The sequence below is a fragment of the Oncorhynchus tshawytscha genome, linkage group LG25 (genome assembly GCF_018296145.1).
Source record: "Oncorhynchus tshawytscha isolate Ot180627B linkage group LG25, Otsh_v2.0, whole genome shotgun sequence".
Classification (NCBI taxonomy): domain Eukaryota; kingdom Metazoa; phylum Chordata; class Actinopteri; order Salmoniformes; family Salmonidae; genus Oncorhynchus; species Oncorhynchus tshawytscha.
In genome coordinates, this window is record NC_056453.1 from 22,186,089 (window position 1) to 22,295,577 (window position 109,489).

The window sequence follows — 109,489 nt, forward strand, 5'->3', positions numbered from 1 at the left end:
ATTTAACTACTTAAAAAATAATAATAATTAACCTTTATTTAACTAGGCCAGTCAGTTAAGAACAAATTCTCACTTACAATGACGGCCCACAAAATACTGTAAACTACAGTATATGGATGGATTTGGAGAAGCAGCTGGATCTTTTCCTACAGTTACGCTGCCCAATATCAACTACTTGCCTGTTTTGCATTCAGGGACATTTCTTCCAGACACATCTTGCTGAAATTAAACAGAATGTCACATTGCATAAAAGAGTTGTCCAAACATTGTCCTCTCCTACCCTCCTTGCTGTGCTCATGGAAAGAGCTTTGCACCGGACAGTACTGGGGTTGAACTGAGCTCAAGTTACTCCTCATTGTGTCTTTCAATAGCCTTGCACTTTCCAAACCAATCTTTCTCCTACTCTCTCTCTCTCTCTTTCTCTCTCTCTCCATCTTTCCTTCCTTTTCTCTTCATCTCTTTTTCTACCTCTCATTTCAACCTTCCTTGCTCGAGTACAGAAATGCCAAGCTGTATTTGACATTATAATTGACACTTCCTTCACCGACTGTGTTATCCTGCGTCTCAAAATAGCTTCTTTTTTTTAAATGCGAAACAATCACTCGATTTAGAACTCAGGATAAGTCAGTGTAACCTTACAGAGCCCAATACCACCTCTTCTCATTTCAGCTTGACAGAGTATTGTAGAGGAGCTCTGCATGTTATGCTTTATGCCCCATGGACAAAGCAATGGGCCTGATATCATCTTAGTTCAAAAAGTGATGATATTTATTCTCTTGTGTCATGTAAATGGACTTGTGTGTTATGAATCTATGGCTGAAATCAATATTTGATGTGTTGGAAAAATCGAACCCCAGCGAACCCGCCATCTGCTCCTAGATAAGTCCTAGTTACGCCCCCCGTGACATCATCAGAGGTCTGTGTAGTGGGTTTGATCTGTGCCAGATGTTACAGTCATATCTCTTTGTGTGTGTGTTCTCCAGCGATGGATGACCTCATTTTGTTGCTTCCTTTCTGCAGAGTGGTGCTGTGTTGTGTTTGTTGTGTCCCTCTTCCGGTGCCTTACCCTCGCTTTGTTTGACTACAGCACACGTTCAGGCCATCTGCAAAAAACACATCTACCTAACAACAGTGAGTATAACAGAGAAAACAGCCACAGAATGCACAATAAAAGTATGACCTACAGCAGGGATGGGCTGCTTTGATGGGGGTGGGGGCCACAAAGAAACTGAACTCATTATGAGGGGCAGCAGTGGCTTGTGGGTCTGCATACCCACAACCATACCCCCCTCCCCCCAAAAAAAACACCACTACCTTGCGAGCAAAACATTTTAGCGCTCCCCCAAGTGACAGCGAAAATCATTTTAAAGTTAATCTCCTGCAATTCTACACATTTTGCCATGGGGCGGAGAGAAGAGTTTGCAATTTTCTAACACATTTCCTGCAATTCTATATACATTTTAGCATAGGGTGGAGGCAAATGTTCATCATTTTTAATATGATAGCTGATGATCAATGGACCCCGCCCCGTTCGGTCATTCAACCCCGCTATCTACAAGTTTAGATAGCTGGCCGCTAGACTCACTGACCAATAAATAAATAGAATAGCTGAAATGGCACCTTGTGTATTCTAACTCTCAACAGTAAGTTGAGACCCTGACTTAATTGGTCCGCGGGAATACAAAAGGGTTGCCGGGGCCGCAGGCGGCCAGTTGCCCATCCCTGACCTACAGTAAAAGAAGAGGGCACAGAAAGTGCCAATGAGTATTTGTAGTTCATCTCCTTATCATATTGGAAAGAGAACTTCTGGATTTTTTCAGAAGTTCAAACAAGAGGTCACATTTTAGTTTGACTCCACTAAGGTTTACCTACATTTTGGACTAACTGCTCCATAAACCGCCCACACCGTCATCATCCCCAGCAGAACAAAACCAAGCCAAAATATGATCTGATAAAGAGAAAATACAGTAATCTTTTTTGTATTCCAACTCATTCTACTATTGACATATGTCACCAAGTTTAATCTGGTATTACGGGTCCATTCTATTTGCCTCAACCCTCATACCCAGTGGTCAACCAGGAAACAAGGGGAAGTATAAGCTTTTGACTAAAGACTTCCTCTCTTTTTTCATAAAGCCCAATCCTGACGTAAATGTATATGCATAACTCGAATTTAAAACCAAATCCCTTGCACATCAATACAAGATTTATGAGAACGGCTGTTGTGTGCATTCCTCAAGTTAAGATCCGGTCTATAATGCATTATGCATCGCTAGGGAAGTAGAGGTAGAATCAAAGTCCTCTACTGCACAAACCACCACCAAGCTAGCACAGATCATTCTCAACCTTTATTTGACCAGTGTAAGTTAACCATACCAGAAGTCCTGTGGTAGTGGTGCCCTTGATAGTCATGGCGCACCGCCTGGTTGGCTCGACACTCTGTGGTGCACATGCTCGGAAATACCTCACATTCCTCCTGAGAGACCAGGCCGTTCCACCCCATTTCATCCCACTCAGTTCTGTTTCTGGTGAACAGTGATGGTGTGGCATGGCTGTACAGCTACAGAACCAAAACCACTCTGCCAGCCTGATTCAGCCACGAGGCTTTCGGGAAACTCACCCCCTAGGACTCTGTTATTGAGCCATAACAATAAAAATGCAGGCGTAGCAAAAGACCAGCTGTTTTCACAATAAGAGTTCTCAGTAGTCCAATAGAGAATATTCACACGCATAAATTAAGCCCTCAAACATCAACAGTTTCAGTCATTCATTGTCCTGGGCTGGTTTAATACTGTATGTCAAAATTACAGAAGTGTAAAGGCTTGCTATGCTGAACCCCTGAATTCGACAAACCGAAACGGTCTCACTTAGTTACAAGGTTGAATCTTTCAAGACCATTTACAGTGAATGCGGGTTTTCCTTCGATCCTAAAAAAGTGCACACCAGGCATTTATATACAGTAGTAAACACTTTGTATTCAGGATTGCAGGAGGATTCCAGCCCAGCTGGAGCTCCGAATGTCACTCTGACAGCATGTGTAAGAGGCTGGTTATCAGCCAAGCTCTCAGTCCCTCAGGGGATCACCAAGCCGTGAAAAAGGAAGGAGAGGAAGGAGGAGAGGACAGAACATGAACAGGAGGAGAAGACATACAAAGGGGGTGGGGGGGGAGAAAAACACATGACACATTGAAGAAGAAGAAGAAAAGAGAGAAGAAAGAGAGGTAAAAGAAAGAAGGAAGAAGAAAGAGAAGCGCGGTGGTAATTCTACTGGGACCCACCATCCCTCCCTCCAGAACCCTCGGACTCCCTGGCCATGGGCCTCTTCCCCTGGATAACTGACAGACTTCAGTGGGTCTATCTATCCGTTGACATCATTTCCATTGCATCGTAGCTGTAGACTTCTAGACATTGCCAGAATATCGCAGTATCCCCTTAACTCAGTTAGTTTCTGAGTTAAAGTGTCACGACCTCTCGTGGGTTGAAGAAGGAGACCAAGGTGCAGCGTTGTAGGCGTTCATGATATTTAATCAACCGAACACCACAACAATGTAGAAAAACGAACGCGCACAGTTCTGTCAGGCAGCTAAACATAAAATAACTACCCACGAAACACAGGTGGGAAAAAGGCTGCCTAAGTATGATTCCCAATCAGAGACAACGATAGACATCTGTCCCTGATTAAGAACCATACCCGGCCAAAATATAGAAATAAAGAAACTAGAATGCCCACCCTAGTCACACCCTGGCCTAACCAAAATAGAGAATAAAAGCCTCTCTATGGCCAAAGGAAAGCCCACACAAGGCACTGCTTTATTCCTGCACTAAATCAAATCAAATCAAATCAAATTTTATTTGTCACATACACATGGTTAGCAGATGTTAATGCGAGTGTAGCGAAATGCTTGTGCTTCTAGTTCCGACAATGCAGTAATAACGAGCAAGTAATCTAACTAACAATTCCAAAAAAAACTACTGTCATACACAGTGTAAGGGGATAAAGAATATGTACATAAGGATATATGAATGAGTGATGGTACAGAGCAGCATAGGCAAGATACAGTAGATGATATCGAGTACAGTATATACATATGAGATAAGTATGTAAACCAAGTGGCATAGTTAAAGTGGCTAGTGATACATGTATTACATAAGGATGCAGTCGATGATATAGAGTACAGTATCAACGTATGCATATGAGATGAACAATGTAGGGTAAGTAACATTATATAAGGTAGCATTGTTTAAAGTGGCTAGTGATATATTTACATCATTTCCCATCGATTCCCATGATTAAAGTGGCTGGAGTAGAGTCAGTGTCATTGACAGTGTGTTGGCAGTAGCCACTCAATGTTAGTGGTGGCTGTTTAACAGTCTGATGGCCTTGAGATAGAAGCTGTTTTTCAGTCTCTCGGTCCCAGCTTTGATGCACCTGTACTGACCTCGCCTTCTGGATGGCAGCGGGGTGAACAGGCAGTGGCTCGGGTGGTTGATGTCCTTGATGATCTTTATGGCCTTCCTGTAGCATCGGGTGGTGTAGGTGTCCTGGAGGGCAGGTAGTTTGCCCCGGTGATGCGTTGTGCAGACCTCACTACCCTCTGGAGAGCCTTACGGTTGAGGGCGGTGCAGTTGCCATACCAGGCGGTGATACAGCCCGCCAGGATGCTCTCGATTGTGCATCTGTAGAAGTTTGTGAGTGCTTTTGGTGACAAGCCGAATTTCTTCAGCCTCCTGAGGTTGAAGAGGCGCTGCTGCGCCTTCCTCACGATGCTGTCTGTGTGAGTGGACCAATTCAGTTTGTCTGTGATGTGTATGCCGAGGAACTTAAAACTTGCTACCCTCTCCACTACTGTTCCATCGATGTGGATGGGGGTGTTCCCTCTGCTGTTTCCTGAAGTCCACAATCATCTCCTTAGTTTTGTTGACGTTGAGTGTGAGGTTATTTTCCTGACACCACACTCCGAGGGCCCTCACCTCCTCCCTGTAGGCCGTCTCGTCGTTGTTGGTCTACCACTGTTGTGTCGTCCGCAAACTTGATGATTGAGTTGGAGGCGTGCATGGCCACGCAGTCGTGGGTGAACAGGGAGTACAGGAGAGGGCTCAGAACGCACCCTTGTGGGGCCCCAGTGTTGAGGATTCTGTAATTCCCTCTTTGGGAATTCACTAACATGATTATGTCAGGTCTGCTTCTAAATCAAACTTATTGAGATAACATTCACTCAATTTGCATACCTTAGAAATATAAATGACTGTTCTAAGTTTATGAAGATATCTCAGAAATAATGTAAACAAAAACATATATATATAAAAAAAATCCTATAGTGAAAACTCACTGCAGTTCCAACATTTCCAATATCTTATCACAGCATATTTGACTGCCAGGAAACCTTGAAATAAAAAGATACAATTCTCCCCAATATCATACCAAGTTACTTCAAAAGCCTGAGCAGAAGGCACAGCAGAAGGCATAGCCTGGTTCCCGTCTGTCAGTTTGTCATTTTTAAACAGTGAGTTGACAACAGAGACCCAGAATAAGAGGGAAAGAGTGAGCGGCAGGGAGGAAATAGCCAGACCTACCACAAAGCGGTCCCTCGGGGGAGAGGAGAGAATACAGACACAGTTAGGAGTCTGAGGGTTGGTCTCTTCTCCAACTGGCACTGAACAAACTGCCTGGGAAAATAAACACTATTCCGCTGTCACCACTACCCACTCCAGTCAGTCGGCAGACTAAGGGCTCAAATGCATGGCACACTTTTCCATATAGTGCACTACCGTGATGTGGCTTCACATATCACAGTCTCAAGCCAACAGTCCTATCACCTGACAACAAAATGTCATCCAATACCATAAAGACCATGTGGAACAAGCTCAGAATGGATTGGGAGTCGGTATTCCAATTCTGCTTCATTCCATTCCGGAATGGAACTCTGAGAGCTGTTTGCCTATCAGAAACACGCCAGAGGTAACGGCCCATAGTGTCCATTAAGCAAAGAGGGAATTACGAAGCATTAGCTGCAGTTTCATAGGGGTACACATCCACTGAGAGCACTGTCTCTAAGCTGCTATAAGCTTCATGGAGCCCACTGACTAATGACGGTGTGAATCAATTCTAATCCTACATTACGTTGGTTCGCTATGATGCAGCAGGAAGGATCCACCTGTAACTCAACCTGAAGGAGACACAACTCCACTGACCTTTCTCCACTTCATGACATGGTGTAATATTTGTAATATGACATGGTTCAAATGGACTCCGGCTGCTGCCTGGTCTACCGTCTACACTCACGTTACACTGTAAATGACAGTTACAACGGCGGGAAATCTGCTCCCATCCTCCAGTTCACAATGCTGTTGATACTGATACCCAGCGGCTAGTGCTTGACTAATATGCAGTGAGACTGGAGGAGACTTGGGGGCCCAACACACATTTCAGAGGACAAGCAGTTGCAGTTTTACGAGTTCAATGAATCTATCACGAACGAATACATCTATTAATAAACTCCTAAAAGCCCAACACAGACATTCACCAGACCATTCCAATGTCACTTTATTTTTTCGCTGGAAAATGTGCCCCATGTGCCATGGATATTTAGCCTGTACACTGTCATTGTGTCAAAGGCACCAACGGCTTTCTGATGTCTGCTGGGAATGTGATAGATGACAGATCTATAGATGACACAGTCCCATAGTTAATAACAAAGACCGAAAGAGGGAGAGGGAGAGGGAGAGGGAGAGGGAGAGGGAGAGAGAGAGAGAGAGAGAGAGAGAGAGAGAGAGAGAGAGCCAATCTCTTTATGGAAGACTCCTTTGTCTCAGCTAGCTGGTGGAAGTGAAGATCATTGTCACAGTCAATGTGTGGCCTTTAGTCTGCTCTGATGAATAGAGCTCTTATGGACCATCCACATGCTGTGACTTAGACATAACAGCTTCCTCTGTTGGCTCGCACTGGATAAAAACATCTAATGGTAATTGCGCACAGATGCTGCATTGGGGAAAAGAGGGTGGAGAGGGAGAAAACTGACACTGAAAAGAATATTTAGAGAGGAGAATGAAGAATGTCATAATTGTGGCTGCTTTGAAATGGAGCACTCAGTCTGGAGTCACCATGAATAACTTTGGCCTTTGTGACAGCACTGACATCATCCATGTTAATTGACATCAATGAAAGATGTGACTAGAATTTGGTGAAGCATTTTCCATTCAACCACTCAAGTTTGGTGAGATTTTTATGGGGGATTCTAGCCTCCATTACACACCTACATTTACGTGTATTTTCTCTCTGCAAAATCTACATCTTAGCCAAAATATAACCCTATCCCCAACCTACAGCAATCTCCCTAAATGAAACGTATCTATCTATCTATCTATCTATCTATCTATCTATCTATCTATCTATCTATCTATCTATCTATCTATCTATCTATCTATCTATCTATCTATCTATCTATCTATCTATCTATCTATCTATCTATCTATCTATCTATCTATCTATCTATCTATCTATCTATCTATCTACTCTTCCCATCCCACTGCTGTTGCCCCCAGCCTCCATAGCAGTAGATCCCAGATCATCACTGAGGATCATCTCAGATCACATCCCAGATCATCATCACTGAGGATCATCTCAGATCACATCCCAGATCATCATCATGGAGGATCATCTCAGATCACATCTTGAAGGATCATCTCAGATCACATCTTGAAGGATCATCTCAGATCACATCTTGGAGGACCATCTCAGATCACATCCCAGATCATCATCACTGAGGATCATCTCAGATCACATCCCAGATCATCATCACTGAGGATCATCTCAGATCACATCCCAGATCATCATCACTGAGGATCATCTCAGATCACATCTTGGAGGACCATCTCAGATCACATCGCAGATCACATCTTGGTCATGTCATACTGTGGGAAGCCCACACAAACAGCAACCACCACAAATGGTTTTACTGCAACAATCCCAGTAAATGCCAGTGCTGTCATATTCCTATCATCTGATGGAAAAGCCAATCTCCCTTCACAGAGGGAAGGGTGTAAGAAGTGCGTACCTCTGGGTGTAATGGCTAAGGTGTTGGACTGTCAATTGCAGAGAGTTGCAAAATCCCGGCCGGGTTACCAATTCACTGAAATATCCTAGCAACACTTTCCTTGAACCTTCTAATATAAAGCATACTACATAATGGTGTTATAATAATGTCAACATAAAGTCTTACCAGCAGGGATGGGGGCGACTCCATTTCAAATCATTCCCAACCAAAAATACGAATAGGAAAAATGATCTTTAAAATGTGTGTTTTCAATCTCCTGAATTGACAGGATTAAAATGGAACTGACCCTAACCAGTATCGTCACATGGAGCCAGGTGAGATGACAATACAGGTGAGGACACAGTAGACTGATATTGACTTACTACTACTACTGAAAGGTCACTGGTTCGAATCCCAGGGCAGACAAGGTGAAAAATCTATTGCTGTGCCCTTGAGCAAGGCAATTAACCCCAATTGCTCCCTGTCCGTGTCTTAGGGGAAGTTGGAATATGCAAAAAAACACATTTCTATAGACAAATATAAGCACTGCCCAAATTACTACTGGCTACTACTAATGCTGCTACTACAGCAGCAGCTTCGCTGGTGACAGGTCAGGATAGCACAACAGCATCAGCCCTGATATAAACATGATAAATACCATCACTGATTTGATTTACTGCCTACTGTGCCTAGCAGAAAAAATGCCCAGACCCGCTTCCCATGGCTGCTGTGTGTGTGTGTGTGTGTGTGTAGGGGGATTGAAGTTGACGCTGTAATTAGAAAAGGGGACACAGCAATATGTAACAGAGCAAGGAAAAGGTTAGATGGATATCTACTCTCTCTCTCTATCTACTCTCTCTCTCGCCCCCCATCTCTTTCTTTCTCCATCACGCTACCTCTCTCTCTCTATCTACCCCTCTCTCTCTCTGTAGTATAATAAACAACATGTGAGCATGTTTCACTACCAAGCCACACCCTTCATAATGCGTTCACACTTTGCATAACTGATTACAAAGTACTGCTGCTGTAAAGAGGAATTCGGAAGCTGTTGTGTCATTCACTGGAATTTCCCTCCAGGGAACCATTGGATTTCATGCCCTTCAATCTGTTGGTGCATGCAGGATAGTCCCTAGTCCAGTGTAAGACCAGTGTGTTATGTTTCTAGCAAAGTATCGTGTTGGATAAAAAGGCATATCCCATCTGTTGTCAACTAATCATGTTGACAACAGAAACAGCATGGGTTTGGGATGTCTCAAACCCCCAGCACTCTATCGACCAGCTTTTATAGAGGAACATTGTTGTAATAAGCAATGTAACCATACGTAATGCACCATGTAACACCATACGTAATGCACCATGTAACACCATACGTAATGCACCATGTAACACCATACGTAATGCACCATGTAACACCATACGTAATGCACCATGTAACACCATACGTAATGCACCATGTAACACCATACGTAATGCACCATGTAACACCATACGTAATGCACCATGTAACACCATACGTAATGCACCATGTAACACCATACGTAATGCACCATGTAACACCATACGTAATGCACTATGTAACACCATACGTAATGCACCATGTAACACCATACGTAATGCACTATGTAACACCATACGTAATGCACCATGTATGCACTCTTAATGAGTGTGACCAAATGATTCAGATGGTTCGATGAGTCAGTCTATGGAAGGACCATAACGACGTCTACTAATAACTACTTTTACAGAGAAGCCTTGAGTCATCAGAAGTCACTTCCTGTCAGACAGGAAACCAAAACAAACAGTTGAGGTTATGGGTCAGTTTATCTCTCCATGGGATACTATCATCCTTCTGCAAGATGGATAAGAGGAAATTGACCCTGTCTTTAAACGCTTACTCTCTCTCACATGTTGGGAGAATGGGGTAAATTCTGTATAGAATTTTGGGATTGTTGTTTGTTATAACACAGGGCACAATTGAAAAATAAATAAAGGTTAAATAAATAATTAATCAGCAAATATTCTACGGGATTGCCTAATACCTGCCTCAAATATATCACCAGCCAGATACTCGCATATACAGGTGGGAAAATGAGAATGTTCCAAGTTATTAATGCTCCTGTGCTGGTCACATGTCTCGGCTGTAGCCAGGGAAACATCGATAGCACAAAAATGGATTGGAGGGGGAGGATAGAGAGAGAGAGCGAGGAGAGAGAGGAGAGAGAGAGAGCGAAAGAGAGCGAGAGAGCGAGAGACAGAGAGAGAGAGAGAGAGAGAGAGAGAGAGAGAGAGAGAGAGAGAGAGAGAGAGAGAGAGAGAGAGAGAGAGAGAGAGAGAGAGAGAGAGAGAGAGAGAGAGAGAGAGAGAGAGAGAGAGAGAGAGAGAGAGAGAGAGAGAGAGAGAGAGAAAGAGAGAGAAAGAGAGAGAAGGAGAGAGAGAGAGAAAGAGAAAGATGGCATTCCACCTGTTTCTTTCATTTCAACACTTGGCTCTGGCCCCTGGCTACAGTATGAACAGAACTTCTCTGGCCCCTGGCTACAGTATGAACAGAACTTCTCTGGCCCCTGGCTACAGTATGAACAGAACTTCTCTGGCCCCTGGCTACAGTATGAACAGAACTTCTCTGGCCCCTGGCTACAGTATGAACAGAACTTCTCTGGCCCCTGGCTACAGTATGAACAGAACTTCTCTGGCCCTTGGCTACAGTATGAACAGAACTTCTCTGGCCCCTGGCTACAGTATGAACAGAACTTATCTGGCCCCTGGCTACAGTATGAACAGAACTTCTCTGGCCCCTGTCTACAGTATGAACAGAACTTCTCTGGCCCCTGTCTACAGTATGAACAGAACTTCTCTGGCCCCTGGCTACAGTATGAACAGAACTTCTCTGGCCCCTGGCTACAGTATGAACAGAACTTTGCTGGCGACTGGCTCCCACAGTGGCTGCTATCTAGAACCTAAAAGGGTTCTTCAGCTGTCCCCATCGGATAACTTCTTTTGGTACCAGGTAGAACCATTTTGGGTTCCATGTTAAACCCTCTGTGTGAAGGGTTCCACATGAAACAAAAAAGGGTTCTACCTGGAACCCCAAAGGGTTCTACCTGGAACCAAAAATAGTTATCCTATGGGGACAGCCGAAGAACCCTTTTGGAACCCTTTTTTCTAAGAATGTATAGTTTTCATGACACAGTCTGAAGTGTAATGAGCAGATTTAGTTTGGTCTTGTGTTGTTTATCTCATAACTCAGTCAGCCACAGTGTGATCTAATCTCAATTGATGATGTAATAAAATTGAGATTATGAAATGGTAGTTTGCAGAAAAGAGGATTATCGGTAATAGTATTGGTGCTCTTTCCCAAATCATAATCCAATGGTCCCTACATCCAAAACTCCCTATCAGACATTCAGTGAGAAGGAATAGAGAATGACAGTAAAAGTAAAGGTAGAGGATATGGAAATCATGTTGCCCTTTCCTGCCTCACAAGACTCAAAATAAATACATGAGATCATAGTTGACTTCCCTCAGGCAAGTCTGGGGATCCCACCCCAATGACCTGTGTGTGTGTGTGTGTGTGTGTGTGTGTGTGTGTGCATGAGGATCAGTGTGTTTGACAGTAGACAGACAGAAACCTGTCTTAATGTCATGCATGTACTTTAAAACAGAAAGCAAACAGGCCTACTTATTGTACTCTTAGAATTAGTGGTGACTCGAGGAACCCTGGAGAACCTCAATGAACACCTGGAGTTCCTCAAGGAACCATTGCTAGTCAATGGTTCATATTTGCACCTTTGACTAGTTGAGGGGTTCTTTGAGGAACCTTTAATGTTTCAATTTAGCAAAGGGTTTCTGGAGGAACCCTGGACTGGAGGTGTGGCTTAGTAGGGGCGTGGCTTTCAGATAGATCTTTTTAGGCCACTTATGGGAGTAAATGTCATTCCTGGTCATCTGTTTTGTTGTATTGTCATCACATGTTAAGGTTGAACACTAACAGTTTTGTAGCTTCAATGAGGCTTATAGAGGTGTATGACATGCAAATTCATGAAGCATTCCTTGTTTTTACCCCCGCACCTCACAACTCCAGTTCCTAGACGATGACCCAAACTGGTCAAAAATGTCAAAACGGAAAAGACCAGACCCGACCAGAAGACCTGTACTGCTTGTCCATTTTGAGACGCCGTAGCCAGTATACACTTCCTCAAAATAGTCCAAATTAATCTACGATAACTCAAGAAATGTGTCATTAACTGATGTTTTTGCAGAGGAGATCTTAGTCACTCAATTTTACAGCTAACTAAGATGTTTGGTGCAGTGTTTCGCAATTAAGAAATGTGCATGAAAACGAGTCGTCTCTTGTTATAAGACAACAAAGACTTTACTGAAAAATCCCTACTGTTGACCTATCACAGATGAAGGGGTGTGGACTTAAGAAAAACAATGTATGCACGAACAACCGGAAAAAAATAACTTACCGAAGTCCAAAACTAACAATGTTGTTGTAATATATGGACAAACTCTTCCGAACGGTTTTGGCTGGTACTCCCCTGGTCTGGTTCCCTCTCACAAAACCAGACCAGAACCAGGAACCATTCATCACCACACAAGAAGAGGCGCGGAGGAAGGACCAAAACTCTAAACCTACGCCTAAAGCAGGCGACAGGGGAGTACCATCAGCACCAGACCACCAGAAGAGGCGTGGAGAAGGGACCAAACACCAGACCTTCACTCGAAGCGAGCAGCCCACAGGGAAATTCCACCATTGACCTGCAGGTCTAGGGCTCCCTTGTGTGTCTGCTTGCTGCTCAGGTTGTCCTTCCTGCCCTCTATAGATGCCAACCCAGCCCCCGTTCCCGGTTCTTGGTTCCCAATTCCTTTTTTTCCTGTTTCTTCCCAGGTCCCCAGTCCCAGCACCAAAACCAGCACCAACCCCTGGTTTCCAGCCCTGATACCAGCACGATTTCCAACCCGGCCCCAACACCAATCCAGGTTTCCCTGGTCCCAGCCCCAACAGCAGCACCAACCCTGGACACAGCACCGACCAACTACAACTACCACCTCCATCCAGCAACTGCCAGCCCAGACCCTACAGCTTCTCCTCCCCAACACAAAGACACACACCGGCAACCACTCCACCAGACCAACCATGACTAACTGACTAACTAATTGATGGACTGATAATTGACACCTGATTATTCACTGAATATATTTGGGTTTTTTATTTTGATCTGTTTAGCTTAAGTTTGATTACTTATCTTATTATTTGACTTGTTTATTGTTTTGAATTTTAACCAAATTGATTTGACATTTATACTTATAGTGTATTTTGAAAAACTGCACTGACAAGTGAAATTAAATACATCTTTACACAGAAGTTCCTCAAAGACCCGTTTCAGAGGGGTTTTGAAATATAAAGGTTCCCCCTGTATGGCAATGTTTGGAACCCCAAAAGGGTCTTCCGGCCCTGGCTCCTTTACTTCTACGCGTGTATGCTACAGCATGACGGATGCAATACTATCGGCTTGTCACCGTGGGCTGTACAGTCGAAATCATGTTTTGAACAATTGAAATGTGTTGGATTGAGGCCAAATGCAATCCTCTCTCATTATTCAAATCCTATTTTCCCTCGAATAGCCTATACAATGTGCATCATAACATAGATTTGGCATCTCCAGTAGAAAACTCCAAATATTAAGTTTGTAATTCTCTGCACTTTTTTTTTTTTACAGTAGCCTACCAAAGCATGCATGGTCTCATAATTGCCAGAACACCTACCTTTACTGAAAATGCTCCGGTCCTCAACAGCTTGCTCCACCTTGTTGGTCGCACTCCGATGAACGATATACCGTGTAAATCAAGTCACTTCATGATTCAATCATGCAACTGCAGGATGACATATACAATATAACCTATTTTATAACTGCATCCGAAAGGAGGGGATTCTGTCACTCTCACAAACCGTGTCCTCTTTGTTGCCTTAACAGAGACACTCTCCCACCGCTGGCTCTCCCGGAATCGGCTCGGCTAATTCCCCGGGGAATTTCAGTCCGTCTGTATGGTTGACACGCGAGGTTCACTGTGCTTTGCTGGAGAGAAACCGAGCGTTGTCAAACGTCACCGCCAACCGGTGTGCCCGCGCTATAGCAGGCGCGCGTGCGTCTTCTTTATGCGTGAATAGGAAATAGAATACACCGTTCTACCAGAGAGAGCCAGCCATATATGGTTCATGTAGTTGTGAGAGCATGTTGTATTTTTCCTTATCCTTTAAAACTCATTGCAGCCCCTCACCTCTGATGGGCCATGGATACCTCCAGATACTAGATACCCTAACCAGTGAAGCCAAGAATAACACCACAGAACCCCTCCTGGCAAAACCCTATCCAGGTGGGCTCTTTTCTCCCTCCTACAGAGCCTGCGGGCTGGGTGTCCATTCGTGTTCTGTTCTGTCTAACGGTCCTCCTTTACATCTGGGTTACTTTTTCTGTCTAATCAAAAAATCTAAAATCAAATCAAATGTATTCGTCACATACACGTGTTTAGTAGATGTTATTGAGGGTGTAGCGAAATGCTTGTGTTTCTAGCTCTGACAGTGTAGTAATATCTAACAAGTAATATGTAACAGTTTCACCATTTATACCCAAAATACACGTAAATCTAAGTAAGGAATGGATTAAGAATAAGTACATATGTGTCAGAGCAGCATTGGACTAAGATATAGCGGCTTAGTATAAAATACAGTATATACATGAGATGGGTGATGCAATATTTACACACAATTAAAGTGACTAACATACCGTAGAATAGTGTAGAGTACAGTTTATACATATGAGATGAGTAATGCATGATACGGCTAGTGGCTAGTGTTTAATTTCCTTAAAGTGGCCAGTGATTCCTAATCTACAGTTGAAGTTGTAAATTTACACACACTTAGGTTGGAGTCATTAAAATAGTTGTAAAACCTCTCCCCAATTTTCTTGTTAACAAACTATAATTTTGGCAAATCGGTTAGGACATCTACTTTGTGCGTGACAAGTCATTTTCCAACAATTGTTTATAGACAGATAATTTCACTTATAATTCACTGTATGACAATTCCAGTGGGTCAGAAGTTTACATACACTAAGTTGACTGTGCCTTCAGACCGCTTGGAAAATTCCAGAAAATGACATCATGGCTTTAGAAGCTTCTAATAGGCTAATTGACATAATTTTGGGTCAATTGGAGGTGTACTTGTGGATGTATTTCAAGGCCTAACTTCAAACGCAGTGCCTCTTTGCTTGACATCATGGGAAAATCAGAAGAAATCAGCCAAGACCTCAGAAAAATAATTGTAGACCTCCACAAGTCTGGTTCATCCTTGGGAGCAATTTCCAAACGCCTGAAGGTACCACGTTCATCTGTACAAACAATAGTAAGCAAGTATAAACACAATGGGACCACGCAGCCATCGTACCGCTCAGGAAGGAGACGTGTTCTGTCTTCTAGAGATGAATGTACTTTGGTACAAAAAGTGCAAATCAATCCCAGAACAACAGCAAAGGACCTTGCAAAGATGCTGGAGGAAACAGGCACAAAAGTATCTATATAAAACGAGTCCTATATCGACATAACCTGAAATGCCGCTCAGCAAGGAAGAAGCCACTGCTCCAAAACCGCCATAAAAATGCCAGACTACGGTTTGAAACTGCACATGGGGACAAAGATTGTACTGTTTGGAGAAACGTCCTCTGGTCTGATGAAACAAAAATATAACTTTTTGGCCATAATGACCATCGTTATGTTTGGAGGAAAAAGGGGGAGGCTTGCAAGCCGAAGAACACCATCCCAACCGTGAAGCACGGGGGTGGCAGCATCATGTTGTGGGGGTGCTTTGCGGCAGGAGGAACTGGTGCACTTCACAAAATAAATGGCATTTTTATCTTTATTTAACCAGGCAAGTCAGTTAAGAACAAATTCTTATTTTCAATGACGTCCTAGGAACAGTGGGTTAACTGCCTGTTCAGGGGCAGAACGACAGCTCGGGGATGTGAACTTGCAACCTTCCGGTTACTAGTCCAACACTCTAACCACTAGGCTACCCTGCCGCCCCATGAGGAAGGAAATGTATGTAGATATTTTGAAGCAACATCTCAAGACATCAGTCAGGAAGTTAAAGCTTGGTCGCAAATGGGTCTTCCAAATGGACAATGACACCAAGCATACTTCCAAAGTTGTGGCAAAATGGCTTAAGGACAACAAAGTCTAGGTATTGGAGTGGCCATCACAAAGCCCTGACCTCAATACTATAGAAAATTTGTGGGCAGAACTGAAAAAGTGTGTGGGAGCAAGGAGGCCTACAAACCTGACTCATTTACACCAGCTCTGTCAGGAGGAATGGCCCAAAATTCACCCAACTTATTGTGGGAAGCTTGTGGGAAGCTTGTGGAAAGCTACCCGAAATGTTTGACCCAAGTTAAGCAATTTAAAGGCAATGCTACCAAATACTAATTGAGTGTATATAAACTTCTGACCCACTGGGAATGTGATGAAATAAATAAAAGCTGAAATAAATCATTCTCTCTACTATTGTTCTGACATTTCGTATTCTTAAAATAAAGTGGTGATCCTAACTGACCTAAGACAGGGATTTTTTACTAGGATTAAATGTCAGGAATAATCAAAAACTGAGTTTAAATGTATTTGGCTAAGGTTTGTGTAAACTTCCGAATTCAACTGTATGTCTATAGGCAGCAGCCTCTGATGTGCTGGAGATGGCTGTTTCACAGTCAGTGGTGTAGTATAGAATACAATACTGTATATACTGTATATATGAAATGGGTGATGCAATATGTAAATACAATTTAAAAGTGACTGAGATACCGTAGAATTTGTGGAGTGCAGTTTATACATACGAGATAAGTAATATTAGATACAGAAACATGTTTAAAGTGGCCAGTGATCCTTTTCTAAAAGTGGCCAGTGCTTCCTAATCTATGTCTAGCGGGGTGAACAGGCAGTGGCTCGGGTGGTTGATGTCCTTGATTATCTTTTTGGCCTTCCTATGGCATTGGGTGCTGTAGGTGTCCAGGAGGGCGGGAAGTTTGCTCCCGGTAATCCGTTGGGCAGACTGCACCACCCTCTGGAGATCTTTACGGTTGTGGGCGGTGCAGTTGCCATACCAGGCGGTGATACAGCCCGACAAGATGCTCTCAATCGTGCATCTGTAAATGTTTGTGAGGATTTGAGGTGTTAAGCCAAATTTCTTTAGCCTCCTGAGGTTGAAGAGGCACCTTCTTCACCACACTGTCTGTATGGGTGGACCATTTTAGTTTGTCAGTGATGTGTACGTCGAGGAACTTAAAGCTTTCCACCTTCTCCACTGCGGTCCCATCGATGTGGATAACACCTGAGAGCAGAATACCCCATTTGATCTATTCACCTGATCACTGTTATTCGTCATCATGACCAATCACTGTGTGACTCACTCAAGGGCATCATGCAACCCCAAAATATGAGGTGGTACAAAGTACGTAATGGTCCAGAAGTATAATTTTTTGCATTTTTCCTAAACACTGAAACATGTTTTTTCTGCAATCTAGAGCCATAATCATTATGCTTAATTCTATGTATGTCATGGCTCTTGTCGGAATGAGTGGACCACAGCGCAGCGTGGTAAGTGTTCATGATAATTATTTTTACTCAAAACACTCGAACAAAATAACAAAGAGGGAAAACCGAAACAGTTCTGTCAGGTGCAGACACTAAACAGAAAACAACTACCCACAAAACCCAAACGAAAAAGGACAACTTATCTATGATCCCCAATCAGAGACAACGATAGACAGTTGCCTCTGATTGGGAACCACACCAACATAGACATAAAGAAACTAGAATGCCCACCCTAGTCACACCCTGGCCTAACCAAAATAGAGAATAAAAACCTCTCTATGGCCAGGGTGTGACAGTATCCCCTAACCCCCAAAGGTGCCTTCACGGCGGCTGCTCTGGTGCGGGACGTAGACCCCCCTCTGCCCACAGATCCCTCCGCTTTGGTGGCGGCCCTGGTGCATGGACCTTCACTGGAGGAACCAGGCCGCTGATCATCGCCGGAGGAACCAGACCACCGATCATAAGTGGAGGCTCCGGACTGGGGACCGTCACTGGAGGCTTAGTACGTGGCGCCGGAACAGGTCTCACTGGACTGAGGAGACGTACTGGCAGTGGAGCTACCGTAACACATCCTGGCTGGATACTCACTGTAGCTCGGTGAGTGTGGAGAACTGGCACAGGACGCACTGGGCTATGACTGCGCATTGGAGGCATAGAGCCAGCGCAGGACACACTGGACCGTGGAGGCGCACCGAAGGTCTGGAGCGCAGCGCTGACACAACTCGTCCTGGCTGGATACCCCCAGTAGCCCGGCACTCTCCTGCAACCCGCCTCACCAATTTATATATTTTTTTAAAGAAAGTATTATTTACCTCAAATCTGTAATCCTCCATAGAAGCTAACCAGAAGCTAGCCAGAAGCTAACCAGAAGCTAGCATGAAGCTTACCACAAGCTAATCAGAAGCTAGCCAGAAGCTAGTTAGCTTCTTTACTGGCTAATCGTTAGCATTCAGCTAACCACGGTTTGTGGTCATCAGCTATCCTTTAGCTCGAAAATCTATCGCCAGTTTTGAATGGCGCGTCTCGGACCGGAACATACCTGACCTATTTTTCTCTCCATGTCCCCGGATTTCAACCGCAAGCTCTGGACATTTAAACCTGGATCTCGCAGCTAGCTAGCTGCTATCCGTGTGACTATTAGCTTACGTCGATTCCGGAGCAAACATCAATTATTCCGGAGCTAGCCAGCTGAAGAGTTCCATCAGTCACTCCTGGGCTACAATCACCTATCCGGACCCATTTTACTGCCAACGCGGAGCCCCACCGGGCCTTCACAACTGGACTACCGACGTTATCTGCCCGAGGGAGTTATCCAGCTGGCTCCTCCGTCGCGACGTTACCTGAACGCCCATCTGCGGTCTGCTAATAGTTAGCTGTCTTATCGGCTGCTATTTCTTTTTTCTTGGGCCTCTATAACTATATCTATTTTATTTTGCGAATTGGATTGATCCCCTCTACCACACGGAACCCCACTAATCCTACCGACAGAAACGCATGAAGTGGCTAAAAACAGACCTCCAACCTATGCTAGCTTGCTACCCATGGCCCGGCTAGCTGTCTGAATCGCCGTGACCCCAACCAACCTCACTACTCACTGGACCCTTTTGATCACTTGACTAAGCATGCCTCTCCTTTTAATGTCAATATGCCTTGTCCATTGCTGTTCTGGTTAGTGTTTATTGGCTTATTTCACTGTAGAGTCTCTAGTCATGCTCCCTATACCTTATCCAACCTATTAGTTCCACCACCCACACATGCGATGACATCTCCTGGTTTCAATTATGGTTCTAGAGACAGTATATCTCTCATCATCACTCAATACCTAGGTTTAACTCCACTGTATTCACATCCTACCATGCCTTTGTCTGTACATTTTACCTTGAAGCTATCACCCCCAGAAACCTCCTTTTACTCTCTGTTCCAGATGTTCTAGACAACCAATTCTCATTGCTTTTAGCCGTACCCATATCCTACTCCTCCTCTTTTCCTCTGGTGATGTAGAGGTGAATCCAGGCCCTGCAGTGCCTAGCTCCACTCCTATTCCTCAGGCGCTCTCTTTTGATGACTTCTGTAACCGTAATAGCCTTGGTTTCATGCATGTTAACATTAGAAGCCTCCTCCCTAAGTTTTTTTTTCATTGCTTTAGCACACTTTGCCAACCCGGATGTTCTGGCTGTGTCTGAATCCTGGCTTAGGAAGACCACCAAAAATTCACCACCAAAAACCACTCAAACTACAACATTTTCAGACAAGAATGAACTGCCAAAGGGGGCGGTGTTGCAATCTACTGCAAAGATAGCCTGCAGAGTTCTGTCCTACTATCCAGGTCTGTACCCAAACAATTTGAACTTCTACTTTTAAAAATCCACCTCTCTAAACACAAGTCTACCACCGTTGCCGCCTGCTATAGACCACCCTCTGCCCCAGCTGTGCTCTGGACACCATATGTGAACGGATTGCCCCCCATCTATCTTCAGAGCTCGTGCTGCTAGGCGACCTAAACTGGAACATGCTTAACACCCCAGCCATCCTACAATCTAAGCTTGATGCCCTCAATCTCACACAAATTATCAATGAACCTACCAGGTACCTGCCCAAAGCCGTAAACACGGGCACCCTCATAGATATCATCCTAACCAACTTGCCCTCTAAATACACCTCTGCTGTCTTCAACCAAGATCTCAGCGATCACTGCCTCATTGCCTGCATCCGTAATTGGTCAGCGGTCAAACAACCTACACTCATCACTGTCAAACGCTCCCTGAAACACTTCTGCGAGCAGGCCTTTCTAATCGACCTGGCCGGGGTATCCTGGAAGGATATTGATCTCATCCCGTCAGTAGAGGATGCCTGGTTATTTTTTTTAAATGCCTTCCTAACCATCTTAAATAAGCATGCCCCATTCAAGAAATGTGGAACCAGGAACAGATATAGCCCTTGGTTCTCTCCAGACCTGACTGCCCTTAACCAACACAAAAACATCCTATGGCGTTCTGCATTAGCATCGAACAGCCCCCGTGATATGCAGCTTTTCAGGGAAGATAGAAACCATTATACACAGGCAGTTAGAAAAGCCAAGGCTAGTTTTTTTTCAAGCAGAAATTTGCTTCCTGGAACACTAACTCAAAAAGGTTCTGGGACACTGTAAAGTCCATGGAGAATAAGAACAGCTGCCCACTGCACTGAAGATAGGAAACACTGTCACCACTGATAAATCCACTATAATTGAGCATTTTTCTACGGCTGGCCATGCTTTCCACCTGGCTACCCCTACCCTGGTCAACAGCACTGCACTGCCCCACAGCAACTCGCCCAAGCCTTCCCCATTACACCTTCTCCCAAATCCAGTCAGCTGATGTTCTGAAAGAGCTGCAGAATCTGGACCCCTACAAATCAGCCGGGCTAGACAATCTGGACCCTTTCTTTCTAAAATTATCTGCCGAATTGTTGCCACCCCTATTACTAGCCTGTTCAACCTCTCTTTCGTGTCGTCTGCGATTCCCAAAGATTGGAAAGCAGCTGCGGTCATCACCCTCTTCAAAGGGGGAGACACACTCTTGACCCAAACTGCTACAGACCTATATCTATCCTACCCTGCCTTTCTAAGGTCTTCGAAAGCCAAGTCAACAAACAGATTACCGACCATTTCCAATCTCACCATACCTTCTCTGCTATGCAATCTGGTTTCAGAGCTGGTCATGGGTGCACCTCAGCCACGCTCAAGGTCCTAAACGATATCTTAACCGCCATCGATAAGAAACATTACTGTGCAGCCGTATTCATTGATCTGGCCAAAGCTTTCGAGTCTGTCAATCACCACATTCTCATCGGCAGACTCGACAGCCTTGGTTGCTCAAATGATTGCCTCACCTGGTTCACCAACTACTTCTCTGATAGAGTTCAGTGTGTCAAATCGGAGGGTCTGCTGTCCGGACCTCTGGCAGTTTCTATGGGGGTGCCACAGGGTTCAATTCTTGGACCGACTCTCCTCTCTGTATACATCAATGATGTCGCTCTTGCTGCTGGCGAGTCTCTGATCCACCTCTATGCAGACGACACCATTCTGTATACTTCTGGCCCTTCTTTGGACACTGTGTTAACAACCCTACAGGCAAGCTTCAATGCCATACAACTCTCCTTCTGTGGCCTCCAATTGCTCTTAAATACAAATAAAACTAAATGCATGCTCTTCAACCGATCGCTGCCTGCACCTGCCTGCCTGTCCAACATCACTACTCTGGACGGCTCTGACTTAGAATACGTGGACAACTACAAATACCTAGGTGTCTGGTTAGACTGTAAACTCTCCTTCCAGACCCACATCAAACATCTCCAATCCAAAGTTAAATCTAGAATTGGCTTCCTATTTCGCAACAAAGCATCCTTCACTCATGCTGCCAAACATACCCTTGTAAAACTGACCATCCTACCAATCCTCGACTTCGACGATGTCATTTACAAAATAGCCTCCAATACCCTACTCAACAAATTGGATGCAGTCTATCACAGTGCCATCCGTTTTGTCACCAAAGCCCCATATACTCCCCACCATTGCGACCTGTACGCTCTCGTTGGCTGGCCTTCGCTTCATACTCGTTGCCAAACTCACTGGTCACCCCCAAAACCAATTCTTTCTTTGGCCGCCTCTCCTTCCAGTTCTCTGCTGCCAATAACTGGAAAGAACTACAAACATCTCTGAAACTGGAAACACTTACAGTGGGGCAAAAAAGTATTTAGTCAGCCACCAATTGTGCAAGTTCTCCCACTTAAAAAGACGAGAGAGGCCTGTAATTTTCATCATAGGTACACTTCAACTATGACAGACAAAATGAGGGAAAAAAATCCAGAAAATCACATTGTAGGATTTTTCATGAATTTATTTGCAAATTATGGTGGAAAATAAGTATTTGGTCAATAACAAAAGTTTATCTCAATACTTTGTTATATACCCTTTGTTGGCAATGACAGAGGTCAAATGTTTTCTGTAAGTATTCACAAGGTTTTCACACACTGTTGCTGGTATTTTGGCCCATTCCTCCATGCAGATCTCCTCATCTTTTTAAGTGGGAGAATTTGCGCAATTGGTGGCTGACTAAATACTTTTTTGCCCCACTGTATCTAATCAAATCAAATCAAATCAAATCAAATGTATTTATATAGCCCTTCGTACATCAGCTGATATCTCAAAGTGCTGTACAGAAACCCAGCCTAAAACCCCAAACAGCAAGCAATGCAGGTGTAGAAGCACGGTGGCTAGGAAAAACTCCCTAGAAAGGCCAAAACCTAGGAAGAAACCTAGAGAGGAACCAGGCTATGTGGGGTGGCCAGTCCTCTTCTGGCTGTGCCGGGTGGAGATTATAACAGAACATGGCCAAGATGTTCAAATGTTCATAAATGACCAGCATGGTCGAATAATAATAAGGCAGAACAGTTGAAACTGGAGCAGCAGCATAGTCAGGTGGAAGTTGAAACTAGAGCAGCAGCATGGCCAGGTGGACTGGGGACAGCAAGGAGTCATCATGTCAGGTAGTCCTGGGGCATGGTCCTAGGGCTCAGGTCAGTTGAAACTGGAACAGCAGCATGGCCAGGTGGACTGGGGACAGCAAGGAGTCATCATGTCAGGTAGTCCTGGAGCTCAGGTCCTAGGGCTCAGGTCCTCCGAGAGAGAGAAAGAAAGAGAGAAGGAGAGAATTAGAGAACGCACACTTAGATTCACACAGGACACCGAATAGGACAGGAGAAGAACTCCTGATATAACAAACTGACCCCAGCCCCCCGACACATAAACTACTGCAGCATAAATACTGGAGGCTGAGACAGGAGGGGTCAGGAGACACTGTGGCCCCATCCGAGGTCACCCCCGGACAGGGCCAAACAGGAAGGATATAACCCCACCCACTTTGCCAAAGCACAGCCCCCACACCACTAGAGGGATATCTTCAACCACCAACTTACCATCCTGAGACAAGGCTGAGTATAGCCCACAAAGATCTCCGCCACGGCACAACCCAAGGGGGGGGGCGCCAACCCAGACAGGATGACCACAACAGTGAATCAACCCACTCAGGTGACGCACCCCCTCCAGGGACGGCATGAGAGAGCCCCAGTAAGCCAGTGACCCAGCCCCTGTAATAGGGTTAGAGGCAGAGAATCCCAGTGGAAAGAGGGGAACCGGCCAGGCAGAGACAGCAATCTCCCTCACTAGCTTTAAATACCAGCTGTCAGAGCAGCTCACATATTACTGCACTTGTACATAGCCCACCTATAATTTAGCCCAAACAACTACCTCTTTCCCTACTGTATTTATTTTATTTATTTATTTATTTTGCTCCTTTGCACCCCATTATTTTTATTTCTATTTTGCACATTCTTCCACTTCAAATCTACCATTCCGGTGTTTTACTTGCTATATTGTATTTACTTTGCCACCATGGCCTTTTTTTATTTTTATTTAGTCTTTCACTCCCTTATCTCACCTCATTTGCTCACATCGCAAATAGACTTGTTTCTACTGTATGTTTGTTTTACTCCATGTGTAACTCTGTGTCGTTGTTTGTGTCGAACTGCTTTGCTTTATCTTGGCCAGGTCGCAATTGTAAATGAGAACTTGTTCTCAACTTGCCTACCTGGTTAAATAAAGGTGAAATAAAATACAAATAAATCAAATAAAGTGCGGGGAGCTGGAACAGACCGGGGACACCGTGCGTAGAGCTGGCGCAGGATAACCTGGACTGAAGGGACACACCGGAGGCCAGGAGCGCTGAGCCGGCACAATCCGTCCTGGCTGAATGCCCACTCTAGCACGGCCACTGCGGGGAGCTTGCACAGAGTGCACCGGGCTGTGGATGCGCACTGAAGGCATGGTGCGCAGAACCGGATAGCATGGTGCTTGACCGGTCACTCGCTCCCCACGGTAAGCACGAGGAGTTGGCTCAGGTCTGAACCCTGACTCTGCCAATCTCCCTGTGTGCCCTCCCCAAAAATTATTTTGGGGGCTGCCTCTCATTCCTGCATCGCTGCTCCAACTCCTCGTAACGTCGCCGTTCATCGCTGCTTCAATCTCCTCCTTCGGACGGCGATACTCCCCAACCTACGTCCAGGGTCTTTTTCCGTCCAAGAAAGTGTGATGCATGCCAGCAGTCCCAACATCTTACCACTGCTACACCTGGCTATCAGCGAGCCATGTCTGGTAGCGAAACAGTTCATTCAGCCTCATTTAATGCCTTAAAAAACATAGCTGATATGGCTGACTTGCTTAAACAAATATAGTTTCTAATGATAATTGAGATGTGCAAACTTTTTTTTTCTATAATTGTTTTGGCAAAGAATGTGGGGCTCAAAACAGGTGGGGCCCTGCCCCCTCCTTCCCTGAATGACGGGCCGCCACTGGCCAGCAAGCATGCCAGCTAAGATAATTAGACAAGCTTGCGAAAGAAAGAAAGAAAGAAAGAAAGAAAGAAAGAAAGAAAGAAAGAAAGAAAGAAAGAAAGAAAGAAAGAAAGAAAGAAAGAAAGAAAGAAAGAAAGAAAGAAAGAAAGAAAGAAAGAAAGAAAGAAAGAAAGAAAGAAAGGACAGAGGCAAAGCAGGGACTTTATCCAATTTAAAAAATCTGCTTGTGTCCCGGGAAAACAAGCATCTGCTTGTTAAGAATAACATCTGTTTTAATGTCTCTACAGGCCTGTCAGGTACATTGGGTGCATGACTGCTTTTGGAGCAGGTGTCAGAGAATGTTTCTCAGAGAGAAAAATATGGATATGGCACGGAGAGAGGGAAAATGATAAACATCAGCCAGGGACCGTCTCCAAATGCTCTGTAGCATGATACCATCCTGGCTGCATGGTAACACAAATATTGTATCTTAAAGAGTGGCCGTGTCCAGTATAAATATTTTAATTCTTCACTGTATAAATACTTCAAGAGACTCTCCACCCATTTCCTTTAACATCCACTGACAGGGTGATACAATCATTGTGAATACAGCGCAGACTCATTTCTAGAGAAATGTAAATCACATTGAGCCTCTCAAGCAATTTGCTCTGACATCTACTGAGACTGTGGGACAGTCAAAGAAAATAATAGTTATAAAGTAAAATACATCTCATAACAGGTTGTTATACTATTACCCTATGAAGACAGGCCCAACCAATCATCAGGTTGACCTTGCGAACTTTGTCAGAACCTAAATATAAAGAACCAGGGAGACTTCCAACAAATGATTTAAACCTCTTTACATCCTAGCATCTATACCCCCAGGACTGTTGTGTGTGTGTGTGTGTGTGTGTGTGTGTGTGTGTGTGTGTGTGTGTGTGTGTGTGTGTGTGTGTGTGTGTGTGTGTGTGTGTGTGTGTGTGTGTGTGTGTGTGTGTGTGTGTGTGTGTGTGTGTGTGTGTGTGTGTGTGTGTGTGCATTTTACTTCCTCCCTGCAGACCTGTTTTGGGATGCCTGATGTTCGGTAACACACTGCTGTGCGACCGCTTCAAAGCTCCCTTCCTCCTGCCGGAGCTCTGAGGCTCTGAGCAGGAAACAGCTCTGGCAGCACTTCACAGAATACAGGGTCAGAGAGCTGGGGCACTGCGGCTGCTGCAGTGTGGCTACACACATACACCACCACCAACCACTACAAATATACATTGAACAAAAAATATAAACGCAACATGTAAAGTGTTTGTCCCATGTTTCATAGGCTGAAATAAAAGATCACAGACATTTTACATACGCACAAAAAGCTTATTTCTCTCAACTTTTGTGCACAAATTTGTTTACATCCCTGTTAGTAAGCATTTCTCCTTTGCCAAGATAATCCGTCCACCTGACAGGTGTGGCATATCAAACAGCATGATAATTACACAGGTGCACCTTGTGCTGGGGACAATAAAAGGCCACTCTAAAATGTGCAGTTTTGTCACGTAACACAATGCCACAGATTTCTCAAGTTTTGAGGGAGTGTTCAATTGGTATGTAGACTGCAGGAATGTCCACCAGAGCTGTTGCCAGAGAATTGAATGTTAATTTCTCTACCATAAGCCGCCTCCAACATAATTTTTGAGAATTTGGCAGTACGTCCAACTGGTTTCACAACCGCAGACCACGTACGTATATGGCTTGATGTGGGTAAGAGGTTTCCTGATGTCAACGTTGTGAACAGAGTGCCCCATGGTGTGGATGGGGTTATGGTATGGGCAGGCATAAGCTACAGACAACGAACACAATTGTATTTTTTTCAATAGCAATTTGAATGCACAAAAATACCGTGAAAAATACCAATTTTTTAAAGGTGTCTGTGACCCACAGATACATATTTGTATTCCAGTCATGTGAAATCCATATATTAGGGCCTAATGAATTTATTTAAATTGACTGATTTCCTCATATTAACTGTAACTCAGTCAAATCAATGTAATTATTGCATGTTGCGTTTGTATTGTTGTTCAGTATACATACAAATGCACACACAGATACTGTATACACAAACACAGACATGCCATAATTAACCAGAGCACTCCGATGTCTGTGGAGTATGTCCTGTTATCATACAGTAGATTTACTGGGAACTTCTGCTGCTCAGATAATTGGCCAGAACAGAGAGAGAACTCTAGTTTCTGATGGTTTATGGCACTACGGTGGTTGGAGGGCCACGTCTGGGAAGTACGAGACAGAGCCACTTGGACAGGCCAGTCAGTCCCAGTGGAGCGCAGCTGAACTGGAATAACAAAGACCCACAGAGGTCAGAGAGGGAGCAGAGGGGAGCATTCTCATGCTTTATGGTACCTGTTTCTCAGCCGTTTCTCACACGCATGCCAGGGGGTGTCTGGTCTGGTCTTTTGAATAGTGTATGGTCATGTCATCACACGCAGCCACATTCATGGCCTAACCGTCTACTGTCAGACCCATAAAATACTGGGGCCAGTGGTGACAGAAGGAACGAGATGAAACCAACCAGAAGTCCATGCAAGGGACGACCATAATGTATTCTACAAGTCAGCTTTTACACAGTCACATCCATTTATTATTAGATCATTTCAAATACGCTGTGGCCTAATGCTAGCCTACAATATTTCCTTATTATAAAGTGCGGCTTCAGATGTTAATGAAAAGCCTATGTAAGAGATATTATGGATGCAGGGTAGATAGTAGCTAGGGTCTGAGAGACTTACCAGACTACATTAAAACCTAACAGAGCAACTACCTTCTCGGCAGAATCCCGCCCTGACTTTTTTATTGAGGAAAAATGTACTTGCTTCAACTGTGATATGTGGTTGTCTTACCGAGGTATCTTACGATGAATGCCCTAACTGTAAGTCTCTCTGGATAAGAGTGTCTGCTAAATTACTAAAATGTAAATGTATTACCCAGAGTCAATAATCCTCAAGGGACACCACCTCGTTTAGTTATTTTTAAAGCTTTTTCCCCTCTCTTCTCTCTCTCTTTTCATCTCTCCATTTCTCTCTCCCTCAACTTCTTTCTTTCTGTCTTTCTCTCTCTCTCTCTCTCTCTCTCTCTCTCTCTCTCTCTCTCTCTCTCTCACTCTCTCACTCACTCTCTTTCTCTCTCTCTCTGTATAGACACATTAACTGAGGAAAGAGAGGGACAGTGAGATAGAACGCCAGACAGACAGAGAGAGAGAGAGAGAGAGAGAGAGAGAGAGGGAGAGCAAATGTAACCGTGTAATAGCTTTTGTAAGGCAGGCAGGCCTTTCCCCTCCCTTTTAATTGTTTTGTAGCCTGTGTGAGCCCTAAACTACGTGCAGGAAATTCAGAAAGCCACTTCCCTTTTGAATAAGCTGAATACAATGCACAAGCAGAACAAATGAGCTTTCAGTCCAATCTATGTCGGTCAGGATGGAGTGAAGGCTTACAGGATATAGTGGAGAAAAACAGATTGAGATATTTTTTTCTTTGTAAATTAGAGTATAATTCTTCCATTCTAAAAGTTACTGTACAGAGATACGTTTGCTATAGCTTTCTAGACACTTCACCTCAGTGCTCCTCCTCAGTATAACAGTTCAAAATAAAGTCTTAATCCAATAAGAAAGGGCTGGACCAAACCACCAAGTATTACAGTTATTTGTTTCAACTAAAATCCTGTTATTTGTTTCAACTAAATTCCTGTTATTTATTTGTGGGTCCCACCTTGCTCTCAAGATCCCAAGGCGTTAACAAGGCATTCTGCCTTATCCCAAGGGTTCTCAGCTATAAGCACTGCTTACCAGTGGGACGATGTGAACTCACAATCACGACGCTCTGTTTTAACGTTTAGAAACTTTAATAATCATCGCTTGTGATACACTTTTCAAATCATATGGAACTATGTTTCATATCAGTGACAAATAATCTTTCAAATAAAAACATACACTTACTGTAGCAGGTCAGATCCATACGGCTGTGTGCCTCCAGCCGATGAACTACACTTACTGTAGCAGGTCAGATCCATACGGCTGTGTGCCTCCAGCCGATGAACTACACTTACTGTAGCAGGTCAGATCCATACGGCTGTGTGCCTCCAGCCGATGAACTACACTTACTGTAGCAGGTCAGATCCATACGGCTGTGTGCCTCCAGCCGATGAACTACACTTACTGTAGCAGGTCAGATCCATACGGCTGTGTGCCTCCAGCCGATGAACTACACTTACTGTAGCAGGTCAGATCCATACGGCTGTGTGCCTCCAGCCGATGAACTACACTTACGCTACACTTCCTCCCCAGTTACGCTTACACACAGATGTTAGTAGTTAATAGATAGTTCATTAGCACAGGTGGTCATCTCTGTCTTCCGTCTGTCTTTTGTAAACAAGCACTGTAACATGGAGATTTGGCAATGTGGGAACACTAACCCTAGCCCTGTAATTTAACCTTGAGTTCATTTTGGGGTATTTTTCATTGATATGAAAGATGCGTTTCCAAAAACGTACCGCAAGCGGTGCATGTTAAGAGTTGGGGCTCTTAACAAAACTCCCACGGCCATACAATACCTTCATGAATAGACGCTGAAGGTACTTAGCGTCTATGAATGGGCTAGGTCCCACCTATCTTAACGTGTAAAGTCTATTTTTAGCTTTCAAAGTGTGTTGTGTGGGTTTGTGTTTTCGATGCATGACTAGCACATTTAGTCACTCATGGGTGGACCATGAGATGAGTCATCACCTGACAGATACTGAGGTCGCCAGGTGACACAGAAAACTAGGTATCACCTCACCTCTCACTAAAGGAGAGACCAGGCAGGGAACGCAGTTACAGAGAGAGATAATTAGAGAGTGGGAGAGAGGAGAGAAAACAAGATAAAGAGAGAAGGAGAGAGTGGGAGAGAGGAGAGAAAACAAGATAAAGAGAGAAGGAGAGAGAGAGAGTGAGGAGAGAGAGAGAAGGAGAGGGAGAGAGAGAGAGCGAGAGAGAGAAGGAGAGAGGAGAGAGAGAAGGAGAGGGAGGGAGAGCGAGGAGAGAGAGAGAGTGAGGAGAGAGAGAAGGAGAGGGAGGGAGAGCGAGGAGAGAGAGAGAGTGAGGAGAGAGAGAGAGAGAGAGAGAGAAGGAGAGAGGAGAGAGAGAGAGAGAGAGAGAGAGAGAGAGAGAGAGAGAGAGAGAGAGGAGAGAGAGAGAGAGAGAGAGAGAGAAGGAGAGAGAGAGAGAGAGAGAGAGAGAGAGAGAGAGAGAGAGAGAGAGAGAGAGAGAGAGAGAGAGAGAGAGAGAGAGAGAGAGAAGGAGAGGAAGAGAGAGCGAGAGAGAGAGAGAGAGAGAGAGAGAGAGAGAGAATGCATTCCACCTGTTTCTTTCATTTCAACACACGGCTCTAGGCCCTGGCTACAGTATGAACAGACCCAACCCATCCAACAGCAACACAATAGTGAGATAGTCATCTTGATTAGGGGAAAAGCTGGATGTTGTTCAGTCCTCCTCCTTCTCCTCCTCCTTCACACTCCCTCTATGATGCAGGAAGAGCTAAGAGAATGCATAGCACGCTCTCACCACTGATTGTGTGTGTGTGTGTGTGTGTGTGTGTGTGTGTGTGTGTGTGTGTGTGTGTGTGTGTGTGTGTGTGTGTGTGTGTACATTATTTTCAATGAACTTTTGAGTCCCACTGTACTGGTGTTAGAATAACACATTTGAAAGTGTTAAATATATAACTCTGTTGCAGGGTTCCCCATTTTGCTCTTAAAGTGTTCAAAGGAACTTGATAGTGGTGTCTGCATAGCTCTACTGTAGAGTATTACGCAACACCTACAGTGTAAAACACAACACTCCATTTAAATTCAACTGGACTCACTTTTCTTAGTGCTGAAGCTGTTACACTTTCTCAGTGTAGTAAATGAACACCTGTAATGTTACAGTAAATAATTGTTGAGTGTTGTTTTAACACTGTATGGTGTAAAGCATAATTCATTTTCTTTTTGAGTAAATTGTAGAGTTAACACCCATAACTGTTAGTGACTAAGACATTGTTGTTGAATTCTTTCCTTTTAAATACCTGTGGCTTTCATCAAGTGAGTTCCTAGGTAAATGTTATCGATACGTTATACATTACATATATCATAAGGCCTGACATATTGGCCTAACTGATGGATTGGTTTTACCCTAACACAGCTTTGTTAGGAAACTCCTAGTTTGCAAGTCACATTATACTGGCTGGCAAAATGATGTGTAATTCCTATTGGAATCCAGCCAAAGTTAGGATATCCAACAGTTTTTATTAAACTGTAACCTGCATTCAGAATGACTGTTAGGGTTAGGAAACTTGATTTTAAAAAAACATTTAAACCGGAACAACCATTTCAGTAACGGGTGCAACAAGTCTAACTAACTGATTGGATTAGTTAAGAATGTTATTTATCTTTGTGTAGCATAATATTAATCAATCAATCAATCAATCAATGTACACATATATTAAAAACAAAGAAGATTCAACCTGCAGTAGAGCATGCTGGGAAATGTGATAATGATGGGTGTGGTTTTGATGGAACTGTTTTACTCTCCACAGTGTAAAACAATAACTCTGGTTGCTAACCCCAACTCGGATGGTTATTTTACATCACGGAGTGTTAGTGTCACTCTTACAGAGTGATTTTCACTCCTGAATCAACACTAGAAATGTTACACTGAAATATCACCAATTTGCTGTGCACACTGATTGTTCTGTGTCCAGCTGCATGACAGAGGTCAGGGTTAATCTCCTATGGATCAGTCACCAACATCCTTCCTGTCTGCTTCTCATTCTGAAAATCTTCACAGATGTCCCATCACTCCCTCTTTCTTTTCTCTGATATTCCACTTGCTGTTTTGTGTTTGCTATAGCCCCTTGGGAGAGTTAGTTTGTGTTTACGACAGAGAGCCATCTCCATTCCTGTAATAAGTCTTCTTTACCTGCAACTCTTATACTTAAATTAGACAGATAGAATTATGGAGACGGAGGAGAGAGGACTATTCTCATACACCTGCGATATTGCCGAGCAGAGGTCTGTCAAGGACTTGGAAGTCTAACACAATGGTGTCACCTGTTGGACACTCATTGTAACTGCACTTTGTCCTTGCATCCCAAATCGCACCCTATTCACTAAAAAGTGTGCTAATTTTCATGCCTTTAATAAAGTCAGCAAAGCTAGACCTTGACCTGAAAGGTACAACAGAAACCTCCCTCAGCAGGGAAATATAGTGAGACTTTTTTTCTCATGAAAGTGCAGTTTTTTTTTTAACAACAATATCATGTTGCAGGACTCATCTCATGGCTGTCCTCTTTCTCCATGCAGGTTGATGGGTCAAGTGGGCTCCTGACTGTATCCATCTTGGCAGGTTTACGAGCTACAGGCAGGAGCAGGCAGACTCCGCTGCAGGTGATGGCTAACACTGCAACTAAAACAGCGTGGATACAAATGCTACGACAGAGTGTTAGATGAAACATAGTATTAAACATTAGGATTAGGTAATAAAATGATACAATGAAATAAAAAAGGTTGTAGACTGGGCTAAAATAATATTGAGCTAAAATCAAACTAAAAGTTTGAGTGCCAAACAATTCAGAACACCGGCAAACATCAGCCGGACGTGAGGTATTACTAGGTATTACTAGGTATTACTAGCTAACTTTTATGAGGCCTAAAACCATGGTTGAATTACAACAATTGAAGCATGCATTTTAAAACATCTAGAAGCTCCTGTATGTATCTGTCTTTATGTGTTTCCGTGAGTTAATTTTGACCGTCTCTGTTCAGTAGCTTGAGATGTGATGAGAAAACAGTGAAGTGAGAGTCTGTGTGAAGGACATCTACACCATCTGTATAACTCATCTCTGTATTTCATTTATTTATTTCATCAGGGATCTGTCCACTAACTATGAAACACAAAATACAACGTGAATGTAGGTTTGACATGAAGTCTGGGGTTGGCTTTCAGTGCATGGAAAGTACTCTGGAGAGTGGAGTGTTGGTGGGTGGGGTCTGATTAAATGCAGACAGGGCCAGGCTCAGCTGGGCATTGGTTGGCATGAAATGATGACAGACAGCCAATATGGAGGGGCTAGATACAATGTTAAAGGCAAAACTAGCTTATAATGGAATTGTCATCTTGACCAGGAACAGCAGCTCATCCAACTTGTAAGGGATTTCTTAACTCAATGTTACAGGAAAATATGGATTTTTGTCAAGCGATTTGGTCTCTATTCTCATGGATATGGATACTGTGCTTTCAGACTGAGGAAACATTTAAACAGATGACAAACCAGAAACATCTACATATTCTGTCTGACAGCATTTGATATTTAGTCATTATTTTGTTGTTTTTAAGTTGCTATTTAGTCAGGATTATGTCATTATTTTGTAATAACCTTTTAATTTGATTTAGAAGTCAATATTGAGTAAATAGAAACATAACAGTATGTTATTGTTTAATCTGGCTCATCCCATGCTCTGTAGTTAGGGTAGCAGAGAGATCCCTCTTTCTGCTAACTCATGCTTCTGCCTGTAAACATATGTAGAAGTTGCCCTAACCACTGATCTAGGATTAGATCATGTTTAAACTCCCTAGGGGTTAGGGTTAGAATTGTAGGTAGGGGTAATCTGATCCTAGATCTGTGTTTTGGGACTTCAACCTACTTCTACACAGTGCGTCACAGCGCCCTGGCCCCCTGCCCCGCCCTGAACAGAGCCCAAGTCTGGTGCTGCTGATAGGGGCAGCTGTAGGCCTTTATCAGGCCCCTCCCTCCCTTTCTGAGAAACCTGGGCTGACCTCTCCCATACCTGGGCCATGCCCACTGGAGTTCCAACCATAGATATACAGACAAATGCAAAATAGGTACATCTGGTTTTAACAAAAAGGGTGTGGTTCCATAGTAAATAAAGCAATAAATACACACATAAATGTATCTAAGAGCAGCTTATTTGTTGTTTTCTCCATTTATGTCAGTATAAGATCTAACCCTGGGCTGCTGTTGTACCCATCATATGAGTACAGTATGTAAAGCCTATGTATAGCCTACTGTACACTACTGTAGAATAAAGACTATCATCCTACAAGATGTTGCAAGCTCTCTTGGATGTTGGTTTTATTGTAATACGTTTTGTTGGGACCCTTGAATTGGGACTTAATGCAGATGTTAAACATGCTGTGGAACCTTGAAACATGGGCAGGGCAAATATCTTAACCACTAGATGGCGCATTGTTGATCCAGAAGACAAGCAAACCTTTACTACAACCTGGCTCTGGTTGAAGACCGATATAGAGACATGTAGTAAGGCTCATATATAGGTTATTCTACAGAAGGGGTAACAATACAGGGTTGAAAAAAATTGCTAATTTGTATCCTAATTCTCCCAAATCAGATAGACATATTTACTACTCACACTGTTTGTATTGCATATATGACATTTTGCCCTGATTCCTTACCACCCCACTAAATGTGTAGCAGTAAAGGGAGAACCATGCACAGTAGTGATAATTTTCATTAACCTTCTATTACAGATTCATCTTAGACATTTTATTAGCATGCAACATTTATGTGTTGATTTTATTAGTCTGAAACATATTGATTGATTTAATTACTTATGCATCTAATTAATTATGTTGTTAGATGTTTAATTGCCACTTCATCTTCATTACCATCTTCATTGTAGCAAAATATCAGGTGTTTTAGTAGTGACATTGTTTTGGTTGTGACCTGACGTATACATTCTGAACTTAATTGCTTACTTAATTAACACCATATCGAATGAGGCATGTGATTGACGTATTCATGACGATCAATAAAATACACAATTCTTTCTGTCTGTGTCTTTCTGCCTTTTCACTGGTATGATGTTGTCATGGAAACCTGGTTCTGGATGGTGAGTTGTGGATAATGAAACCAATTCTGGGCTATCTCTGAAAACAAATGTGTGCCCGGTTTTACTCCCAAAATGCAAATTGTATTGTATTTTTCTCTGACTATCTGATGTACTTTTCAGCATGTTGGCACCTTATGGATGTACCTTTCCTTCAACAACTCTACAAATAATCCAAAATAGAAATATTGATCTAAGTGTTTAATGTAGATGTAACTTTTAGATGTTTTTTTCAATAAATGTTTAAAAAAATACGGTGGACTAACAGTCAAGTGTCAATCATAGAGATAGATAGAGGACTCTTAATGGATATAACCCCTTTTAGTATAGACCTTGCAATTGAGGCCTTCCACCATTTTAAAGGAGTGATCTGGGTGGGGATTCCTATGGGTTAATGATTATAGTTTAGTACAGTACAGTACAGTCAAGTTGAGTATAGTTCAGTAAGTACAATACAGTAGAGGACAGTACAGTAGAGCACAGTACTGTAGATCACAGTACAGTACATTATATATGTCTATGTTTGTGTAACCGATGTGAAACGGCTAGCTAGTTAGCGGTACTGCACGCTCCCATTATTAGCTCAGGAAATGTTTTGTGTCATTACATACAGCCAGAGGGAACTATTAGATATTAGAGTGGCGGGAACTCACCAGAAATTCCAGCATTACGACCAGGAATATGACTTCCCTGCAGCAGATCCTTTGTTCACTCTTCCCAGAGCAATTGAACTTATTCCAGAGGCCGAACCAAAACATCGCCGGCTGAGGAGAGGCACTCGAGGCAGCTTGCTGGCTCGATTTAGAAGAGCGCACACCACCCACCGCTTCTGAGTATATTACTTGCTAATGTTCAGTCTTTGGATAACAAAGTTGATGAGCTTAGCGTAAGAATTTCTTTCCAGAGAGACATCGGGGCCTGTAACACAGAAGCATGGCTCTCTCGGGATACTCTTTTGGTAAAGCCAGCAGGATTCTCAGTGTCACGCCCTGACCTTAGAAATCCTTTATTCTCTATTTTGGTTAGGTCAGGGTGTGACTAGGGTGGGCATTCTAGTTTCTTTATTTCTAGGTTGGCTTGGTATGGTTCCCAATCAGAGGCAGCTGTCTATCGTTGACTCTGATTGGGGATCATATTTAGGCAGCCTTTTCCCACCTGTTTGTTGTGGGATCTTGTCTATGTCGGGGCCTGCGAGCACTACATTTGCGGCACGTTCCGTGCTTTATTGTTTTCTGTGTGTTTCACTTCCAAATAAAGAGGATGGAAACATACCACGCTGTATTTTGGTCCGATTCATATTACAGCGATCGTGCACTGCCTGCAACTACAAGGCTCTCCAGAGGGTGGCGAGGTCTGTCCAACACACTACAGGGGGCAAACTACCCAACCTCCAGGACATGTACAGCATCTGATGTCACAGGAAGGAACAAAAAGATCATCAAGGACATCAACCACCCAAGCCACTGCCTGTTCACCCCGCTATCATCCAGAAGGCGAGGTCAGTACAGGTGCATCAAAGCTGGGACCGAGAGACTGAAAAACAGCTTCTCTCAAGGCCTTCAGACTGTTAAACAGCCATCACCAGCACATTAGAGACGGCTGCCTATAGGCATAGAGTAGAAATCACTGGCCACTTTAAGATATGGAACACAAGTCAATTTAATAATGTCTGGCATTACTCATCCCATATGTATATACTGTACTCTATACTATTCTATGGTATCTTAGTCACTTAATAATGTTCACATATCTGGCGTTACTCATCTCATCTGTATATACTGTTTTCTATACTTCTACAGTATTTTAGTCACTTAAAAATGTTTACATGTCTTGCATTACTCATCTCATATGTTCAGTTGAAGTCGGAAGTTTACATACACTTAGGTTGGAGTCCTTATAACTGGTTTTTCAACCACTCCAAAAATGTATTGTTAACAAACTATAGTTTTGGCAAGTTGGTTAGGACATCTACTTTGTGCATGACACGAGTCATTTTCCAACAATTGTTTACAGATAGATTATTTCACTTATAATTCACTGTATCACAATTCCAGTGGGTCAGAAGTTTACATACACTAAGTTGACTGTGCCTTCAGAAGCTTCTGATAGGCTAATTTACATAATTTTGGGTCAATTGGAGGTGTACCTGTGGATGTATTTCAAGGCCTACCTTCAAACAGTGTCTCTTTGCTTGACATCATGGGAAAATCAAAAGAAATCAGCCAAGACCTCAGAAAAACAATTGTAGACCTCCACAAGTCTGGTTCATCCTTGGGAGCAATTTCCAAATGCCTGAAGGTACCACGTTCATCTGTACAAACAATAGTACGCAACTATAAACACAATGGGACCACACAGCCGTCGTACCACTCAAGAAGGAGACGCTTTCTGTCTCCTAGAGATGAACGTACTTTGGTGTGAAAAGTGCAAATCAATCCCAGAACAATAGCAAAGGACTTTATGAAGATGCTGGAGGAAACCGGTACAAAAGTATCTATATATTCCGCAAGGAAGAAGCCACTGCTCCAAAACCCGCCATTAAAAAAAAAAGCCAGACTACGGTTTGAAACTGCACATCGGGACAAAGATCGTACTTTTTTGGAGAAATGTCCTCTGGTCTGATGAAACAAAAATAGAACTGTTTGGCCATAATGGCCATCATTATGTTTGGAGGAAAAAGGGGGAGGCTTGCAAGCCGAAGAACACCATCCCAACAGTGAAGCACAGGGGTGGCAGCATCATGTTGTTGGGGTGCTGTGCTGCAGGAGGGACTGGTGCGCTTCACAAAATAGATGGCATGAGGCAGGAAAATTATGTGGATATATTGAAGCAACATCTCAAGACATCAGTCAGGAAGTTAAAAAGCTTGGTCACAAATGGGTCTTCCAAATGGACAATGACACCAAGCATACTTCCAAAGTTGTGGCAAAATGGCTTAAGGACAAAGTCAAGGTATTGGAGTGGCCATCACAAAGCCCTGACCTCTATCCTATAGAACATTTGTGGGCAGAACTGAAAAAGCCTGTGCGAGCAAGGAGGCCTACAAACCTGACTCAGTTACACCAGCTCTGTCAGGAGGAGTGGGCCAAAAATTCACCCAACTTATTGTGGGAAGCTTGTGGAAGGCTACCCAAAACATTTGACCCAAGTTAAACAATTTAAAGACAATGCTGCCAAATACTAATTGAGTGCATGTAAACTTCTGACCCACTGGGAATGTGATGAAAGAAATAAAAGCTGAAATAAATCACTCCATACTATTATTCGGACATTTCACATTCTTAAAATAAAGTGGTGATCCTAACTGACCTAAGACAGGGAATTTTTACTAGGATTGAATGTCAGGAATTGTGAAACATTTAAACTCAGACAAATAAACTAAGGTGTATGTAAACTTCCGACTTCAACGGTATATACTACTGTATCTTAGTCCATTCTGCTCTGACATCGCTTGTCTATGTATATAGTCTTCATTCATACTTAGATTTGTGTGTATTGGGTATATGTTTTATTTGTTAGATATTACTACACTGTTGGCAGTAGAAGCACAACTATTTCACTACACCCGCAGTAACATCTTCTAATCCTGTGTATGTGACCAATAAAATTGGATTTGATTTGACATGGTAGTACTCTTGTAGATCAGTTGGTAGTTCATGGCACTTGCAACTTTAAAATGAAGATGGCACAGGCAGCGCCATCGAGGCTGTCACAGACACCATAATGGCATAGATACAAAGGTGAGACCTCTGTAAATGTATATGGTGTCAATTGTTTAGGTTGACCAATTCGGTTTGGATAATAGCTAGTATATGGCTGGATAGTTTTCATTTGGACAGATGTACATCACAGCAAACATATATATTTTAGTCCCAAAACAATACTTTACGTATTTCATGAAATATTAGATGTTCGGTAGTGACACTTCTTAAAAATACATGAAGCTTTACCAACTTGCTCACTTATTTTCTCCAAAATTATTGCAGACAGACTACTTGCCATGTGGCCATACTGGAGAGGGGTGCAATCCCATCACCTGGTGATATTTGTAGGGGTGTGGCTTAAAGCACATTTCATTCTACAGTCAGCTAAAGTCTGTTTCGGTAGTGACATCAAAAGTTGGGACAGCATTTTTCAGAGAAAGATGTTTAAAAATAAATGAAACACTAATAAGATTTGTATCTTTCAATGTGGTAATAGAACGCCTCAATGTGTTATATTGAAATAATAGTGTTAAAACAAGTCATGGTTTCAGATGTGTATTTATTTTCAAACATGAAGTTTAAGAGTCGCTGTGGGCCAGCCACTTCGGAATTGAAATAGGTGTATAAACAATGGCTTTGTACTATATTCATTTAACAATGTTTGTTTTCATCATGATATGTTCTAATTAATTCCAAGGCAATAACAGTCTACATTTGGACACTTTTTAAAAATGTTTTTTTTTGGGGTAAGTGGGACAGCAATTACACCACTTCTGTAGAATCACCCATATACATGAATATATTTACAATAAGTGTCACGGCCAAGTCAGTTGCCTGGCCCTGGCTGGTATGTATAGATTACGATAAAGGGACCAGAGATTAGGTCAAAATCAGTAACCACAGCAAGGAATTTCTAAAGGGTAGGGTAACTTTGTGACACACCAACTGCAACATCACACATTCACCCAAACCACTGTATTCGGTGCATTTTAAGTCAATTTTATTACACTGCATTAGGCTTAAGTAGACTTACATTTTACTTCATTACATTATTATTTTCGTATGTTTTTTTTTATGGTCAACTTAACTGTGTGTGTGTCAAAAGAGGCCCCCAGTAGACCACATGACGCATATCAGAAGATGTTGGGTCTTCTGCGCAACTTGCCCACCCTTAAGTGGTTATCTCTCCTCAGCATTCAGAAGGAAAACAACCCGAAGCAAGGAGTAGGCCTACCGCAAACGAGCGCCGCAAATGACCATTTATTTTATCTAATTTAGACAATTGTTGTAAATACTGCCAGAAAAAAATGCAAGCAAATCACGTTGACGGGTTATACTGGTGCAAAAAAATGGTTGACTAACACCTTTACGCAGACCTGTGCCGTGCGCCCGTCCAGACATTCAACTTCTACGCATAGCACCAGCGCAACGGGTTACAATATGCTCACAGACCACGAAAAGGAGCTGATCGCAAAAATTTGGGACAAAATGATTCCCGTAGCTTCCGAAATCGGAGCTGAATGTCTTCTAAGGTAGGCCTAAGTTAATTGTAAATAACATACAAGCAACACACAAATCTGAACATAACTTCCTTTCTGATAAGATGGCACTTTCGATATGGTAGGCTAAACGGTGTTAAAACGAAGACATTTCGTTGGCAAAAACTGTCGTTGCTTCTGCTATTGGAAAATGTATTTATGAAAGGTGTCATGTATTTGAATGACAACTAAACGTATGTTTTTTTTGTTACATTTTTGTTTATTATATGGTTCGCCTGTTACAATTTTGCAATTAAATTGGGTTCATGGTCTATTTACCCAAAGTTGGTGGGAATGGAGGCAACAGACCTGTTGTCAGTCACAAATATAATGCCCACTTGCAGACCTATACTTTATCACTGTATCACAGGATGATGACGACTTTTCCCGGGACGAAAACATACTTCGCCCACCTGGACATCAGACCCCGGTCCCCACACCTGCGTTCCCATGGGAAGAAGATAGTTCTCGCGATAGCTGAGTGTTCCAAAGACATCAGCTCGATGATGGTCACCCTGGCACCGCTCCAAACACTGCATGCCTACAAACTGAGAATAGACCCCTGCAACTTCAAGGTGCCTTCCCTATTTTACTTGATTAACTTTTCCATCAGATATTAGCCCAAGAACATCCCTATCCCTACTTATATCATCTGCTGGAACACACTCATTGTGTCCTAATAATCTTTACTCCTTGAATTGTGCACTCACTCACAACTCCCCACAAATTGGTGTTGGCATAGACTGGGAGTTTCCACCATATTTCTTATACCAATAATTTCATTTCAAGTCTATGAAGGAAATTTAACAAGTGCACTTGTGGTTTATTTAATGATTTTTTTCCCTTTGTTTATTTCCCCTCACAGCTTCTTTGTCACTGTATCCTCGTGACTTTGGCCGCTCACATGGGTGATGAGTTCGATCCTGTCGCGCACGCAGCCATGGACAAGTACCTCTCGGCCTTCGCAGCCGTCCTTGCAGAGAAATACAGATAAGGAGCATAGCCCCATCATATAAACCAAATGTTGCTGTTCCATTAACTTAGAGTATTTTATTTGTGTGTTCTTTTGTAATAAAACATGACAAACACCTGAGTGCTTGTGTTGTTAACTCTATGTAATAAGGAGAAAATTGTACTTGTTCAGCTGTATTAAGTTCTGTCAGTTAGTTGTGACAGAGTTCCCTTTGGGTATAGAAATGTGCAAACTAAACCATCTGCTGAGGACCATACATCCCAAGCAGTGGCGACCCGTCATATCTTTTTGGGGGGGGGGCTTGCCTGTTTTGCATGTTATTTTGGCATTAATACGTGTCACATATCAGTTAGCAAACAATGTAAAAAAATATATATATATTTAATAAAGCCGCATACAAACATGGTCTTGAGTAAGGCAGCTCCAAAATGCAGGTGTTTCAGCCTAACTCAGTGCTTTCTGTGATGGCGTTACGAGGACTGGAACAGGGGAACCCAAGAGCAGACTCAGACGAGGAGACTGGGATGAAGTAACCAAGGTATTTATTGAAACACGGGGAAGATGAAGTGCAGGTCAGGGGAAGCTCGGGTGGGTTGCTGGAAACTAGGTGCTGAGGCTGGAGTGAGAGGGGTTGAGACAGGGTAAGTAGGTCTGGAAGGGAATCCAAGGGAGTAGTAGAGTGGGGAATCCAGGACAGAGTAGCAGGATGACGAGATGTGGGACTGGAGACAGGGTCCAGAGTCAGTGGCAGAACTGTACCAGTGAGGAAAATAGAGTCAGGCAAGGAAAATAGGCACAACAGGACAACAAGATCTGAATAGTAACAAAACGGCCAGAAACGTAGACTGACTGGGCAGAGATTACGATCTGGCAGCGTGGAAGGGCTGAGAATTTGTAGAGGTCTTGATTATGGAACAGGTTGCAGCTGGTATGAATCCGCTCTGACTCTGCCCACATAATCACACACAGAGGAACAGAGTGCTGGGGAAGTGGTGGCAGGTCAAGGAGTCACAGGATGAGCAGTAGAGGGAGCAGGAGCAGATATGACAGGAGAGGGGAATGAGGTGAGTCATTTTGGAAAACCTGTCAATAATGGTGAGGATGACAGAGTTACCCTTAGATGGGGGAAGGCCAGTGACTAAGTACAGAGCTATGTATGACCAGGGGCAACTGGGTAAGGGAAGAGTGCAGAGCAAACCGGAAGTGGGTTTAGTGGAGGTTTTGTTCTGGGCACAAATCGAACAGGCTGAGACAAACTCCCAGACATTTCTCACCATGGTGGGCCACCAAAAGCGCTGACGCAGGAAGCCAAGGGTCCGGTTCATACCAGGGTGACACGTGAGGTGGGTAGAATGGCCCCACTGAAGAACATCAGAGTGAACACAATCTGGAACATACAGAGCATTACTAGGACCATTAACCGAGGTCAGGCTGGTTCTGCTGAGCCTGGCAGATACGGGACTCGATCTCCCAGGTGACGGTGGCAACGATGCAGGTGGATGGCACAATGGCTTCTGGCTCGGTACCCGTGTTGTCGGTGGTGAACTGGCAAGAGAGGGCATCAGCCTTGGTATTCTTCGAACCGGGGCGATAAGTGAGTGAAATTGAATCTACCAAAGAACAAGGCCCACCTGGATTGCCGGGAGTTCAGATGTTTGGCGGTCTGGATGTAGGACAGGTTTTTATGGTCAGTCCACACGATGAAGGGGAGTACAGAGCCCTCCAGCCAGTGACGCCATTCCTCCAGAGCCAGCGTAACTGCCAGGAGTTCCCGGTTTCCGATGTCAAAATTCCTCTCTGCAGGTGAGAGCTTATGGGAAAAGAATGCACATGGGTGGACGTGCTGATCAGAGGGGGAACGTTGAGACAGAACAGCACCTACCCCGGTGTCAGAGGCGTCCACCTCTACAATGAACTGGAGTTCTAGGTCGGGCTGAGTAAGGACCGAAGCAGAGGTGAAGCGACGCTTGAGTTCCAGGAATGCTGCCTCTGCCTCAGGAGTCCAGTGGAACGGAGTGGAGGTGGAGGTGAGAGTGGTGAGAGGTGCTGCCAGATTGCTGTAGTTGCAGATTAAACATCTGTAAAAATGTGCAAACCCCAGGAAATACTGTTCTGCTTCAAGTTGGAGGGCGCAGTAGACCTGCAGCCAGAGAATCCTGGATGTACATCTCCATAGCCTCTTGCTCAGGACGAGAGAGGTTAAACAACCGGCTACTGGGGAGAGGAGCTCCAGGCTGGAGGTCAATGGCGCAGTCGTACGGCCGATGAGAAAGCAGCAACAGGACGTGGTGCATTCTGAACACAGGAGCTAGATCGTGATCCTCAAGAGGAACTGATGACAGTTCCGGAGGTTCTGGAATGAACTGGGGCACAGACAAGGCAGGGGGAAGGGTAGAATGTAAACAATTAGAGAGACAAAATTAACTCCAAGTGGTTACCTTTCCGGCAGTCCAGTCAATCTGTGGGTTGTGTAGCTTTAACCATGGATGGCCAAGAACCAGGGGAGAGTAAGGATTATTATAGTCGATTATGTGGAAACCAATCTTTTCCTGGTAATTTCCAGAGAGACACAGGATGACAGGGACGGTTCTCTCACAGACACGGGCGAGGAGCTGTCCATTGAGAGCGTTGGCATCGAGGGGTGAATCGAGTGGGACAGTGTCCAGAATCAACTGGGTAACGACACCTCGGTCCAGGAAGCTCTCGTCGGCGCCCGAATCGTTGAGAGCAGACAGAGGAAAAGCCTGGCTCTGCCACACAAGGTTGCCTTCAAGCAGGGACCTTGGGGAAGATGGGCAGGCGATTTGGTTCAACAGTATATCCCCCACTACTGCCGAGCCCCCTCTTTTGCTGGACGCAGGGAACAAGTGGAGACAAAGTGACCAACCTGGCCACAGTATAGGCAGCTCCTAGCGGCGATTTGATATTGCCTCTCCACTGGAGAGAGACGGGCCCGGACGAGCTGCATGGGTTCAGGATCTGGACGAGCCTGGGAATGGGATGCAGTAGGAGGAGAAGGAGGACAAGGCACTGAAGCAGATGTTATGGGACATGCAACCCTACCTACCCTCTCCCTCCAACGCTCACAGAGATGGTTGTCGATGTGGATAGTGAGAGAGATGAGTTCATCAAGTCCATCAGGCTCATCCCTGGACACTAACTCGTCCTTGAGGGACTCAGTAAGCGTGTTCCGGAACACTCCCTGAAGGGCCTCCTCGTTCCAGCCGGTCACAGAGGCGAAGGTGCGGAACTCACATGCCATCTCAGCAACACTATGGGGGCCTTGACGGAGGGACAGGAGTCGTATAGCGGCATCCTTACCACAGACTGGGTGGTCAAAGACTTTCTTAATCTCCTCCGTGAATCTGGAGTAGGAGAAGCAGATGGGGGACTGTCTCTCCCACACCACGTGGCCCAGGAAAGCGCTGCTCCATGGAGGCAGCCAATCAGAAAGGAAAACTTGGCCCATTCGCTAGCATAAGAGTAGGGCTGTTGCTGAAATACTAGTGAACATTGTACCAAAAAGGCTCTGCAAGCTCCGAGTTTGCCATCGTAACGCTCGGGAGTCAGAACAAACGGTCCCGAGTGTAGGAGAACTGGTTGGAGCTCTGGGCGATGGGTCAGCCCTGTAGGTCAGACAGGCTCTGTTAAAACTCCTTGATGTACTCCAGAAGGGTCTTCAAGGCTTGGTCATGTTGCTTGAGTGGGGTACCTTTAGCCCGACGAGTGTTTGGTGGAGAGTAGCAGAGTCTGCTGGGTTCATCTCTTTGGCCAGATTGTACTGTTACGCGGAGTGGAACAGGGGAACCCAAGAGCAGACTGAGACGAGGAGACTGGGATGAAGTAACCACTCTCACCTCCAGGGACCCGAGTCAGAGTGGGCAGAACTGTAGTGGAGAGGAAAACAGCGTCAGGCAAGGCACAACGGGATAACAGGATCTGAATAGTAACAAATGGCTAGAAACGTAGACTGACTGAGCAGAGATTATGATCTGGCAGCGTGGAAGTGGCAGGGCTCAGTATTTGTAGAGTTCTTGATTATGGAACAGGTTGCAGCTTTTGGGGATCTGTTCTGACTCCAGCACACCTGTCTCTGCCCACACAATCACACACACACTGAGAGAAAGGGAGAGAGTACTGGGGGAGTGGTGGCAGGTCAAGGAGACACAGGATGAGCAGTAGAGGGCATTGCAGGAGCAGATGTGACAGGTGGGGCAAGCCAGCAGAAAATACGGAGCGTTGCGCTGTGATTGGCTCAGTTTTCTGTCACTCATGGGAACACTACATCACCACCAAGTCTAAGGGTAGAGCTCGACAATTCAAGCCCCTCGGGTGCTGCCATAGAGTTACATTAGAAGTGCACATCCAAGAAGGCTCAAGGTCATTGGCCACAGATAAAATGACGTGAAATCACCTTATATACAGTAGCTTTGATTGGACTGATCATGTCAACATCATACTTTCAAAATCTTAGCTAGCAGTCATCATCATGAATCAAGTCGACAATCTACTGACAAATCATTTTTAATCCTTGTCATATTAAGAGAAATAATGAAGAGAAATTAAAGATAAAACGTAGCGGTACTCATCAGCCATTCAACATAAACATTACACAACAAGTTGGAAATTGCAAGTTCACCAATGAGAGATTTGGAAGGAATCAGTGGCTAACTGCAAGCATTGCAATGCAACCATTAGCCTGATATTCAGTGGCTGTGTGGTCCCAAGTCTAAGATTAAGGGTCTCTTTTCCTAGTTTAAAATGATAAACATGAAGCATGATTTGTGCTGCACTCAAAACAACTGTTATCTTGGAACTACAAAATCTGACTTTAGTAAGTTCAAAATAACTGGGAACTTGGGGAAAACGAGGTATGACTGGGAAAATACGTTTGAACTTTCATCCAACTCGGAAATGTAAATCGGGAACTCGGGCCTCTTTCTAGAGCTATGACCTGAAGATCACTGACGTCATCGTGATTGAATCTTCTTTTTTTCCCCCAGTTGTCTTGAAAGCACCATAAATCCAGAGAATGTCAGACTTTGATGACAAAATTTGATGACCTTGCCTCCACAATCACCTGACCTCAACCCAATTGAGATGGTTTGGGACAAGTTGGACCGCAGAGTGAAGGAAAAGTAGCAAACAAGTGCTCAGCATATGTGGGAACTCCTTCAAGACTGTTGGAAAAGCCTTCCAAGTGAAGCTGGTTGAGAGAATGCCAAGAGTGTGCAAAGCTGTCATCTAGACAAAGGGTGGCTACTTTGAAGAATCTCAAATATAAAATATAGTTTGATTTGTTTAAAACATTTTTGGTTACTACATGATTCCATATGTGTTATTTCATAGTTTTGACGTCTTCATTATTATTCTACAATGTAGAAAATAGTACAAATAAAGAAAAACCCTTGAATGAGTAGGTGTGTCCAAACTTTTGGCTGGTACTGTATACTGTAGCTAAGAAAGTAATACAAATTGTATGTTGTAGTAAACTGTTGGTAGCCCATTTGCCTCACCCTAATAATTTGGTCTATTTTCACCTCTTAATTTTGCCTAGTGTTCTGACTTGGTGGTGCTGTAGCCTATAACCTGATTTTGAGAAATATAATCATTGAATATTGTAAGAGCTTTCCTTGTCTGCTCATATGCCCCCTTTATTTATCCTATGGTTCTGACTTGGTGTACAGGGAGAACACTGTAAGAACGGCCTATGTTCTGAATTCTGTCATTGTACATTTTAAAAGTGCTGAACACGTAGTTATATTGACTACTTCCGTCCTAGGTTGCTCATTAATGTCTAAATCGAAATTAAGGATTGCCTCTTATCTGTTGTCTTCACCTTATGCAATAGTTTGTGCATCTCAATTGTCAGTAGAAACCACATTTGTTTAAGCAAGTCAGTAAATGAATCTGAATTAACTGTTTCGCTGCCAGACAAGGCTCCGTTAGCCAGGTGTAGCAGTGGTATAGTGCAATTAGTGTATTGTTTAGTGTTGTGTTGTGTCGTGTCGTGGCTTTGCTGGAATGCGTCCCAATTTTTTTTTACATGCTAAAATCGGCACTGATCCCAAGTGTATATAATTTGTTGAAATCACAAGCATAATGTGTGTTAAAAATACATGTTATTATTGACATGATTATTATGATCATTATTGACATGATTGTGGCACATGGACACTCAATGTCCTTGTGCTAAATTAAAGGAGATATTTCCACGTGGACTATCATTGCGTAAAGTAATATTTTGATGTTCTTGTAGGTATACAGTTTCGCTTAATATATTGGCACCCTTGCACTTTACAATGGACTGCAATGGAACAGAACGTTCTGGTGGAATGGCTTTTTTTTGTAGGCAGCTGCAACTTACTACAGTTGAGATAAATTACAGCACACATCAAACGAGAATCACCTGACTCCAACCAAATTAATTAGAATTCTGAATAATTTAGTACAGGCCATTTTATTTACTTAAAGTTAAAAATGTTAAAAGTTCAGTTTTTTTCAATGTCATCTTATTGTAGAAGAAACGGTGAATCGTGCAAGGATGCCAATATATTACAGCGCAAATGAGGCGCATAGGGCTTATGTGAGGCCATCACGTATGTACATCTAAATAATAAATAACCTTGCTATCATTTGTGTCTCCGTTTGGCAAATGTTGTATTCATCACTGGTTAAAATTGTGACTATTGCCACATTTAATAAATGTAATTAAAATTACACGCACGAATGTCAATCATGGCACGAATGACGTTCGAGGTTTTTCCTTTTTGAGCTTCATTTGGAGTCAAAAATGGGAGTGTCTTGCTGTGGGAGATAACACAGATGTTTGCTGCAAATAACAAGTCAGAGGATGGGGAAACTTGGTCCCAATGTGAGGATTGTAACTAAACGTTTATTTGTAACTCTTTTAATTAGGCCTAATGAAATCTCAAACGATGGCATCACGTTGCCCTTGTTATTTCAACTATGGAAGTACACTATCAGGAGGGTGGGTTACAATGAAAACAATGCCATGCCAATGCCATAGCCTACATACTTATTGTGCAATCATAACTAAGGGAGATCTTGACTTATTAATGATTATCAGTGAGAACTCATTCAAATGCAATCAAAATGATTCACAACCACAAAATGATGGCGAAAGTAATGTAGGCCTATATTATTAAATAGGTCAGCCATATGGATTGTGTTGCATACTGTACCTTCAGAAAGTATTCATACCCCTTGACTTATTCCACATTTTGTTGTGTTACAGCCTAAATTCAAAATCTATTAAAATTTATTACACAAAATACCCCATAATGACAAAGTGAAAACCTGTTTTTAGAATTTTTAGCTCATTTATAAAAATGAAAAACAGAAATATATAATTGACATAAGCATTCACACCCGAGTCAATACTTTGTAGAAACTCATTTGGCGAAGATTACAGCTGTGAGTCTTTTGGGGTAAGTCTCTAAGAGCTTTGCATACCTGGATTGTACAATAACTGCACATTATTATTTTTTAAATTATTCAAAATCTTTCAAGTTGATTGTTGATCATTACTAGACAGCCATTTCAAATTCTTGACATAGATTTTCAAGCCGATTTAAGTCAAAACTGTATGTCGGCCACTCAGGAACATTCAACGTCGTCTTGGTAAGCAATTCCAGTCTAGATTTGGTATTGTGTTTTAGGTTATTGTCCTGTTGAAAGTTGAATTAATCTCTGTATTCAGTTTATTTCTATCCAAGAAAACTCCCTAGACAAGCATATCCATAAGGCAATGCAGCCACCACCATCCTGAAAATATGAAGAGAGTTACTGAGTGATGCGTGTTAGATTTGCCCTAAACATAATGCTGTGTATGCAGGACAACAATTTAATTTCAAGTTTGCAGTTTTACTGAAATGTCTTGTTGCAGACAGGATGCATGTTTTTGACTATTTTTATTCTGTACCGGCTTCCTTCTTTTCACTCTGTCATTTAGGTTAATATTGGAGTCAATACAATGTTGTTGATCCATCCTCAGTTTTTTCCTATCCACAGCCATTTTAAACTATGTAACTGCCTCAAAATCACCATTGACCTCAAGGTGAAATCCCTGAGCAGTTTCCTTCCTCTCTGGCAACTGAGTTAGGAAGGACACCTGTATCTTTGTAGTGACTGGGTGTATTGATACACCATTCAAAGTGTAATTAATAACTTCACCATGCTCCAAAGCATATTCAGGATCTGCTTTTTTAATTTGTACCCATATACAGTAGGTGCCCTTCGTTGGGAGACATTGGAAAACCTCCCTGGTCTATGTGATTGAATATGTGAAAATTCACTACTCAATTGAGGGACACTACAGATAATTGTATGTGTGGGGTACAGATATGGGGTAGTCATTTAAAAATCATGTTAACCACTATTATTAAACACGGAATGAGTCCGAGCAACTTATTATGTCACTTCTTAAGCACATTTTTAATCCTGAACTTATTTATTGTTGCCATAACAAAGGGGTTGAATACTTATTGACTCAATACATTTTAGCTTTTCTTTTTTACATTTTTTTTTTTTTTTTAAAGTTCTACAAACAAGATTCCACTTTGACATTATGCGGTAGTGTGGGGAGATCAGTGACACAACATCTCAATGTAATCCATTTTAATTCAGGCTGTAACGCAACAACAAAAAAGCTAATTAAAGCAAAAGGGTGTGCATAATTTCTGAAGGCACTGTATGTATCGGCTATAACCTGAGAGTTACCCTCAGAATCTATATTTGGTTTCCTGAAATGTTTTTTGCTGTTTCACGGAAATCCACCTTAAGGAGGACCTATTCGACAACGTTCAACTATGTATTATCTTAAGCAAGATGGGTTATCTCCAACCAATCATATTACATTTTTCGTTTTGGGGGCGGAGTGCACAAATACCATAAAACTAAAGATATTTCCGATTTTTTTTTCATGATTCCTATTCCCTATTCTCACTAGAACCTAAGCTAAATCATCACGAGCAACATGGTTGAGTGGACAGATGAAGAGCGCGCGGCCATCTCCAACATCTTCTCCAAACTAGACTATGACGAAATTGGCCAAAAGTCCCTGTCAAGGTAAGACAATAAACTTTGGTTTACTTTAACTTTGATTGTTAGTCCCCCTAATTGTCATCTTCTTCGTCATTTTCTGTTGTTGTTCAGCCTCACACTGTTCTCTCCGCTCCCCTCAGGTGTCTGATCGTGTACCCCTGGACCCAGAGGTATTTCGGGGGCTTCGGCAACCTGTACAACGCAGAGGCCATCATGAACAACCCTCTGATTGCTAAGCACGGCACCACGGTGCTGCACGGTCTGGACAGAGCTCTGAAGAACATGGACGACATCAAGAACACATACGCCGAGCTGAGCGTTCTGCACTCCGAGAAACTGCACGTGGATCCCGACAACTTTAAGGTAAGATAGGCGACAAAATAACATTGAAGTCCACTCGATCAAGCTACCCAAAAATACATTCTAAACATATCACTTCTGCTGTGGTTTGTTCTCTTTCACAGCTGTTGTCTGACTGTCTGACCATCGTCATCGCTGGGAAGATGGGCAACGCATTCACCCCCGAATATCAGGCATCCTTCCAGAAGTTCTTGTCAGTGGTGGTGTCTGCTCTGGGCAGGCAGTACCACTAGAGTCAGTCTCCATATAGCTGGCCGAGGAGACAGCCTGTGTGCTCATGTGTTTCACTCTTCAATGAATAAATAAAATAAGCATATAAGCATCTGTTTGTTGATCATGTGTGTTTATTTTACGCGTGCGTAATTATATCCATACAAGCCTAGACAAATTGCACTTTAAGGATAGCTAATATAATAACACATTTAAAGGTTTCAATGGTTATTTCATATATAGATGTTAGATCTACACATTATAAAAATGTGAATTCAATAATACATTAGACAACATGAACAAGTTAGTGAATGGATGCATATCGCCTACAAGCCTACAGAGTTGGCCAGGCTGAATTGTATTGTTGCTGGCTGTAAAATACGTGGCAAACATTAACATGATTATTTATGCATAAAACATACAAAAACAAAACTGCGAAGGGATACACCTCTGTGTCTTGACTGAGAAGTAAAAGAAGGCTATAAACGCACATCACTGCTTCATGGATGGAATGCGCAACTTCAACGATTATTTTTTGTTTACTGTCAAAACAAATAAATTATTGTCGTTTAAGTTTTAACAGTTAATATTCATTTGTCAAAAGTATTTACTATGAATTTACTTTACTGTAGCTGTTGTCATATTGTTATCCGTCATGAAAAACAGTATAATTCTAGAAACGTTTAATCCCTTGTTCAGGTTGTTTTTCGTTTTGTTTGATATTGACCTCCAATTGTAGGCTACATTTAGGAAAAGCTAGTTTGTTTGGTGCAGGAAACGACCCCATATACATTTTTTTCTTAAAGTTTTGCATATTGGCAAAAGTTTTTTATTCACTACTGTATATACGGGGATGAGTTTCAAGATTCCTACACCAGATCCATACATGATCTTGCGGCCTGGTTTGCCTAATATAAGGAATTTAAAATAGTTTATACTTTTACTTTTGATACTTAAGTACATTTCAGCAATTCTATTTAATTTTGATATTTAAGTATATCTAAAAAAACAAATACTTTTAGACTTTTACTCAAGTAGTATTTTACTAGGTGACTTCCACTTTTACATAAGTCATTTTCTATTAAGGTATCTTTCCTTTTACTCAAGTATGACAATTGAGTACTTTTTCCACCACTGCCCACAGCGACCTGTTCCATGCAGGCCCCTGCAGCAGCTGGTCGGGCCTGTCCAGCTGTGACCTATGTGAGCTTTTAGAAGATAAGAATGGCAACACCTAGTGTTCTCTATAAACACATACAGTAGGCCCGGAGATGATCTGAGAAAGTCTATTAGTGAAAGGCGAATATATGCGTTTATTAGTCTATTAGTGAAAGGCGAATATATGCATTTCATAAAGCATCCCAATAAAATGTATAACCATATGTCTCTCCACTGTGGCTATACTGTTCCCAAGTAGAGTATTCCTCATCATCACATAGGCAGGTGTAGAAGGCAGCTGACACATACATACATACATACATACATACATACATACATACATACATACATACATACATACATACATACATACATACATACATACATACATACATACATACATACATACATACATACATACATACATACATACATACATACATACATACATACATACATACATACATACATACATACATACATACATACATACATACATACATACATACATACATACATACATACCACATACCATTCCCTCAGTATCACGATATCAAGCACTTCATTCCAGAAATCGTTATATTTGTTGAGAACCTATCGAATGTTGGTCTTCATTCTGTTTTTTCCCCCATCTGTTAATATCAAGTCACCACTCCTCTGTTAGCAACTCAATCAATTATAAAACGGTCACTTTCTATCTTCTTAATTGTGCACCATTTTAAGAAAGTAGAAATTGGTGCAAATGATCATCTATTTTCAGAAGAACAGATCAATTGTCATACTTAAGTTATTGTCAAATAGCAAGCAGCAGTAAGTCTTCATTATCGTTTTATTGTGCAAGATATATTATTGCATTATAACAGATCATATGTGTTTCATAGTAAGATAACAAAGTCCTTATTCTATAAAAGAAGGCTACATTTTTGGAGAAATGTTTCTAGGCTATATTTATCCCAAATAGATAGGGCGGCAACGCATAGCAATAAACTTGGTTACTCATATACGCTTATGTCAAACGCATAGGGATTTTCTGCGTTACCATGTAAAGCCCAAAGCGATAAGGCAAGACAACACCCTAAATTTACAGAACTGATGCTCCATCTCACTCCATCATTTTACTCAATTATCTCATCATAGCCGATAGAAAACGAGTAGAGGTGGGGTTTGGTGACATGTGTGTCTTGGGCCATAAAATAGGTTTCGGGATCCGTCTAACTCCAGACCCTTCTAAAGCTTCATTCATCCTCTGAATATCTTGTGTGGTACAGCAGAACCTCTTGCTAAAATGAGCCTGTCAGCGAAGGAAAAAGTAATCGTCAAGGACTTCTTTGCGAAAGTCTCCAGCAGGTCGGACGAGATCGGCGCCGAGGCTCTCGCCAGGTAAAGATGGAGATACTTTATCATCAGTTAGGCTACAACGGGGAGGAGTCTATCTAAACTCGTTCGATTTGTGGAAATTGTATTAGACATTATTATATTAAACAACTCTAATAGAATATGATCTAACAGGCCTATATGAATGTTTAATAATACAAACAAGTTCCTGAAACTGACTGCATAATTGATCATTCAATGCATCCTCAGAAACAAAATGGTATTGATATGCTCGACAGAACAATTACCACTTACCCTAACCAATCATTTCTATCCTTCCTCCATGCAGGTTGATCGTGGTGTACCCCCAGACCAAGTCTTACTTCGCCCACTGGAAGGACCTGAGCCCCAACGGCGCTCCGGCTAAGAAGCAAGGCAGTACCGTCATGGGTGGCTTGTACGAGGCCGTGAGCAAGATCGATGACCTGGCCGGTGGTCTTCTGACCCTGAGCGAGCTGCACGCCTTCGTTCTTAAGAGTTGACCCCGTCAACTTCAAGGTAATTTTCACGAACTATAGCCAATGTAACCATATGCTCTATAGACGTATGGGTCATGTATTAGCCTACCTATAACGTTTGCAGAAGGTGTCATTGCACTTTTCTAAGTAAAATCAAACTGACTCCTTGCTCTGTTTGTCCCTCGTCAGATTCTGTCCCACTGCATCATGGTGGTCTTGTCCATGCTGTTCCCCGAGGAGTTCACCCCTCAGATCCATGTTGCCGTGGACAAGTTCCTCGCTCTGGTGGCCCTGGCTCTGGCCGAGAAGTACCGCTAAAGGACCAATCAGCACCAACACACACCAACACGCCAGCACTCACCTGCTGTGGTCCTCAGTGTGGAAATAATTCTCTTCTTCTTTGAGAAATAAAAAGTTACATCGAAATGTAGTAATTCTATCCTTATTATGTTTACTTTTGAATAATCTTATAATTAGGTTGGTAAAAAAAAACATATATTCAAAACACATGTTACACTGCACATAATGTAACCAATGACTTGTCACATGATTATTCAAAGCACCTTCAACCATTTATAACATCTTAAAACAGAAAATGTAATGGAATATGTTACAATTCCCCTATTGACACTCAATTGAAATACAAAAGGGGTATTTTTGAAGTTTCCCTGCATTGTATAGCTTCTGCTTCTCTGCTGAACTTAAGTGGGCCATACCTGACAAAATTAACACAGTAGCATTTGGTTATGATACTGTAATAAAACTCAATGCTTTTTTGTGTTGCTAGCATATTTGTAGGAACTGTGATAATAACTTACGTAGACAAAAAGTGCAATGGTGTTAGTGACAATCACTGGTTTTACCAGCAGCAGCAGTAACAAAAGTGAGGAGCAGTAGCACCAGTGATAGCACCAGTGATAGCACCAGTGATAGCACCAGTGATAGCACCAGTGATAGCACCAGTGATAGCACCAGTGATAGCACCAGTGATAGCACCAGTGATAGCACCAGTGATAGCACCAGTGATAGCACCAGTGATAGCACCAGTGATAGCACCAGTGATAGCACCAGTGATAGCACCAGTGATAGCACCAGTGAGACATTTGAATGTCATGACTTGACTTTAACATTAATCTGAAGACTTTTATGCATCTGATAAACTAACTATGTTTAATTGTTACCCAATTAAATTAATCATGTAACAATTAAATCATTAGGAACTATAACAGTCTTCAGATTAGTGTTCAAGTCAAGTCACAACATAATGGCGCCCAAGGGAGAGATTGTCTCCAGTGTTGTATACCTGACAGGGGTCAGAGTGTGTAGGGTGAATTATTCATTTCCAGAGCTAGGACAAAAGGCCGGCCGATTAAGGAAATTTGAAAGCATATATTAGATTGTCCCAAGAAAGTATTATCTCGCTGTCTCTCGTGCGTAAGGAGCATGAGTAGACACGACAAGTATTTCTTTATGTGTTCCGGTAACATTGCAAGCAAGAAACACCGATTGGGTTGAACGTGAGACGTCATTAGTAAACCCCCATTCCAGAATTGAAGGGGACCTTTTTGTGCTTGAACTGAACATTCTTGCACAAGGATGGCTAGCTTGTATTAGAAGGTAAGCTAACAAACAGAGAGAAGCCATTTTATTTGTTTACAGTTTAAATTCCACAATTTGGGGCGACCGAAGTCCCACCTTGGCTGGAATCCCGTGTGATTTCCATTTTCAGGGTCAGCGACCCCTTGTGGTGAAGAATCTGCAACAATTGTTAAAAAAATGTAAAAATCCAATGTGAGGGCAAAACGTCTTCTCACATCCATAACAACTGGTTACACTTTATAATATCGCAACTAATTGGATATCGTTGTCTCATTCGATTTAACAAGGAAGTAACATTGCCAAACTAACATTTTTACCAGGTTAATCATTCGGCTAAGTACCAATTAACTTGTTCCAACCTATGAAACATTTTATACTTGTCAATCTTAACCTAGATACAGCGACACTTTCAGGTTAATTAAAGTTTAATTCCCAGATAGCCTATACATGTGTGATTAATCATTAACATTGCTAAATCTTGGCTACCTGGGGTGGCAGGTAGCCTAGTGGTTAGAGAGTTGCACTAAAAACTGAAAGGTTGCAAAATCAAATCCCTGAGCTGACAAGGTAAAAATCTGTTTTTCTGCCACTGAACAGTTAACCCACTGTTCCTAGGCTGTCATTGAAAATAGGAATTTGTTATTAACTAACTTGCCTAGTTAAAAAAATGTAAAAAATCTATAACATTCGCTTTTACAAGTTCATTGAAGTCCAACTTCCACATTACTGATACAGTATTGATGATTCACTAGCGTCTATAAACTGATTCAAATTGTTTTTGCAGGTTCCAACGAGTCAAAACCCAAACTTTACATAATAATAATAATGAGCAAGCTATCAGAGGGTGTGCCCCCCATTCCCCCGTTAATAAGTGAACCCTCACCCATGGAAAGATTGATCGCTGACCTCAGTAGCGATGAAAACCCAAACTATGCCGAAGGGCTGAGAACGTTAGATCACAAAGCCATAAGCGAAAAAAAAACTGCAAGCCAAACAACACTGTGATGTTCTTAGCAGACATAGAGGACGCCTTGGATGGCTACCCGAACACTACGGGTACTGACAGGCTTTATCTGTTGAAGCGAACGTGGAATACACACATGACAAGGTTAATCCGTCTACAACAGCAAAACGTGCAAAACGACTATGCGAAACTTGCCACGGCTTTGAAAATAGAATTCAGTGGTTCTGCGATTCGCAAACACGACAGCTCGCTGGCTAACACCGTCAAACAAGCAAGGAATGAACACCCTCAAGCACACTCTCATAGGCTTCGTTTAGCTTCCTTTGGCCTACTCACTGAAACAGGAATGGAAGAGCTATTACCATTCAAACAAATGTTTCTGTCGAACATGTATTCCAATTTCATTAACTACTTTGGGTCCTACAGCCCAAGTTGGTTTGCCAATCTCAGAACTCAGAGAGCTTGCGAGCACAGCTTTTGAGGCATCAAAAGTGAGCAGCGCTAAGAGCCCTAACATCTTGGTTTTCAATATTGAACAGGAGCACTCACTGCAGTTAGATGGTGCGTCATCAGGAATAGAAGCGGTGAGAGATGACACAAAAACGGTATCTACCACGAAACCACGACACCAACAACCCCCGCGGTCAAAGTAACTATAAAAAACGTCGCTAGCAAAACGACTACTGGTACAATCAACCTGATCGCTACGTTCCTGAACTCAACCCACACAAAGTGCCAGGGCACAAGGGTAACAAATCTTTCAATGACGCTAAAAACATAAACCAATACTCTCTAGAATATCTTCTAAGGTAAGTACAGAAGAGGTAAAAATAGAGTAAGAGGAAAAAGATAAGTCGCCATGAATAGGCGTGGAATTGGCAGAGAACAGATCCGCCAAAATTAACACCTTTAGTGATGACATAAATAGCCAAATAACCCCCACTTTCACTCAAACCCCTAGTGGGTGCCCATCCGATCAAATAATGAACAAATCAACTTTGGTGATTAGCACAGATAAAAATGTCATAATCCATGAGGTAAACAACATCGCAATAGCCAATTCCCCTCAACCGCCAATAAATCGATCTGTTTTCACCATGAACACAAATGTCATATCACGCAGTTGCGAACAATCACACCACTTTGTGGGGAATATGACCAAACGTAACTCTGAAAGTCGCTACCTGGAAACAGTCCTGGAGGACTGCTTAACCCGTGATGCGCTATTTGATTCATGCTCGACAATATTGCTCATCTCTCAAACATTGTTAAATGATCTCAAAATGGCTGTGAACTAACGTTGGTTAAAAATGGAGCTATGCGACACTAGACTCAGAGGTTTCACTCAGACTACCTCGCCTCTCACAATGCGACTCATGCTGAAACTACACTTCCAAGATGTATCGCTTGTTCACCCTGTGTATGTTACCAGCCTCAACACTGAACACCTGCTACTCGGAGCAGACTTGATGGATCGTTTGGTCCCACTGATGGATTTGAAAAACAGCCAATTGTGGTCACATGTAACCGTGTCGTCTCCACTGACCACACTGTCTTCTCCTAACGCTGGCTGCAACATAGTCATCCACAAGGATTATCTGTCAACAGGACCCCTTGGGGAAAATATGTTTCGATAACTATTGGTGCAGAATCTGACTCAAGCAGATATTACGATATCTCAGCACATACAATCAGCACACCTGATAGACTATTATTTTCATGATTTCCAGCAAGCAGTCTCTGTGAGTGAGCAACTTCCAGACTTGCAAAAGTGCCAGGAGGAACTTTGGACCATTCCTCTTTACAAAACTGTTTCAGTTCAGCAATATTCTTGGGATGTCTGGAGTTCATGCCACAGCATCTCAATCGGGTTGAGGTCAGGACCGGGAAACTCCAGAAGGTCTATTTTCTTCTGTTGAAGCCATTCAGTTGTTGATTTACTTCTGTGTTTTGGGTCGTTGTCCTGTTGCATCACCCAACTTCTGTTGAGCTTCAATTGGCGGACAAATAGCCTAACATTCTCCTGCAAAATGTCTTGATGAACTTGGGAATACATTTTTCCGTCGATGATAGCAAGCTGTCCAGGCCCTGAGTTAGCAAAGCAGCCCCAAACCATACTTTACAGTTGGGATGTTGGTGTGCTGTGCCTTTTTTTCTCCACACATAGTGTTGTATGTTCCTTCCAAACAACTCAACTGTAGTTTCATCTGTCCACAGAATATTTTGCCAGTAGAGATGTGGAACACTCAGGAGCACTTTTGCAAACTTCAGACCTGCAGCAATGTTTTTTTTGGACAGTAGTGGATTCCTCCATGGTGTCCTCCGATGAACACCATTCTTGTTTAGTGTTTTACGTATCGTAGACTCGTCAACAGAGATGTTAGCATGTTCCAGAGATTTCTGTAAGTCCTTAGCTGACACTCTGATTCTTCTTAACCTCATTGAGCATTCTGCGCTGTGCTCTTGCAGTCATCTTTGCAGGACGGCCACTCCTTGGGAGAGTAGCAACACTGCTGAACTTTATAGACAATTTGTTTTACCGTGGACTGATGAACATCAAGGCTTTAAGAGATACTTTTGTAACCCTTTCCCGCTTTATGCAAGTCAACAATTCTTAATCTTCAGTCTTCTGAGATGCCTTTTGTTCGAGGCTTGGTTTACATCAGGCAATGCATCTTGTGAACAGAAAACTCCAATTTTGTGAGTGTTTTTTACAGGGCAAGGCAGCTCTAACCAACATCTCCAATCTCGTCTCATTGATTGGACTCCAGGTTAGCTGACTCCTGACTCCAAATTGCTTTTGGAGAAGTCATTGGCTAGGGGTTCACATACTTTTTGTAAGCTACACTGTGAATGTTTAAATGATGTACTCAATATAGACAAGAAAATACAATAATTTTTGTGTTATTAGTTTAAGCACACTATGTTTGTCTATTGTTGTGACTTAGATGAAGATCAGGACAAATTTGATGAGCAATTTATGCAGAAACCCAGGTAATTCCAAAGGGTTCACATACTTTTTCTTGCCCCTGTATGGTTATTGTAGGTGAGAGTAGTTTCTGAATGTGGCAATGTTAAGTGTCTCTATCCCTCTCCATCTCTTCTTTAAAAAGCATCCAGGTTGTTAAAATTAAACCAATGTGTGTAGTACTGAATCACAAGTAAAAGCTCTAGTTTTTGCAGATGCAAGGAGGTTACAACTGTTCAGAATGATGATAGGAGGTTATGATTAATAAGTTGACTGTTTATAGATGTGATAGGTAAAGACTTTTTAGAGTTTAACTCTGGAGATGATAACTCTTTATCGAACCACTGTCGTTACATTATTAATTTAATCGGGTAACAGTTAAACATACACTGCTCAAAAAAATAAAGGGAACACTAAAATAACACATCCTAGATCTGAATGAATGAAATATTCTTATTTTTCTTTACATAGTTGAATGTGCTGACAACAAAATCACACAAAATGTATCAATGGAAATCAAATTTATCAACCCATGGAGGTCTGGATTTGAAGTCACACTCAAAATTAAAGTGGAAAACCACACTACAGGCTGATCCATGCGTAAGGCTGGTGCCATGTACACCGGCCCAAGGAGACGCACTGGAGACCAGATGCGCTGAGCCGGCTTCATGGCACCTGACTCGATGCCCACTCTAGCCCGGCCGATATGAGGCGCTGCAATGTACGCACCGGGCTATGCACACGCACCGGGGACACCATGAGCTCCACCGCATAACACGGTGCCTGCCCGGTTCCTCTCTCTCCGGTAAGCACGGGGAGTTGGCGCAGGTCTCCTACCTGACTTCGCCACACTCCCCGTGTGCCCCCGCCCAATACATTTTTGGGGCTGCCTCTCGGGCTTCCTATATCGTCGTGCCAACTCCATTCGCCGGTATCCCTCCTCACACTGCTCCAGAGAATCCCAGGCGGGCTCCGGCACTCTCCATGGGTCGACCGACCACCTGTCTATCTCGTCCCAAGTTGTGACATAGTCCAGATCTCGCTCCCATGTCCAGGAGTCCTGCGATCGCTGCTGCCCGTTACTACGCTGCTTGGTCCTTTTGTGGTGGGTGGTTCTGTAACGGCCGTCGTCGGTGGAAGGAGAGGACCAAAGCGCAGCGTGGTAAGTGTTCATCTTATTTAATGAAAAAAATTGAACACTGAATAACAAACAACAAAGAAACACCCGAAACAGTTCTGTCTAGTGCAGACACACAAAGACTGAAAATAACCACCCACAAAACACAATTGAAAACAGGCTACCTAAATATGGTTCTCAATCAGGGACAACGATTGACAGCTGCCTCTGATTGAGAACCATACCAGGCCAAAAACAGAAATAGAAAATCCTAGAAAAACTAACATAGACAACCCACCCAACTCAAGCCCTGACCATACTAAAACAAAGACAAAACAAAGGAACTAAGGTCAGAACGTGACAGTAGTAACCAAAAAAGTGTTAAACAAACTAAAATATATTTTATATTTTAAATTCTTCAAATAGCCACCCCTTGCCTTGATGACAGCTTTGCACACTCTTGGCATTCTCTCAACCAGCTTCACCTGGAATGCTTTTCCAACGGTCTTGACTTGTTGGCTACTTTTCCTTCACTCTGCGGTCCAACTCATCCCAAACCATCTCAATTGGGCTGAGGTCAGGTGATTGCGGAGGCCAGGTCATCTGATGCAGCACTCTCATCATTCTCCGTCTTGGTCAAATAGCCCTTACACAGCCTGGAGGTGTGTTGGGTCATTGTCCTGTTGAAAAACAAATGATAGTCCCACTAAGCCCAAACCAGTTGGGATGGCGTTTCACTGCAGAATGCTTGGTAGCCATGCTGGTTATGTGTGCCTTGAATTCTAAATAAATCACAGACAGCGTCACCAGCAAAGCACACCAGCAAATCACACCCACACCATAACACCTCCTCCTCCATGCTTTACGGTGGGAAACACACATGCAGAGATCATCCGTTCACCCACACGTGTCTCACAAAGACACGGCGGTTGGAACCAAAAATCTCCAATTTGGACTCATCAGACCAAAGGACAAATTTCCACCGTTATAATGTCCATTGCTCATGTTTCTTGGCCTAAGCAAGTCTCTTCTTATTATTGGTGTCCTTTAGTAGTGGTTTCTTTGCAGCAATTTGACCACGAAGGCCTTATTCAGTCAGTCTCCTCTGAACAGTTGATGTTGAGATGTGTCTGCTACTTGAACTCTGTGACGCATTTATTTGGGCTGTAATTTCGGAGGCTGGTAACTCTGATGAATTTATCCTCTGCAGCAGAGGTGACTCTGGGTCTTCCATTCCTGTGGCAGTCCTCATGAGAGCCAGTTTCATCATAGCGCTTGATGGTTTTGCAACTGCACTTGAAGAAACTTTAAAAGTTCTTGAAATGTTCCGTATTGACTGACCTTCATGTCTTAAAGTAATGATGGACTGTCGTTTCTCTGCTGATTTGAGCTGTTCTTGCCATAATATGGACTTGATCTTTTACCAAATAGGGCTATCTTCTGTATACCACCCCTATCTTGTCACAACTCAACTGATTGGTTCAAAGGTATTAAGAAGAAGAAGGAAAGAGACTCCACAACTTAACCTTTAAGAAAGCACACCTGTTAATGGAAATGCATTCCAGGTGAGTACCTCATGAAGCTGGTTGAGAGAATGCCAAAGCGTGCAAAGCTGTCATCAAGGAAAGGGGTGGCTATTTGAAGAATCTCAAATGTAACAATTGTCTAACACACATTTTGGTTACTACATGATTCCATATGTGTTATTTCATAGTTTTGATGTCATCACTATTATTCTATAATGTAGAAAATAGTCAAAATAAAGAAAAACCCTTGAATGAGTAGGTGTTCTGAAACTTTTGACCGGTAGTGTATATGGATGTTGCATTTTACTTTATGGGTTGGTTATGTAGGCTTCTTCTAACCCATCGCTTTCTACTACATATAATACATTAGTATATATAATTTATAAGTCCACAAATTGATGTAGCAACTGCAGATTGCCCCTTTAAGTCTATTAATAGTGTGCGAGTTTGAGCATGTGTCCATTAGGCCTATGGATTCTTTATGCTTTTATCAGCATGAATTAGATTGAGCAATAAAAGCCCCACTTTCATTCCATAGGCTGGAATCCGCACTATGCAGCTGTTGCAAGAGCGCGTTTTTCACTGGCTGTCCACTGGTTTCAAAAACAATGATTGATAGGCATCTTACATTTCTTGAATTCAACCATTATTGGGTTCAAATACACATACTCCACAACCGTAATTGCATAATACATTTGACATCATGAACAAATTAGCGAATGGATGTCAACATTCTACAGAGTTGTGCAGGCTGTTGCTGGCCATAAAACACGTGACAAATATTAATTTGATTATTAATACATAAAACATACAAAAACAAAACTGCGAAGTGATGCACCTATATATATTTCTTTACTGAGAAGAAACAGTGGGCTATAAAACGCATATCAATGCACCATGGATGGAATGCGCCAAAAAAAAAAAAGTACTGTCAAAATAAATGCATTATTGTCTTTTGAGCCATTAACAGTTAATATGCATTTGTCAAAGTTTTTACTTTAAATTGTCATTATTTCACTGTAGTTGTTGTCATATTGATATCCGTCATGCAAAACACTATAATTCCAGAAATGTTTAATCCCCTGCTAAAATTGTTTTTCGTTTTGTTTGATACAATTGACATCCACTTACGTGTAGGCTACATATAGCAAAATCTATTCGGTTTGGTGAAGGAAACTGCCCCATATTCATTTTTTAAATACGTTTTACATATTTGCCACAATTTTTAATTGTCCATAAGGGGAAATATTCAAGTTTCCTATACCAGATCCATACATGAGTTATATGATTACGGTAGCCTACATGACGTGATCCACAGCAACCTGTTCCATGCAGGCCCCTGCAGCAGCTGGCCCTGGCCTCTCCTCTGCTGTGACATACGTGGGGTTTTAGAAGATAAGAAAGGCAACACGTACAGATGTAGGATCTTATTTTGAACCAGTTTGCTACAGCAGGAAACATTATCCCGCATCAAACAGGAAATATGAATTATTATGTGGATTATAATTCATGGACATTTTTTTAGAGGTTGATACATTTTTCGTAAAGGAAAATCAAGTCTGAAATTCTGAAATTCAGAAGCTTTTTTAAACCTCAAATTGCACTACAAGTTTGCAGGAAAATTATCCGGCAACAGGGTGATCTAATAAAGATCCTACATCTGTAGTGTTATATTTAAGCACATACAGTAGGCCCACACACGATCTCAGACGGTCTATGAGTGAAAGGCGAATATATGCGTTTTACATTTATTTCATGAAAGCATCCCAATAAAATGTATAACCATATGTCTCTCCACTGTGGCTATACTGTTCCCAAGCAGAGTATTCCTCATCATCACATATGCAGGCAAGTGCAGGAGATGGCAGCTGCCACATACATAACACATTCATAAAGACAGTTACATAACATTTCCTTTCCTCAGTATCACGATACCAGCCACTTTCATTCTAGAAATCATTATATTTGTTGAGAACCTATCGAATGTTGGTCTTCATTCTGTTTTTTCCCCCATCTGTTAATATCAAGTCACCACTCCTCTGTTAGCAACTCAATCAATTATAAAACGGTCACTTTCTATCTTCTTACTTGTGCACCATTTTAAGAAAGTAGAAATTGGTGCAAATGATCATCTATTTTCATAAGAACAGATCAATTGTCATACTTAGGTTATTGTCAAATAGCAAGCAGCAGTAAGTCTTCGCCATTGTTATATTGTGTAAGATATATTATTGCATTATAACAGATCATATCTGTTTCGTCGTAAGATATCAAAGTCCCTATTTTCAAAAAAGGTAGAATACATTTTTAGAGAAGTGTTTCTAGGCTATATTTAGCTTTAATAGATAGAGCGGCAACGCATAGCAATTAACTTGGTTACTCCTATATGTCTATGTCAAACGCGTAAGGATGTGCTGTGTTACCATACATAGCCTAAAGCGATAAGGCAAGACAACACCCTAAATTCACAGAACTGATGCTCCATCTCACTCCATCATTTTACTCAATTATCTCATCATAGCCAATAGAAAACGAGTAGAGGTGTGGTTTGGTGACATGTGTGTCTTGGGCCATAAAATAGGTGTCGGGATCCGTCTAACTCCAGACCCTTCTAAAGCTTCATTCATCCTCTGAATATCTTGTGTGGTACAGCAGAACCTCTTGCTAAAATGAGCCTGTCAGCGAAGGAAAAAGTAATCGTCAAGGACTTCTTTGCGAAAGTCTCCAGCAGGTCGGACGAGATCGGCGCCGAGGCTCTCGCCAGGTAAAGATGGAGATACTTTATCATCAGTTAGGCTACAACGGGGAGGAGTCTATCTAAACTCGTTCGATTTGTGGAAATTGTATTAGACATTATTATATTAAACAACTCTAATAGAATATGATCTAACAGGCCTATATGAATTTAAAAAAATACAAACCAGTTCCTGAAATTGACTGCATGACTGATACTTGTCAGATACCGAGTGTTATTGGTACTGAGTATTGATATGCTCGACAGAACAATTACCACTTACCCTAACCAATCATTTCTATCCTTCCTCCATGCAGGTTGATCGTGGTGTACCCCCAGACCAAGTCTTACTTCGGCCACTGGAAGGACCTGAGCCCCAACGGCGCTCCGGTTAGGAAGCACGGCATCACCGTCATGGGTGGCGTGTACGAGGCGGTGAGCAAGATCGATGACCTGGCCGGTGGTCTTCTGAACCTGAGCGAGCTGCACGCCTTCGTTCTTAGAGTTGACCCCGTCAACTTCAAGGTAATTTTCACGAACTATAGCCAATGTAACCATATGCTCTATAGGCGTATGGGCCATGTATTAGCCTACCTATAACGTTTGCAGAAGGTGTCATTGCACTTTTCTCAGCATAATCAAACGGACTCTTTGTTCTGTTTGTCCCTCGTCAGATTCTGTCCCACTGCATCATGGTGGTCTTGTCCATGTTGTTCGCCGAGGAGTTCACCCCTCAGATCCATGTTGCGGTGGACAAGTTCCTCGCCCTGGTGGCCCTGGCTCTGGCCGAGAAGTACCGCTAAAGGACCAATCAGCACTCACACCCGATGTGGTCCTCAGTGTGGAAATAAAAGGTCTTCTTTACTGAGAAATAAAAAGTGCAATCAATGAAATCGAAAGTTTCGATGGTCTTTCTTCGTACTTTTGTAAAAAAAAAAAAAGGGGAAAAAAAGGATGTTTGTGAGTTAGCTAGCTATAAAAAGTGGATGTCATAGTCGACAATAAGAGATTAAAACAATTGGAGTCACAAACTATAAAGCAAATACTTTCTACTAATTTCATTTTTTTTAGATAGCAAAAAATGTTATGAATGACACTATTAAATTACAATACTACTTATCCCAATAAATTGAAATGTTCGCAAAATGACTTATAATCAATATTAATAGCAATGCTATACTAATAACAAAAATTCGATTGGTAGTGCATGCTGGGTGCTTTTCGAATGCTCAAAGCGCTTTACATAATAATTTAGAAGGGGCATTTATACCTCATTCACTAGGACTGTAGTAGATCAACGTGACTTGTAAAACTATTCTGTTGTAGACATCTTTTGTGCTAGGCCTACATGAATAGGCCAACAGCCGCAACCTCCCAGTTTCTCAAATATAGGCCTACTAAGAAGATGTCAGGAAATATATCTGCGAAAGAAGTGTGAAATTCCAAGCAAACAACACGAATTAAAGCTCATGTGAAATTGTAATGGAGTCACTTCAACAATTTAAGAAACGAACAAATACACTGAGATAAATTAATTAAATGTAATGAAAATTACCACAATAAAGAGTATTTCTGAATTATTAAAATAGATTTAGCATAGACTTCTGTATTTCATGAGTGGAAACCTTCAGATTAACATATATATATATTATTAATAATGATTCAAATAACAAAAAAAGTATTTAGATAAAAATAATAGATAACAAACATTTCATTTTTTATACATGTCATTTTTTAGATTTATCACATTGGTTGCCTTACAATAGAAGAATGAAATAAAAGCCTGTCTGTTTTTGATGTAGGCTATTCTTATCAACATTTTGATGGGTAACTGTACATTTACTGTACTTACTGTATTTACTGTAGCCTACTTACTGTACTTAGGCTACTGTATAGGTCATACTGAGCCAGAACATCAACCATATAGCCGTTTTGAACTAAACACAAGGGGTTGCTATATTGTATTAAACAATTTACTATATGTATTTAAATATGTATTTTGTATTATTATATAAGATTATTTGTAATCATGTACTGCTACCCAAGACTTCTGGTCGTTCCTTCTATCGGTTTGGTTGCCAGAAACGTGACCCAGTCATTCAGTCTTTTTGTTCTGTATCTATGGAGGCGACCCAGTCGTTCGTTCTAAATATTCTATTGCCATACTGGCTGGCAACGTTCTTGTACCCTAGCTGCTGGCTGATGTTCTGATCGTGGTAGTCGCTGGGAGGATGTGCAACAACTTCCCATCCTCCCAGAGCATCTTTCCAGAAGTTATTGTCCTTGGTCGTGTCCGCTCTGGGCAGGTGGTACAAGCCCCTTCCCTCCATTCTCTCGACTAGGATTGGCTGGAGAGATGTCTCTGTCCAGTCGCAACAGCATAAAAAACGACACGTTTTGTTGGTTTCTTTTGACTTTGTTAATGTTGTTTGATGAGAAGGCTTGATGAGCTAAGAAAAGTCGAAGTGAGAATATACCGAAATTGTTTTATGATGAACAGCTTTAGGTCTACCAGTAAATTAAACTATATGATATTGAACTCTATTCAAAAGTGTGCCTCTTGGTAGACCTACTTCGAAGCAAACAAAAATAGAGAAATAATGAAAATATCGCAATATTTTTCATTAAGCAAATCATATACGCAATCAAACATGTAAGTAAGCATATTTATATGCTTTATTTGGGTGTACATTGGTGGTGATGAATGCTAAGTAAGCCCAATAATGTAGTAGGTCTATAATGCGTCATTAAAAGAGAGGTCAATTTCAACAGCTGAAACAGCGCCACCCAGGCCCAGGTGAAGTTTGACGTGCGGTGCTGCTATTAAAGCACCAACACGGCGGGCAGCGCCATATGGTCCGATCTGCACAATGCTATTAGCGCTGGTTTTGTGTTGTTGCCAGAGACCAATACATCCAGAAATACAAAATGAAACAACAAATGGACCAGTTGGATCCTGCCCAACGGGGGGGGCATCCACATCTTTATTGTTTAATTTAAAGGAAAAGCACGAAAGCAAACTGGAATCAGAGAGTACAATAAGAGTTATATTAGTACAATATGACATCTCCTATCTGCTGACGTTTACAAACCAGATTCATAGTCTTTCAAATTAAACAGAAATTCCAGTCTAAATTTACGTTTCTTAGAAAAAAAAGCTTTATAATATGACAAAAGTAGGAAGTAAGTGACTTGCATAGGACATGTAGAGTAGGATGTCACTTCATGATGACTCGTGTCTTCTCATCTCCAAGCACAAGTCTGGAAAAGAAAAGTGGGTATTTTACTCAAAATCACAACATAAACTAGACACGGATAAAGATATCACACTAGCAACATAAGGTATTTTGGGGGGCGGCCAGGATGCCAAGACAACGACCAAGATCGACGACCACCACATACTCACATATTTTTGCTTAATATGATTAGTCTGCCTAATATGAATAGCTTGCCTAATTGCTTACACATAACTTAAAACCATCTAATGTACAAAAGTGTTTAATCCATAAATCCCGTTGACAGAGATGTCAGGACAGAATTCTGGGCCTCAGGAACTGACAATCCAACCTTGAACTTGCTAAAATGCTGAACACCCCTCTCTGTTCCGGACAACATGACCAAGTAGCAGAAGTCTAACTGTTGCTAGTCAGTTCAACTTACAGTTGTATCAGTGTCATATCTACAATGTCTTCAGAAAGTATTCATACCCCTTGACTTAGTCCACATTTTGTTGTGTTACATCCTGCCTGACTTTAAAATGGATGACATTTATATTGTTTCTCTCACCCATCTACACACAATACCCCACAATGGCATAGTGAAAACATGTTTTTAGAAATGTTTGCAAATTTATTGAAATCTAAATGCAGAAATAACTCATTTACATAAGTATTCACACCCATGAGTCAATACTTTGTAGAAGCACCTTTGGCAGGGATTTCAGCTGTGAGTCTTTCTTTGTAAGTCTATTAGAGGTTTGCACACCTGGATTGTACAATATTTGCACATAGTTAGTTAAGCTCTGTCAAGTTGGTTGTTGATCATTGCTAGACAGCCATTTTCAAGTCTTGCCACAGATTTTCAAGCCAATTTAAGTCAAAACTGTAACCAGGCCACTCAAGAACATCCAATGTCATCTTGATAAGCAACTCCAGTGTATGTTTGGCCTTGTGTTACAATTCTTCAATCTCTGTCAAGTTGTTTGTTGATCATTGCTAGACAGCAGACTTAACCAGGTTTTCCTCTAGGATTTTGCCTGTGCTTAGCTCTATCCCGTTTCTTTTTATTTAAAAAAAAACTCCCTAGTCCTTGCCAATGACAAGCATACCCATAATGTGATGCAGCCACCACCATGCTTGAAAATATGAAGAGTGGTACTCAGTGATGTGTTGTGTTGGATTTGCACCAAACACAACACTTTGTATTCAGGATGTAAAGTTAATTTATTTGGCAAAGTATTGGCAGTTCTACAATCATGTCTGATTGCAAACAAGACACACATTTTGGATTTTTACAATTCTGTACAGGCTTCCTTCTTTTCACTCTGTCATTTTGGTTAGTATTGTGGAGTAACTACAATGTTGTTGAACCATCCTCAGTTTTCTCCTATCACAGCCATTCAATTCTGAAACTGTTTTAAAGTCACCATTGGTCTCATGGTGAAATCCCTGAGTGGTTTCCTTCCTCTCCAGCAAATTAGTTAGAAAGGACGCATGTATCTTTGTTACTCAGGTACTAACAGATGCCCTTTGCAGGCATTAGAAAACATCCCTGGTGTTTGTGGTTGAATCTGTGTTTGAAATTCACTGCTCGATTGAGGGACCTTACAGGTAATTGTACTGTATGTGTGGGGTACAGAGATGAGGTAGTCATAAAAACATTGTGTTAAACACTATATTTGCACAAAGAGTGAGTCCATGCAACTTATTATGTGACTTGTAAAGCAAACGTGTACTCCTAAACTTATTTAGGCTTGCCATAAAAAAGGTTTGGCACGAGACGTTTCAGCTTTTCATGTTTAATTAATTTGGAAAAATGTGTAAAAACATAATTCCACTTTGACATTATGGGGTATTGTGTATAGGCCAGTAGTATAAAATATCAAGTTCATCCATTTTAAATTCAGGGTGTTTCATAACAAAATGTGGAAGTCAAGTGGTGTGAATACTTTCGGAAGGCACCGATTTTTTATTAATTCAGAATGATTATAAAGTCTTGAGACTCAGAAGCATATTTTGCCTTTTGGCCATTTGTGTTTTAGCCATGCTCTTTAGCCACCATGCTATTGGCCTTGGTCTTTTAGCCCCTGGTACTCGTAGCCTTTGCAGTTTTACATAACCACCTGTATCCAGAAAGCTCTGTATTAAACTTTTTACCTTTACAAAGTCAACTTGCTACTGCAAAATTTGATCTATAGTACGCAGGATATCAAGTACATTGTAGAAGGATGTATATATTTTCGTAAATGTAAATGTATGGAATTTGAAAAAAGAAAAGACAACACATTACAGGTTTGAACATATTTTATGTGATGGCCTATCTACTGTGTCTCTCACCTCACTAGTCCTGCTGCCAGTAGACCTCCTGCGATAGGACCAGCCCAGTAAACCCAATGGTAGGTCCAGTAGTTGGCCATTACCGCTGGCCCCAGAGCCCTGGCTGGGTTCAGACAGGTTCCAGACACATCCCCCCTGCACCAGCACACAGACAGGTTAAGTGCTTAAGTACTAATATCTAGGATAACAGTCAACACCAACTTTAGAGAAATCAGAGATGCTGTTTGGTAAAGGGGATATTATCTGGCACATGATACAACCTTGGCAATATGTCTGAAACTGACTATTGGTGAATTCTGAGCATGTGGGTATTGCAATAGTCTAGAATTCTTAGGGCAGGCTTAATATTGTACAATTCAATAAATATCTTCTCTCAACTCACCCTGCCAGAATGTTGATGATGACAGTACAGCCTACCAGGAAAGGCACCATTGGGCTTTTGCTCTTTGCATTGACCGCCCCTAGCAATACTACCATGGTAACCAGGCACGTCATGGCGATCTCTCCAAATATGGCTCCCGCCAGCTGGTCCTCTGATTGGAGGATAGTAAACGCCGCTCCGGTGGCGTTGGCATAGTTCTCCTTTGATGTCATCATCTGAGGGACAGTATACATCAGTCAACTGCTGACCTGCATATTGCAGGAGGTAAGCACAGCAGTACACCACTTCACATTAGTGACAAATGTATTCATAAAAGCTCTAGGCCTATACAAATAATTGATTGATTGATTTTCTTAACTTTATAAGAATGCCTTTCCCTGATTTTGTCCCCAGGCTCAATGAGAGCCGGCTGGTGGAAGAGTTGAAATTTTACACTATAGAATTAGAAGCTGTTCCCCATTTGTACCACTGAACCTGTTCATTAGAGGTTACCGCAGGTGAACATTAATAACTCAACTGACCTTTGACATGGCAGCTCCCAGCACCCCTCCTAATAACTGGCTGATAAGGTATGGGACAACCATGAACAGTTTCATGCCTCCACACAGGTAGATGGCAATGGTGAAGGGAGGGTTGAAATGGGATCCACTGCATGAAGAGAAGGATCTAGTAAGCTGCATTAAAAAAGCCTACACACTGATATAATTATTCAAATTCAATTGTATAAAATTATTTGCTTCTTTAACAAACTATTTTTCATACATATATTTTTTCAGATAATTTTTTATCCAAAATACATTTTATTCCAATTTATATCTTGAGAAAATAAGAAATAGTTATCTGCACAGTAGACCATTAGCTTGCTGCAAGCAAAGCTTTAAGTTGCATGAAAAAGGCAGGTGAGGTAAGATCACACAGTTAAGATCAACCAGACCAGTACAGGTGAGTCCTACCTGATCTGATCCATGCATGCCACCATGACAGCCACAGCCAGGCCATGGACCAGCGCCGGCTGTACCCTGCCTGCTGACTCAACGTTCTCAATGACCGACACACACCCGATGAAGACAAAGAACATGGTTCCCACCACCTCTGCCAGGCAGGGTTGGATGATGCGCTCAAACGTGTTGGGAGGCCGAACCGGGGGAGGCTTCTTGGTGCCACTCATCAGAGTCGAGTGTCCCTCATCCAGCTCCATTTTCTCAACTCCCATTGTGTCTGTCTGGACCTCAAGAGTAAATCTGACTGTCCGTCTGACTGTCTAGTTGAAGTGTCTGAGATACAAGTGAGCGACTTATGATAGTGTCTTGACAATTTATAATCACTGGCGGTCTATATTGATATTGCCTCATTGTTTGACCCACTGACCATAAACCTTGGCAGGGCAATTTCTAGACATATTTTATTCTGCTCCTTGACCTCATTCTGATAGAGGCAGTTCATACCAGTTCAACAAAGGACTTCTTAGCCTGAAGTGTGCCCAACAGCTTTACAAGACAGCATGAGGGGGAGGCAACGTCATGTTCATGCCTTGCAAATCGATAAGGGTAAACTTCAGTTGCTAAGTTGGCTAAGGCTACCAGAGGTTAGAAGTGTCTTGATAAAGGTCTCTATGTCACAATCTGAAAGTTAAATGGAAGGACATTGACAAGGTCACCTACTCACAATGCTTTCTATATCGACATATTTTACATTTGAGACACTGTCATAGACAGGGATGCATTTATTGTCAATAAATTATATATATATGCATGCAAGCTGAAGTGTGATTTGACCAAATTTGGTCAGTGAGTTCAAGGCCTCTGTTGAGTTCTGGAAGTTATTACACCACCTATCATGTAATAAAATAGTCATAAACTATTAATGTTTTCCATTTAAGAACTTTGAACCAAACATATCAACAATGATTGATGGACTGAATGGCCAGAAGTGATCATAGGTTTGAATGTAATGTATTTATGCAAACAGTTTTTGTTTTATAGTTCACTACAGTTCAATAAAACATGATGTGTACGACAAGATGGGAACTGCAAAGGTTCTGCAAGCTATAGAGGGCAATACAATACTTGGGAAGACAATGACATTGTTTTTGAAAAAAAAGCATAGCAAACACATTGTCAAAAAGGCTCCCATTGCTCCGAGGCGGCACATTCACTTCAGGACAAGACGAGTTTTCTGGTCTCCCAACAACAACCTGTGTACAAAAATCTGACCTAAATAATAGTAAACAATACATTAATTACAATGCGATGAAGAAATATTCTCCTAGTGACTGTATACAGTATGACTATAACATGCTGAAACCGTATGGAAATGCAGTGCCATTTTAGTGCCTATTTTAGGCAATAATCTATGGCCTAAAGGTAATACAATTTATAAATGGGTAATGAAAGCTGGGCGTGCTGTATCCTACCTGACCAAGCTGCCAGTGATAAGGGCCCCTGCCATCGGTCCCACCCAGTAGATCCAGTGGTACTCCCAGTAGTTAGCTACCACTGCAGGGCCAAACGCCCGCGCTGGGTTCATACACCCTCCAGATGCTGACCCTCTGAAAGACCAATGGGACAAACACATCTGGTTACTATATTGATAGAACTATGCATTACATTAGATCAATTCATGTATTCATATAATTAATCATTATCAGGCAGGCAGTGATGTCAATGGCAATGCCCTCTTTGTTTCTGCTGTGACATTTCTTGTTGTTGTCGATAACAACAAATAGCACAGCAGAAATAGTATCGAAACTGTTCTGCTGCGAACACTTGTCATTTCAAAACACCATTCATCACCAAACCATTTGATGTTGCAAATTTAGTGTGGGAAATGAGGAAAAATTATTGTTGTCGATAAATAATGACAAACCTCCTGGCATTGCCAACAGATGGAAAGCTACTGAGGATGGTAGCTGACTCGAGAGCCTCTCCCATCTGTCATATCTTTAATCTGAACCTAGAGGAAAGTCTTTGTCCTCAGGTCTGGAGTGAAGCCAAAGTCGTTCAGCTACCCAATAGTGGTAAACCGGCCTTTACTGGTTCTAACAGCATACCTATCCGCTTGCTGTCAGCTCTTAGCAAACTGTTGGAAAAAAAGGTGTTTGACCAAATACAATACTACTTCTTTAAACAAATTAACAACAGACTTTCAGCATGCTTATAGAGAAAAGCACTCAGCATGTACTTTACTGACACAAATGACTAATGATTGGTTGAAAGAAATTGATAATAAGAAGATTGTGGAAGCTGTACTGTTAGATTCCTGTACAGCATTTGATATTATTGATCATAACCTGTTGATGAGAAAACTTGTGTGCTATGGCTTTTTCAAATCTGCCATATCGCGGATTCAGAGCTATCTATCTAATAGAACTCAAAGGGTTTTCTTTAATGGAAGCTTCTCTAATGTCAAACATGTAAAGTGTGGTGTACTACTGGGCAGTGCTCTAGGCCCTCTACTCCATTCTAATTTTACCAATGACTTGCCACTGACATTGAATAAAGCATGTGTGTCCATGTATGCTGATGATTCAACCATATATGCATCAGCAACCAAAGCTAATGAAGTCACTGAAACCCTTAACAAAGAGTTGCAGTCTGTTTTGGAATATGTGGCCAGTAATAAACTGGTCCTCGACATCTCCAAAATCTCTAAGAGCATTGTATTTGTTACAAATCATTCCCTAAGTTCTTAACCTTAGCTGAATCTGGTAATGAATGGTGTGGCTGTTGAAAAAGTTTAGGAGACTAAATTACTTGCTGTTACCTTAGATTGTAAACTGTAATTGTCAAAACATATACTGCAGATTCAATGGTTGTAAAGATGGGGAGAGGTCTGTCCGTAATAGGCTCTAGTTTGATATTTTCTTGATTATTGTCCAGTCATTTATTTTAAGTGCTGCAAAGAAAGACCTAGTTAAGCTGCAGCTGGCCCAGAACCGTGCGGCACGTCTTGCTCTTCATTGTATTCAGAGGGCTGATATTAATACTATGTATGCCAGTCTCTCTTGGCTAAGAGTTGAGGAAAGACTGACTGCGTCAATTCTTGATTTTCTAAGAAACATTAATGTGTGGGAAATTCCAAATTGTTTGCATAGTCAACTTACACACAGCACTGACACAAACACTTACCCCACCAGACATGCCAACAGGGGTCTTTTCATAGTCCCCAGGTCCAGAATTTTTTTTCAAGGAAACTTACAGTATTATACAGAGCCATGATTGCATGGAACTCCCTTCCATCATATATAGCGCAAGTGGACAGCAAACCTGGTTTCAAAAACAAATAAAGCAACACCTCTCCTCTATGTGACCTACTTGCTGTGTGTATGTACTGACATGTATGTGTAACTGATAGATGCACACACACACCCCATGTTAACGTTTTTAAATGTATGTAAATTGTAAAGTCTTTTGTCTGTAATGTATTTTTCGCTATATGTCGGACCCCATTAAGACTAGCTGTCACCATTGGCATCAGCTAACGGTGATCCTATTAAATCTAAATCTAAACCATCTATCATGACAATGCATTACATACTGTAGGCCTCAGGTGTTTCCAAACAATCTGTATCTATTGACATTCATGGGTCTCCATAGATTTTCCTCAGCCCTTACCCAGCCAGTATGTTAGCAGTCACAGTGAGCCCGATGCAGAGTGGGGCCAGTGGTGTACGGGTCCTGCCGTTCACAGCCCCCATACAGACCACTAGGGACAGGAAGAGGGTCATGACTATCTCTGCTACAGTGGCACTGCCGATGGCTCCGTTGGTTTTAACCACGTTGAACACTCCCCCTGCTGCACTGGCATAGCTGATGGTGGAGGATGCTGCCTGAGGAATATCACAACATCTGTATGATTACATTGGGTTATATTTCCTTTTATTAAACACAATCTGAAGGTCTTTTGTTTCTTCATAGATACGAATGCTTTTGAAAAAATGATTAGGCCTATTTTAATATCCAAGCTGAACAAAGATGTACATCATTGACGTGTTTTATTCCAAGAAAACGCTCTGTCTTCGCTTTGTAACATGAGCGATAGCTGCTCTATAATACCTGCCAAGTGCAGCGAATAGGGGAGACTGGGGCTGGTTCTCTTATCATTGGTTGGTACTAACGTAGCCTATTACACCAATCGAGAGGGTGCTCTGTAACCTAGTCATTTTAGAATTAATGTGTGCGACTTATTTGCAAGAGGTCATCTGGTCAATTCATACTGGCATATCTAAATATTGAGGAGCAGGGATTCTGTGTTTTTACATGAGCTGAAAGTAAAACATAAATGTCTTGATGTTTTAATTGTTTTAAGTATAGGAGTAGGCTATCCTTGAACAATTCATTTATATTTTTGAAAAGAGGAAAGGAAGAGCTATAGCTAGACTACTATGATTTCTAAATTGTTGCCAGGGTAAGCCATGTGGTAATTAGCATCATAGGCCATACCAGAGGAAGATGTTTTGGGGTGAGGGCGCTGAATTTATTTTGCTTGCTGGGGGGAGATTTGCACTGCTACTAACAAAATGTTTCAGAGGTACACTTCAAAAGTATGTGGACACCTGCTCACCGAACATCTCATTCCAAAATCATGGGCATTAATATGGAGTTGGTCCCCACTTTGCTGCTATAACAGCCTCCTGTATTCTGGGAAGGCTTTCTACTAGATGTTAGAACATTGCTGCAGGGACTTGCTTCCATTCACCGACAACAGCATTAGTGAGGTCGGCCAATGACGTTGGGCGATTAGGCCTGGCTCGCAGTCGGCATTCCAATTGGGGTTGAGGTCAGGGCTCTGTGCCAGTCAAGTTCTTCCACACCGATCTCGACAAACCATTTGTTTATGGACCTCAATTTGTGCACAAGGGCATTGTCATGATGAGACAGGAAATGGCATTCCCCAAACTTTTGCCATAAATTTGGAAACACACAATTGTTTAGAATGTCATTGTATGCTGTAGCGTTAAGATTTCCCTTCACTGGAACTAAGGGGCCCAGCCTGAACCATGAAGTGTGATTCATTACTCCAGAGAACACATTTTTCACTGCTCCAGAGTCCACTACCAGTTCGCGGCTGATCCGTTGTTGCTCTTTGACGTTTCCACTTCACAATAACAGCACTTACAGTTGACGGGGCAGCTCTAGCAGGGCAGAAATTTGGCTAACTGATTTTTAGAAATGACAGTGCCACGTTGAAAGTCACTGAGCTCTTCAGTGCGAGCCATTCTACTGCCAATGTTTGTCTATGGAGATTGCATGTCTGTGTGCTTGATTTTATACACTTGTCAGCAACGGGTGTGGCTGAAATAGCCAAATCCACTAATTTGAAGGCAAGTCAACATACCTTTGGCCATTTAGTGTATCAACCCACTGAGTAATACGTCAATTCAACGTCTATTCCACGTTGATTCAAAGTAATTTCAGCCAAATGATGTGGAAACAACTTTGAGTCAACCAGTGTGTGCCCAGTGGGAAGTTAGGATATTGCATGCATGCTTACAAGAAACCCAAACCGGCTGCGTGCGTCCGCCATCATGCATAAATGTATTTTGTCCCCCCACACCAAACGCAATCACGACACGCAGGTTAAAATATCAAAACAAACTCTGAACCAATTACATTCATTTGGGGACAGGTCGAAAAACATTAAACATTTGAACACTTGCACTTGCTAGCAAATTTGTCCTTTTTAGCTAGCTTTCTGTTTCTAGCTAATTTGTCCTGGGATATAAACATTGATTTGTTATTTTACCTGAAATGCGCAAAGTCCTCTACTCCGACAATGAATCCACACATAAAATGTTCAACCGAATCGTTTCTAGTCATCTCTCCTCCTTCTAGGCTTTTTCTTCTCTGGACTTTATATTGGCAACTTTCATAAATTAAGTGCATTACCGCCACTGACCTCATTCGTCTTTCAATCACCCACGTGGGTATAACCAATGAGGAGATGGCACGTGGATACCTTCTTCTATAAACCAATGAGGAGATGGAAGAGGCAGGACTTGCAGCACAATCTGCGTCACTAATAGAACTGACTTCTATTTTAGCCCTTGGCAACGCAGATGCTCATTGGCGCGCGCGAGCAGTGTGGGTGCAATAATTTAGATTTCAAAATGTATTTTGCAACACGAGTGGTGTAGTCAGCCTGTTACAGTCAAACAACCAATAGCTTACTGCACGCCTCTGGTTCTTTTCCTGTGTTTGGTCCGGACTGCACTCTCATTTGCAGCAAACTGCACCAAGGTACCAATGGAATCGGGACCGAGACTATACTTTTATGCGAACCACAGTGCGTTTCAACAAGGCACACATCATTTTAACGTGGATAATTGGGTAATATTTGGTAGAGTCGTTGATCAATGAGATTCCAACCTATATTCACCCACTCAAAAAGACAACCACAAGTTAGTTGTCACTATGCTTTCAACCATCTAAAAGCTGTGTTACAGCCTGAATTAAAAATGGATTAAATAGATTTTTTCAAATGTATTGAAAATTAAATACAGAAATGTCTCAGGAAAATTCAATGTCTTCTTGGTAAGCAACTCCAGTGTAGATTTGGCCTTGTGTTTTAGGTTAATGCCCGGCTGAAAGGGGAATTTGTCTCCCAGTATCTCTTGGAAAGCAGACTGAACCAGATTTTCCTCCCTGTGCTTAGCTCTATTCCGTTTTATCCTAAAATAATCACCCTAGTCCTGGCCAATGACAAGCACACCCATAACATGATGCAGCCAACACCATGCTTGAAAATATGATTTGGACTCAGTGATGAGTTGGACTCAGTGATGTGTTGTGTTGAATTTGCCCCAAATATAACACCTTGTATTCAGGACATATTTCTTTGACACATTTTGACAAATTATTTTTGCGCCTTATTGCAAAAATGATGCATGTTTTGGAGTATTTTTATTCTGTAGAGCCTTTCTTATTTTCACTTTTCACTCTCATTTAGGTTAGTATTGTGGAGTAATTACAATGTTGTTGATCCATCCTCCATTCGTTTTCTCCTATAACAGCCATTATTAAACTATGTAACTGTTTAAAATCACCATTGGTCTCATGTTGAAATCCCTGAGCGGTTTCTTTCCTCTCCGGCAACTGAGTTAGGAAGGACGCCTGCATTTTGTAGTGACTGGGTGTATTGATACACCTTCTAAAGTGTAATGAATAACTTCATCATGCTCAAAAGTGCATTCAATGTCATTCATTTATTTTACCCATCTACCAAAAGGTGCCCTTCTTTGAGTCTATATTTGAAATTCACTGCTCGACTGAGGGACACTACAGATAATTGTATGTGTGGGGTACAGAGACGAGGTAGTCATTAAAAAAAAGTCAAAAAGTGTGAATACTTTCTGAAGGCACTGTACTGTATTACAAAAGTAATATTGAATTGTGTTTGGTTGACAACACAACCAAACATCAACATTATAAGGAGATGTATCTACTGCATGGATAGTTCCATCTGAGCCACTGGCTTAATCCCATTCTTTACCTTTTATTTTTGGTTGAGTTGGAGAATACAACATATAATTTGTTAACTTGCTTACAAGTTATTTGGCTATTTATTGTATTTCGAAAGTGATATTGAATTATGTTTGGTTGTCAACACAACCAAGTATTGACATTTTAAAGGAGATGTATCTTCTGCTTGGATAGTTCCTTCTGTGCCACTGACTCAGTCTGGCTTTAATTCCAGTTTGTCTACAAATTAATAACTGATATGACGGATTCATGTCTCCATCGCAACCAAAAATCCAGAGAACAGAACAAAATCAAATCAAAAATTCATTGCACTTTAAAGTTTGATTTATTCCTATTCTTTAATTTAGATTTTTGGTTTTGATGGAGACATGAATCCTGAAAACAACAGTTTATCATGATTACTTTTTTCAAAACCAATGTATTTTCCACGTGTCACAATACATTGACAAATTGCGTTGAAACAACATTGATTCAAACAGTTTGTGCCCGGTGGGTTATTTGGTGCACACCCCAGTACGGTTAGTGTTCCCACTTGTCCAATCTAACCAAATTTAGGGGTTAATCGCTCCAGAGTTCGAAAAAAAAACTTGGTATGAAAGCCCCCTTACCTTTGCCAAGCCAGCCCCAATCATCCCCCCCACCATCTGGGAGAGTATATATGGCCCCAGTAGGATGACGTCCAGTCCTCCACTAATGCACACACTCACAGACACAGCTGGGTTGAAGTGGCCACCGCTGGGTTCCGAAAGAATTAGGAGGTGTACAATCACATTGAAAAAATGTAAAACATTGATAAAAGAGATTCATACATGTGTTACAGCTATAAATCTCAAGTCATGTGAACAAAATTCTATTTTAGCCCAAAGTTGAAATCATTCATAAAAACATCCAAATACTTTCTGACCTTAGAGGAGGGAGATGTTAACAGGTGTCAGCATGTCCTCACCTGATCTCTCCCAGCACAGCGATAACAATCACCAGCGCCAGCCCATGAGCCAGAGCAGGCTGGAGACTCCCCGGAACGCCGGCGTTCTCAATAACAGACCCGCATCCCACGAAGATGAAAAGGGCGCATCCCACCACCTCAGCCAAGCACGGCTGGATATATCTCTCAAAGGTGGTAACTATCTTTCTGGAGTTGAAAACCTCTGAACCTGGCCCTGACTCCACAGTGTCAGTCCCAGCCACGGTGAAGAGCTCTGTCTTTGACTCTTTCACGGACATGTTGCTCAGCTGTCTCCTGCTGCTCTCTGTGTGTCACATACACCTGCTCTGTTAAGTGGTCAGCCAGAGCATGATACATGCCGTGATAAAAGTGCAGACAGGAGAGGCAGGACCGTCATATTGGGGTGGTCCCAGGATATGTGTGGGAGTATTCATATCGCCAACACCCCTTAATGTGGTGACATGTTTTGGCACACATCCCCATTTCTGAGTATAGTAATAGCCGTAGTGTTAGTGGTTATTGTAGTGGATGAAGAATTGATGATGGAAAGACGAGGATTAGCTTATCAGGTAACACAGCGGTAATAAATCGTGTTCATAATTAGCCTAGTAAGTAGGCATAGCTGCGAAAGAACAATATCAAGTGCGTTGAATTGTCCTACTTGCCTACTTAAAGGGGCAATCTGTTGTTGCTACATCTATTTTGGACGTATAAATTAATAATATTATCACGCCCTGACCTTAGAGAGCTTTTTATGTCTCTATTTTGGTTTGGTCAGGGTGTGACTAGGGTGGGCATTCTATGTTCTTTTTTCTATGTTTTGCATTTCTTTGTTTTGGCCGGGTGTGGTTCTCAATCAGGGACAGCTGACTATCGTTGTCTCTGATTGGGAACCATACTTAGGTAGCTTTTTCCCACCTATGTTTTGTGGGTAGTTGTTTTCTGTTTAGTGTTCTGCACCTGACAGGACTGTTTCAGTTTCGTTTTGCACTTTGTTATTTTGTTTCAGTGTTCAGTTTAATAAAAGTCATGAACACTTACCACGCTGCACTTTGGTCCGATTCTTCCTCATCAGACGACGACGACCGTTACAAATATGTACCCATCGATTTTTTAAGAATATAACTTACAAATGCCTCATGAGCTTAGTTCAACTGAAGTACCCCGTAAGAACCCAACATACAAGCCTGTTTTACTCCAAAGTTTGTAAACAAAGTAAATCTTAACAAACACTATATAGCCTCAAAACATGGTTAAAACTAAAATGTTGATATGATGGATGGTCAGTCCTTGCATCCATAGCTCTGTCTATGAGTAGTTCTTCAGGCCAATCCCTTAGCTTTTTACCAAAGCAGAGGCAGGGAATATTCTTTGTCATTCTTTCAATTAAGGACTCTAGCTTTAATAACTTTAATTAGGCCTAATAGATGTTAATAAGCAAAGGTTATGTTGTAAGTATTCAAGGCCATTTAACATGTTATCAGCAGCACTATCTACAGTGCCTTCAGAAAGTATTCACACCCCTTGACTTTATCCACATCTTGTTGTGTTACAGCCGGAATTTAAAATGCATTCAATTAAGATTTTTTGCACACAATACCCCACACTGTCAAAGTGGAATTTGTTTTTTAACATGTTAACAAATTAATTTAAAATTAAAAGTTGAAATGTCTTGAGTCAAAAGCTATTCAACCCCTTGTGATGTGTAAAAAAGCAGACATTGAATATTATTAATTACACTTTGGATGGCGTATCAATACACCCAGTCACTACAAAGATACAGACGTCCTTACTAACTCAGTTATTGGAGAGGAAGGAAACAGCTCAGGGATTTCACCATGAGGCCAATGGTGACTTTAAGACAGTTACAGAGTTGAATGGCTGTGAGGAAGGATCAACAGCATTGTAGTTACTCCACATTACTAACTTAATTGACAGAGTGAAAAGAAGGACAGCTGTACAGAATACAAATATTTCAAAACATGCATCCTTTTTGCAACAAGGCACCAAAATAATACTGCAAAACATTTTCACAAAGCAATTCAGTGTTTGTCCTGATACAAAGTGTTATGTTTGGGGCAAATCCAATATAACACTTTACTTAGTGCCATTCTACATTTTTTCAAGCATAATAGTGTCTGCATCATGTTATGGGTTCAGAGGCGATTTTAGCACTTCTAAATCTTGGTGGGGCAAACTCCCCAAAGCCACTACACAACACTAAACAAGACAAGAATTGCACTATAATAGTGACAAACGGTGCCCACAAACTGTTAGGGCCTACATAAAGCTGTCCCCAACAGCAGTCCCAACACCTTACCACTACTACACCTGACTATAAGCGGAGCCTTGTCTGGCAGCAAAACAGTTCATTCAGCCTCATTTACTGCCTTTAAAAAAAGATAGCTGATTTGGCTGACTTGCTTAAACAAATGTGGTTTCTACTGACAATTGAGATGTACAAACTATGGCATAAGTGGATGACGAGTAGATAAGAGGAAATCCGTAATTTCGATTAAGACATTAATGAGCGAGCTAGGATGGACATTGTCAATATAACTATTTGTTCAGCACTTTTGAAAAGTACAGCGACAGAATTCAGAACATGGCCATTCTTACAGTATTCTCCCTGTACACCAAGTCAGAACCATAGGATAAATAAAGGGGGCAAATAAGCAGACAATGAAACTATTACAATATTCGATGATAGCATTTCTAGCAGGACCTGAAAATCGTTGTCTAACAATGATGAACAACCAATTTGGCAGAGCTTCAAGAATTTGAAAAAGAATGATGGGCAAATGAGACTTAGCCATAAAAACTCACAGCTGTAATTGCTGCCAAAGGTGCTTCTACAAAGTATTGACTTATGGGTCTGAATACTTATGTAAATTAAATATTCTGTATTTCATTTTCAATAAATTGGCAAACATTTCTAAAAAAATATTTTCAGTTTGTTGTTATGGGGTATTATGTGCAGATAGGTGAAAAAATATATATCTAATCCATTTTTAATTCAGGCTGTACCACAAGGAAATGTGGAACAAGTCAAGGGGTATAAATAATAACGTACACTGAGTGTACAAACATTAGGAACACCTGTTCTTTCCATGACATAGACTGACCAGGCGAATCCAGTGGAAGTCTATGATCCGTTGATGATATCACCTGTTAAATCCACTTCAATCAGTGTAGATAAAGGGGAGAAGACAGGTTAACAAAATGTTTAAGCATTGAGACAGTTGAGACATGTATGTGTGACATTCAGAGGGTGAATGTGCAAGACAAAATATTTAAGTACCTTTGAACGGGATTTGGTAGATGGTGCCAGGCGCACCGGTTTAAGTGTCAAGAACTGCCACGCTGCTGAGTTTTTCACTCTCAATCACATGGACTGGGAAATGATCCGGGCAGCCTCAGAGAATAACATTGATTAATACGCTGACTCTGTGAGTGAGTTTATAAGGAAGTACATTGGAGGTGTTGTACCCACTGTGACTGTAAAACCTACCCTAACCAGAAACCGTGGATAGATGACTGAAAGCGCAAACCACTGCATTTAACCATGGAAAGATGGATCTCAACCCTGCCCTGTGCAATTGGGTCCTGGACTTTCTGACGGGCCACCCCCAGATGGTGAAGGTAGGAAACAACATCGCTGCTTCGCTGATCCTCAACACTGGGGCCCCACAAGGGTGTGTGGTCAGCCCCCTCCTGTACTCCCTGTTCACCGATGACTGCGTGGCCATGCATGCCTCCAACTCAATCATAAAGTTTGCAGATGACACAACAGTAGTGGGCTTGATTACCAACAATGACGAGACAGCCTACAGGGAGGATGTGAGTGCACTCGGAGTGTGGTGTCAGGAAAACAACCTCTCACTCAATGTCAACAAAACAAAAGAGATGATCGTGGACTTCAGGAAACAGCAGAGGGAGCACCCCCCTAGCCACATCGACGGGACAGTAGTGGAGAAGGTGGAAAGTTTTAAGTTCCTTGGCATACACATCACAGACAACCTGAAATGGTCCACCCACACAGACAGTGTGTTGAAAAAGGTGCAACAGCGCCTCTTCAACCTCAAGAGGCTGAAGAAATTTGTCTTGTCACCTAAAACCCTGACAAACATTTACAGCTGCACAATTGAGAGCATCGTTCTGGGATGTATCCCTGCCTGGTACGGCAACTGTACCACCCTCAACTGCAGGGCTCGCCAGAGGGTGGTGCAGTCTGCCGAACGGATCACTGGTGGCAAACTACTTGCCCTCCAGGACACCTACAGCACCCAATGTCACAGGAAGGCCAAAAATATCATCAAGGACATCAACCACCCAAGCCACTGCCTGTTCACCTACCATTCAGAAGGCGAAGTCAGTACAGGTGCATCAAAGCTGGGACCGAGAGACTGAAAAACAGCTTCTATCTCACAGCAACCACTAACTCAGAGAGGCTGCTGCCTACATACAGACTCAAAACATTAGCCACTTTAATAAATGGATCACTAGTCACTTTAAATAATGCCACTTGCATATCTTTCATTACTCATCTCATATGTATATACTGTATCTTATACCATCTATTGCATCTTGCCTATGCCTGCTCGACCATCGCTCATCCATATATTTATATGTACATATTCTTAATCCATCCCTTTAGATTTGTGTGTATTAGGTAGTTGTTGGGGAATTGGTAGATTACTTGTTAGATGTTACTGCACGGTCGGAACTAGAAGCACAAGCATTTCGCTACACTCGCATTAACATCTGCTAACCATATGTATGTGACCAATAACATTTGATTTGATTTCTAAATTCTTAATACATAGAAACACTTTTTAGTTCACAACACAATGGCACATTTAAAAACTTTACCGGTGTCCGGCTTTTACTTTTCTCCAACATCCAGCAAACCTGCTCAATGTTGTCTGAAGGTACATTAGAAACAGGCCGTGCCATCTTAGACAAATGGATTCAACGAAATGAAGGCTAGGGATACTATCCTTTCCAATGTCTTGTCATTCATATCACACTTCCAGCACAAACTTCTCTTTTCTTTCCCAAAAACATGCTGGGAGGCAGTGGGTGCACTTATGGGATGCAGAGGAAACACATTAAGTAGAATTCTGCTGATGCCAGAAGTTTCCAACACCAGATTGATCCAGATTGATTCACCTCTAGTACTTATGGAGGGGACACTTCACACAATAAAATAATGGAGTCATGCTTCCATTCCACTTTCCCTCAGACTAAAACTGAAACTGCCAATTCAAACAGTCTAAAGTTGCATTTGGCATGCAAAATTACACACAGTCAGCAAGATTTAATGCATTAAACAAGATAGTGTCTAATACTTGAGATAAGTATGACACGATAGTGCTTCAATGTCTCTTCTCACTTTCAAACATAGTCTAGGGCCCCTGGCCTAATCACCAGTAATGGATCTACCCTTGAGAGCAGCTCTTTGAATAAGTGTAATCTTTGGGAATATCTTGTCAACGAATCACTAATTCCATAGGCTTTTATCCATGGAGAGAGATATAGAACCTCCCTGTAACAGTATCCTTGAAAAGGAGGGACTGCCCTGCCTTGCAGACAGTAGCTAGTAGAATACACAGCCAGTATTGTTGTCTGGCCAGGTCCAGGTTTCCCAAAAGCATCTTAAGGCTGGGCTCATCATTTGAACCTTCGTAGGAGCATCGTTTAATATCTGAGTGGTTTCCCAAAACCATCGTTATTAATGTTGCACTTGAAAACACTCGTAATCTAACGCCTGCCTCAGACCACTTGTCGAACAGCAAAGTGTAACGTTAGATGCTTTTTTTGCTCTCCCGCATCACTTTATACACAAGATATCTGCTGTCCCTGATTGAGAACCATACCTGGCCAAAAACAAAGAAATACAAACATAGAAAAAGGAACATAGAATGCCCACCCTAGTCACACCCTGGCCTAACCAAAATAGAGAATAAAAAGCCTCTCTATGGCCAGGGCGTGACACCTATTTTAATCATATTGAAATACATTTAATGTTCAATCAATTGAGTTTTATTTTGCTACTTGTAGGCTACTGTCTAATTTGTCTCAATATATTTCATGATGTGTAGCCTTACATGTGCGCAATGATGTGCCAAATCTGTGATTCAGTGAATTTTTATTGAGTAATCATTAGAATAAGCCGCCTCAATATTTGCAGCCATAGGTGATATTATCTCTCCAGGAGCTGATCAGCGTTGTGAAATAATTATAATGTTAAAGAAAGATCTGAATTGAGAAAGCTGATCCGAGAGCAGCGCTCCCTTTCTTTTGATCCTATCAGTACCGACATATTCTCTAACGATGCAAACGTATGTTACATCTTTGGCCGTTGTAGGAAAGATGCATCCTTAAAACACCTAAATTCCATCTCTATTGGGAAACCGGGCCCTGGCCTGTTATCATTACGTGGGGCTGAAGTGTGAGGGGTACTGCGTGGGAGTATGAATATAATTTTTAGCTATGGGCTAGGGGAGAGCCCAGCACGGGATGGTACGGAAGGTCTCCTTGGCATCTCTGAGTGAACACATGACCAGAGATGATACACATTGCACAACACACAACGGTTGTGGCTCTAATAGTTTTAACTAGCTTCATGTTCCTACTGCCATGATCTCTGATCTGGCAGAACATAATGATAGGTGAAAGAACAAGTTGGAAACCTATCCAGTCCTTTCAGTGCTGATGGAGAAAAGGTGACTTGGAAAGGAAGCAATTGAAGAGTTTTGAGACACAGCCAAGATAACATCTCAGACTGGGGAATCTTGCTCTGCTCTGGTCTAAGGATCAAAAGTCACCTAGAATGCCACATGTGGATTGTGGAATGGAACATAGCGTTGAATTGGAATGTCCATCCGTTCTACAAACTCTAATTCTATGGGGAGAAACAATGTTCATAGGGCCTAGCTCTAATTCTAGAAAAGATCTGCAAGGCTAAGCTACTCCGTACATCTTTCCAATTTCATCTTTTGAATGACAGTGTAGTTGGCGTAGAGAGACATCCAAGTTGCCATACCCAGATAATCCTGGTGTGTTTGAGTGTAACCGTATCCTGAGTGCTCAGAGTATCCCCTTAATGTACCTTCAGCGCTGTGCCACTGGCTCAGGGTGAACAGACAGGACTGCTGGAATACTAATAATTTCCTCACTGTATTTAACTAACATTGGATCAGGAGTGTGTGTGAAGTGGAAAGCAGACCTGTGGGAGTGTGTGAGTACAAGTATACAAAAGTAGTGCACTGGGCCTGTTCTAGTCCTGTATTAGCAGACCCTCGTCAATGAAAGAAATCACACCCCCCCACCACATTTTCCCGTGGCTATGAAACCATGTCACAGTATGCTACTATAAGTTTTCAGTTGTGCACAAGCCCTATCATTTCATCTGTCCAATATCCATTATGTTGTGAGCCCTGAGCTGCCAACTGTTACTAATATGACAAACTCAACCTCTTCTCCAAACTGATTGAGTGGTGAAAAGGCCAGCAACAACCCCTCTATTGTAGAAACCGGGCAGAGTATTAATTTATCCTCTCCAGCACGTTGCCATGGGGATCATACTTAGACTGGTGGCTGGGTGCAGCCTAACTGTCTGGAGCAGTGGAAATGCGTTCTCTGGAGTGATGAATTACGCTTTACCATCTGGCAGTCCAACGGCCAAATGTGTGATCGGCGGATGCCAGGAGAATTCTACCTGCCTTAATGCATAGTGCCAACTGTAAAGTTTGGTGGATGAGGAATAATGGTCTGGGGTAATAATGGTTCGGGCCAGGCCCCTTAGTTCCAGTGAAGGGAAATCTTAACGATACAGCGTACAATTACATTCTAGAGCCCTGACCTAAACCCCATTGACCTCCTTTGGAATGAATTGGAACGCCTGCAAGCCAGGCCTAAATGCCCAACATCAGTGCTCCCGCAGAAATTATATATTTTTTACACATATTTTATAAAATATGTATACAGTGCATTCGGAAAGAATTCAGACCCCTTGTCTTTTTTCACATTTTGTCAAAAAAATGTAAACAAAAAAAAATCCTCATCAATATACACACAGTACCCCATAATGATGAAGTAAAAATTGATTTTTAGATTTTTTTGCCAATGTATTAAAAATCAAAAACAAAAATACCTCATTTACACAAGTATTCAGACCCTTTGCTATGAGACTCAAAATTGAGCTCAGGTGCATCCTGTTTCCATTGATCATCCTTGAGATGTTTCTACAACTTGATTGGGGTCCACCTGTGGTAAATTCAATTGATTGGACATGATTTGGAAAGGCACACACCTGTCTATATAAGGTCCCACAGCTGACAGTGCATGTCAGATCAAAAACCAAGCCATGATGTTGTAGGAATTGTCCGTAGAGCTCAGAGACTGGATTGTGTCCAGGCACAGATCTAGGGAAGGGTACCAAAACATTTCTGCAGCATTGAAGGTCTCCAAGAACACAGTGGCCTCCTTCATTCTTCAATGGAAGAAGTTTGGAACCACCGTGACTCTTCCTAGAGCTAGTGGCCCGGCCAAACTGAGCAATCAGGGGAGAAGGGTCAGGGAGGTGACCAAAAATAGTCACTCTGACAGAGCTCTAGAGTTCCTCTGTGGAGATGGGAGAACCTTCCAGAAGGACCTTTTACATGTACTTGTTAGCATTGCTACCCCTGGATTACAGAGCATCAATGTGGTTCGAAAACAGCTTCCCTTGTGTTCAGCGCCAATTTTACAACATAGTTCAATCCTCCCATTCGTTATTGAATGTGAGTGAATTTTTCCAATTAATAGCAAACATTTTGCAGCAATTAGTCTTAAGTTACAAATATTGGTCACAAATATAAATTCCTAGACACAATGACATGTTGGCACAGACATTATCTCAAAATGGTGTCAGTTATTCACTGGATCATAGAATATGTCGTTTAAAAAAATATATTTTATCTCCAACATTGATATGACATTTCTGTGTGCATCACATGCATTTTTGCAGGAGTGTAGTAAATTCTATAGATCTTGAATTGCAATAATATATGTATAAGGTTGTAGGTGCAAATATGAACATATTCACGTGTGACTTCATCGCCTTCTTCCTTGATCTGTTTCCCATTTGTTCCTTGGGTTCTGAGCTATCAGGTAGAGATTAAATCAACCCTTGATTTAACTTGGCAATTGACTTATTTGTCATTACAGCTTTTTCAGTATTTTTTTCAATGCTAGATGCTTTAGGTTCATCCAGATTCTATTGAAGCGATTTAAGATTTCTTAGTTGTAAAACTTAAAGAAATTTGTCTTGGATAACCCACATTGTCTTGTAATTGATTGAATGGCCGTAAAGAGCCATCATAGTACATATGCTAAACATTTATCATGCCAATTTGGAACCAGTACTTAAAGGTATTGTCATTAAATGCTGGAGGTAGTTTGAGGTTGTCACAAATAGGGGTGCCTGGCAATGTGGGTTTAATCCATTTCATGAATTTATATACATTTTCTTGAATTGAAAATGTTGCCTTTTTTCTTTTTTCTTTAAAGCCAGGGACCCAAATTAGTGAATATATTTTAAATCATAAGGTATTCATGGCTTCAATACTCCTCCAAGTACAAGGATAGTCTACTGTCCATTGTTTGAGTGAACACAGTTGTGCGGCCCAGTAATACATTTTTATGAGTTAGTCCAAGACCTCCATCTTTATAAGGTAAGTGTAAAACATTCCATTTGACTCTTGAGGTCTTTCCATTAAAGATGGAGAGTTGGACTTTTATTCTCTTAAAGCAGGTTGATGGAATTGAAACTGGTCAGGCTTGGAATATATACATCAACCTTGGTAATATATTAATATTGCCCTACTTAACATAGAAATAGGGAGATTTCTCCATTTCTGAACATTGGATTCAATCTTATCTATACTGAACCTAAATGTAACATGTAAAGTGTTGGTCCCATCTTTCATGAGCTGAAATAAAGATCCCAGAAATGTTCTATACTCACAAAGCTTATTTCTCTAAAATGTTGTGCACAAATTTGCTTACATCCCTGATAGTGGGCATTTCTCCTTTGCCAAGATAATCCATCCACCTGACAGGTGTGGCATATCAAGAATCATGACCATTACACAGGTGCACCTTCTGCTGGGGACAATAAAAGGCCACTCAAATGTGCAGTTTTATCATACAACACAATGGCCTGCATACTCCCCAGACATGTCACCCATTGAACATTTTTGGGATGTTCTGGATTGACGTGTACGACAGCGTGTTCCAGTTCCCGACATTATCAAGCAACTTCACACAAGCATTGAAGAGGACTGGAACAACATTCCACGGGGCACAATCAACAGCCACAACTCTATGCGAAGGAGATGTGTTTTTGCGCTGTATGAGGCAAATGGTGGTCACACCAGAAATTGACTGGTTTTCTGATCCACGCCCCTACCTTTTTTAAGGTGTCTGTAATAAAGTGATGTGCAATCCATAGATTAGGGCCTTATTTAAATTGACTGATTTCCTTATTAACTGTAACTCTGTAAATTGTTTTGAATTGTTGCATGTTGTGTTTTAGGTTTTTGTTCGGTGTAGTAAATTAGAGTAGTTGATTTTATAGGCCTCTTCCAAATTGCTAGGTATTAATACACCCAGGTATTTTGTCTGTCAATTTCCACTGAAATCTACTATATAAGCTTGAAGAGTAATAACTGAAATAATAGGCATTTCTAATTGTCTCCTAAGTCTCTTTGAATCCTGATACAGCACCATAAACTGTATTTCCAGTTGCAAAAGAAATGACAGAGAATGTTCAGATAAATACAGTAAAATGTAATCTGGATACAATATCACATGTTTTACACTAATCCCTATTCCCCGGCTTGAGCCATGAGTTATTATTTATTGAGGCTAGGGGTTCCGTGGCTAAAGCAAATAAATAACTGGACAAAGGGCATCCCTGTAGACTCGGAGCTAGAAAATGCTACATCATACACTACAGGCGAGGAACAATGGGGAAAGTAATTCTGCTTTGAAAGTTGATCAACTTGTAACCCCACTTTTGAAAAGATGGCCCTTGATTGTTTTGGTAAACCTACTGGAGAGCTCTCCTTTGTCTACACCCATTCAGCATTGTTCACACTCTCTTAAGCCTTAGCCTCACCCATCTCTTTAAGTATGCACATGTGAGGCCATGTACTAAACAACCAAAGATTTCAAGACTAAAGGCTAGTTTATACTATGTCTATATGTCACAGTAACCTGAACATTCTATTGTCGTCCAACATCCAACTTGTCGTTGTCATTATGAAAAAGTATTAACACAAAAATGACAGGCTGCATGACATTAACAGCCAGGTCGTCCAAAATAGCGTAACTGGTGTATTTTAACACCAATTAACCCACCTGTTTTAAAATAAATGTATTATATGTCAATCTAGAAAACCAGGCAACTAAAAGCAACTTTCTAAACAAAGTTTTGGTTAGTTTCTAGCTTGTTAGCTAGCTAGCTGACGTTAAGTTAGCTGGCTAGCCAGTTCAAATAATGACCATATCATATAGCTGACAACGTCTTCACTTTTGCTCATTTGTATTAATTGTTACAGGAAAATAAACTCACAACAAGATCATTATTTATCATAAGTTCATGGCGAGCCAATTACAGAAAATAGCTTATGGTTGTGAGTGCTACAGAAGGTGTAAATGGTACAGGGCAATGGTTACTTGCATAGTTTGTTTAGACATGTAGCTAGCTGGATAACTAGCTAAACAATGAGCCATAATCCCAACTCATAACGTTACTGTCCTGCAACCAGGTTACATTTTTTAGCTAGCTAGCTAACATTAGGCTATAACTTGTGTACAAATGGCTCTGAGATACAAATAATATCACTACACAGATCATACACAACGTTAGCTAGCAAGTCAGCCAGCTGAGATTAGCTAGCTACAGTAGCTAACAGTACGCTTTAACTAAAAATGTTAAATGTATAATATCTGAATGTAGCAGGCTGCTTTTCCTTCACTCTGCGGTCCAACTCATCATAAACCATCTCAATTGGGTTGAGGTCGGGTGATTTGGGGGGTCCAGGTCATCTGATGCAGCACTCAATCACTCTCCTTTGTCAAATAGCCCTTACACAGCCTGGAGGTGTGTTGGGTCATTGTCCTGTTGGAAAAAAAATGGTTGTCCCACTAAGCACAAACCAGATGGGATGGCATGTCGCAGAATGCTTCGGTAGCCATGCAGGTTATGTATGCCTTGAATTCCAAATAAATCACAGACAGTGTCACCAGCAAACCAACCCCACACCATTACACCTCCTCCTCGGTGCTTCATGGTGGGAACCACTCATGCAGAGATCATCCCTTCACCTACTCTGCGTCTCACAAAGACCAGGACGATTGGAAGCAAAAATCGCACATTTGGACTCATCAGATCAAAGGGCAGATTTCCACTGGTCTGCATTTTTGCTATTTCGATATTTGCCTCATGACTCCTGCATGCTTTGTTGACTACAAACTTTCTTTTCCCAAACGTGGGACAGACTATGCTTGTTCCCACACTTGGGACTCTATTGTTTACACAGTCTTTTGGCCTCCCATCCCATTCTAACCACCTCTCGTCGGCTTTGTATTCATGTTACCTGATGAAATTGCTGTACAATATGATCTTATTGCCATCTGATGCACATTCAGATGTCATAAATCAGCACTGCAGAGCACTCACTGTCCTATGCTGTGCCTTCATTGTATTACTGTTGATGATATCTGGAAATGTGCATGTACACCCTGGCCCATCTACTGTTGTTAGCCACAATTCTGACTTGTGCTCTGATATCTGCTTCACTGATTTCTGCTCTCATAAAAGGCTTGGTTTTCTGCACATTAACACTAGAAGCTTATTTCCTAAAATGGATAAATTGAAAGTGTGGGTTCACAGCTCCAATTCAGATGTGTTGGTCATTACTGAGACATGATTAAGGAAGAGTGTTTTGAATACTGATGTTAACCTTTCTGGTTATAACCTTTTTCGGCAAGACAGATCTTGGGGGAGTGGCAAGGATCACCTTCAGTGCTCGGTTGTCTCCACCAAGTCTGTCCTCAAACAATTGGATTGGCTGGTTTTAAGTATTACACTTTCAAATAGCTCTTTGTTGACTGTTGCTGGGTGCTATCGTCCTCCATCACCACCGGCCTCTACTCTACCTGCCCTAAGCTTTCTCCTGGCCCCTTTACACTAAGTCTGAATTTGTCCTGCTAGGTGACCTAAACTGGGACATGCTTAAACCACCTGACCAAGTCCTAAAGCAATGGGACTCCCTAACACTCAGAAAAGGCTACTCTTCTTGATGCTATCCTCACAAATAATCTTGATAGGTATCAGTCTGGCGTTTTCTGTAATGACCTTAGTGATCACTGTTTTACAGCCTGTTTTCGTAATGGCTGCTCAGTGAAACGACTACTGATTTGTCATAGACACTTGCTAAAAAACTTGAATGAGCAACCCTTCCTTCATGAACTGGCCTCTGTAAAATGGTATAGAATCAGCTTGATCCCCTCTGTCGAAGACGCGTTGACCTTTTTTGATATTTTCAGTGGTATTGTTAACAAACACGCCCTCATAATGAAAATGAGAATTAAAGACAGGTTCTGTCCCTGGTTCAACCATGATCTTGCAGAGTTACTCCACCTCAAGATTTGCATTTGGCGAAAGGCTCGGCTGACTGGCTCTCGTTCAGGCAAAGGAAAAATAAGTGCACTCAGGCTATCCGAAAGGACAAAGTTAGTTACTTTAAGGAGCAGTTCTCTCTCTGTGGGTCTAACCCCAAGAAGTTCTGGAAAACGGTTGAAGACCTTGAGAATAAACCCTCCTCTTCACAGCTGTCCATGTCCCTTAATGTTGATGATGTGGTTGTTACTGACACAAAGCACATGGCTGAGCTCTTTAATCACCACTTTATTAAGTCAGGATTCCTATTTGACTCAGCCATGCCTCCTTACCAGTCCAACATTTCCTCATCTCCCACCCCTTCTAATGCAACTAGCTCCAATGCTCCTCCCTCTTTTTCCCCCTGCCCGCTACAAAATTTCTCCCTGCAGGCGGTCGCTGAGTCCGAGGTGCTAAAGGAGCTCCTGAAACTTGACCCCCAAAAAACATCTGGGTCAGAGGGTTTAGACCCTTTCTTCTTTAAGGTTACTGCCCCTATAATCGGCAAGCCTATCTCCAACCTTTTTTAACCTGTATCTCCTTTCTGGGGAGGGTCCCATTGCATAGAAGGCAGGCACGATTCGTCCTTTATTTAAAGGGGGAGATAAAGCTGATACTAATTATTATAGGCCTATTTCTATTTTGCCCTGATTATCAAAAGTGTTGAAAAAAACTTGTCAATAATCAACTGACTGGCTTTCTTGATGTCTATTAGTATTCTCTCTGGTATGCAATCTGGTTTCCGCTCAGGTTATGGATGTGTTACTGCAACCTTAAAGGTCCACAATGATGTCACCATTGCCCTTTACTCTAAGCAATGTTGTGCTGCTATTTTTATTGACTTGGCCAAAGCTTTTGATATGGAAGACCATTCCATTCTTGTGGGCCGGCTAAGGAGTATTGGTGTCTCTGAGGGGTGTCTCTGACAGGTGCCTGGTGTCTCTGACAGGCCACTGCCTGTCACCAATGGAGTATCCCAAGACTCAATCCTAGGCCTCACGCTCTTCTCGATTTACATCAACAACACAGCTCAGGCAGTAGGAAGCTCTCTCATCCATTTATATGCAGATGATACAGTCTTATACTCAACTGGCCTCCCCGGATTTTGTGTTAAATGCTCTACAACAAGCTTTCTCTACCCTTAACCTTGTTCTGAACACCTCCAAAACAAAGGACATGTGGTTTGGTAAAAATAATGCCTCTCTCCCCACAGGTGTGATTACTACCTCTGAGGGTTTAGAGCTTGAGGTAGTCACCTCATACAAGTACTTGGGAGTATGGCCAGACAGTACACTGTCCTTCTCTTAGCACATATCAAAGCTGCAGGCTAAAGTTAAATCTAGACTTGGTTTCCTCTATCGTAATTGCTCCTCTTTCACCCCAGCTACCAAACTAACCCTGATTCAGGTGACCATCCTACCCATGCTGAATTAAGGAGACATCATTTATAGATCAGCAGGTAAGGGTGTGCTCGAGCGGCTAGATATTCCTCACCATTTAGCCATCAGATTTGCAACTAATGCTCCTTATAGGACACATCACTGCACTCTACAGTATACTCCTCTGTAAACTGATCATCTCTGTATGATGCTTATTTATAAAACCCTCTTAGGCCTCACTCCCCCCTATCTGAGATATCTACTGCAGCCCTCATCCTCCACATACAACACCCGTTCTGCCAGTCACATCCTGTTAAAGGTCCCCAAAGCACACACATCCCTGAGTCGCTTGTCTTTTCAGTTCGCTGCAGCTAACGACTGGAATGAGCTGCAACAAACACATAAACTGGACAGTTTTATCTCAATCTCTTCATTCAAAGACTCGATCATGGACACTCTTACTGACAGTTGTGGCTGCTTTGCGTGATGTATTGTTGTCCCTAACTTCTTGCCCTTTGTGCTGTTGTCTGTGCCTAATAATGTTTGTACCCTGTTTTGTGCTGCTACCATGTTGTTGTTGTCATGTTGTGTTGCTACTATACTGTGTTGTCATGTGTTGCTGGCTTGATATGTTGTCGTCTTAGGTCTCTCTTTATGTAGTGTTGTCTCTCTTGTCATGATGTATGTTTTGTCCTATATTTATATTTTATTTTTAATCCCAGCCCCCTACCAAAAGGCCTTTTGGTAGGCTGTCATTGTAAATAAGAATTTGTTCTTAACTGACTCGCCTAGTTAAATAAATAAAAATATGGACTTGGTCTTTTACCACCCCTACCTTGTCACAACAAAAGTGACTGGCTCAAACGCATTAAAAAGGAAAGAAATTCCACAAATGAACTTTTACAAGGCACACCTGTTAATTTAAATGCATTCCAGGTATCTACCTTGTGAAGCTGGTTGAGAGAATGCCAAGAGTGTGCAAAGCTGTCATCATTGCAGCAGGTGGCTACTTTGAAGAATCTCAAATATAAAATATATTTTTGGTTACTACGTGATTCCAAATGTTTATAAATCCTCTATGACAACAAAATCGTAAACAACAGAGTAAGACTGGCTAATAAGTCCATAGTTTGGGGGTTATGCTCAGGTACAACAATTTGGCTAATCTATACTTCCATATTTCCAAGTCCTAGTCTTGAAGATCAAGGTGTATAACATTTTATTGGAATGACTGGAATTCTGATAGACTTTGGTTTTTAATGTAAAGATATAATTTAGTCATATTATATGGAGTAGAAAGCGATAGGTTAGAAGAAGCCTACATAACCAACCCATAAAGTAACATTTTACATCCATATATGGCCAGTTATGTAAACTTTAACATTGATTTATCCTGCAACAGATGTCATTCAATTGGTAACATACATTTTTGTCTTCTTCTAATGCCTCTTAAGGGGAAAGTAATTTAAAAGTAGCTGAATGTACTCAGATTACGTTACCGAGTTGGTGTAATCCAAAAGTTATGTTACTGATTACAATTCTGGACAGGTAACTAGTAACTAACAGATTACATTTAGAAAGTAACCTACCCAACCCTGGTAATAGCTGATGTGTATAGTGTTGGGTCATCGGCTTACATAGACACTGGCTTTACTGAAAGCAAGTAGCATGTCGTTAGTAAAGATTGAAAAAAGTAAAGGGCCTAGCCCGGGGGAATTCCTGATTCTACCTGGATTATGTTGGAGAGGCTTCCATTTAAGAACACCCTCTGTGTTCTGTTAGACACGTAACTCTTCATCCACAATATAGCAGGGGATGTAAAGCCAAAACACATACATTTTCCCAGCAGCAGATTATGACCGATAATGTCAAAAGCTGCACTGAAGTCTAACAGCCCCTCATCAATTTCTCTCAGCCAATCATCAGTCATTTGTGTAGGTGCTGTGCATTTTGAATGTCCTTCCCTATAAGCGTGCTAAAAGTCTGTTGTCAATTTGTTTACTGTAAAATAGAATTGTGTCTGGTCAAACACAGTTTTACTAAGGGTTGGTAACAGGCTTATTGTCAGCTATTTGAACCAGTAAAGTGGGCTTTACTATTCTTAGGAAGCGGAATTACTTTTGCTTCCCTCCAGCCCCGAGGGCACACACTTTCTAGCAAGCTTAAATTGAAGATATGGCAAATAGGATGGTAATATCGTCCGCTATTATCCTCAGTAATTTTCTGTCCAAGTTGTCAGACCCAGGTGGCTTGTAATTGTCATTGACCCAGGTGGCTTGTCAATAATTTTTTTCACCTCTTCCACACTCACTTAACAGAATAAAAAAATTCAGTAATCGGGATCCTAATCACAGCTGTCACCCTAGTGTTTGAGCTTCCAGTTTCTCCAAGTAGGCCCAGAGCTTTCCCACTCTCCTAGCCCAGAGAGTTTCCCTGTTAGGACAAAAGTTTTCAGCACGACAGTAGGCTCCCACCCTTCAGCCATTCTAGTTTCGCTGTCTCCAGCTCCAGCTTTACTCAGTCCGCTGCTCCGACAGGCTTTAGGTTCTCTGCCCCTCTAGGTCTGCACTCTCTGCCTTTAGTCAGCTGCCTCCAGCCTCAGTCAGCAAGCAGTCAGCTACGCACTAAACCTCCTGCCCTAGTTCTAGGCCCTCTATCTCTATCAGCCCCTTGACCTGGAGGGCCCACTGTTTCCTGACCCAGGGGGCCTGCTGTTTCCTCTGGGTGGCTGCCCTCCTCCTGCACTAAAATACCCTCTGTCCCTTGCACCTGGGAAACTTCCTGACCTCCTCTCTGGGCCCAGCCTGCCCCTGCCTACGGATCCTTAATGGGCTCCGCTCCTGCTCCACCGTGGTAGCCATTGCCTTGCAATTTAAAATACTTTGATTGCCTGAGTGGTGAGTCACCAACGTCAGCCGCAGGCAGTATCCTGCCAATGACAGTTGTGGCTAATTCATGACTCTGGCACCAGAGGGACATTTTTGTTGTTGTTGTCAGGGACCATGTACAACATGCCATTGCACCATATTCCTGTATTGTGATGGCAGCATCATGTTATGGGTATGTTTGCCATTGGCAGGGACTGTGGAGTTTGTCAAGATCAAAATAAATATGAAAGTAGCAAAGCCCAGATAAAACATTTGAAGAAACCCTGCCTCCTGAATTTATTTTTGCAGGACAATTACACAAAGTTGAATGCCAAAGACACACCAGATGGCTTTCCAATAGGTGTTGTGTTCCTGAATGTTCCAGTCTCTGTCCTGACATAAATCAGTGTGCGAATCAAAGACAAGATTTTAATATTGCTGTCCTTCAATGACCAACAAAATTTGCTGAGCTTGAGCAATTTTGACAAAAACAATGAATATAGTGGGGTCCAAAATTATTAACACCCTTGATAAAGATGAGCAATAATGACTCAATAAAATAAATAATTCAAATACTGAGATATTGTATGATAACAAATTTGTGAAATTATATGTTATACTAATACAATTGCTCAAGTAATATATTTTATCTCCTGAAGAGGTAGGGGTTCAAATGATTGACATCCCTAAAGATTTTTATAAATAATGTATTTGGTCCCATATTCGTTGCATGCAATGAATACAAACTTGTGACACTAAGCTTGTTGGATGCATTTGCAGTTTGTTTTGGTTGTGTTTCAGAGTACAAAGATCATACCCCCATGCTAACCTCCCGTTATTGGTAATTGTGAGAGTTTAGCATGTCTTGGGGATATGATCTTTGATCTCTTTCTTACTCATCATTATTCACGATTTTTCAGGATTATCCATAACCATGGTAGCATCCACATGAATGTGTTTAGAAACATTCTATTCTTATCTATAAAAAAGTGACACAAATGACTCAACATTTATTTATATTGGGCACAATAGAAGATGAAAAACCATAACTAACTGCAAATGCATCCAAGTTTGTAGAGTCACAAGCTTGTAGTCATTGTGTGATAGTTCAGTATTTGGTTCAGTATTTGGTCCCATATTCCTATAACTACTTTATAAGACTCTTTCAATCATTTTGACCCTCTACCTTTGAGGAAAAAAATATAAAACTTGTTAAACAAAATCTCTTTCTCTGAGCAATTATATTAGTATATACTCAATTTCCCAATATTATGAGCATTCAATAAAGCTCAATATTTTAAATATTTTATGCAGCGATTATTGCTCATCTCTATGAAGGGTGTAAAAATGTTCAAACCCCACTGTATGTCACACTAATTTTTATGTATTTACAAGTAATTTGGAAAATGTTCTATAATTTGTAGGTTGAGTACATTGGTAGGGAAAAAAGTAATTGAATCCATTTTTGGGGTTAAGTTTTAAGGCAGCAAAATGTGAAGACTGTGCAATGGGTGTGTAGACTAGACACTGTATATGTGTTATAAACATCTCTCTAACATCACTGTCTTCAGTGCTCTAGTGCTGCTATCTGTATCCATACCACACTGTACACAAGGTCATATTGGGTTAATGTTTCTCTGTAAAACACAGGATCTGACCAGAAGGACATAAGGGTCTCAGAGGGTGACAAACTATTCAATGTGTCTTCCATGTGGAAATGACATCGACTTTCATGGCATCTAATGCAGTCTGTTGACCATAGGTAATGAAATGGAGGTCAGGTTTTTAAACACAAATATTAACAGCTTTATTCAACCTCTAGACCTGCATTGTTGTGTCATTGGTACTGTTGTATCACCTGCAAGAACTTGAAATGTGTTTGCTCTGATTGAAAATGCCACTCCTATTTCTTTGACTAGAATCCTTGTTACATGCAAATGTATCTATTGCTACCTTAAATCCAGCAATTTCCTAATTGAATCAAAGAAATCTTTATGTGCATTCAATGTATTAACTTTACATTTCTATTCGTAAGACACTATCGGTCTTGGCAATACATTTTTAGAGTCTTAATAATACATAGACTTTTAGTTCACAACACAATGGCACATTAAAAACTTGACCGGTACCTGGCTTGTACTTTCTCCAACATCCAGCAAACCTTCTCAATGTTGTCTGAAGGTACATTAGAAGCAATGAAATGAAGTCTAGGGATACGGTCCTTTCCAAAGTCTTGTCATTCATATCACACTTCCAGCACAAACTTCTCTTTTCTTTCCCAAAAACATGCTGGGAGGCAGTGGGTGCACTTATGGGATGCAGAGGAAACACATTAAGTAGAATTCTGCTGATGCCAGAAGTTTCCCAGACTTTATTTGAAGCAAAGACAGACAGGACTGGAGTCTGATGTTAACGGGTTCCTTCTTCCTTACATGGTGGTGTTGATCACAGAGAAACAGGCTTAAGACAGTCGGTCCACAGTCCAGGTTCAGAAAGCAACTTGTGAGAGTCCTGGAACAAGCAGACACGTGTCATTGGTGATCTTATAAAGAACAGTGATATAAATTAAAAACAATGTTCTGTATCCAAATGTAAAGACTTAAAAATAAACTTTGTGGCAGTACTCTAACCCATATGTACCTAGCTTGAGCTTGTCCTTGGTGGCCCAGCAGATACTGTAATGTTGGAGGAGCTGCTGCAGAAGTTCCTTCTCATCCAGAAATTCCAGACGCTCTATTCTGTATTAAAAAAAGATGGAGAAACTAAATAAAGAGTTGAAAAAAAATTACAATTAAAAACTTGAGCTAAACAATGTGAAACTGACAACGGAGAAATAACATGATGCCTAATGTATTGAAAAGACTTCATACAACAGGTGGGTCTAATCCTGATTGGTTAAAAGCGCATTCCAGCCGGTGTCTATTCCACAAGTTACCGCCGGCTGAATCTTTGACGTTAAAATGCCTATTTACTCTGTTCCATCTGACTGCACAATCGACTGTCTCATCAGCCCAGCCAGGGAAGTTAGAAACTTGATCTCCACTATAAAAACGTACACATTATCTCACATTTCTTTTAGACTAACATTTAGTTTTCAACAGCGGAGATTTGTAAAAACCTTGCTGTCGGTCTCGCCGAAATGTTCTAATTTAGATTCCCCACTGTCCCATAGTAATGAATGTGTAGGGGTCGGGACGAGAGAGGCAGGCAGTGTTTCTCAGACAGTCTAAAGCATTAATCAGCTGGCATCATTTTATGGATATATATACAAAGAATATACAATCGAAAAAAGGTCAAATGAAACGAAGTGCAGCTAGTTTGTAGTCTTTCCTGCTTCAGTTTGAAGTTGTGTCAGCTGTGTCCTCTGAACAGTGTCCTGACAAGAGAGCACATTTTCTATGCCAGGTAAAATCGTGCCTCATTAGCTCATTGTTATGGATGTATCCAAATAAATGTCACTAGAAAACAGCTTAAACACATGCAGCTACTGTTGTTATTCTGTCTGCACTGTTGGACGTGACTAAGTTAACCAGCAAGGGATAAGAAAGTTTGCCAGCAGGTATAGCAATGGAACATTTAGAACGAACGACTGAGTCGTGTCTGTAGATACAGAACGAAAAGACTGAATGACTGGGCCGCGTCTCTGGCAACCGAACCAATAGAACGAACGACCAGTCAGATTGGGAAGCAACCCTATATTTGTTTCGGGACTATATAAATAAAATACAATTTTATTGGTCACATACACATGTTTAGCAGATGTTATTGCGGTTGTAGCAAAATGCTTGTTTCTAGCTCCAACACTGCAGTAATATCTAACAATTTCACAATACACACAAATCTAAAGGAATGGAATTAAGAATATATAAATATTTGGATGAGTAATGTGGGAGCGGCAGACTAAAATACAGTAGAATAGAATACAGTATATACACACACATGAGATGAGTAATGCAAAATATGTAAACATTATAAAAGTGATTCTTGTGGAAGGATGAAATTGTATGAATCAATTTATCAAAATAACATTTTGATTGAAAATATAATTATTTGAATATGTTGTATAAAAGGAATAATGCCTATGAAGCCAGCGTTTGGAGGATATACCGGCACGGTTTGCAGGCCCTCGACTAACAACACCCCCGTGCCAATATATCCTCCAAACACTGGCTTCTCTAGCATTAACACTTAAGTGTCTTACCTTGCCACATCGTCCTGAGGTATAACACTGTACACAGTCATCATGTCCAGAGCATCTGCATTCTCCCAGCCCGTCTTTAGGAAGCGCTCTTTCTACAAATGCAAGCATGTTTCACTTCAGGACATGTCTTGCACAAAATCAACACTTGGGATTTGTTGTTTAATTGTCATGATTGAGTACATATATATGTTTGGGGTGACATTTGATCAAGTTCCAATACAGAATATTTACAAGCAAAGGATTTAAGTCATAATGACTGTGAAACTTTCAAAAGGAAGCGAAACTCTTGACCAAGTGACCTCATAAGTCTTCGGCCCTGAGACCTTAAGTTTGGTTCCACAGACAGAGATCTGGAGACTGACACAGCTGCTGTAAATACAGAATTGTAGTCTTCTAATCACACCCACTCAGCGTGTATACACCGTGTTTGCGTCACAAAGTTAACCTTATCTAACTGTGCTCCATAATCACTGCTGCCTTCAGATTTATTTAGCTAATTCTGTAACGTCACTTCTGATCTAATACAAAGGTGTTTTAAAGTGTTGTTGTAAAGTTGCTGTACGGTTGAGGGTGCTGTACCTGCGTTTCCAGTGACTGACACACCTCCACTCCAGCCAGATTACACTGACGACGCTGAAGATTCTCAATCATCACCTGGCCAAAACGATCCAGCATGTTCACCTAGAAAGAGAGAGAAACAATTAGCATAGACGCTCAGCAATATAGATGGAATCAGCAGAGGCATTCTATCTCGCCATAGTTCAGAGTCTGATCTTGTTCATCCTTTACCTGCTCATAGTTGACAAACATGGCTGTGTGGAAGGTGACTGAGGCCCAGTTCACCAGCTTGGATGACTGATCTGGAGTCATGTAGACCAGCACACACTCTGACAGGAACAACGTAGGCAACCTAGGAGAACAAAACATCCCCAAGTTCAAAAAAGCCAGAGGATTCCTAATCAGTTCTGCATGTAAAAAAAAGGTATACATTTTATGTCTGGGATGCATCCTACATGTAACAAAGGTGAAATAGACAACATTTATTTGCATCTGCTTAATTTCCCCCTTGAATGTCAGAATCTGTGACATAAAACACCACATCCACAGAGCCTTTGGCACAAGTGGCAGACATTTTAGTAGACACTTGAATCCACAAAAAACAAAACGTATTCTAACGTCATTGAGGCTTGGCGGGTAGACCAGACCTCACAGGAAGAAGTTAATATATGCACTAAAACAATAAGCTCTAAGAAAAGCAGAACCCTTGGTTGACACTGGGCCAGTGGCTATGGTGGCTTTTCCAAGTCTCATAGGCTGAGATCAAAGGAGATGGGTCTCTTTGAAAGCATAGGTGGAAAGGATGGAAAATCAAAAGAGCACCCAAGTGTATGATCGTTGTCATCAGGAACTGACTGCCAAACACTCAGCCACGTCTGGCCAAGACCATAAATACGAGTTAGGTACAGGGAAAGAACACTGTCAGCCCAAGACATCAATAGTATGCCAAACATCCTACTGTAGCACTACAGCAAAACTGGTGATCCACTGATACGGTTGGATACTGCTACCTCAAAAATGGCTAGACTCTTGCAAAGCTGTCCAGCAAAATTAAATAAAAATAGTGCAACGGTGAATTCTAGGCCAAACATATTCAATATAATGTTATTTTCACTGACTCTGGGTTGAGGTGGAACTTCTTCAGTTTGTCATCTAGGCCTGGGATGTCCCTGAGGTCAGCACCGATGATGCAGTACCTGTCTGAGTCTAGGCTGTGGCCATCTGAAACAGACACAGACAATACAAATGACTAGGTGAAATGTTACCAAAAGAGACAACTACATTAAATAATTATGTTGATTTGTATCAGCCAATGTCTTTTACTTCATTACCTAGTAATAGTGAGTCTGTGGAGTGAGTCTCAATGAGAGGTTTTGACAGTGGTGGTTTTGTCCTGAAGAGAAGATTCACAACATTATAACTACACACTAAATTGTGTTTATTTTTAACAGATTAGCACACTACAAGTGTAGCTGGACAGACTATTTCCAAAAGTGTTAATAGACAGGCTCTGCTTCCCTCTACAGGTCAATTTCTGACATTACTGAGACCACAGTGACATCAAAACAAATTAAACCAAAAACTGATGTATATGAATTATTCTAAAGAGAAAAAGTAGAACGTCTTACTTTATGTTGTGTATTTTCCTGGCAGCAATCATTGGAAAGTCAACTTCAAAGTATTTTCTAGGCATGAGGTTTTCATCCTAAAAACAAATGACAAATGAAAGACAATGCAAGTAAAAAACCAAGGCCAAGCATGAATTGTACTCTAAGATTGATGCATTTCCTTAATGGGATTATTAGACTGTACCTTTAGCCTCCAGAAAGTGGTGTCCAGCCCTGCCCCCAGGTTCACTATCTGACAGTCACACTTTGTTTTCCTGAGGAAGGCATCCAGGAGGTGGTTCATTCCCTGCACGCGGGCATAGTAACCTAACAGAGGACAACAAAGATTTAGTAATACAGTATTAAGCAAGCCTTCTTCACGCCCCAAAAATGTATAAATGTGTTTTTGTCTCGGGCCAACATTGACTTGCCTCGGTTAATTTCTGGAGCTTTTCGTTCCCCTACCGACCTCACAAAATACTGGACATAGGGGTCCGTCCAGTAGCCTTTACTGGTTGCATATCTGAAAATCAAACAAATGGTAAGTATTGCATGTCCAAATGCAGTATAAAAAAATACTACACTCCCATTTATGAAATAAGTCTTATTGAATATGGTTGTGTCATTTACTGGGTAAAATCTGAATAAATACTAGTGGCAAACTGATTATTTATTCCACCACTATGTGGTTCAATAGATACACTTTTCATGTTGCTGGTAAGCAGGTGGCTACAACTGGGGGAGGCAATTGACGTGTTGCAAACGCACAGCAACCATGTTGCAATTCTGATCACCTAGCTAAGCAGTAGCTTGTACATGTTATGAATCTAGCTAGCTAGCTACCTTTTGCATGTCGTTGCATCGTCACAAGTCGACCTCACTGCTTCGTCGGCAGTGTCTAAATCTGTGAAGGGTTGTCGGGCAGCCATCTAACAGTTTCACACCTCATACAAAAGTCCCTGTTGTTGATATTTAAAAAGAAAACGGTATTCTCTGCAACACCAAATGCATCAGCTGTTCCAATGTGGCTAACGTTAGCTAGTTGCTAACACTGTATAACTTTGACCGTAGCTTTGAAGACAGGCAAAACAACTTGACCAGCCGGTTGGTGAAACTCTATAGTAGATGGACGAATTGATATAAGAAGCAGTTAAATAATTTAACTACCGGCACATAACATGTGCAAGAAATTCTGTTAAATTGGCATTATTTAGCTACCACTGCTCAGCTGAAGGAGCTTGCCAGTCTTCAACATCCGGTGCCTACAATGTATGACTTCTTCTTCGATGAGGTTTAAGAGCGGTTGGCATCCTATAAATGTTGCATTACCGCCACCTACTAGACTGGAGTACAACTCCCTTATACCTCGCTTGAAAATAAATAAATAAACAAATACCCTACCATCTAACACTACACACACAAATAATAAAAAAATAACACCACCCTAATCCACTATTTAAATATATTTAGTCCTACTTCAGGCCAACAACCTGAAATGATGTGACACCACCACTTAACACCCCCCAAAGCTTTCCCTTGCCCTCCATCTGGAGGGCCCTCCAAATCTGACCATAATACTATAGTCCTGATTCCTGATTCAAGCTAAAAATTAAAGCAGGAAGCACAAGTGACTCGGTCTACAAAAAAGTGGTCAGATGAAGCAGATGCTAAGCTACAGGACTGTTTGGCTAGCACAGACATGAATATGTTCCTGGACTCCTCCGATGGCACTGAGGAGTACACCACACCAGTAACTGGCTTCATCAATAAGTGCATCGATGACGTCGTCCCCACAGTGACTGTACGTACATACCCTAACCAGAAGCCATGGATTACATGCAGCACTCGCACTGAGCTAAAGGGTAGAGCTGCCGCTTTCAAGGAGTGGGACTCTTACCCGGAAGCTTATAAGAAATCCCACTATGCCCTCCGACGAACTATCAAGCAGGCAAAGCGGCAATACAGAACTAAGATTGAATCGTACTACACTGGCTCCTATTAGACTACAAAGAGAAGCACAGCCAAGAGCTGCCCAGTGACACGAGCCTACCAGATGAGCCAAATAACTTTATGCTCAAGAACACTAAGGTAACCTGCCTAAACGACTACAACCCGTAGCACTCACGTCTGCAGCCATGAAATGCTTTGAAAGGCTGGTCATGACTCACACCAACACCATTATCCCAGAAACCCTACACCCACTCCAAAATTGCATACCACCCCAACAGATGATGCAATTTCTATTGCACTCCACACTGCCCTTTCACACCAAGATAAAAGGAACACCTATGTCAGAATGCTATTCATTGACTACAGCTCAGAGTTCAACACCAATATCATCGCTAAGCTAAGGACCCTGGGACTAAACACCTCCCTCTGCAACTGGATCCTGGACTTCCTGACGGGCCGCCCCCAGGTGGTAAGGGCAGGTAGCAATACATCCGCCACGCTGATCCTCAACACAGGATCCTGATCCTCAGGGGTGCATGCTCAGTCCCCTCCTGTACTCCCTGTTCACTCATGACTGCACGGCCAGGCATGACTCCAACACCATCATTAAGTTTGCCGATGACACAACAGTGCAAGGCCTGGTCACCGACAACAATGAGACAGCCTATAGGGAGGTGGTCAGAGACCTGACCGTGTGGTGCAAGGACAACAACCTCTCCCTCAACGTGATCAAGACAGAGGAGATGATTGTGGACTACAGGAAAAGGAGGACCGAGCACACCCCCATTCTCATCGACGGGGCTGTAGTGGAGCAGGTTGAGAGCTTCAAGTTCCTTCGCGTCCACAGCACCAACAAACTAACATGGTCCAAGCACACCAAGACAGTCGTGAAGAGGGCATGACAAAACCTATTCCCCTCAGGAGACTGAAAAGATTTGGCATGGGTCCTCAGATCCTCAAAAGGTTTTACAGCTGCACCATCGAGAGCATCCTGACGGGTTCATTCACTGACTGGTATGGCAACTGCTCGGCCTCCGACCGCAAGGCACCACAGAGAGTAGTGCGTACGGCCCAGTACATCACTGGGGCCAAGCTTCTTGCCATCCAGGACTTCTATACCAGGCAGTGTCAGAAGAAGGCCCTAAAAATTGTCAAAGACTCCAGCCACACTAGTCATAGACTGTTCTCTCTGCTACCACATGGCAAGTGGTATTGGAGCACCAAGTCAAGGTTCAAGAGGCTTCTAAACAGCTTCTACCCCCAAGCCATAAGACTACTGAACATCTAATCAAATGGCTACCCAGACTGTTTGTACCCCCCCTTTCTATGCTGATGCTACTCTCGGTTATTATCTATGCATAGTCACTTTAATAACTCTACCTACATGTACATACTACCCCAATTATCTCGACACCGGTGCCCTCTGTACTGGTACCCCCTGTATATAGCCCTGCTATTGTTATTTACTGCTGCTCTTTAATTATTTGTTATTCTTATCTCTTGTTTATTTTGGGGGGTATTTTCTTAAAACTGCATTGTTGGTTAAGGGCTTGTATAAGTAAGCATTTCACTGTAAGGTCTACCTGTTGTATTAGGCGCATGTGATAAATACACATTTATTTGATTTAATTTAACTCTTCTGATGTCAAGTCTCGTACACCCAAATACCTCCATGCAGCTACCACCACAACCTCAATTTTCTGCGACGTACGTTCCATCCCTGCAGTACAGTTGATAATCATTGCTATCAATGCTAAAAATCCAATCTTACTGAAACATATATCACTTGTTGGCCTATCTCTCTGTACTGGTACAGATCTACTACTTACAACACTCCTCTCAGGATCCCTCCCCCTTGACCCATCTTCCTCTACTTTCTTCACTGCCTCAGCATATGACAACTTCTGCACTCCTCTAACCCTGGAAACTTAAACTGCCTCTTTCACATGGGACATTTCTGATCTCCAGCCCCATGGGCACCCCTACAATTAACACATACCAATACTTTCCCCAATGCTACACATTCCTTTGTCTCATGCCCTTCTATACACTTCTCACACCTAGGGACCTCCCTCCTACACACTGCTGCCACATGCCCATAAGCTTGACACCTGTAACAACGTAATGTATTCGGCACAAAAGCTCGTACAGGATAACTTATATATCCTATCATCACTTTGTTGGGCAAAGACTCAACATCAAAACTCAAAAGAACAGACAATGACGGTTCTGTTTCACCACTCACGCCACCATGTCTGCGTCGCACCAAACGGCGAGCATCTTCCCCTTCAGTTGGTCAACTTTTACATTTACTGCTACCCCAGTAATCACTCCGTTCAATGGCGCCCTTTTCTTGAGAGCAAAACAATTCACATTTCTCGCCCCTATTTGTTTAACGCGGAGCGCCTTCTCCCTCTGACCAGGAGAAACACAAGACCACTTCTGGTTACCCTCACCGATTCCACAGCACCCACCCTGAAACCACAAATGGATCAGCCAAAAGGCAAGGGACCACTTTTTCCAAAAACTTCACTCCTACTGCCACAGACTCATCTTTATCCTGACCCTCGGTGCAAGCCTCAGGCTCCGAGAACTTCACTACACCTACCACCTCCAATACTTCAACCTCATTCACTTCCATTTCTCATCCTGTCTTCAACTCACTCTGCTTACACTTTCTACCATTCTTCTTTAAAAAACCATCTACCTTTTTTCAGACATTTTTAACCAACTCAAGCTCACCCTCTTCCTCTCTCCCTCTCAGACCTCCTCTGCCTCTCTTTTCCCCTCCATTCCTTCTCCGTATTCCAAGTATACATCTCCTTATGATAAAACTGCACTTCTCCTGACATGCATCGTGTTTTTGCCTTCTGAAGGGACGCCATTTAACCAGTTGTCACAATCTCCGTACAATCAGCACAAACCCCTCGGGATGTAGCGCTCAACAGTACATCCCACTTGTAAAGCAGCCACCTCGTCTTGATGTTCTTCTCTATCAAAAGCTACCGCAAAGCGTTTTCCATTTCAAACAAGCGCGCTCTTCCAACCACCATCCACGGTCTTGCTTCTTCGGAACTTGGGCTACGGTGTATGTGTCCCACAATGCAACGCTGTATTCATTTTCTAACGTT

The 109,489-nt window shown here is 41.9% G+C and overlaps 7 protein-coding genes and 1 pseudogene across 8 annotated transcripts in view; 4 read left to right on the plus strand and 4 right to left on the minus strand.

Annotated features, from left to right (window-relative positions):
• The window catches only part of rhbdf1b (rhomboid 5 homolog 1b (Drosophila)), a 48,067-nt gene extending 33,902 nt beyond the window's left edge, over positions 1-14,165 (minus strand). The window contains exon 1 of the mRNA XM_024387964.2: positions 13,800-14,165. The gene's annotated coding sequence lies outside the window, so the exon portion shown is untranslated. The remainder of the gene's footprint in view (positions 1-13,799) is intronic.
• A 25,684-nt stretch (positions 14,166-39,849) lies between these two features.
• zgc:163057 (Hemoglobin subunit alpha-D-like) lies at positions 39,850-41,305 on the plus strand. Its single transcript, XM_024387968.2, has 3 exons — positions 39,850-40,206; positions 40,583-40,787; positions 41,078-41,305. Exons 1-3 carry the CDS (start codon positions 40,115-40,117, stop codon positions 41,204-41,206), a joined length of 426 nt encoding a protein of 141 aa, XP_024243736.1. The 5' UTR covers positions 39,850-40,114; the 3' UTR covers positions 41,207-41,305.
• Positions 41,306-41,662: 357 nt separating this feature from the next.
• On the plus strand, positions 41,663-50,935 carry LOC112224426 (hemoglobin subunit beta-2). Its single transcript, XM_024387967.2, has 4 exons — positions 41,663-41,723; positions 50,157-50,275; positions 50,392-50,614; positions 50,716-50,935. Exons 2-4 carry the CDS (start codon positions 50,184-50,186, stop codon positions 50,842-50,844), a joined length of 444 nt encoding a protein of 147 aa, XP_024243735.1. The 5' UTR covers positions 41,663-41,723; positions 50,157-50,183; the 3' UTR covers positions 50,845-50,935.
• Positions 50,936-53,076: 2,141 nt separating this feature from the next.
• On the plus strand, positions 53,077-54,159 carry LOC112224005 (annotated as a pseudogene).
• A 10,394-nt stretch (positions 54,160-64,553) lies between these two features.
• LOC112224006 (hemoglobin subunit alpha-2-like) lies at positions 64,554-65,596 on the plus strand. Its single transcript, XM_024387297.2, has 3 exons — positions 64,554-64,749; positions 65,037-65,244; positions 65,394-65,596. The coding sequence occupies exons 1-3, from the start codon at positions 64,655-64,657 to the stop codon at positions 65,520-65,522; spliced, it is 432 nt and encodes a 143-aa protein (XP_024243065.1). The 5' UTR covers positions 64,554-64,654; the 3' UTR covers positions 65,523-65,596.
• Positions 65,597-67,662: 2,066 nt separating this feature from the next.
• aqp8a.2 (aquaporin 8a, tandem duplicate 2) lies at positions 67,663-71,960 on the minus strand. Its single transcript, XM_024387970.2, has 5 exons — positions 71,610-71,960; positions 71,178-71,304; positions 70,657-70,871; positions 70,275-70,409; positions 67,663-67,980 (listed from the first exon to the last, which is right to left on the minus strand). The coding sequence occupies exons 1-5, from the start codon at positions 71,867-71,869 to the stop codon at positions 67,938-67,940; spliced, it is 780 nt and encodes a 259-aa protein (XP_024243738.2). The 5' UTR covers positions 71,870-71,960; the 3' UTR covers positions 67,663-67,937.
• Positions 71,961-72,591: 631 nt separating this feature from the next.
• Positions 72,592-80,411, minus strand: aqp8a.1 (aquaporin 8a, tandem duplicate 1). The gene is made up of 5 exons (XM_024387969.1): positions 80,083-80,411; positions 79,745-79,871; positions 75,270-75,484; positions 73,070-73,204; positions 72,592-72,850 (listed from the first exon to the last, which is right to left on the minus strand). The coding sequence occupies exons 1-5, from the start codon at positions 80,358-80,360 to the stop codon at positions 72,808-72,810; spliced, it is 798 nt and encodes a 265-aa protein (XP_024243737.1). The 5' UTR covers positions 80,361-80,411; the 3' UTR covers positions 72,592-72,807.
• Positions 80,412-98,307: 17,896 nt separating this feature from the next.
• lcmt1 (leucine carboxyl methyltransferase 1) lies at positions 98,308-109,260 on the minus strand. 2 transcript variants are annotated; one of them, XM_024387973.1, is made up of 11 exons: positions 109,101-109,260; positions 104,840-104,931; positions 104,614-104,735; positions 104,430-104,506; positions 104,133-104,194; positions 103,920-104,022; positions 103,033-103,153; positions 102,823-102,924; positions 102,244-102,335; positions 100,683-100,780; positions 98,308-100,553 (listed from the first exon to the last, which is right to left on the minus strand). In XM_024387973.1, exons 1-11 carry the CDS (start codon positions 109,241-109,243, stop codon positions 100,531-100,533), a joined length of 1,035 nt encoding a protein of 344 aa, XP_024243741.1. In that variant the 5' UTR covers positions 109,244-109,260; the 3' UTR covers positions 98,308-100,530. The 2 variants fall into 2 exon arrangements, with proteins under 2 accessions (XP_024243741.1, XP_024243742.1); XM_024387974.2 differs by lacking the exon at positions 109,101-109,260 and adding an exon at positions 105,252-105,689.
• Positions 109,261-109,489: the final 229 nt, after the last annotated feature.

Bases quoted from the DNA above. Each gene is read 5' to 3' on its own strand.
- zgc:163057 (XM_024387968.2), top strand. From the start codon at position 40,115: ATGCTCACAGACCACGAAAAGGAGCTGATCGCAAAAATTTGGGACAAA. The intron at 40,207-40,582 runs GTAGGCCTAAGT...ACTGTATCACAG, and splicing joins GGAGCTGAATGTCTTCTAAG to GATGATGACGACTTTTCCCG. The intron at 40,788-41,077 runs GTGCCTTCCCTA...TTCCCCTCACAG, and splicing joins TAGACCCCTGCAACTTCAAG to CTTCTTTGTCACTGTATCCT.
- LOC112224006 (XM_024387297.2), top strand. From the start codon at position 64,655: ATGAGCCTGTCAGCGAAGGAAAAAGTAATCGTCAAGGACTTCTTTGCG. The intron at 64,750-65,036 runs GTAAAGATGGAG...TCCTCCATGCAG, and splicing joins GGCGCCGAGGCTCTCGCCAG to GTTGATCGTGGTGTACCCCC. The intron at 65,245-65,393 runs GTAATTTTCACG...GTCCCTCGTCAG, and splicing joins TTGACCCCGTCAACTTCAAG to ATTCTGTCCCACTGCATCAT.
- lcmt1 (XM_024387973.1), bottom strand. From the start codon at position 109,243: ATGGCGTCCCTTCAGAAGGCAAAAACACGATGCATGTCAGGAGAAGTG. The intron at 104,195-104,429 runs GTAAGACGTTCT...TCTTCTCTTCAG, and splicing joins AGGAAAATACACAACATAAA to GACAAAACCACCACTGTCAA. The intron at 103,154-103,919 runs GTCAGTGAAAAT...TTGTTCTCCTAG, and splicing joins AAGTTCCACCTCAACCCAGA to GTTGCCTACGTTGTTCCTGT.
- aqp8a.2 (XM_024387970.2), bottom strand. From the start codon at position 71,869: ATGGGAGTTGAGAAAATGGAGCTGGATGAGGGACACTCGACTCTGATG. The intron at 71,305-71,609 runs GTAGGACTCACC...CTCTTCATGCAG, and splicing joins GCATGCATGGATCAGATCAG to TGGATCCCATTTCAACCCTC. The intron at 70,410-70,656 runs GTGAGTTGAGAG...GTGCTGGTGCAG, and splicing joins ATCATCAACATTCTGGCAGG to GGGGGATGTGTCTGGAACCT.
- LOC112224426 (XM_024387967.2), top strand. From the start codon at position 50,184: ATGGTTGAGTGGACAGATGAAGAGCGCGCGGCCATCTCCAACATCTTC. The intron at 50,276-50,391 runs GTAAGACAATAA...CGCTCCCCTCAG, and splicing joins GGCCAAAAGTCCCTGTCAAG to GTGTCTGATCGTGTACCCCT. The intron at 50,615-50,715 runs GTAAGATAGGCG...TCTCTTTCACAG, and splicing joins TGGATCCCGACAACTTTAAG to CTGTTGTCTGACTGTCTGAC.
- aqp8a.1 (XM_024387969.1), bottom strand. From the start codon at position 80,360: ATGTCCGTGAAAGAGTCAAAGACAGAGCTCTTCACCGTGGCTGGGACT. The intron at 79,872-80,082 runs GTGAGGACATGC...TTCGGAACCCAG, and splicing joins GCTGTGCTGGGAGAGATCAG to CGGTGGCCACTTCAACCCAG. The intron at 72,851-73,069 runs GTAGGATACAGC...TTTTGTACACAG, and splicing joins ATCACTGGCAGCTTGGTCAG to GTTGTTGTTGGGAGACCAGA.